Below are 143,342 nucleotides of genomic sequence, written 5' to 3' on the forward strand. Positions count from 1 at the left end.
TTCTTCCCGGCTTCTCCAAGTCCTGGAGTGGATGGATATTCCTTCTTCCTCTCTCGGCCTTCCGCCAGCCTCCTCTTCCTCGCGCAATCGGCTTTCCCGGAGCTTTGCAGCGAACTCAAGCGCGTGCACGGGAATCCAGTTTCCCCGGCAGCGATCCGCGTTCTTCTTGATTTCTATTTTTACTGAAATCAACCCTGTGGGTGATCTGTTTTGAGCGCTGTCCTGGTTTCTGAGCCGCTGGAAGTCGACGAGGGAGAAAGAGAGAAAGAGCGAGAGCGGACAACAAAAGAGAGCTCTCCTGGGCGCTCCCCGAGGGATTTTACGCTTGGCTGGTGGATCTCAATCGGTTTGCAGAGAGCCCTTCGGGGGGTGTGGGAGGGGGACACCTTGGTGGGTGAACTCTCTGCTTGCTTTGGGCGGGCTTCTTCCCGGCCCCAAAGTTTTAGATCCTGCAAAGAGGTAAAATTTTATATTTGGGGAGCTGTTTTTCTTTTTGTCTTATTTTTGTGGTGTGAACAACAACAACAAAAAAAAGGGTGGTTGGTGGAGAGACAGCAACAGATTCACGTGGACTTTGTTGTGTATGTGGACTGAGGTGTGACCTTCTCCATAGAGGAGTGATTTGTAGCTTTTCACATTTTTCCTCCACCCTTCGGGAGCCTGGTGGGTTTCCAATCCGATCCAACAGGGATTATTATTCAGCCTTGCAAAACATTTCTGGTTAACAACAAGAGAGACTTTTCTTCCTGGTTTTCCCCTTCCAGGGAGACTGGGGTTGAAAGCCTGAGAAATCCTGACTTGCCCTGCATTTCTCTTTATTTTATTTTTTTTAAAAAAAGACCCCACAGGTTTTCTTAACTGTGGACCAAACAGATTTAGAGCGCACAGATCAAACATCTTAGCTGCCTCTCTTCGGATCAAGATGCTTAATTCTGACCTATAATTTCAGGGTTTCAAAATAGAGCTGAGCTTTACGGATAACCCATGATGGGCTGCTTGATATGGATACAATCATGAGACTTTTCTGGACCTGGCCTGAGGTCTGCGACCCCGAAGAAGATGTTCTGTGCTTCACCCCCTTCTTAACCTCCCTCCGCCGATTGTGAAAAGCAACTGCCCTTCTTAAATCTCCTCCTATAAAAACACCACCAGATGGTTTTGTTCTTCGGACAAAGTCCTGTTCTTCTCTTCGCCTTCAGCCATTGCAGAGTCCCCTGCAGGCCTTGGTAGCTTCCCCGGGGAAAAGGCCCCCTTTTCAACAGCTCTCACGGGAGGGGGGAAGGGATTGGTGGCCGAGACCCGGCCGCCTCACCGGACACCCCCATGGCATTCCAAGCGCGAGCACTTTACGATTTCCAGAGTGAGAACAAGGAAGAAATCAGCATCCGTGAGAATGAAGAATTGGTGCTCTTCAGCGAGAAATCCCTGGATGGCTGGCTGCAAGGCACCAACTCCCGAGGGGAGACGGGCCTCTTTCCCGCCTCTTATGTGGAGATTCTTCGCTCCAGGTCCTCCCCGACTTACACCAACTGTTCCAACAGCCCCACCGGGTCTCCTGGGAATGGGTCCTCTTTCTACGTCCCCCCGTCCGCCCCCAGCATCTCCCACCAGGGCAGCTTTGAAGATGATGAGGACGACTGGGACGATTGGGACGATGATGGCATGGTGGTGGAGGAACCCCGGAGCGGGGCAGGGACCAACGGGCACCCCTCGCCAAGCCTCTCCTGCCCCAGGCCCTACGCTCACCCCAACAACACCGGCAGCCGGGCCAAGCCGTCCTTGGAGAGGCAGGACAGCATTGGCTCTTCCAAGAGAGGAAGCATGGTGAGTCGGAATCTCAACCGTTTCTCCAGCTTTGTTCGGTCTGGAGTGGAGGCCTTCATTTTGGGAGATGTCCCCATGATGGGCAAGATCTCAGAGGCCTACTACATCGACATGGGCTCCAAAGGTCCTCAGTGGAGGTCCAGCCCACACCCTTTCCTCTGCTCCGTGGAAGAGCCCACCAAACAGACCAAGTTCAAAGGCATCAAGAGCTACATCTCCTACCGCTTGATGCCCAGCAACGGCAATTCGCCGGTTTACCGGCGCTACAAACACTTTGACTGGCTGTACAACCGCCTCTTGCACAAGTTCACCGTCATCTCGGTGCCCCACCTGCCGGAGAAGCAAGCCACGGGGCGCTTTGGGGAGGACTTCATCGAGAAGCGCAAACGGAGGCTAATCTTGTGGATGGACCACATGACCAGCCACCCGGCGCTTTCCCAATACGAGGGCTTCCAACACTTCCTCACCTGCGGGGACAACAAGCAGTGGAAGATGGGGAAGCGTCGGGCGGAGAAGGATGAGATGGTGGGGGCTAGTTTCCTCCTGACCCTCCAGATCCCAACCGAGCACCAAGACCTGCAGGATGTGGAGGACCGAGTGGACACCTTCAAAGCCTTCAACAAGAAGATGGACGACAGCGTCCTGCAGTTGACCAGCGTGGCTTCTGAGCTGGCCAGGAAGCACGTTGGTGGCTTCCGTAAAGAGTTCCAAAAACTGGGCAACGCTTTCCAAGCCATCAGCCAAGCGTTCCAGATGGACCCACCTTACAGTTACGATGCCCTCAACAATGCCATCTCCCACACGGGCAAGACCTACGAGATGGTGGGGGAGATGTTTGCCGAGCAACCCAAGAACGACCTGTTCCTCATGTTGGATTCCCTCTCCTTGTATCAAGGACTGCTCTCCAACTTCCCAGATATCATTCATCTTCAGAAAGGTAGGTCCTCTACTTTGGCCCCAAAGGACCAAGATAACAAGGCAGCAGAACCTGTCTTGCGTGGGCCGCCTCTGGGGAGATGCGGGGAGGGGGGGGGAAGAGAGGTTGGATGTCTTCTTTCCTGGTTTGAAGACAGTCTGGAGCCACGATTGTCTGCTCGCCTTGCAGCCTCATAGCCTTTCATCCTAAGGTTTCGGCCCCAGGAGAAGGCAAGGAGCAAAGTGGCTGCAAATTGCAGCGGGCGGAGAGCCTGACTTTTGCGATTGCAAATGCACAGTGCTCAGGACTAGGACAGCAGCCCCTGGGGAATTCTGGGAGTTGAAGTCAGAATAACAAGAGTTGGAAGGGGCCTTGGAGGTCTTCTAGTCCAATCCCTGCTCAAGAAGGAGATTCGAGATCAGGGGTTCTCAACCTTGGCAACTTTAAGACTTGTGGACTTGAGGAATTCTGGGAATTGAAGTCCACAAGTCTTAAAGTTGCCAAGGTTGAGAACCCCTGTTCTAGATTATTTCAGACAAGTGGTTGTCTCTTCATGGAAACCTCCCGTGATGGAGAAAGAATAGGGGAGGGAGGAAAATAGAATAGCAGAATAACAAAATAACAGAGTTGGAAGGGATCTTGAAGGTCATCTAGTCCAACCCCCTATTCAGGCAGGAAACCCTATACCATTTCAGACAAATGACTGTCCAGTGCTGGAGCATTCAGAGCTTCTGGAGGCAGGTTGTTCCACTGGTTAATTGTTCTAACTGTCAGGAAGTTTCTCCTTAGTTCTAAGTTGCTTCTCTCCTTGGTGACCGTTGCTTCTTGTCCTGCCTTCAGGTGCTTTGGAGACAGTCCACACACCTGAACGTAGCCCAAGGTTGAGAAACACAGGCAGAGACATGCTGGACGAAGAGTTTAAATATACAGGTAATCCTCAACTTGCAATCATTCATTTAGTGACTGTTCAAAGTTACAACGGCACTGGAAAAAAAGGGACTCAAGACCGGTTCTCACATTTAACGATCGTCACGGTGTCTCCACCGTCACGCACTGTGATTCACTGCAGTGATTCACTTAACAACTCCGGCCAAAAAAAAAAAGTGTGTAAAATCCGGCACAACTCATTTAACAGCCATTTTATTCTGGTCCCAATTATGATCACAAGCCGAGGAATACTTGTAATGTATTTTGGAAATCTTGAGGTTCAGGAAGTCTGGGAATTGATCGAAACATGAAACTCAGGAGCTATGTGAATAATTCGCCTTGATTTATTTTGCTTGACCCAGTCCTCTCTGCCCCCACTCATCCATTCCCCAATAAATTTAGTAGTCTGCTGAGTTTATAGGGATAATTTTGCAGTGCCTGCATGGATTGTTCACCAGAGATTATGAAAATATCAAGGCAAAATGTACGGAGGACTTTTGCTTTAGGAAGATGGTGGTTTACAGAGTCCAGAGGTTCAACAATGATTTGAAACATTTATTTTGCTTAACACAACCCCCTCCCCACAAATAAACTCAGCTTGACTGCTGGGTTTATCTAATTCCTGGTTTAGTGGGAGGCCAACTTCCTCAATCCAGCAACGATTAAGAAAAGAGCAGACAGAGATAAGGCGGCCTGTTTACACAGCCAGGACTAGACCAGGGGTCCCCAACCCCTGGTCTGTGGACCAGTACGGGGCCGTAGCATGCCAGCAACCAGGCCGCAAAACAAGCAAAGCCCCATCCACGGGATGCAGGCAGCACACAAAACCACACATTCTCCGGTTCACGGAAAAACCTCTGGACTAGACAATTTAAAGAATTCCACCCTTAAAACATCTCTAGGAAAAAAAATGCTGGCTTTTTCTGGTTAGGGAAGGAGGGATTGCCCAAGCAGGAAAAGGAGAGGCTGATTTCTCAAACCAGTTGCCCAGGATCACACCACTTCCCTGCACACCTCCCAGGTGTGCTCCACCTGTTTCCCTTTTAACTGTGAAGAGGAAGTGGGCCTCCTGCAAAGGTAAACGGATCCGGGTAAACCAGGAGAGAGGACGTGGGGGGGGGGGCTCTGAAGGATGCGATGGCATGCAGCCATCTTGTCTTTGAAGAATGGTGGCATCGTTAGTCTTGCCTCACCTGCCAGCAGGGTGCAAAAGGTTTGCAGGCATTCCGAGGGCTGAGACTGCAATTGGTGTGTTCGTGCGCGTCTGCGTGTGAGGAAGAGATGCGACTGGGTCCCACAGGAGGAGGAGCAGTGGAAAGAGATTGCAGGTGTTCAGGAAGCTGCTACGGTGGAAGACAAGTAGGGACACGTAGGGGCAAGCAGTGAGTAGCTGAATAGGAGGAGAGAGGAGGAGAGGCAGCCCTGATTTCAGCACCACAGCTGAGATCAGAATTTATTTTGCTAAGCAAAGCGGTTGATATGCGAATCACGCCTGACTTTTACGATCCGTTTTGCCACGGTTGTTAAGTGAATCACTTCAGTTGTTATGTGAGTCACATGGCTGTTAAGCGAATCTAGTATCCCCCATTCACTTTGCTTGTTGGAAGCTGCTGGCAAGTCACAAATAGTGATTACATGAAGATAGGTAGCTGGAGAGATTAGACAGACAGACAGATATAGATATAGATTAGATAGATTAGATAGATAGATAGATAGATAGATAGATAGATAGATAGATAGATGATAGAAAGATAGATAGATAGAGTTGGAGAGATGGATGGAGATAGATAGATAAAGAGAGAGATGGATAGATAGTTGGATATATGGATAGAGATAGATAGATAGAGAGACAGTTGGATATATGGATGGGTGGAGGAAGGTAGATAGAGATAGAGAGATTAGATAGCGATATAGATGTGTGTGTGTATGTATGTGTGTGTGTATGTATGTATATATATATATACACGTATATATATATACGTCGCCAAGACACTTCCAATTTTACGTGTAAAATTGGAAGTGTCTTGGCGACGTTTCGACGAAGTCCCATTCGTCATCTTCAGGCTGGTGTTTTCAGCTTCATGCTTCGAGGAGCAATATATATATATATATATATATATATATATATATATATATATTCAAATTTCTTTTTCTGACAAAGAAATATATAGATTAGATATAAGACCAAAAACTCGACTCTTGGGTACGTTCATGATAAAATCCAAAAAGAAGTCGATCACCAAGAGAAATAATAAAAGAGTTTAATAACCAAGCTTTCGTTGGGAGTCATCCAACATCGTCAGGGTTCTAAAAGGTAGGCGCTGTGGGATGTGGTTTTATAAGATATTAGTAGCCTGCATCCGGCTTCTAGAATGTGTCAACGGGCCCAGCTGATTGTGCTGTAGTGCCTTAGATGTTTCGCATACATCATCGTGTCCCTGACCAAAAATGGGTGGGTTTAACGATGAGGGGAATGGAGAACCTCCCCCCTCGGCTCGTGCACAGGGGAGCGAGGGAGGAGGGAGACAATCAGCATGTGAAGTGAAGAGGATTCCTCTCAGCTCCAGGGCTAATGGGAAAAATACTTACGGTCGGACGAAGAAAATGGGACACGATGACGTATTTCTGATGAAATCATCTCGGGCTCCCTGCAGAGAGTGCACAAGAGGAGCTGAGCGTCCCCAGACACCCCTGAGCTCTCCCCACAGGGATATCCGCACTGACAGGGGTGTGTTTGTGTGTGTGTGACTTTTCTAAGCACCCACAGGGGGGCAGTGCCCCAAGCCCGCCAGCCTGAAGGCCAGGAGGAGCTTCAGGATGGCAATGCAGAAGCAGCTGGCATGTCCTCTTTTGGAGAGAAAAAAAGATTTTTGAGGCCGGGCACCTGCGTCGATGGGTTTCAAGGTTAGCATCCTCCATGGACGTTTAGCAGATTGAAAGCCTTCTGGGCAGGAAGTGGGAGAACAGGATGAACCGGCTGAAGGCAAACACTGACTTTAGCCGGAGGTTAGAGGAACAAGCTTCCGAGATTAAGCTGTCGCTAAAGATAGAGCCGTGCTCTTAATATATCTTGGAACCAGCTAGGACAGTGTTTCTCAACCTTGACAATTTTAAGGCATGTGGACTTCAACTCCCAGAATTCCACAGCCAGCATTGCTGGCTGTGGAATTCTGGGAGTTGAAGTCCACATGCCTTAAAATTGTCAAGGTTGAGAAACACTGAGCTAGGAGAACTCTGATCGGCTTTGTTTGGGTGACTTCAGGGATGTCCCCCTTCTTAAGTTCGCGCTTGGACCCTGGAGGGAAGCGGCAGGACGATACCCTGGCTGCAAAAACCTTGCAGGTTGCAGGGATGAAGTGAATTCCTTTCCAGTGGAAAAATCCTGGATCGTTGGAGAGCCACAGTGAGCAATCCTTGCCAGACTTTTACAAATGGTTTTCTCCAGGATAAAGAAGGCCTTGGAACAGCCCTTCAAGGAATGTACACATCGGCACCTGCTTGGGAGTATTCTGAATAATTGGCCAATTGTGGATTGGGGAGAGGATCTTACACATACTAAGACAGGCCTTTGCAAGCAGGCCGTGCTATATAATCAGAATTGCAGTCCTCGGTTTAGTGACCGAAGTTACAGCAGCCCGGGAAAAAAATGACTTATGACTGGTCCTCACACCTATGACCGTTGCAGCATCCCTGTGGCCACATCAAAATGACCACCGGCAGGTGTTTACGACGGTTGCAGCATCTCTAAGTCAGGTGATCGCCATTTCCCTGCTGACTTCCGACAAGCAAAGTCAATGGGAGAGGCCGATTCACTTAATGACTGCATGATTCACTTAATGACTGCGGTGATTTGCTTAACAACCATGATTAAAAAGTCATAAAATTGAGTGCGGCTCCCTGCCTTGCTTAGCAGTGGAAATTCTGATCCCGATTGTGCTTATAAATCGAGGATTCCTTGTCTGGGAGGCCAGCGTTGTTCAACCTTGGCAACTTGAAAAACTCGGTGGACTTCAACTCCCAGAATTCCCCAGCCAGCATGGCCCCCTGGTTAGGAGGTCCCTTAAATAGGATTCCATTAAATTGAGGTTTCAATATCTGTGTATTGATAACCCAGGTTGTACGAGAAACAAGATCTGTAATCTCCCCATCCCAGCCTAATCTCTTCAGGACTTCTCTGGAGTTAAAAAAAAAAAGGGTTGGAAGACTCCCCCCCCCTCCCCTTTGCATAGGACTGTGATAAACCTGAATTATATTTCCATTCCATTATATATTCCAACGATAGAAATAATTCAGTTTGGCTTCCGTATCTAGGCGTCCGTCCTAGTTATGCAGATCAGCGTGTAATTCAGTTGGAAATGCCTCTCCCATTTTTCGACAAGGTGCAAAACAACTCACTTCCTCTCCTCTTGTGCTCATTAGAAACTTGGGGATGGGTTTGGGATTTATACAACTTACCACCTCCACTGAGGCCAACATTTCTGTGGCTAAGTGAGACAGATGTTAAGTGAACTCTGTCCCATTTTACAACCTTTCCTGCAGCAATTGCTAAGCGAATCACTGCAGATGTGCAGTTCAGAATACGGTTGTTAAGTGGCTTTCCCCATTGACTTGGCTGGTTAGATTAGAAGGTCACAAAAGGGAGCAAATCGCAATTGTCATAAATGTGAGTCAGTTGCCAAGTGTCTGAATGTTGATCACGTGATCCTGGAGATGCTGCAACGGTCGTTAAGGGTGAAAAACGGCCCTAAATTACTTTATTTCAGTTCCATTGTAACTTTGGTCACTAAACAAAACTGTTGTAAGTTGAGGACTTACCTATAGCTTTGTAGATGGTTTTTGCAATACACATCTCTGGGTGCATCGTTTAAGTTGGAAGGCAGCCAACTGCGTGAGCTTCCCTTTAGCCATGTGGCCAAGGGAAGCTCACGCAGCCAGGTGTAATATTTAAAAGGCTGCCCAGTTCAAAACACACAAAGGGCCACTGAGCAGAGTTGCAGGCTTTTCTGTGCCAGGGCGCACAAGTGTCTTATCTCACTGGCTCAAGTCCCGGATATCAGCAGAAAACTAAGATGAACAAAGGCGCCCTTCATGTGTACCGTCCACGTCACAATTCTTTAATAGCATCCACACATCACTGATGCTGCAGTCTTTTATGGCTGTGTTCTGCTAGAGGTGTGTGGGGTGTGGACTTCAACTCCCAGAATTCCTTAGCCGGCATGAATGAATTTTTTGCTCCCAATTGTGGTCGTATAGACTGGCTTAAAAACAGCAACTGTGAGAGGGACCTTGGAGTCCTAGTGGACGATCACTTGACTATGAGCCAGCCGTGTGCAGCAGCAGCCAAAAAAGCCGATACAATCCTGGGTTGTACAAACAGAGGCATAGAATCAAGATCATGCGAGGTATTAGTACCGCTTTATAAAACCCTAGTGAGGCCACACCTGGAATACTGCAGCCAGTTTTGGTCACCCTATCACAAAAAAGATGTTGAGAGTTTGGAAAAAAATTCAGAGAAGAGCAACTAAGATGATCAGGGCACTGGAGAAAAAAACCGTATGAACAATGGCTGCAGGACTTGGGTCTGGCTAGTCTAAAGAAAAGAAGAAATAGGGGAGACATGATAGCAGTTTTCCAGTGTTTGAGGGGCTGCCACCAAGAAGAGGGAGTCAAGCTATTCTCCAAAGCACCTGAAGGCAGGACAAGAAACAATGGTTGGAAACTGATCAAAGAGAGAAGCAACCTGGAATTAAGGAGAAACTTCCTAACAGTGAGGACAATTAAACAGTGGAACAGAAGTTGCCTCCATAAATCATGGGTGCTCCATCCCTGGAGGTTTTTAAGAAGAGGCTAGACAGTCACTTGTCTGAGATGGTATAGGTTCTTCTGCTTGAGCAGGGGGCTGGACTAGAAGACCTCCAAGGTCCCTTCCAACTCTATTCTATTCTTCTACTGGCCTTTGGTGGTGGTGCATCTTGCAAATTTCTGAAGCAAAGATGCCAGTTCAGTTTCAGCCTGAAATCTCTCAAAACTGAATGAAGGAGGTTAGAAAAGATTTCAAGTAGTCCTTGACTTAACAGCCACAATTGAACCCACATTTCCGTGGCTAAGCGAAACACTTGTTAAGCAGGTTTTGCCCCATGTGAGGACCTTTCTTGCCACAGTTGTGGGGTGAATCACTGCGGTTGTGAAGTTAGGAATACGGTCGTTAAGTGAAACTGCCTTCCCCCATTGACTTTTTTGGCAAAAGATTGCAGAAGGGGATCACTTGATCCAGGACCCTGGAACTGTCATAAATGTGAGTCAGTTGCCAAGTGTCCAAATTTTGTACACATACATGACCTCAGGTCATAAGTGTGAAAAACGGTCATAAGTCTCTTTTTTTAGTACGTTGTAACTTCCGTCACTCAACAATGTTGTGAGACTAGGACTATCTATGTTTTAATGCCATCTGCAAGGGAAAAAAAAACAGAAAAATTATTGTAAGTGTAGCAAATGCCCCCTGAGACTTAAATTTTATGAACAACATCAGAATTATTTGAAGTTTGGACAGGTGTGAGGGAATCTGCTACCTGTCTCTTTGGCAACACATTCCATAAGGGGATCTGGGACAAGGTTGTTTGGCTGGTGTGGTTTATCTCCCTGGTGATTCACACACAATGCCACAGCCACACCTGCCGATTCAAGGTGAGGTTGGCCCTGTCTAATGTGTTCCTTTCTCCAAAAAGTCTGATTCATTGGGGAGGGCAAATGTTTGCAGGCCCTGAGGCAGTCAGCTCCACGTTCTTTCTGTGCAAAAGGAGAGGTAGCAACTCCTGAATTGTGAGAACGTCAGCAAGACGAGGGCTGCAGATCAGGAGAAGCCACCGTTGAGAGACCCAACTGTGGTTGGCTATGTCACCCAAGATGTAACAGCACGTTCTACAGGACACCATGGATGGATTCACCCAGGGATTCAACATGGATGGGTTCACCCAGGGTTGACTGACCACAGATGGTCGGCTTTTATGGAAAATAAGACAATCATGGTTATCCCGAAGGTGCTTTTCCAAAAGGCAACTGGACTTTCTTGGATTTTTTTCCTCTTTGAAAATGTTTTGCTTCTGATCCAAGAAGCTTCTTCAGTTCTCAGAAATCTCTTGGATGAGAAGCAAAATGTTTTCAAGGTAAAAAAAAAAACCAAGAAAGTCCAGTTGCCTTTTGGAAAAGCACCTTTGGGACAACTGTGACCTGGATGGTGGAGAATCTCTTTAGACAATCATGATTGCATTGTAGGCAGTGATGGAGAAATGGGGGAGCAGGACAACTTGGCCACCTCCCCAAATTCCTCGGCATAATAGAATAAAAGTAGGTGGACGATGGTGGTGGTGGTGATGATGAATTATAAACAGATACTCTTCCAGCTCCTGAATAAAACTCTTCTCCAGAGACCACATATAAGACATTTCATAACACATTTTCCATCAAGCAAATTTGTGAGTTACAATTCATTTCATCACCAACAACTCACTCCAGGCCTCTGAAGTGAGCTCACGAAATCCAAAGCCTTTGAATCAAATAGGCAATTCAGAAGAGGTGCTACTGGATCTCTCTTGATCTGTTGGCCATCATAGACTTTCCTGATGTTAGAACAATCAACCAGTGGGACAACTTGCCTCCAGAAGTTGTGGCTGCTCCATCACTGGAGGTTTTTAAGAGGAGTTTGGACTATTATTAGTCCAAAATGATATAGGGTCTCCTGCATGAGCAGGGGGTTGGACTAGAAGACCTCCAAGGTCCTTCCCAATTCTGTTATCCTGTTATTCTGACTAACACGGTTCTCTTCATTCTTGAATATTCTTTCCTCTCGCTTGCCCAACTCAACGTTGGTCAACTTTATCTCCAGAGGGCTTAATAACATTGGTGAGCTGTCCTTTTGCTTCCCTCCCAAAGGTGCGTTTGCCAAAGTGAAGGAGAGCCAACGGATGAGCGACGAAGGGAAAATGGACCAGGAGGAGGCAGATGGGATCCGGAAGCGTTGCCGAGTGGTTGGCTTTGCCCTCCAGGCAGAGATGAATTACTTCCACGAGAGACGCATCTTGGACTTCAAGAAAATGATGCAGTCCTACATCAGGGAGCAGATTGTCTTTTACCAGAGAGTCAGCCAGAAGCTGGAAGAGACCCTGAGGAGATATGACAACCTCTAGGAAGCCTGCCAGATGTCGGAGCTCACGATGGTCCTCAATGCTACCGTGCCCCCAGCTGGGATGAGCAGCAGCGACCGTGTTTTCTTCTCTGCCTCTGGAAGAGGGAAGTCTTCTCCTCCTGGTGGATCATGGGAGGTTCTCCCAGTTGACTTGTGCTCTCCATCATCGTCATGATGCTGAACTTAGAGCATCGAGAGGGAAGCTCGTAGCCCTGTCCTGACCAAAGCTTGGGATGAGTGCTTCCAGCCCATCCTGATCCAATCGCAAGGACCCAGGCAAGAAATTGTTGCACAAAAGATATTTTGACGAGTGGAATTCTTTTCCTCGAGAAAAGTCAAGCTTCTGGCTCTCCTAGCCTTGTTGTTTACAGAGGAAGTAAAAGAATTTGCTTTCCAAAGGAAATGTAGCTTTCGCTCCAGCCAGCTTCCTTTTTTTCTCTCTCAGGCTTGACTTTCTGGAAAAAAAAACTACTCTTATTTATCCAGATCCTTTCCAACACCAGCCCTTCCTTTTCCTCCTCCAGAAAAGGAACAAAATCAGGTTGAACCCAGTCAAGGGTTGTTGTTGTTTTTTTTCCTGTAGCTACGATGATTGTGCAAAGCAAGAGAACAGAAAGCAAAAACTGAGGTGAAGTGGAAGGAATGAATAGGTTGGCACACCAAAAATGATTCTTTTGAGGAAGTCGCACAAACAACACAAATCTCACTTCTGAGGTCTATTACAGGTAGTCCTCGGCTTACGACTACAATGGAGCCCAGAAATTCCGTTGCTAAGTGAGACAGTTGTTAAAGTGAGCTTTTCTCCCCGTGTGACGATCTTTCTGGCCACAGTTGTTGAATTATTTAGTCACACGGTTGTTAAGTGGATCTGCCTTCCCCCAACCTGTCAGAAGGTTGCAAAAGGGGATGATCACGTGATCCCCAGGACACTGCGACCGTCATAAATGTGGGTCAGTTGCAAAGCGTCCGAATTTTGATCCCATCCCCTGGGACACTGCAACTGTCACATATACACGCCGGTTGCCAAGCGTCTGAATTTTGATCACGTGACCAGAAGGGTGCTGCAACGGTCAAAAGTGTGAGAAATGGTCCTCCGTGACTTTTTTCAGTGTCCTTGTAACTCCGAACGGTCACTTAACAAACCGTTATAAGTTGAGGACTGCTTGCATATAGACATACAGGTAACAGGCAGGCATTTTTACAGCCACTCACCTCTGCACTACACCCGCATAAATCCAGAGTTCCTTTTTTTTTCCTCTTTGAAATCAAAACATTTTGATCTGTTCCTGCAAGACAGGTGTTCAGATGTCCAAGCTGGTTGATGCCTGTTTTTATTTTTAATTTTTAAAAAAGGTTTTTGTTGAGGGCAAAGGGGACTCAGACGGGGATGTCTTACGTGGCCTTAATCCAGAAATGGTTGTTTTTGGCTCCGTGTTGTTTCCCCTCTGACCTGCTATCTTCTTTCCTTCTCTTCGTCTCCAAAGAATTGTTGAAATGTTTGTCGAATAAAATCTGGGGTCTGCGAGATTTATTTATTTATTTATTTCTGAGACTTATATACCGCTTTAAGTGCAAGCACTCTCTAAGCGGTGTACACCAGTAAGCAATGTATATATATATTTACATTGCCCCCAACAATCTGGGTCCTCATTTTACCTACCCCGGAAGGATGGAAGGCTGAGTCAACTTGAGCCGGTGAGATTTGAACCGCTGACCTGCTGAACACAGTCAGCTAAAGTGGCCTGCAGTACTGCACTCTAACTGCTGCGCCACCTCGGCTCTTATCTTATCTTACTTGTCTCCTATCTGCAATACTGTCCTTTCGGCAGATCCAAGGTGGTTCCACACAGAGTATACACTCTGATGCAAGTGACTCTGAGGACACAGATAAACCCCCATGTGGCCTCAAGGACTCTTGAAGAGTTAACAACCAGATGACTGCAAAGAATATAAATCCTTCCGATCCCCACCAGTCCTCTGAGGGATTCCCGGCAGTCTTCAGGGACCACAAGGGAGCCCAGAATTTATGTGGCTAAGGGAGGCCTTCGTTAAGTGAGCTTTGCCCCGGGCTACGACTTTCCTTGCCACATGTTTTTAAGTGAATCGCGGTTGTTTAAGTTGGTAACCCGGTTGTTAAGTGAATCCCGTTTCCCCCCTTGACTTGAAGGTCGCAAATGGGGATTACGTGACCCCCCCCTTCCAGGACACTGCGACCGTCATAAATATGAGTCAGCTGCCAAGTGCCTGAATGCAAATCCCGTGAGCATAGGGAAGCTGCGATGCTCGTAAATGTGAAAAACGGTCACGGTTTTCAGTGCCATCATAACTCCAAGCGGTCACTAAGCGAACTGTTGTACGTTGAGGATCGCTTTTACCTGTGTTCCTTGCAGTGGCAGAGAATTCTAGGGAAGGAACTGGAGACCGACAGCTCTGGAGAGGGCTTCCTTCCCGGGGGTGGAGGTCGGGGGCAGGAGAACCTGCAGACGTTGATCAATTGGTGGATGCGCCAGGCTTTGTTTCCAGGGGGGAAATGCCGCAGATAAATCAAAGTGCGGAAAGGAAGCCGGCCAACCCAAATGTCACCCAGAGCAAGAAGGAAATAATTAGTCTTGTCGGGAAGCACACAAAACACACCGTGACCCCAGGACGAGCAACAGATCTGCTGATTGTTTTGTCAGCAGCCTGTTTTATAAACTGGCACCTCCGTGGCAGACGGAGGCCGTAACTTGGAAAACAGAAGGAGCCCCAAACAAGCAAGGGAGCCATTGAATTCCTGCCCGGATTGTGTGTGTGTGTGTGTGTGTGTGTGTTTAATTTTATTTTGCATTGAATCCTTGGATTTGTGCAAATTGAGAGACAGCCTGTGGTGGCTTCGGGAATCTGGTTTCAACTGTTGCATGAAGAGGGTCTCTGAATTGTGCTATCCCATCCCTGGTACTTTGTGGGACTAACTTTCAGGCTGTCACAATCTTGTTTCAAGTGAGCAACAGGCCTAAAATCAGATTCCCTTCCTCTTCCTCTTTTCTCTCTCTCTCTCTCTCTTCCCTTCCTTCTTCCCTTCCTATAACATTTCAATTAAAACTTTTAAAAAAAGTGCAAGAAAGGAAGAAGGAAAAGTTGATGAAAACTGAAAAAAAAAAAAAGGATGCCAAGGAGAAGACATGCTTTGGTCTGGCGACGTTCCCTGCAGCCACCACCATAGCTGTGAGTCCAGAGCCACTTTTGGAAAAGCCACACAGGAGAAGAAATTGCAGGAGGATCCACACAATTAACAGCTGCACTGTTGTTTACTCCCCTTCAGTTTAAAAATAAGAATGTCCCAGACCCGGATCTTGAAAAAGTGTTACTCATCATTAACCTCATTATTCTCTTCCTTTTTCTCTTTTTATTTATGATATTTCTCTAAAGTGGGTGGAAAGCAGCTTTGGGAAAAAGGTTGAAAACGTCTTTCCCCATTGCTTGGACTCAAGGCTGTTGTCTGCCTGCCTGTATCCGCTCTTCCCTCTTCGTATGGTTTTTGCAGACTTTTTAAAGAGCCAGGATCCACCTACCTCAAGTTTCTTGAAGTCAGCAGACGTTTGGTTTTTTTTGGTTCTCCTATCTGAGCTTCCAAACTCACACCTGTGCTTTGGGGAGTGGATGGCAAAGAGAGGGGGGGGAGGGAAAGAGGGAGTGGGAAAGAGACAGAGATAAATAGAGAGGGAAAGAGGGATAGAGATAAATAGATGGGGAAAGAGAAGGAAAGACAGAAAGAGAGAGAGAGAGAATGAATTCCCCCCCCATCTCCAAATCTCAAATATTTTCTCCTGTCTGCTCTAGTAAACCCAAATCCAGTGCCATGGCAGCATTCACCTTCGCTGGCCACATCCTAGTGCAGTGGTTCTCAACCTTTGTAATGCCGCGACCCCCAACCGGTCGTAAGTTGAGGACTACTCAACCGGTCGTAAGTCGAGGACTACTCAACTGGTGCAGCACCGTTTGCAGAATGGGACTTTTGGCGGGCTCAGCAGGGCAGAGACAGCCTGGACAATTCCTATTGGCTTCTGAAAGCCAATAGAATTAGACTCTATTCAAGAGAGTCTATTCTGTTGGCTTTCCAAAGCCAATAGAATAAAAGGGAGTAGCACAGCTAAGGAAAAGGGGGGAAAAAATGGCGGACTGCGTTGTTTGGCGACCCCCGTGAAATGGTCCTTTGACCCCAAATGGGGTCCCAACCCACAGGTGGAGAACCACTGGCCTAGTGATTTTGTCAGTCTCCTTTTCGAAACAGCATTTGCAAAATTAGCTTGTGGGAAACCACAATGAAAAGTTGCACTCCGTTCTTTTTTGGTGGTTTTGCAAAACGATGGCCGGATTTTGTCTGTTTTTTATTTATTATTATTAAAGCTATTTTTCTACTGAAGGGTAGTAAGAGCAGCCGGTAGAGAGGACGTCTGTATTCACAGGACAGGCAAGACAAAAAACGATGGAACTAAAAAACTCTATTGGCCTGGTACATGTACTCTCTCTCTCTTTCCCCCTCTCCCCTCCCTCTCCCTCTCTCCAGAAGAAAAAGTTGCAGGATTTTTTTTAAAAAAGTGCTTTGTATACAAGGGGAAAAGGAGGATCCCTGCTGAAAAAGGCAAAAAAAAAATGAAGGAATCCAGAAGTCGAGGTGGGGAGATTCCAGGCAGCTGCATTAGATTTTCCTGAGGCTCAAGGGGAGAAGAAATGGATGGATGGATGGATGGATGTGCCAAACCTGGATTGATGAGGAATCCTTGACAGTCCAATACCCGGGACTGCTTGGTGGTCCTTGGTGCTCTGTGAGCTTGGTGGTTGTAGACTTTTCATGACCCAACTAGGTAACCTCATCAGTGCTAGAAGAGAATAGGATTTACAGAGGGGAGGAGGAGGAGGAGGACTAAAGTCCTTGGAGCTCTCTGAGTTGGTTGTTTCCTTGCAGACCTTTTATTATCCAACTAGGTAACATCATCAGTGCTAGGAGAGAGTGGAGTTTGCAGAGGGGAGGAGAGGAGAGGAGAGGAGAGGAGGAGAAGAAGAAGTAGGGAAAGAGGAGGAGGAGGACTAAAGTCCTTGGAGCTCTCTGAGTTGGTTGTTTCCTTGCAGACCTTTCATTATCCAACTAGGTAACATCATCAGTGCTAGAACAGAGTGGAGTTTGCAAAGGGGAGGAGAGGAGAGGAGAGGAGGAGAAGAATAAGTAGGGAAAGAGGAGGAGGAAGAGGAGGACTGGAGTCCTTGGAGCTTTCTGAGCTTGGTTGTTTCCTTGCAGACCTTTCATTACCCAACTAGGTAACATCACCAGGGCTACACGTAGCTGCTTTTCTGCTACCTGTATTTGAGAAACTCCCAGCGACTCTGTGCAAAGATCACAGCAAAAGCTCCAGTGAACCGGGGAATTTTGCCCCAATGTGAGACGAGTTGAAGAAAGGTTGTCATCACTCATCAGAGGCCCTTGTTTCTTGTCAACCCACAACCCCCCTTCAAATCCACCCCCCCCCCAAGAGTCTCCTTGCTCAGGATTTTAGACCTTGTTGTTCTGCCTAAGAATTCCTTGGCAAGCACTTTTGCAGAAGTTCAGTGAACTTTGGACCGGAAGAAGCAAGATTCCTGGCTCTGCTTATCGAAAACATGTCACTTGTACCCTCTCAAGAAGACTTTGTAAGTCTGGTGGGGCTTCAGGACAGGACTTTGGCTCCACACACCGAAAAGGAAGTAACAACAATTCAGACTCTTGAGATCTAACTCTACATTATCACTAGAGTTTCATGCAGGATTCCTCGGTCTTGACACCTTGAAGCTGGGTGGATTTCTGCTCCCAGAATTCTCCAGCCAGCAGTTCCCTGAATTGGAAGCCCATCCATCTTCCCAGTTGCAGGTTCAATCCCAGTCGTAATTCAAGGACTAGGCTTTGAGTCAACGTTCCTCAACTCTGGCAGCACGAAGATAGGAGGACTTCAACTCCCAGAGTTCTCCAGCCAGCAATTCTAGGAATTGGAAGTCCACCCAGCTTCGGTCTTGTCAGTTTTGAGAAACATGGCTTAGTGTGTTCTGCCGAGTCAATCCCTGCTTGGCTGAGTTGATGGCTCCAAGTTGAAAACTTGGGAAATGGGTTGAGCCGGTTGTGCAAACTTTAACGAGAGGCGAATAGGCTGCAGACGTTTGCACCAGCCTGGGCACCGTTTGTTGTGCGATTAGCAGGGCAACAAAAGAATCTGCACCCTGCATGCCACAAAGAGGGTGAGCTCAGAGGCAAGGTATGCGGGCCAGCGGGAAGCCGGCCACAGGCCAGCACATGCCTCCTCGTGGGCTTTGCCTCTGTCAAAGACGTTCTCTGCAGAAAACTCAAACAAACAACGTCTTTCTTTGCAGGCGGCTGGAGGCTGCCGAGGGAGGCTGTTCGGCATGTCCCCTGGGTTTTAAGAGGCAGCTGTCAAACAGGGGTGAGGGTTCAATCTTCAGAAGAGGAGGAGGAGAACGGTCTGGGGCAAGCAGGGCTGCGGGCTCCAGGCACTCAGTCAGAATTTGGCCTTTGATTGACAGAATGTGGGCAGCAGTAGAACGGTAGCCGGCTGGAGATATGAAAAATAGTTGGTTATTGGATACATTACGATGGTCTAAAATACACAGGTACAACAATTTGCTTAGTGGCCGTTCGAAGGCACAACAACACTGAAAAAAGGGACTTGTGACCAAATAGGTGAACCACTGGTTCTCTGCGTGGATGCTGCTTCCGGAAGTCCATTCTGGGCCTGGGCAACAAAAAATTAGCTATTGGTTCTGCCGAAGTGGTGCGAACTGGCTGAATCCCACCACTGCTTATGACCGTTTTTCACACTTAACGATCGTTGCAGCATCCCCCACGGTCATGTGATTTCCATTCGGATGCTTGGCAGTTGACTCACACTTATGACAATTGCGATGCCCCAGGGTCATGTGATCTGTTTTTGTGACTTTCTGACAAGCAAAGTCAAAGGGGAGGTCAGATTCATTTAATCATCCTATTACCAGTTTAACAGCTGCAGTGATTCATTTAACTGCGACAAGAAAGGTCATAAAAATGGGACAAAACTCACTTAACAACTGTCTGGCTTAGCAACATAAATTCTGAGCTCAGTTGTGGTTGTTAATTGAGGACTACCTGTATCAAAGTGGATCAATAACTCTGGGTTCTCCTTCATCAGTCTTTCAAGGAAATGTTTCACCGTTCCTTGCCAGGTGAGCTGAGAGTCAACAGGAGCTGAAATCCCCAAAAACTATTAACAGTGTTTCTCAAACTTGACAACTTGCAGATTTGCCCAGAATCCCCCAGCCAGCTTGCTTTAAGATTGGTGGATTTCAACTCCCAACATGCTGGCTGAGGAATTCTGGGAGTTGAAATCCACCCATCTTATAGTTGGCGAGATTGTTTGGTTGGTCAGCTCCAATTGCTATTAACCAAGTTGTAGTTTGACGGTGTGGCTTTCATTTTCTAAATTTGGGCCACTGCCCAGCTGCCAAGAGAGCCTGCCATGAACCAGATGATATGCAGTGAGATGGTCTATACTTGGGAAAAGCCCATCTACCCAAGTAGGGTCAACAAATGAGTAGCAAAATGAAACAAAACTAACTAGCTAAATAACTGTTGACCTTTGAGGCAGAGCACCAAAGAGGAGATGTGGCACCAAATGAACTCTGACCTCCAACAGGGCTGGATGATACAGTAGGAAGTTCAGGAAACAGAGGCTAGAGTCTTCTTCCAACATTTTTGCTGTTTATCCCATCTCTATAGCAACCAACTGTGTCATAAGAACTCAATGTGGTTTAGCGAAAGCAAAATCTCCCAATTTTGTCATGCCTTTGGGATAGTCAGGGCAGGATGCTCTGCAGGTACCCTAATTCACCTCTAGGTTTTGGTCTCCTGCTGACACACCAGTGTAGGTAGCTTCACCACAGCTTCCCTTACTATTCTTTGTCTGCATCCATGTTTCTCAACCTTGGCAACTTTGAACTATGTGGAGGTCAACTATATGGACCTCAACCTGTAGTCCATCCAGCTTAAAGCTGCTAAGATTGAGAAACCCTGGTCTACATGAAGAGAGTCCACACTTTGAGGCACCTCAAGCTACAAGACCTTGGATTTCAAGGACAACAATGAAAAAAGGCTCTGCCAAGCCCGAAAAAGGCAACGGAAACTCAAGCATGCAGATTCTCTTCAATTTCTGTATATCAACTGACACCATACCCATAAGGTATTTACTGTGTGTGTGAGAGAGAGAGAATGAGAGAAATTCATGTTGAGTTTATTAATTATTCTCTCAGCGGCTGTCTCCGGCAAGATGTCTGGAGGGGAAGTTGAAGCCAAGAGGAAATTCCCCAAGGAGAACAGAAGTGGGCCTGGACTATCAGGCAGATGGTCAGGCTGCAGGTCTGGTTCTCCAAATGGAATCCATGCCGGAAACCATCAACAGGAGTTGCAGCTGGTGTTTAAGATGCCCCCGAGGGACTTTAATGGATACCAGGTGTGAGGAGCATTTTAGCTTAATTGCCAGAGGAGATGATGGTTTCTTTCAATCCTCTGATGTTTTCTGAAGCGAGACCCTTGAAGAGAAGAGAAATGATCTTGAGATGGGGCCATTTCCAGGATTTCAAAGAAGAGAAGACGCCAACGGATTATTGCGTTTATTATTGTGTTGCATTTTTCATGTTGATGAAAATCCTGAAGATTTCTAGACAGGTTCCACTTGCACCGTTCTCTCAGGTAGCCACAGATCTTGAGAGTAAATGGAACAAGGAGTGTTCAACGCCCTCTACAGCAGCCGGTGGCCAACTTCACAAGAGGCTCTCTAGTGTAAAAATGGTCTTAAGTTCCTAACATCCACTGTCTGCCTTTCTTCTGAATCATATCTAGCTGCTCTTCACCAGAAACGTTTTTCTTCCCCTTCCATTCTTCTAACGTCCACGTTGTCATGCCAGGCTGTAACGGAAAAACATTGAGCTAATTAAATGCAGGAAGGCCATTTTTAAAAGGAACACTTCAGTGGTTTCCAATGCTATTTTCAATCCAGTCTCTTTTTTTTCGCCTGTGGTTTGGTAAAAGCAAAATAACGCTGGGAGCCACAGAATGGTCCAGTGTGTTTCTGGTTTTCCTTGAATCAAGGCAGATGAGTCTCCGCTCTCTTTTTTAGGCTTGTGGACTAAAACTGCAGATGAGTTCCCCATGTGTTTTGAAGTCCTCTTGTGTCTCTGAATGGACCCTTCCATGTTCAAATACCTCATTAATGGGGATGAATCAATGTCTTCTGGCTTGCAAAATTCAGAACCTGAACATTTTGTGGTGCTCTCTGTTTTTGGAAAAATAGAAAACCACCCTGTTTTCCCTAATGGGCTTTGCTTCTGATAAATCATCCTCCCTTTGTTTACCTTTAAGAGGACTGGTGAATATTGAGACAGCAATTGGACTGGAGTTATTACTGAGCCTTACCCAATAAGTGCTTGTATAAATTAGCCAATACATGCAATGTTAAACTAAAATAACAGAAAGGAAGGGGGGAAACTAATCCAAAAATCCAGATAATATCCATTTGGTCAATATGGGATTAAATCCATCCTTAAAGTTGTCAGTAAATCTAGAAACCCAGTCTTCTCGTTTTTAAAAGACAATGTCTTCTCCAAAACTAGTAACAGATCCCTATCTTCATCAGTTCCTTAATACCAAAAAATAAAATTAAAATTATTTTTGCAATTTGTGTCAGAAATCGTGGGCACTCCATCACTGGAGGTTTTTAAGAAGAGACTGGACAGTCACTTGTCTGAGACAGTATAGGTTCTCCTACTTGAGCCGGGGGCTGGACTAGAAGACCTCCAAGGTCCCTTCCAGCTCTATTCTATTCTATTCTATTCTATTCTATTCTATTCTATTCTATTCTATTCTATTCTATTCTATTCTATTCTTCCTCTTCTTATTCCATTCCTCCTCCTCCTCCTCCTCTTTTTCTTCTTCTTCTTCTTCTTCTTCTTCTTCTTCTTCTTCTTCTTCTTCTTCTTCTTCTTCTTCTTCTTCTTCTTCTTCTTCTTCCTTCTTCTTCTTCTTCTTCTTCTTCCTTCTTCTTCTTCTTCTTCTTCTTCTTCTTCTTCTTCTTCTTCTTCTTCTTCTTCTTCTTCTTCTTCTTCTTCTTCTTCTTCTTCTTCTTCTTCCATTAATATCTGTTCTGCAGATTCAGACTGGTTCAGTATGCAATAAAGAAAAGTCCATTGTTTTCAGTATCACTTCAGGATGTGTACAAAAACAGGGCATTTTGCGCTGATGGGGCTCTCAAAATGCCCCAACTTCTCTTGAAATGTAATCTCAGTTATTCCCCTTTGTGCGAAAGGAGGCTTAAGGCTGTTTTGGGGAAGATACACAAGAAGATTCCGATTCTCAAAGCAACCTGGAATCTGAAAACGAGGCCACGCCAGGAACCGCAAGTGGAAAATGCATAATCACTAAAACACTTGCTGACATGTCTTTTCATTTTCTTTTCCTGGGTAATGCCTGCCAGGTTTCAAAATGAGTCCAGAATTTGCTAGTTTGGCTCCAGACCTCAACGCTGCTCTGGCCGAGTCTCCAAAGCTGCAAGGCAAATTTTTATTATAAGAGGCACATAAACAGATGGGGCCATTTTTCAGTCCAGAAGAACCATGGGGCTTGAAAGTAACCAAGAGAAAGAAGGAAATAATACCTTGTTGGAAACATTTATAGGTTCGCAGCTTAGATACTTTCAGACACACACACCAAACACACACGCATGCTTTGTGATAGGCCTTCCAAAGGATTGTGATTAATTTTCAAATTTGATTCTGGATTCCTCTTTGCTAGGACCACTAGAGGTAGGAGATCAGATAGGAATTATCACTAACACGAATTATTTTGAAGTGTCTGTATATATTTATGGGTACCTCGTGGTCATCCAGATGTTCATAACCCAACTCCCTTATTGCAACCTGGCCCAGAACAAGACATGTTTTATTCTCACTGATCACAATCAATAGCCACATCTTAGCTTGTCAATCAAGCATTCTAGTATTAGGAACAAATATACTGTAGTATTTTCTGATTGTCCAAATTTTGCCTCGAAAGGGTGCAGGAATACAAAACAAATCTTAAGAGACCATCATTTCCCCTGTCTTCAAAAATAGCTAAGGAATCATGGAACAGTGCTGAAAACTGACTGATGCAAGGAAGGAAAACTGGGGATGGAGACAGAAAAAGAATCAAAAGGTTGGAAGAGTTTTAATGGAGGAAAAGTCCCATGATAACAGATGGAATCTGGCTTTTGCATGGATTAAAATAACAGAATAACAAGAGTTGGAAGGGACCTTGGAGGTCTTCTAGTCCAACCCTTTGGTTGGGAAAAAAAATGGCCTAGTTTTTCCTGCTCAACCTATGTGTGATCAGACTGGGACATGGAAATGAGCAGAAAGTCTAATGTAAGAGCAATTAGAAGCCATTTGGCCCCATCAGTTTCAAAAGCTATCCATCTGTCCATCAAAATACCACAGGAAAGTGACATGGAAGTGAGAAATGGAGAATGGAAGAGTTGAGAGAGAACAAAACACTACAAAACTCTAGATTGCTAAGCTTATTTTTCACATCTAATAATACTAAAACAGGCGGGAGTATCTTATTCCTCCAGATCGGTAACTCACATTCTTCACTAATGATAGGGTTGACCAATTTTGATTTGAAAATTGGACAAAGGTTGAACACGGTCTGATGTTTCTGGTTCTTGGGTAGAAGTCAACAAATGTGTGAGGGTGTGAGTGTGGGCATGTTTGTATTCAGTTTGAAAAGTGACTCAACACCCTCCTGACAGTTGGATCTTCTACAGATTGACACCATCTCATGGAGATATCACTCTATTACTTCAATTTTCCAGGGGTAGAAGTTTAGGGAAGGAAGCCATTCGCCATCATGCTTGTCCATTTCTCCTGAGGTGACCAAAGCAGTAACTCTTTCCTCCCCCAGCTTTTATAAATCCCCCTCAGCAATTTGGACTCCAGCATAGAGTGCCATACAAACAAAATATCTGTTATTTTTTTTCTTCTTCTCTGGAATCTGAGGAATGTGACTTCACTCCCTCCCAGCTGAATTTCTACAAAAATAAAATCCACATGCTGAACAGTGGAAATGAAGAGGAAGCCAGACAGAAAAACAAGAAACCCAGAAACCCTGAACTTTTCTTTTTTATAAAAAAAACCTGGATTTATAGACCTATGCAGCTTGTCTTTTCTTTCTCCAGTCTCCCATTTCATCTTCAATATATTTTTTTTTACTCAAGTTCCATTTCATATAACAGTCAAAAACATATTTTTAACAACTACTTGTCTAAACAGAGTCATTTGTCTCCTGGAAGCAAAAATCCCTTTTTTTTTTTTTGTCCATAGTAGAAAACTCAACTATGGCCTCACTTAGTTCTTTAACTTTCAGACAATAGATGGAAACTCTTAAATTCACACCAAAAGACACAACTACAAGACAGGAGTTGTGCTTTATAGTTTCCCCCTAGCTCTACTAGGTGCCTTCCTATGATGTTGAACTTTAAAACCTATTATCCTCCAGACCTGTTGGTTGGGGACTATGGGGGCTCCATGGGAATCAAGCATTACTGGAGGGCACCAGCTTGGAGAAGAAGCAGTTGCTCTAGCTAAGAGGTGCAAAATAGTAACAGATGTGGCTTCAATTTTCTTTGCAAATTCGTATATCTATGTGAGCAACGACATGCACATGTTCTGGAGAATCTCAACTAGGTTGTTGTAAGAGTGCGTATGTGTTTTGCATGCTGTAAAGTTAATAATTGACCAAGGCTTTGCATGTTGAACAATCAATGACAGTTGAAATCTTCTTGAAAGTTCTCCACCAAAACTTTGGGGCAAAAGATTAACAGCTTCACAAATTTCAGTTACAACTGAAAGCATTTCCAGGGTCTCCAGTTACCCAGTTGAGCTATTGCTTATCTTTATAGAGCTGATAGTTGCTCAAGATTACTCTCTGACCATTGCTAGTGGTGCATCCTTTGAATTCCAAAGTCCAAAAGTGATACATCTAAGATTAATGGGATGGCAGATAAGTAACTAAACTTAGCCCAGGCTTATGATATCATCAGTTTGCAAAACTAGGAAGTTTTGCCTCCCTGGCTAGACCAGGGCTTTTCAACCTTTTCACCCCTTGTACCACTTTTAGGGTATGGCAACATCCGAGTACCACCAGTCGCCTAGCAAGGTGTCAAAAACTTGATGACAAAAAAAAAAGGAAAAAAGTGATAAAGTATAGGTAGTCCTCGACTTACAACAGTTCGCTTAGTAACTGTTCGAAGTTACAATGGCACTGAAAAAAGTGTCCCACAAGCCACAGCCGAGCAAGACACCTGCCCGCCCGGCGGCACTCTTCCTCCTGTCCGAGGTTTCCATTGTTGTGAGCATTTCTGTTGAGGATTGGCAGCGGGGGTGGGGTGGGGGTGTTTGGTTTTTATTCCCCCCGTCTGCTGGGTGGTTGCAGCAGGTTTTGGTCACTTCACATGACCCTGGGACACTGTGACCGTCATAAATATGAATCAGTTGCCAAGCATCTGAATGTAAATCACAGGACCCTGGAGATGCTGCAACATTCCAGCTGATCGGCGCTTCTTCTGGGCTCAGCAGAAGCGCCAGGATCAGCGCCAGGCTCCAGCTGGAGCCTGGCGCTGATCTTGGCGCTTCTGCTGAGCCCTCCAGCTCCAGCCATCTCTCGCTCAGGCTTGTGCGGTGCTGCCACCGGTTCAGCTCATTCCCCTCCCCTGCTACCACTTTTCTAGGAAGTTTGTGTACTACCTGCCAGGTGCCAATGTACCACAAGTGGTACCCGTACCACTGGCTGAAAAGCCTTGGGTTAGACCTTCAAAATGTTAGACTGAATGGTAAAAGTAGGCAGTGGCTTGTTTCATTCTTGAGAATGGTCTACCCCTGAAAACTTGATACAGCCTCCTGCCCTAAGCCAAGGGTAGTATTTCTCCACCAGAAGACTAATGAGAGAACCAAATTCCCAGTTATTTAAGACGCTGTTCCTACTCAAGTTTACCTAACCCCCATTGTAGAACACAAAAGCCACCAGCTGATGCTTTTGATTCTTCCTGCTTCTTCTCCTACCTGTCATTGTGTGGGGAGGAGGTGAGCTTTGTAAGGACAAAGAGGGCGTTACTCTTCTGGGGATAGCTGTTCCAGTAAGTCCTCCTTTGCACTTTGCAAGGCTTCATCTCTTCTGAACGTCTTGCCAAAACCAGGGCTGCACAAACACCGCAAGGCCACACAGCCTTGTGCCAAATTGTAAATTGTTCAATGCAACCAATAGCGGAAATGATTAATTACCTCGAAAGTCATTGTATCTGCAGCTGTGTTTCATTAACTCATTTCCAGCATCAATTAGGATTTGATTTCCTGGCTGTCTCCTCCAAATCTTTGTGTGGTTCTCAACCAGTCTTTGGACCGTGCCTTTATAGTCTCTTTGTCAAACCCTCAAGGTATCTCTCACCCCGCGGCAAGGTTGTGTGGCTTTCAGACTCTTAGATGGGAGATAGGATCTCGTGCCAGCAGACTTGATGGGTTAAGGACCTCCTCATTCATTAGGTAGCTCCAGAATTTCCAAGCTATAAAGAAATTCCAGCCGGACCTTGGGAAATGTATGAGAGACACGTAAAGAAGGGAAGGAAGGAACCGGATAATAAGAAGGGACTTGGAAAAGATATTACATCTTCTAGAGAGAGAAGAAAAGGTGAGAAAGAAACTGACAATAACCCCCCTTGATTTTGCTTGGTATAAGACAAGAACTAACCAAGGAGAGAAGCAACCTAGAACTAAGGAGAAATTTCCTGACAGTGAGAACAATCAATCGGTGGAACAACCTGCCTCCAGAAGTTGTGAATGCTCCAACACTGGAAGTTTTTAAGAAGAGACTGGACAGCCATTTGTCTGAAATGGTATAGGGTTTCCTGCCTGAGCAGGGGTTGGATTAGAAGACCTCCAAGGTCCCTTCCAAATCTGATGATATTCTATGTTCTAAGGCGAGATGGAGAGAAACATGGACAGGATTTCAAGAATCTGTTAATAAAGACCATTCTTGGACTCCCTGCAATCTGCTTTTGGGGCTGATTATCTCAAAGGATTGACAAAAGGAAGGACTGTGTAATTTCTGAGACAACCAGAGATCACCAGGGGTTGTCCACTCTCCAATGAGCACCATTTTATAACCTTTGCTTAACAGAAGTGGTCTTTTTCGGACAACTTGCTTCCCTAGGGCTGTGGTTCTCAACCTCAGCCACTTAAAGGTATCTGGACTTCAGCTCCCAGAATCCCCCAATCAGCCATGGACTTCAGTTCCCAGAATCCAAAGTCAACCATTCGCTTCCTGCAAATGGATGTGTAGTTTAAGTAGGCTTGCCCAAAACCAAGGATTTAGGACCGTATTGATTTTGCAGTCGCTGCATCTGTAAAATGGGCTCAGTCTTGGGTCTCCCCCCCCCCTCCGCTGTAAAGGCAGCTCGTGGTGGAAAATGATGAAAAACTTTGTTGCTGCGGCCGTTTCGCAATTTGTATGCTTGGCACTGAATTCTAAAACCAAAAGATTTTGAAACTATTGATAATCTGGCTGGGTTTGCCTGTCTCCTTTCGTTACATGTATTTACATTCCCTTTATCCCAGTCACAGAAGAGAGTTTGAATTTAATTTGAAGCAGAGTTCACCAGAGTACATTCTGAGCTGGAATAGCAAACATTATTTTCATATTTATCTTAAATAGCCCAAACAGAAGACAACACTTGGGGGGAATAGGACACAGCAACTGTCTATTCAAAATTGTTAGGTATAAGGTATCCTGGACTTACAACTGTTCATTTAGTGACTGTTCAAAGTTACTTATGACCTCTGTTTACACTTACACCCATTGCAGCATCCCCAGGATCACGTGATTACAAAATTCAGCCCCTTGGCAACTGACTCGTGTTTATGACGGTTGCAGCATCCTGGGGTCATGTGATCCTGTTTTGCGACCTTTTGACAAGCAGCGTCCTGGGGAAGCCAGATCCACTTAATGACCGTTTTCCTAACTAAATAATTGCAGCAATCCAGTTAACAACGGTAGTGATTCACCTGTGGCAAGGAAGGTCATAAAATGGGAGAGAAGTCACTTAACAAATCTCTCACTTAGCAACAAATTTTGGGCTTGTAAGTCAAGGACTGCTTGTCCCTGCGTTCATGAATTAACCTCTTCTGAAACTCCATGTCCACTGTAGCTTTTTTTGCAAAAATTAGGCTGGTAGTCCTTGATTTAGGATCTGTCCTCGCACTTACGACCGCTGCAGCATCCCCGTGATTCTGCGATCAAGCCTCAAGCGCTTGGCGCCTGGCATGGGTCTGGTGATGGCCATTTGGCACCTTCCCAGCCGGCTTCTGACCGGAAAAATCAATGTGGGAAGTCAGATTCGCTTAATGACCCTGGGATTTGCTCAATGACCGTGATGAGTAAAGGTCGTAAAATTGGATGGGACTCACTTAACAACCTCAGTCTGGAGGTAGCATGTGGAAAAATAATTTTTTTTTTTTTGCTCTCCTGGGGAATTTCGACACTTGCCTGTAAAAACTGGATGATTTGCACGTGTGGTTGAAGCTGGCCTCACACAGCCCAGATCTTGGCTCACAACTGCATCAGGAATGTGGTTTGGCTGTAAAAAAATCTCATAAAAGGGCAGGGAAGGGGCTGGACTGCAGCAATTTGTGGGTGGCTGTGGCCATTTGACACTTAACTTAGGTGAGATTGTGACATCATTTACCTGGTTATTTTACTCTCCATCTTTCTGTGTGGAGCAAGGTGGAAAAAACAGGATTTCTACATATCAGAAGAAAACCAAACAGAAAAAGAAAAAAAATCATTCTTCCTGGAACTTGTTCCAGAAAATTTGAGATGAAAAACAGGATGTTCTATATCCGGTGAAAGTTCATTAGGAAATGAATTTCTCCCATTTCTGCTTGGGCCACATGAAAAACCAAGCATGAAATTCTTTTTCCCCCCCAGTCTTCTCCAGATGGGTGGCTTGTCAAATGCATCAAGGTCCAGCTTCCGTAATGGTGGTTAGTGTAGCCCAGCCATGTCGGCAGGGGGATTTGAAAAATACCACCTAGGACCAAGATGATAAATCATTTGCTATTCTACCGGTGGTAGATGAAATTATATAGCCATACATTCTGTCTCTGGCCTGTATTTCAGACTTGCTGCTAGCCCAGGAGAAGTCAACTTTGATGCCAAGATGATGGCATGTGTTGATCTAGGATTATTTGCAGTGATCCAGGGTATTTCCTGGAGTTATCCAGGAGTTACTCAAAGACAATATTAACTTAATAAACCAGCCTGTATATTCCCCTTGTCAGATAGAAATAAGTTAGAATCAGTGTTTCTCAACCTTGAAGCTGGATGAACTTCAACTCCCAGAATTCCCCTGGCTGGGGAATTGTGGGAACTGAAGTCCACCCAGCTTCAAGCTGCCAAGGTTGAGAAACACTGGGGTGGAAATAAATATTGTGGCTTCAAAGCTGTATCCATGAGTTCAAAGACAGATTCCAGATGTTTCCAGCTGTAAAATCTGAAGGTCAGACAGATAGCTTTGCTCAGCTTTAAAAGGCGTCTTCTCCCCCCTCCCCAAGAATTTTCCACATACCCACAATTTTTAAAAATAACCGGCTTTATTTTGATGTCCTTTACAAAGTTGGCCAAATTGCTCAATTAGCATGAAGCAACATGGGAACATGGAGATGTTTTTCCAAATGTTTGGGCATCTCTTTAAATCGACCCATGGAAATCTGTGCTTCTCATTAACTTTTTAGGGGTGTGTGTGTGTGTGTGTGTGCACCTTGGGGGTCTCTTTGTGCTCCTGAAATATCACTAGCATTCCTTAAAGATTTATGGAAGACCAAAGCAGAGGATGTCATGTTCTGGAGGATTTCTTGGGAGTGGAGAAAAGGATGAAGGGATTGGTCTCAAGAAGGATGCTTACTGCTGAAAAGTGAACCACAGAGACAACATCCAGTGGCTCCACCTTAATTACAGCATGATCCAAACACTCACCAATCCAGCCTGCTCCTTCATACAGATGTCAGCTATAACTTGTGGGCAAAGATCATCCAGATGTTGCTTAAGTCTCTACAGTCAAAGAAAGCCTACCTTCTCAAGGTGGAGTAGTCCACTGTAGGAGAATATTTATCCTTCAGATGTATCTCATCACTACCTTTCTTTGCACACATTGCCCAATTAAGGAAGATAACCCATGTTCTGGATTGACACAAGGCTGAGTACCCATCACCTGGTTGGGTTTGCTTGAAATACTCAACCACCCCAAATCATACAGTCACGCTTACAACAAAACAAACGTATCATATTTGCAACCATATGTTCTTCCACAGTCCGTGTCAGCTATGTTGTGTGGATGCAGCCTCTGCTTCTCTGATTTTTTTTTCACCCACTGAGACTTCAACTGCTATGGGACATCCCTTCAGGTGTTTGTAGATGACTTTCATGGATGCTGGCTTCCCTGCTTGGTTTTTTGCATGCAAAATGTACTCTTTTTTTTTTGTTTACTCAAGACTATTTAAAACAGAGAACCTCTCCCAAGCAGGGTATTGTAATCTCCTGCTCCTGTTCAGAGACGTGTCTGAAAGTTGCTCAGGAAAGATCAGAAGAAGAAAAAAATCTGGATTTCTTTCCTTCTTTTTAGGCTTGGGGGAAGTCATAACAGAGCTGTGAATTGCCATAGAATAACCAATTTATAAATAAACACAGATATAATATTTGCAAAATTATGAAATTGCATTTAATATGCATCCCCTTCAAAATAAGGGCTGAGCATTTAGTTATCCCACAGCTGTTGATTCACGGAAAAGCAGAAGTAAACTTGTTGTATAGGTAGATGGGAGTTTTTTTCCTTCCTTCCTTCCTTCCTTCCTTCCTTCCTTCCTTCCTTCCTTCCTTCCTTCCTTCCTTCCTTCCTCCCTCCCTCCCTCCCTCCCTCCCTCCCTCCCTCCCTCCCTTTGTTTTTTTTTTCTTATTTGGGGATTATTTCTAATTCCAGATTTCAACCATGGCTTTTCCTTAGATTTTCTAGATCTGTGGAATAATCTATTTCTCCCTCTGAAACCAGAGTTAGAATCTCTTTAGGCTTCATACTGGAAGAAACAACATTTGCACTTCTAACTAACTTCTACAAACAACTTTTCAAAAACTTTCCATGTGGGGAATTCCTGTCAGGAGTTGGAGCAAGTGATTCAGAATGACACAAATGTAATCTAGAACTGTGCCATGTTTGGCTTGTTGGAACAAGACACTCCAGCGCGCTTATTCTCTTGTGAGATCAACTGACATTTAATCACCTAAATACCAAAAAAAAAAAAAAAAGTTTCTCAAAGAGAAAGAAAAAAAAAATCCTGACAGTCTTTTGAGAACTTTTAAACTGTCTGCATGTTTTAACTCTTGTTTTAGAAATCGCCCTGTTTTGTTAGTTGCTAAGATTCAGGATGATGAATCTGTGCATAAAGAAGCCTGAAAATTCTGCATAAAACCCATTTTCACTTCCGTGATCTTCCAAAAGCTGGAATTTTGCTGTACTTGTTCCCTTTTCTATTTTGCCTCTTTTACTTTGCAATCGTTCCACTTTCCCATACATTTATGATGGCCTTTGCTAGTCAACAAATCTTGCCACAAACCTCTTCCACCAGCTTCTGGATATCACAACTGGTTTCCTTTTGGATTCTCTTCTGCAGACCCCCGAGGACTCTGTTGTGTCCATAAAGACATAAAAATAGATCTTTAAAAAAGCTTTAGTTCTAAAGAGTTTCAGTAGTTTATGATACCCTCCGAAGCAAGGATGGGCAACTATGACTCCTTTACAACCTGTGGACTTCAACTCCCAGAATTCCTGAGCCAGCCATGGCTGGCTAAGGGATCCTCAGAGTTGAAGTTCACAGGTCATAAAGGGACCATAATTGCCCACCCCATTCCAAAGGCATCATTCCCAATGAATAAATATCTTGGAAGGCACCAAAGCTTCCTACTCTTAAAAGATTTTGGTCTCTTCTACATAACTGCAGATGGAAGAGAAAGGATGGCAGGAAAGGAAACTTCAAAAAATGGTGGCACTCTGCAAAGAGACTGATGGCCTGTTTAGTCTTTGATTCCAGTACTTAAACCCAATATTGGCTGTTTTTCAAAGCTGGGTTAGATGTCCTACAGTACTGGAGCAATTCTGGATCCTGTTGTCTTCCCGGCCCGGATCCTTTTGAGTTGGATCCTGGTTCTTTGGCCTCCAAGGCATTGATGGTGGTCAGAGGTATGCTTTGACTAGGATCAGTCTTACGGAAGGTTTCTTGGTCCACCACCGTTCCATTCTTGTATTTGGGGGGTGTCCCCTGGACATTGTGCTTGCCAGTCTTGTTCCGTTTGTGGAGATAGAAAAGTAGAGGTAGGATCAATGCCAAGAGCAGAAGAATGAGACAAACGGGGAGGATGATGCTGAACATATTGGCTTCAATGAAACCCAGCAGAGAGCTCTTTTCTGTCTCAGATGTTGCTCCTTGGCCTGACCTAGTTGTTGGGAGGACCTGGGACTTGTTGGAATGAGAGTGAGGCATTTTGGATTCATAAGGCATGGTTGTAAAAGTTTGGAAGGGTGAAGTTATGCTCTGTGGGGTTGAGCTATGGCTGCTTTCCTGGGGACCCGGCATATTGATCAAGGTAGCCCTATAAGGGGTTGAGGAGTTGAAGATCTCAGTGGTATACACCATCCAGCCCAAGGCAGGGGGAACACCTTTCGCAACCAATTCAAATTGAAAGCGGTCCTCTTGGTGATTTGACCCTGAATCTTCTGTCTCCCATATTTCTAACCCAACTAGCCCTTTCTCAAGGTCATCTTGGGTGAAAGCATTGATGGAGACAGGCCGATCCTTGTTGTCCCTGGAGACTTTCACCAAATTGCTCCCTTGAGGTGCTTGGAGAATTCTGAACTCAGGGAGGCTGTTTGTCCTGTTGGCCAGATCGTGTGCATCAAGGATATTGGTATTGAGCTGGATAGTGGTTCCTCTTGGCCAAAGGATCTCCTGCTGGGTTTTGACCAAGGCTTTGACTGTTACATTCACAACCCCTGAGATATTGATTGCTCCTGATGTGGCAAGGAATTGAAATTCATCTTTGGAAGAGACCAAATGTGTGAAAGTAAAGATCACTTCCCCATTGTCCACCTGTCGTTGTGAAAAACTTCTCACGGGCTTTCGATTGACTTCCACCTGCCCATACTCTGGGTCTCTGATGAGCTCATAGAAGGTATTTTGCCCTCCTTGATCCAAAGAGCCTAGAAGATGTTTGTGAGACAGTGAAGCCATGTTCAGGTCTTGGGGTATTTCCAAGATGGTCTGATTGGTTGCCCATATGGTTGCTGGAAGAACTATGATTTTCAGAAAAGTGGAAATGGGTTTGTGGAGTCCATCTGACACAACAAGCTCCAGAATTCCAGTAGAACTTGTTCTATTGGCAATAAACATCAGGTACCCTGCATTGATATCTGCTTGTGTGAATTCGTTTATAGGTACCGACATATTATGGGCCTTAGCTACCGATCCGGCTGAAGATCCAGAACTAATGTTGTATTGGATTTCTTCAGGGAAATTGTCTGGATCTATGACATTCAAATGTTCTTGGGAGATCACTGTGGAGGAACCTTGGAGAACTTGTAGGACTTTTGTTTGGCTGACTAGTTTTGGTGGAATCTCATTACTGTCTCTCACTGTGATATTGAACACCTCAGAAATAATGATTTCATCTCCGTTTTGTGGGGGCTGAATAGATTTCACCATGTTGTGCCGGAGCCAAGCATCAAATCTGAAATAATCATCCAGGAATCCAGGACCATTGTGGAAATATTCCAGTCCACCTGCAGCAAGGTCAGATTGCAAAAAATAGGGGTGTCTCTTATTAACTGGACCATCTGGAAGAGAAAGGGTCCCATACATGGGCAATTTGGTCACCAGAAAGACCACGTCATAGGAGGCTCTCATTGGTTCTACTTCTTTGGTTAGAAGGTTGGACGCATCCAGTAATGAGACGTTGATGGCTGCACTTTGAGCTTCTGGGACAGTGAGGCCTGAAAGAGAGAAGAAAAGGAGAAACAAGGGGTGGTCATCTTCCTGAAACATGCCATTGGTTCAAAACAAGGAGGCAATGTAGAAGCTGCTGTGGAAGAAAGAGAGTGTCAAAGAGAGAACGGACAAGGGAAGGAGAAGTGGGAAAAGTGAAGAGAAGGAAGAAAGGTAGATTAAATACAGTTCAAGAAAATAGCCTCAGAAAGTGCCAGAGATCCACCTGAGCTGTACTTAATCCGCCTTTCTTCATACCTTTCTTCATTGCCTTCGATTTATGACTGGCCCTTAGCAACTTTCTGAAGTTTTGATGGATTTCTCTTGGGGTACATCATGGCCCAGTTCCAAAGTTTCAATGGCTGGCCCCTCCTGAGGTCATGTGAGTGGGCAGGTTCATTATGGCCATAAGTTGAGGACTTCTATAACCCCCCTTTTTTTCAGATAACAACAGAACGTTTCTTTTCCTTTCTCCAGTGCTTCTGTTCCTGCCACCTGCTCTCATTTCTCAGAAGAAGTGCTGCTAGAAATGGATCGATCTCTTTCTTTCTGGGCCAGGCCTGTTTCACAACCTCCTCTTCTCAGTGTCTACATTTTTAAAGGCATGAATATTTGCACATAAGCCTTGAACTTCTTTCTCCTCTCCTCCACTGCTGATGATTAATACACACGTTATCCTAAACTCTGAATTTTGTATGCATGCCTTCCCCATTTCATTTTTGTACCCACCCAGAAGTTGAGATCTCTGTTACCAAAAACAAAGAAAAAAATTGAGAATTACACAATTGGTTGGGTAACTGTGTTCTGATTCATGGCTCAGCCCAATCATAGCAGAATAACTCCGCTCCCTTAAAAACCTTCCAGGCTCCTAGCAGCCACTGATCTGCTTTCTGAGCATGTCTCCACGTCTCTGCTTCCTACCTTTATTTCTCCACAGCTGAGAGGAGCCCTGAGGACAGCTGGCCTCGAATGATATCACCACACCAAGGACAAATAGGTCTGTGGTCACCGATGGAGAAGAAATTTGGAAGTGGAAATTATCTTCATGGATCCAGAAAGGTTCTGGTGGCATCTCATGGTGGTATGCAATGATTCCAGCATCTACCTGTTTGCCGAAGACAAGAAGCACAAAAGATTCATTAAAGTGAAAAGAATCAAGAACATTAGTTTGGTTGGAACCTCTTATTCTCTGGACCTTTGGGTTCTAGGTAGGTCTACTTGTATCCATGCAAAAGGAGACTTCCCCAGTTGGATTTCTCTAGATATGATGGACATCAACTCCTACAAACCAAGTCAGCATAAAAGGGTTTTTTTCCGGCTGGGGGCTGGTGACAGATGAAGTTCACAAGAACATTTTGTTGGAGAAAGTTGATATGTAGGCTGCCTCATCACTCCAACCAAATTCTCCTCTTTTTGTCCTTCTATTTCCCCCATAGAAGTGTTGGTGGTATTCCATAACCACTAGTTATGCTCTTTCATGTCCCCCCCTGATGTTGCTTTTCCAAGTGGGGAGAGATCAGATCCTTATTATGAGGTTTGTCCTCCACAACTTAATTTTGGTGCACTCAGGTTATAGTAAACTGACTTTACCCCCCTGAAAAAGTGAATGAATTTTGTGATCCTTTTCTTCTCCCATTTTTTTGCTCCTTGTTCCAAAAATTTTTTCAGGAAGAATATTGTAGACCCTGTTTCCATGTGATTAAAAGGAAACAGCTTCATACTACATCTGGTCATCACTCAAACCAGGAAGAAATGAAAATGATTTATCCCAACCCAAAAGATTACCACTTTTAGACCTTCCTCTAGAGTTGATAATCAAGGCACATAATTAAGATTGGTGGCCTACATCACACAAAAAAGTCCCAAACATTTTAACCTCAGCTTGGGTGAAATTTCTCAGCTCTTCCCCGTTGTTCTTCTGGCTATTCAACAGCTTGCCAAACTGTGGAGGTTGTTGTATGATGTAAAATAAAGACTTTTCGGCTTCTTGATTGGTCACTGCTTTCAGGTTCTGACTTCTGACCAGCTGAGAAGATCCTTGAAAGGTAAAAGATAGGGAGAGCCATCCCTTAGGATACCACACAATGAAAAGGTTGCTCATCTATGAAAGAATTGGAAATGGTTTCTCCTGGTTCTAAATGCTGGATGTATTCCGTATACACATCATGCTCACCTCACAGCGCTTACATGCATTGACAACACATGAATGCACAAGTAACTTTAATGCAAAGGAGAGGAAATGTAGTTTAACGGTAGAGCTGGGGACACAATGGAGGGGACATCAGGAGACAGAGGTTCCAGGAAGGGTTTCATAGCAAAGCTGATGACATCGCCAGTCATAACTTAGACTAGCCTAGCCTTTCACAAAGAATAACGTTGTTTCTGAAACTGAGGACATCAGTCGATATCTTACCTGGGCACACCATCAGATCTTGCTTATTTTTCAGACTGATGATAAGTTTCTTTTGGGCTTTCACAGCAAAAAAGTGTCCCGGAGACATGTTCTCACCATCAGATAGATCAAAGGAAAACCCTCCCTCCAGAGGTCCTAGAGACGACAACCAAAAAGAAGCTTAGAACACAAGGACACGTGGTGTGGTCATTCATACCCTAACTTCTTGACCTCTTCTACTTTTGGATATTGGACACTGCAGGTGGGGCCTGTAGAAAAACGTTGGTGTGCAGTTTTACTTCTTGGTAGGACTAATTCTGCTTATGCTTTTCTTTTCTTTTTCTTTTTTTTCCAATTTTTATTATTTTATTTTCATTACAATCCTAAGAAAAAAAATTCAGATACGTAAAAAGTTAAAATACAACACAAATTCCGACATTGCTCACCCATTTCCCCCCAGACCGCATCCCCTTCTCATCTCTTCACTTCCCCCTTCCTTCTACCTCCTCCTCTCCTCTCCTCCCTCTCTCCTCCATCTTTCTACTTACTTATCCCTCTCCTCTTCTTCTCAATCGGATGCAGTCTGAGGGAAAATGCCTGAGCAATCCTCTATCACCAAAATCTGAACTATTGAACATACTACCCATACTCTCCCCTCCCCCCTCCCCCCCACTTCCCAAAGCTCAATACAGGGTTACAAAAAAAAGAAAAAGAAAAAAAAGAAAAGAAAGAAAACTAAACATAGTCAACTTAAATTTACTACTTATACAGTAACCGGAGTCCTAATAACCCTTAACTCTCTGCAAACTTGAATTCATAATTTAATAAAAATCCATTATTCATAAAATAAATGAAACTTTGTTGTTCCATACTTCTTCTGAATATATTCTATCCATCTTCTCCATACAGAAACATATTGCTTATGCTTTTCTGATGGGATACTCCAATGCCCTGCTTACTTTTCTTTTTCATTTGATGTTCACCAACCACTTTTTCATGGGTACCTGTTTTGCCTGGTGATCTCTAAAACTTTCTGCTCTTTAATCTGCACTTTTATTGTGGATTTCTAATTGATTGTGCTGCCTGCAAAAGTTAGGATTTCATGTCTTGTCTTGACCACATAGAAAGTGGCACTCCCTGCTTGAATTTTCGGTGGAAGTAAGCATAATGCATGTTTTGGATTGCAAGCTTCCCTTGGACATAGTTTTCACTCCCGAGGTGGCCTTGGGCTGGTCTGCAAATTAAGAATTTAAAAGTCAGTATGTCTCAGCAGGTGGAAAGAGCTGGCTAATCTTGTGTAGGCTTGGAAACTAAGCAGGATTGACCTTGGGTAAAACTGAAATGGGAAATTAAACATAGACTCGATTGGAAATTTGAAGACCAACCCAGGAGAAGGCAAAGAGAATCCAACAATATCCTGGTTGTTCTTTGAGATTACTAGGAACTGAACTGCATTCAGGCGTGATTTAGTGTTATAGGGACTCTGCTTTTAGATATCTCCCATAGGGAATTGAGAAATATTTCTTTCATCTCATATCTTGGTCTGGAGAAAGGTCTCAAAACCAATCTTGGCATATTTGGGGAAGACTGGGGGGGACTCATATCTGAAACTCCGAAGAACTGACAAAGCTGAGCTAGTTAATTCAACCATCTGACTGGGCAGAAGTTAGAGTTCTTTACTTTGTCGTCTCTGCTCCCAAACCTCCCGCTATCTTCCATTCTACCACAGACCTTCGTGGATGAATTGAACAAGATGGCTGTTTATCTGGGCCTGGGTGAACCGCTGGATTGGGCTGTCAGGTGATGATTTCAACACCACCTTCCCGTTGACTGGGGTCCTGATGGAATAGATGACTTCTTCTAGAGGGGTGTCTTCATCTTTACTCTGGAGAATTTCTGGGGTAATCTCGGCAGTGCCCCCTTCTTCAACCTGGCAGGAAAGATGCGAAAACACTGGAGTCAATCACCAACCCAGCTTTGGATCTGAATATGATATGGATGAGGTTAAGAAATGCTTCAGTTGAGGAGAACTCAGAAACATCCACCTCTGACCCTGAAAACTCATTTCGCATTTGTTTGTTTCAATTTGTTTTGGTCGCGGGCGTTAAGCAAGAACCGCAGTTTTGGAATAAACCCTGAGTTGCTACAAGTCCTTGAAAGCAAAACAATTTTTTAAAAAAAGAATCACAGAAAAATTCTGGCCCCTGTGTGATCTTGTTGAGCATCTGTTCAACAGTGAGATCATACAGAATGAGGACATCGCCTTCGGTCACTTTGGATTTATTCTTTCTTAAATAACATCTTCCCCCACAATTTTGTTCTCCGCAACTTCCTGTCTCTCAAAATAAAACTAAACAACAACAACAACAACAAAAAACCCTCCATGTGGACTTTGTCCTCCTTCCTCTGGCATAGGGTCCAGCTCCCTCTTTTGCGCTGGCCCAATGGACATGTCCTTCAGGAGTTGGCCTTTGACACCACTTATACTGATCTGCTTGGAGAAGGAGAATAAGGAGCAGTTTCATCACTGGAAGCTTTCAAGAAAAGACTGGACTATTTTATATTGTAGGTATAGATATTCAAAGAAAGTAATGTTTAAATTTGTGTTTTGGAGGGAGTTTATACAGAATGATGGATAATAATATAAGTATGATACTAGACAATGTTTGGAGTATATTATAATGTGTTTAATGATTGCAATTATTATCTTTTAGAGAAGATAACCTATTTAATTTAATGTATTTAGATTTGTTTAGGATTTATATGTGTTTTAAGTTTTTCTTTTCTTTTTCTGAAAAATTTTAATTAAGCCTGTACTCAGCTCTGGGAAGGTTGGGGGAGGGTTTGGGAGGTTTGGGGAGGTGGGGGAGGGTATGGGAGGGTGGGGGGGGTTTGGGGAGGGGATTTGTTTTGTAAAATTTAAAAAACTTTCAATAAAAAAAAAAGAGAAGAGACTGGACTGTCATTTGCCAGAAATGGTGTAGGTCTCCAGCTTGGGTGGGGTGGTGGTGGACTAGATGACCTACAAGGTCCCTTCCAACTCTATTATTCTAATTCTAATTCCATCTTTCCTGCCAATGGCTCTCTGGAATTTTGCATCCCAGATTTGGTGTTTTTAAAATTCTTCAAGGGATTAATTTTGGAATCTGTTTAGAGCAGAACTGACTGAAGGGACTTGGCAGTCATGAATACCTAGGGACTCTGCTGGCCAGCCTTTGCCTGCAATCATTATTCCTCATTTGGATCAACACAAAGCTCTTTGCTAAGTCATCACAACACTAGACACTCCGTTCTTTATTAACCCCAGAAGGAAGGATGAGATCTAGAGAGTTAAAACTGGAAGGGAAAAATTCCTGATGGTAGGATTGGACTGGCTGCAACACAAAATGGTGAATTCTCCTTCATGAGAGACCGTGGATGGTCCTCTGTCAGCCATACTGTCTAGAGCAGGTATTCCAGCTTTTAAGGGTGGGACCTCCTAATAAATAATAATTCCCAGAACCTCCGATCAAGAAGCAAAGCTCTAGTGATTGAAAACTGCCTCCCTTTGAGTGAATGTTTTTGTTTTTCCTCTTTTATATTAAAAAAAAAAACCCCACATATCTTGGCCATAACTTCTCTTGCAAGTTGGAAATTGTTGCATGGATTTCTACTGCCATCTTGCGACCAACATCTTACACTGCCAGGCAAAAGCTGGCAAAAGGAATGAGATGGTATTTGGGCACCTTTTTCCAGAGGATGTTGATTCACTTAACAACCGCTTTGGTTAATGAGGGATATTCTGGTCCTAACTGTGGTTGAGCATTAAGGACTACCTGTAGAGAGGACCTTGCTAAACTGAAAAATGTTCAGTCTTGGTAAAATGATATCCATTGGGTCATAAAAAGCTGGAGGCAACTGAACAACTGAAAATAATCCACAATAAATATATATTTTAGGCTACTTCCACTGGTTAGGCCAAGAGTTGTAGGTGTCTCCATGACCATCTGAAGCTTCTACTTAATAGCTATAATTAGAATAATATTTTTTGGGACAACGCATTTGAATAACCTTAAAATTCCATCCACCACTCTTGAAGTAAATACCTGCAGTTGTGTATTGACCATTAGCACCGGTGCCTCATCGTTGACTGGAGAGATGCTAATGGAGATGGTCTTGGGTTGGCTCTGTTGATTAACTTCAGAAACATTGGCAATGACTGTGAATCTGTCAGTCAAGGACTCACTTCCATCGTGTATGTACTTGATGAGCTGATTCTCCACCTAAATGCAAGGAGGACGTTATGACAAGATTCCTGGCTCAAATTCTACCCCTCTCACATTTATTTCAAACAAATGATAGGGAAATTAAATCTCAAAGAAACTGGCTCTCCATCAAATCTGAAACTTGGGTCCACCAAGATGTTTGTGCAAGCCAATAGATATCAGAATCCAATTATATTTCATCTCTAGTTATCGACTATGGAAAACCCCATTTCTGTCCTCTCTGGATTCTGTCATACGATGAAGGGGAAGGGGGGTGAGCAAAGGGATTTATGGCCCTCACTTCCTTCATTACAACTTCAAAAGGGACTGAATGTGGATACCACCAAAAGGACTAACCATAACAATGGGGCCATCAGCTTTCATCTACTCCCCTCTGAAGTCTCCCTTCCAGCAGTGAGGAAAAAGGGAGTGAAAATGTAATGCCTGGGATTGTCACTGGAAGGATGGTGTGTGTGTGTGTGTGGGGGGGGGTTGCTGGGAGCCCCTTAAAACCTTGAACCATAGGGCTTGGCCCCCAAGTCCTGTCTAGAACACCTGCAACCATTTTCTCTTAATAAAGATGCCTGTTGGAAGAAATATTCCAAGAGTTCTGTCTTAAGATGCAAAGTGGGGTGGGTCCTTACACCAATATTCCTTGATGTCTAACTGTCACAGAGTACACAGATGCAGAAGGATCATTCAATGCCATGGAGGGTTGGGGAATCTAGAAACCCAGAGATGTGGCTTATTAGATGGACAATAATGGGTGTGCGCTGTTTGAACCAATGGACAAATGTTTAATTTGGTAGTTCTGTTTGCATAACCTGCTTAGCAGATCATGTTGAATCATGAGAAAAACGCGATCAGTTGACCCAGCCAATTAATCCTAAAGAGATTAGACATGATCCCAAATAGTCTAGGGAGAGGATGCCACAAAGAGGGCCAGCAGAAAGCAACTTTTTATATACCAAGTCTGCATCCAGCAAAGGTGCGTGTCCATATTCCACATAACGGATGAATATCACCTATGCATTTCACATTTTCTCTACAGGCGTCCACATGATTGGACAAAAAAATGACAGCTGTGTTTTAAATTAAAAGAGAAATGCCCCTTTATTTTCCTGGTGGAGGTAGTTTCCTTTTGCACACAATTATAGAATTGCAGATCTGCAGATTGAAGAACAGAGTAGTCCTTGATTTATGACTGTAATGGAGCCTGCCCATTATAGACGTAAGTTGCAAAGACCTAAAGAATTAGGTTTCATCCATTCAACATGAGCTTCTCAAATGTGATAGTAAATCCTGCACTATTTCTAAGCCAGCAGAAGTGTTTCAAAAGGCCTGGAATGAATGAATGAATGAAGGAAGGAAGGAAGGAAGGAAGGAAGGAAGGAAGGAAGGAAGGAAGGAAGGAAGGGATAAATTTATTTATTTCAAATAAAAAAACTTGAAGAGATTATGTTGCTTCCTACCTCATCCCAGGAGAAAACATTTAAGCTGCCTTCTTCAGGTCTTTCCATATTCTGGAAAGTGCCATGTTCTGGTATCTCAACAACCACAAATTCTACATCGAAAGATGAGGAGTAAGTGGTGGGAATATTCAGGATATCCATGGAAAGCACCTGGCTGCGTCCTTCAATCACTGTGAAATTGTGAACCTCCAAAGGGACTGAAATGGGAAGAATCTCCAGGTCCACCACTACCCCTTTCAGAGCATCTACTCCATCAGCAGTAACATCAACCATGAACTGATCACTCTGAATCTCAGGGCTGGAATGGAGAAAGAGGACTTTGCCTTCATTTACATCTTCCTGGGTGAAGGTCTGGATGGGATCCAGGCTTGGAGGTTCATCTGAAGCATGGTTTTCAGACAAAGCCACCAGAAATCCTGAGTTGGGAGAGTTGATGATTGTGTAGATGATATTTTGGGGTTCAATTTCATCATGCTCAACCTGCAAATTGGATGAAGAAGGAAAAATTTAACATTTCTTTGTTTCGCACTGATCACATCTGATGGTTCTTCTTGACAATAAGGGTGATTCATGAACAGAACCAATTGCTCTCATGGTAAGCTTAATAGTAAACATCTGAATCTCTTAATGTAATAAACTCTGATGAGCTTAGGTAGCCTACAAGAACTTCCAACACTTCTACAACTACACATATTACAAGATTGCTATCTAAATTTCCTTAAACAGTAAGTCTTAAAGACCCCTTAAATTCACAGAATATTCCTAGTCCTCTTGCTTTTTATTTTAAGGACTATTTTTTAGTCTCCAAGGTGCTTTTCAAAAAGCAACTGGACTACGTTTTTTTCCTTGAGGAAGAAAACATTTCGCTTCTCATCCGAGAAACTTCATCAGTTCTGAGTGTATGGTGAGGAGGATGGAAGGATGGAATCAGAACTGATGAAGCTTCTCGGATTAGAAGCAAAACATCTTCTTCCTCAAGGAAAAAACATAGTCCAGTTGCCTTTTGGAAAAGCACCTTTGAGACAAGTAGGACTTGGATGACTGAATCTCCATATAGAGTTTTTTTTAGTCTTGAAGGAAGGAAAAGTAAATATGGAAACCCAAAAAATTAGGGCAAGTATAGCTTACCAGCAAGTAATCATTTTTAATTGCCATTGCTTCTCCTTGGAGGATGTGTATCTTCTCGTTGTGAACAAGATTTAGTGGGTCAGGATGGGAATCTGTTAATATGGTAACTTTCAGTGTCTCCTCCACAGACACCTGGTTTGCTTCAACAGAAAAATGAACAGTATCTTGAGACTCTCTGCTCCCATTATGATGATAAATAATATCTCCTGCCAGGAGATCCCTTTTTGTAAAAGATGTTATTTCTTGGCCATCTCGTAGCAACATTCCCCACAAGGGTGGGGCCAAGATACGGAAGAGGATGTCTTGGTCATTCCTGATGTCCATGTTGGTTTCCACCCTGAGGACAGAGGAGTCAATGGGCTCTTGGTTACCTTGGTGAATAACCAAGCCAGTATGGTTGATCTTGAGGTAAGGGTCCGAAGCTTGCACTTCCAGAAGTGTTGTGATCTGGTGTAGACCGTCAGAAACCTGGAACTGAATCCAGCCCCGGTCAGCTCCTGAGTGGACAAAAAGGATTTTTTTCTTCCTCAAGTCATCTTGAGTGAAGCGATACAGTTGGCTACTTCTATCATCTGCAGCAATGATGCTACCAAAAAGAATATCTTTTCTTACCAACACCAACTGTGCGTCTGAGAAGCCCGAATCTTCATCGATAAAGGTGATGTCTTCTGTGGTCATCAGGCGCTGACCTTTACGAACCACATTGAAGACCTTGTTGACCACCTGAACTGGGGTGTGGTCATTGACAGGCTGAATGGAGACCCTGAAGACACCTCTCACCTCCTCAGCCTCCGAGTCAAAGCTTCCTTCCACCTGCTTGATGGCTACAAAGGGGATGTCATCTTCTAGAGTCTCAGAATCATCATGCTGGTAGACAAGGCGACCTTGCAGGATGTCTTCATTGGTGAATGTTGCTATTATCTCCTCCCTGGTTGACCCAGGCTCAGAGGTTCTCCAGAGAAGCTTCCCATGGGTGGGGCCATCGATCACCTCATATATGTAGTTCATGCTGTTGGCACTCTTGACAAACAAGTAATCCTTGGTAATGATGGCCTGTCCTCCTTCTAAAATGGACAAAAGGACATTAGTCAAGACAGGGGTATCTGGATCTCCCCCTATCTCTATTTTGTAAGTATATACAGGGGAATAGTAGGGTTTAGCCATGACCCGGAACTGGAATACGTCTTCTGTTTCCTTGGAGTCTCTAACAGTTGCAACGTAACTCAGTAGTCCTCTCTGCAAATCTTCCTGGGTAAAACTCAAGCCCTCAGCCAACCGGGTGTCCTGAAGTTCAAGATTTCCCTTTTTTGGCGACTGAAGGATCACATAGTGGAAAGTCACTTGGTTAGAACCTGCCTCTTCCAAAACTGCCTCCAGTTCAGCAGATGTGATGTTTTTCTCTTTCTCGTTTTTTATCTGGATGGGGATCATGGTTTTCATCCTGATGGCAGCCCTTTTGACTCTGATGGGGAAGCTGTTGTTGTTCAGGATCTTCTGGCCCACCTGAACGGTGAACTGCAGCTTCTCAATCGTGTCTTCTACTCGATGTTTGTCATCTGTGCTGGCGTAGCGGACGCGTCCTTGATCAATATCCTGCTGGTAAAAAGATTCTGTCTTCTTCCACTCTCCACTCAGCCCTCCTTGCTTCTGGATCTCACCATACTGGAGAGAGGAGGTCAAGTGATACAACACAGACACTTTTTGCTGGACTGCATTAAGATCCACAGAAAGGTTGGCTTTGGTTATTGAAACGTTGTCTCCTTGTAGGACAAAGAGTCCTGTGTTGTTGTGGAGTTGGATATCTGGCTCCACTGCTTCTATCCTCAAGGTCGCCACCGGGCTCATCACCATGCCATCGTTCACTTGGATGGTAAGGGTGGATACAGGCCCATCTTGATGGACATAGACCACATGGCCTGCTTCCAGGTCTCTACAGGAAAACTCTTCAATTGGGACTCCAGGATGGAAGTCGTACTCCAGATATCCTTCTTCCATTCTCATCCCACCAAGCACTTGGAATCGCACGCTGTCACAGGGGGTGTCGTCATCATGGGCTTGAAAGATGGTTGGGTGGAGATGTTTGCGTGTGTGTTCCAGGATGACCATGTGATCTCCATGTGGAAAAACCACTTCGGGAGCATCATTGACTGGGTTGATCTTAATGGGGAGCAAATATATCTGGCCTTGCCATAAACACTCCGGAATATCTCCTCTGGCAGTTACAGTGACCTCCAAGAGCAGCTGATCCATGGGACTCTCAGAACCATCATGAACATACTTGACTTTCCGATTCACAATGTCCAAGAGAGTGAACTTGCCTCTGCTCCTTACTTTGGAGAGGTTTAATTCCAGCTGCCCGTGTCTTGGATCTGTAGTGACACTGAAGAGCACTTGAGATTGCCTGATGTTTGCACGGTTGAGGTCAATTGTTGGCTGAGTGTGCCACCACTCCAAAAAAGCTGTGCCCCCTTCAGCAACTACCAGGGGACTGACGTGCAATAGTTTGGTGAAATTAGTAAAGACTGGTGGCAAGCTAGGATCTGGGCGACAGGGCTCCATAACAGGGCCCTGCCAACTGTCTAGAGGAGAGCTTGTGGTGGCCTCATCCTGTTCATAAACATTGTCATAATCTGAGTACTGCTCTGATTTTCCACAGCCAGCATTTATGTCCTTAGTGACAAGAGCATCTTGTAGGCTCAGCCTTTCCTCATTAATCCTCAAGTCCTCTATACAACCCACAAAGGAGTTATTGAAGAAGCTGTTTGCAGGTATAAAGCCCAGTCCACGGTCTTTCATTCTGCTGGCAGCCTTCTCATTCAGACCACCAAGAAAAAGAGGTCCTTGAAGATCAAAGTAGCTATGGATCCCCTTGCTAGAGGTCTGTGAGACATAGTAGTCAACCAGGATCTCAAATTTTCGATTGTCCATGTAGACCTTGACGTAGTGATCCTGTTCGTTGCTGAGGTAGATATTGTTGTGAAGCAGCACCAGGCCATTCCCCTTCTCCACCACACCTCTTAAGTGTCCATCAAAGATTTCAAGGTAGAAGAAATCCTTTTCCACCCCCGATTGGTAAAGCAAAGGGGCCTGTTTGACACTTGTGGTGATCACAAACTCTATGGTTCCTCCATTCCTTGCATCCCATCCAGGAAATGTGATATAAGAGTTTGATCCTAAGAAGCCCAAAGGAACCTCAGGACCAGCAGAGAATTCTTCACTGCATCCCTCACGGGCGCCATGGGATGCTTTGATGCCAGTGTTGGTTGCCAGTGCAGAGAGGACATCATGATCATTAAATGTCAGAGTCTGGAGACAGCCCCGGAATGACAAACTCACTCCAGTGAGATACGGCAGTTCCAGGTTTCCTGTACCTGCCACGTAGAGCCCATAATCAATGTCCAATTCTTGAAGAGGCTCTGGAATTTCTGTGGAGATATTAAAGAGACCATCCACAATCAATATCATCTTGTCATCTGTCACCAGAAGATCAACATCATGAGTCACAAGATTGTTGAATTGCAGTTCTGCTGGGGACCTGACAGACAGTTCTCCGGAGCCCAGGTCCATTCTGGCCTGCACAAAGAGAAGACAAAAGACATCATAAACACATCGGACAGTCAGACTCCATCTTCTGAAGCGTGAGGAGAATTTTGCCTTTGCTAACTGCCTTGATGGAGGCAAGATGATTTCACTTTTGCAGAATGGTACAACCAAGAAGGAATAGTCTTGGTTCAAACTCCTTTCTGCATTAAATGTATACCATTTCTTTCCAAACAAACAAACAAAAACATTGTCCTCCTTCTGACATTCAAAATTTAGACATTTTCCTCTCCCCTGATGGAAGTAAAGCTCTGTTCTTCCTCCAGCTTAATCCCATAATTGCAACCCTGTTCGCAAGGGCTTCTATGCCTTCCTTCCCCTTCCTTTTTAGCTGTAAGCAATGGGGATAGCAGGAGATTGGATCTAGGCATATTGTCTCCTGCCTTGAGCAGGGTTTGGACCAGAAGACCTTCAAGAACCCTCCCAACTCTATTATTCTAGGTTCTAGGTTCTAAATATTCTTTTTACCCCTTTTCCTCAGCCACGGAAGTATTTTGCTGACCTGTAGGACACCCGCACGAAGCTCTAGAAGAAGGTAGTCCTTTTGTCCAGCAGCCAAGAAGAGGAGGGCATTATGATAGCTGGTGAGGAACTGCACGTGAAGATGGATGGTGCTGTAGGTGTGGATCAAGGGGATCTCCACATAGTCATCTCCAAAAAAAGACACTGAAAAAGAAGCAGCATTGAGGGAGATGTTCATCACCCCTGACAATTTCTTGCAAAAACACAGATGGATTGGACAATTAATTTTTTGGGGGTAGATTCAGTGAGGCATTTGGGAACGTTTCCTGCAAATGCTACTGTCAGAACTGATTTTGCAAAGTGGTTGGCTGGGGGAAAATCAAGAAAACCTTCAAGGAGTAAACATTGTAGTACCAATTACAGACATCAGATGGGGCGATAACTCCATATCATCTACCAGTTTCTTGAACACCAAGTCTAAGTTAGCTGTTGATGGAACCTATTTATTAGTTGATTGGATTTACAGTTTACAAAACCCAGTTCTTGTTTAATTTGTGACGGAGCTCAATTTTCAAGACCTGAAAAGAAGGAATAGATGCAATACAACCCAAGGAAGACACTACAGGTTGAGTAACACTAACCAGAGAATCATCACACACCATGCAGGAGTGGAGAATGTCTTTTTTCTAGGACCATATTGCTTGGATTAAAAATAGTCTAGAAGACCAAAAAAATCTATCAAATGAGAGAGTTGCATGCTCCAAAAATGGGGGGCTTTCTTCAGAAGAATCTGTCATGTCAAGAATGAATCTTGAAAGCTTTGTTATCATCAGCAACAGTTTGCGGGAGACATGGGTCTGTCTGTTCTTCTAGCAGGATGACCAATCGCAGAACCCCAAAGTTGGAAAAAAATCTTGGAGTTCTATTAGTCCAAGTCCTGACCAGATCAGGAACCCCCAGATTGTCCCAGGCCAGTGCTACTCAACCTTGGCAACTTTAAAATGTGTAGACTTCAGATCCCAGAATTCAGTCAGCTTGCTGGGAGTTGAAGTCCACACATCTTAAAGTTGCTAAGGTTGAGAAACATTGTCCCAGACAATGGACTATCCAACCTTTGCTTGAAAACATCAAGTGATGGAACCTCCAGCATGGCAGAAGGCAGATGTTGCCATCCACACCACCCAGAGAAAAGGTCTTTTAGCTCCCTCCCCAATTAACTACTTCATGTCCACTAATGCCCAGCTACTTTCTCTGAAGAAGAGAACAGCTTTATGTTTCCTCTCTCTACAAGATAACCAACAGATCTGGGGAACAGATTCTCAGGGAGAAGGGATGAACTGCAAATACAGCAATTCATTTCAAGAGTGGGTGTGCTAACAGTACAGCTTCTTGGTCAGATTCCAGGCAGAAGGAGGACAAATGACCAATTTTCTCAAAAACCCTCTTCTTTCTATTTAAGGATCACAGAAGAAATTAATTCTATTTTCATCTGATGCTGCAGATTTACTCAAACATGCATTCTAGTGTCAATATTGTGACATGCGACGCAATTAGCTTTTGTAAGCTGCACTTTTCTCAATTGCATACTCTAATTGCCCAATTTTAAAGAATGTGCAGATTTTGCATGACTGGGGAATTCTGGGAGTTGAAGTCTATTTATCTTAAAGCTGCCAAGATTGAGGAAAGACTGACCTAAATTCTATCCATCTTTGGCTTGTTTAAACAATTCAGAGCTTGTTTGCAAGATATGCACTTGGCAAACAAACTTTCTCCCTCTCCCTCTCCCTCTCCTTCTCTTTTTCCTTCTTCTTCTCCTTCTCCACCCTCCTCCTCCTTCCCTTCCCTTTCCCCTTTTCCTTCTTCCTTCTTTCCCTTCCCCCCTCCTCCTCCCAACTGATCAGGGTGTCCTCAGAATTCCGTGCAACTCTCTCTGCTCCTTTTGCCTTTTGCCATCTTTTAATCTAGAAAGCAAGGAGACGCTAAGATCTGGACCAGTGGTTCTCAACCTGTGGATTGGGACCCCATTTGGGGTCGAACGACCATTTCACGGGGGTCGCCAAACGCAGTCCGCCATTTTTTTCCCCCTTTTCCTTAGCTGTGCTACTCCCTTTTATTCTATTGGCTTTTGAAAGCCAATAGAATAGACTCTCTTGAATAGAGTCTAATTCTATTGGCTTTCAAAAGCCAATAGGAATTGTCCAGGCTCTCTCTGCCCTGCTGAGCCCACCAAAAGTCCCATTCTGCAAATGGTGCTTCACCAGTTGAGTAGTCCTCGACTTACGACTGGTTGAGTAGTCCTTGACTTACGACCGGTTGGGGGTCGCGGCATTAAAAAGGTTGAGAACCACTGATCTAGTGGAACCTTGTCCTCATATTCCAATCCTCTAAGGACTGCAGTGTCACCAGGCCATGGGACTTCTTGCATGGCCTGAAGATTGACACTTGGGCTCAGCGTCTGGAGCCTCAAACACACCCATCCCTTTGCAAAACGGAGGGATTAGCTTCCCTTTTTGATCTGCAGAGGACACTGAAGGTCAACCTTTAGTTATAAACCTTCTGCTTCCCTTTGGTGAAAAGGCAGCTGCTGCCCCTGTTAGACTCAAAAGAAATTACATCTCCCAGACAAGTGGAGCCCGCCTAAAAGAAGGAGCACACTGCTTTTTCTTAGCATTACATCTTTTTTTCTAAAGAATTAGAGCACTGCGTTTTCAAAATTCAGCAAGACCAAGCCTATCAGTTTGGCTTAAACTGGAAAAGAAGTGTCTTCCAGCACCTTAACAGGAAAATTGTACTTCGTGTTACATATTGGTTTTCTATGTTTAATAATTTCCAGAATTACTGATTTCTGAAAACAATTCTATTGGCCCTCCTGTAATTATTTCTGCGAGTATTTTGACATTTCAGTCTCGTTCCAGGTTTTAATTAAGGCATATCTTCATTTCTGAGAATTGCAGCTTTCATTTTATGAAAAATAGAATACCACATTTATCGTTCGCCTGTCCTCTTTACAATCTCAGGAACAAGTAGAATTTGAGAAGAACATTACATTTAAAAAGCCATTTTTTAAAATGTATAAGAGAGAGTAAAAGCAAATGATTTCTCCTTTAATAAATGCTCATTGTCTACATTCCCCACTCTGGTATAAAGCTGACAAGCTCATTTATTGATTTCCAGCATGTATTAGAGGAAGCACTACAAATGGTATGAAATGGATGCAGGAAAATTTGAAACCATTATATCTATTTGTACTGACTTCATATCAGATCGAATGCAAGCTGCATATATGAAACTCCCAATAAAAATTATACCTCACTAGAAACCCAGCCAAGGGCTGTCATTTACAGTTCATGTTTTTTTCCCCAAGTGGGCTGACAAGCCAAGATCCATTCTTCCTGTTCATCTTCATAGCCACAATTGCCCTAATAGTAATCAGCCCAACCATGACAATAGGTCAGACTGAGATGGTGCCTTGCCAGAATGTCTCCCTGGCCTTTTTCATATCAACTCTTTTCAAACATTGCTTAACAAGTGTCTATGGAGATTCACATTCATGCAGCTGCTTTTTCAAAGGGCAACTGGACTGTCTTGCTTTTTAATTGAAGGCATTGAAGATGTTTTTGCTTCAGAAGCTTCTTGGATGAGAAGCAAAACATCTTCAAGCAAAAATAAAGGAAGTCCAGTTGCCTTTTGAAAAAGCAAAACCTTTGGGACATTGCTTGACAACTGGAAGCAAAACATGGAGTAGGGCATGTTCTAGTGGGTTCTTCCTTCTGTGTTCTTCCTGCATGGGTTTCTATCAACATTTAACTAGATGAAGGGAATTAACACATTTGTACCACACATGGAATCAACCAGCCAAACCAGTTGGTTTACATGACATGCTAAATTACACTCTGTCTCCTTCCCCCATCGATTACCCAAGATTAAAGTTGGCTAATCGTAAAGGAAACCAACCCTGACGGTCCTTTGCAAGGACAGATATTGAAGCTAAAGCTCAAATACTTTGGCCACCAAATGAGAAGACAGGACTCCTTGGAGAAGACTCCTGATGTTGGGAAAGATGGAAAGCAAAAGCAGAAGGAGATGGCAGAGGAGGAGATGGTTAGATAGGGCCATCAACACAATGAACGTGAATCTGGGCAAACTCTGAGAGACAGTGGAGGACAGGGGGACCTGGCATGCTGTGGTCCATGGGGTCATAAAGAGTTGGACATGACTGAGCAACTGAACAATAACAACAAAGCTAACTAAGGTTGGCATGTCTTGTTAGGTCTTTCGTGACCTGATCAATTGTCTGGTTCAAATTCGGCCTTTGAGATGAGCTGTTCTGTGTCTCATTTACTCAGTTAGAACTAAAATTGTTTGCACTTATCATCAGCAATCTTCCAGATTTCCAGAAAATTGTCCAGCCTTGGAGATACTAGAGTTTGGATCTTAGACCATTTTTTCCTGAAGATGCGACTTAACAATGATTGCAGGGAGAGAGAACTCGTGTTTTTTAGGGGCTGTTCTGTGGCTCTTTCCCCCCTCCTCCAAATTGCTAGCTCCCCAGGCTGCCACTAGTTCTTATTCCCAGCTTCAAACCTCGGTTAGATCTTTCTGCTTCATCAGAGCATATGATGAGTATTGGCAGGGCAACCAGACAGAAGAAACCATGCAATGTTTTCCAAACTCCCAATTTGCACAAACAATAGTGACAGTGCTATGGCTTTCCCCCCTCAGTCCTTCTTCTGTAATGGTGTTCCTCAACCTTGGCAATTGAGGTTGGGTGGACTTCAATTCCCAGAATTCCACCAGAATTCAATTCTTCTGTACGTCACATTTGGATGGAAAGCCAAATATGAATTTCGAGGCATATTTTGTTGTAGCTTGCCCTCCAAATACACAAAAGTCAGGTTGTCATTTCTCTAAAGAAGAATTCAAGGCAGGACTATCCCTGCTCTCTGGCCCCCAGGCCATCTCATTTTAAAAATAGTTTAGACTAGTGGTGGCGAACCTATGGAACACGTGCCAGAGGTGGCACTCGGAGCCCTCTCTGTGGGCACGCGTGCCGTCACCCCATTCCTGCCTCCCCTCACGCCCCCTCCTCACCAGCAGCCCCCCAGAGGAGAATCACCCCTGGGCATGGCCCATGCAGAGCAGTGCAGCCAAGGACATGGCAGCTGGGCAGCAGGGACAAGACTCCGCCCTTGTGCCCCGTTGCGTGCAAATCATGCTGTGGGGTGTGGGCAGAGGGCATGGCCACCATGATGCTGCAGGGCTGCTTGGGTGATCTGCGGAGGGCCATAGAGGCAGTGGGTGGCCCTACAGGCGGGCGGGGCAGGGACGGAGCGGGGGGTGGGTGGGGGCAGAGCGGGGAGGTTGGAGCAGGGGTGAGGCAGTTTTGGGGCCCTCGGTCTCTAAAAGGTTTGCCATCACTGGTTTAGACATTCCATTTCTCTTGTTCCAAAAACTCATTTTCTAAGGCATCTCTTGAGTTGCAAATGGTAAACAACAACGCCCCCATAGATAGATATTGTCCATGACCTTTAAACTTCAGCCCTTCCTTGCTTTTCAAAACTTCACTCTGTTGTATTTGAAGAACAAAGATTTGCATCTCAAATCCCAAGAAAGCTGGAAAGGTGGATGAAGAGAAGGAATCTTGCAAAAGATTCTTGTATATTTGATTGCCATTGTGTGTTGTTTTGTCTCCAAACAATGAACAGTCACTGCCAGCATGAACTTCATTTGTACTGTTAGAAGTAGCTCATCCCAAAAAGAGAGAGAAAGCAAAGAGAAACTCCTGAGTCTAGGAACAAAGAAATTAATTCCTTTGAAATGGTTTTTAAGCTACATCGCTAAAATCAATGGCTCCCTCCCACAGCAAATGCAGATCAGGATAGCAAAGAGGAAGGAGAGAGAGAGAGAGAGAGAGAGAGAGAGAGAGAGAGAGAGAGAGAGAGAGAGAGAGAGAGAGAGAGAGAGAGAGAGAGAGACTTGAAAAGCAACAGGGAGGATACGTTTGCTTACTTTTATGCTATTAAATGTGAATTAATTCGATTAATGAATTATGCATTCATTGCCTAATGGTCCATGGTAGATCTAGTCATTTCCTATCCTAAATCTTAGTCATCATTTCCTGCAGCACAAGGTCAGTAAGATGGTATTATCCAACTGCTTTGGACTAAAGTTCCAAATTTAGTTTTTTTTAAAAAAAATATTAAATTTTAAAAAAGGGACATCTTGCCACTGTTTCCAAAACAAACCTAGCCCCCCTTAAGAGTGACTGCATAAATATTATTTCTGCTATCCTGACAGATACATAAACGGACAGAAGACGATGCCATAAGAGAAGTTAAGGCAGCCGTCTGGGCCGTGCTGCTATTTGGTAGTGAAGCAACCGGAGCCGAGATACGGAATCCAGTCGGGATCTTTGAATCGCTTGAAGAGTTGGGGGAATTTTGCAGGGCCTCTCAAATGGAGTTAAATCTTCAACTCAGTTTGACGGTTGGAAGCTTGATGGGTTGGTCCATCGTTGGGAGAAGAGCTTTTCTGCAGAAAGGCAGTGTGTTTTAACAGGGCGGATCTAGTCGATAGTAAGATAATGAGGTTTTTCAGGAAGAGACCAGCAGGAGCTTGTTGTGTTTGTGTGTGAGAGAAAACAAAAATGGCAGGTGTGCCAGAGGAAATCGGTAGTGTGTGCAAGATTTTATTAAAAGAATTCTTTAATTATCTATCAGCACACGCGGAGTAGTTCTCACCCTGAAAGGGACCATCTGTTCTCATCCGTTCCTGGCTGCAGCCGCAGCGTTTTCTTAAGGCAGAAAAACACACGGGGGAATGGACCGCCTTGCTGTGCCGAACAGCCGGGGCCTTGTCTGCTCGTGTTTGTGGAACGTGTTGGGAGCTAAGCCACCACACGAGATCCTGAGGCTGAAGGCAAAACTGAAAGCTGCTTTCAAAGAAAATGACCTTCCACTATGGCTAATGAGAAAGACAGCTTCTCTTCTCTTCTCTTCTCTTCTCTTCTCTTCTCTTCTCTTCTCTTCTCTTCTCTTCTCTTCTCTTCTCTTCTCTTCTCTTCCCTTCCCTTCCCTTCCCTTCCCTTCCCTTCCCTTCCCTTCCCCTTCCTTCCTTCTTTCCTTCCTTCCTTCCTTCCTTCCTTCCTTCCTTCCTTCCTTCCTTCCTTCCTTCCTTCCTTCCCTCCTTCTCCCTTCCCTTCCCTTCCCCTCCCCTCCCTTCCCTTCCCTTCCCCTCCCTCCCTCCCTTCCTTCTTTCCTTCCTTCCCCTCTCTCAATTCATAGAATGAAAAAGCAAGCAAGTTGTGCTCATTCCCAGGAACCTCCAAGGGCCCAAGAGTCCCACATTCTTGAGTCAGGCCATCCCTGCAGCTTCTTTGTCCTCAAATCCCAAACCACCAAACTGGAATCCAGACTGGGTGCCCCCCAGGTCCTTCTGTGTGGGGAAGGGCTGTTCTTCAAGAAGATCCATCTAAGCAGGCTTCTAGCTCCCCTTGCCAGTTGCACTCGGAAAAAAAGAATGTCATCAAGAATAGAACCTATTTCAGAGCAGGTGACTTAAGGTTTCTTCCAATTTTTTTCTTCTTTTTACTTTGGGGAACAAAGAATGCCTCCATTGTATGCAGACAAAGGACTATCCTGAAATTGTGGCTCTCAGTGTTTTATTTAAGGAAAGCCAAGTGGGAATTCTCAAAGGGAAACTGGATGGAGAAAAGGAGAGGAATAACCGCATTCCTGACCACATCTGGCGTGACTGAGTCCATTATTTCTGTGACTTGTATGCTTATTTGCACAATTCTTACAGGACGAGAAAAGTTAAAGCAGGAGGAACAGAATTATGTTGGAAGAAACCCAGCAAATCATTCTTGGTTTTCATAGGTCCTATGAAATGGGGGTGGGGGCTTTGCATTTCCAGGGAAGAGGGGTGATTAAGGATCTGACACCCCAAACAGCCTTGTTTTGCGACTGTCCTTTTAAGAGGAAGCTAGTTGTTCCATTCCCTCCCACACGCCCTATTCCATGCACAAGTGGAAGCAGAGGTTGGAGACCTCGATCGAAGGAAGACTTAGACTGTAGAAAAAACTTCTTGTACTCCAAGCCAGTTGTGCATGGGGCCAAATTCTTCTGAAAGGCAGAGGCCCAGATGGATGGAAGAGGGCCTGATCCTTCCCCTTTTTGTTTTGCAGTGGTGGGGCGTGATGCAGGAGAGCAGAGAAGGAGAAGAAGTAGGTTAATGCAGACAAATTCTCTTGCATTTTTCTCTCCACCCCATCCATCAGATGAATTTCAGACTTTCAGAGGAAAAGAAAGGGGTCAGCCGTTGAGCAAGAAGATTGGCAAAAATGGTCACTTAACTTTTTCCCCAAGGATCTGCAGCCTTCTTGGTTCCTGACCCTTCCAGTCTAAGGAAGACCACCTTAAAGAATCTCTTCCCAGGATCTTATTCATGAGTAATATTGCTAGGGATGATCACCCATCAGTGATGGTTGAAGGATTTCTTCTGGATCTGAAGACCTTCAGAGATTCATCTACGTGATTGTTTTGCCCACAAATCTGGGTGGAGAATTCTGAAAGACCATTTGTGGGCAAGCTGGAATCTAGAGACCAGAAAGGGTGGTGGTACCCACCTTTAGTGAAGACAGAAGAGTGTCTGAGACCCTCATCTAAATTACATTTTTCCAGATCTCCAGTTCTGCTTCAGTACAAACACATCTTCTTTAGAGGAATGCATTTCCCTCCCACTTTATACACATGGAAAAAGACTCAATTATATATAAACCCACCAGGGACCACTCTGAGGCTCCCACAGCTGCAACATTTAAAAAGGGGGCTTTTCATTCCCTGATTTTAGCTTCCATTTACTCTGCTGCAGAAAAGTAGAAACTTAAGAAAGGAGAAGCTTGTTTAAAATGTGTAATATTAAGGGGTTTTAACTGGCAACACCCAACTAGTATAAACAGCCTTTACTGGACCTGTCTTGCAGAGTGCAAGTTAACCATGAATATTTGCAGGCTTCAACAGAATTTGTCAAACTCTGGATCAAAAATCACCATCCACTAGGCCTGTCCTACCTTTTTCTTCATTTTGCAAAGATGTATGGATAGTGATAGAGGTGAGATAGATAGATAGATAGATAGATAGATAGATAGATAGATAGATACATGATAGAATTATAGAAATAGAGAGATAGAGATGGATAGAGAAATAGAATAGTTATACAGATATAGATAGATAGATAGATAGATAGATAGATAGATAGATAGATAGATAAAAGAATAGATGACAGATATGAGAGATATTTAGATTTAGATATAGCTATAATGTAGATGGATAGAGATAGATAGACAGATTTAGATATAGGTAGGTAGATAGCTAGATAGATCAATTGATCAATAGATATAGATATAGATGATACAGATATGGATATATAGACATATAGATTGGGATGCAACTATAGAGAGATAGAGATAGACTCTACACTATACATTACACCCACACCCACATAGTATGTCAGAATCCAATTATATTTCATCTTTAATTATCAAATATAGAAACTCCCAATTCTGCCTTCTCTGGATTCTGCCATAAGAGGGAGAGAAGGGGGAGAACAAAGGGGCTTTATGGCCCTCACTTCCTTCAGTATACTTCAAGGACCTGAATGCTGAATGTGTGTTTATTGTAACCTCAAAGCGTTAGCACCAAAGAACCTTACCATAACAAAGAAGGGTATTTGCCTTTCATGTAGTTATCTGAAGTCTCCATCCAGACGGAAGAAAGAAAAAAGGGGGTGGAATTGTGATACCTGAAACTATCACTGGAAGGGGGGTTGATTGGGTGGGACTACTGGGGAACCCCTTAAAACCTTGAATGGGAGGGCTTGGACCCCAAGTCCTGTCTAGCACACCTGCAACCACTTCTTCTTAATAAAGGATTCCTGTTGGAAGAATTATTCCAAGAGTTCTGTCTTCTTAAGATCTTGCCAGGTAACACAGCTGGCATTCAGAATCATGAAGAACTTTACTGAAGAAGGGTGGGAAGCCCACAGCAGGCCCTGCAGGAAATCATTGGATGGGGTCCTGCCCCACCAAAAGGTTGGTAAATCTTTGGCAACCAACCCTTCTCCCTGCGCAGTTGGCTCTCCCGATCTGCTCTGAGAAAAAGCCACTCCAGCAGCAGGAAGGGTCTAGCCAGACTGCCCGCCTGCCTTTTCTTTGCTTCTGTTGCGCAGGATGAACCATTTCCTTCTTTTGCCCAGTCTGTAAATAAGTCAGTTGCAATAATAATTATAACAACATCCACTCCATGCCTGCTTCTGACTAACAATACCAGGGTTATTCCCCCCTTGCTCAGAGCAAAAATTTTGATTTGGTAGCTTGGATGAGAGAGACAAAGACCCCCATTATGGAGAAAAAGACCTCAAGAGGCTTGATTGGAGAAGTCAAGACCTCCCAAGACGGGTGGGGCTTTGAAGCTGAGCTTGTGCTGAATGCGTTGCAAAAAGACTTTGTGGCAGCAGACCAGCTAATCCTGTGTGAATGTCCCTTTCTTGTAATAGGTGCTTGTTTTGGGGAAGCCAGAAGAATTGGACGATGGGATCAGAGGTCCCAAATGGAACTTGAATGATTGCAAAAATAGAATGGGAAGTTTGGGGGAAAGGAAAGTTAAGGAGGTTCATGAGCTTCTCCTCAATAATTTGCTTAGTGATGGTGAACGTTGAACCATGCTTTAAAGCAGGGGTCCCCAACCTGCCCCGTCTGTGGATTGGCACCAGACCGTGGCATGCCAGAAATTGGGCTGCACAAACAAGCGAAGTCCCATCCATGGAATCCAGGCAGCATGCAAAACCAGCCCCCCCCCCACTCCAGTCCACGGAACCAGTCCCTGGTGCCCAAAAGGTTGGGGGCCGCTGCTTTAAAGAGATGAGAAGGAGGAGGAATCAATTGTGTATTTGTAAAGATGTCTTTCAGCAATCCCACAACTTCAAGATGGGTGGAGTTTAACTCCCAGAATTCCCTAGCCAGCATACTTTAAGGTGGGTGGATCTCCTTTCGCAGAATGCTCCAGCCAGCATGCATGCAAGGCCATGATTTTTTACATGAAGATGCTGACACCTCCAATGGATGCCGTTGAAAAGACTGGTGAGATTGCCCTAAAAAGGTCTACAGCCTGCCTTGATTTCCCACATGGTGATTAAATCCTGAGGAAGAGCTCAAAAGGGAGCCTTTTGGGGGGAAATGGAACAATGTGGCTGAGAGAAGAAGACATTTGCATCTGCCGTTGTCCCAAACAAAACCAGCTCCAAAACCTTGTCCAGAGAAATATGGGGGAAAAAAACCCCTCCGCAACAAGTTTGGGACTACGACTGACAAGCTCTCTTTCAGCAACAGAAGAAGACATGCGCAATTGAAAGGCAGACCATGGCTTGGCCCGATGCCCGTTGAGAGCAGACCGCATTCGAGCCAGGAACGGATCTTTAGCGCGCTCTCGAGTGGAACAAATGAGGGTAAGTTACGTTCCTTCAATGTCCTGCCTTGGAAACCTCTCCCCAAACAGTTGGAAACGAAGTCTGAGGCTGCACAAGGATAGAGAAGTCAAGCCAGAGAAGGGAGAAGACGGCGTTTTTCTTAGTCTAAATGAAGCCTTTGTAGTATGATTCAGCTGCGCTCATGGGGTAAGCCCTGCCAGAGCGAATTTGGCTTGGAAAGCTCATCATAGCCCCACAGGATGTGGTTTGCAACTTCACCCACTGCTTTCTCTCCCTCTCTCTCTCTCTCTCTCTCTCTCTCTCTCTCTCTCTCTCTCTCTCTCTCTCTCTCTCTCTCTCCCCCCGCTCTCCTTCTTTCTATTTTACAGCGTGGACATCCGGACTCCACCCTGACTCCCAGATTTCTCTATCCTGCAGGGAAGCTTCTGCAAAAAAAGCATGTCCAACCTGGATAGGAGTCCTGGTTGAGAAAAAGCAGAGGAGGAATTGTGAAGGTCTACAGCCTCTCTGACCTAAACCAATTTGGAGAGGCACCAACCAAAGTTGGTGGGCTTTCATTTGATGAATTGGTCTTCCCCCTTTCATGGAATGGTGGGGAAAAGAATTATTCTGTCATGTACAGACAACTAGACCAAGACTAGTTCTAACTGGCTACTTTATTGTTCTCTGCCTATAATACAGGAATCTTCCCAGACTGGCAACTTTCACCGGGGAAAGACTAGATAAGGCTCAAAGGCATTCAGGGGGGTCAGACCTTGCCCTGTTGTGTTTATGTAAGGAGTCCAAACTAATTCCTCACTTGATCCCTCCTCCTGCCTGGGATGACTGCTCTCCAACAGATTTAATGGCACCAGATTCAATTGGGAAGAAAGCAATCAATAGAGAAATTCAGCCATCAAAAAGAGGCTGATGTACTTGTGACTTTTGTCTATTCTTATAATATTCAGTCAATGAACATTAATACTCCAGGTACAACCACTGGTATTTAATTTCTGGAGAGGTAGCTATATTATCTTTCCTTACAATGAATAGCCAAGACTCGCTGTATCTGAAAAGGTGACAAATCTTATTATACTCGACTCTCAAGGAAAGTGGCTAATTAGTAGAAGAGAGAGAGGCTGGATGAGTAAATGAGAGCTTAAAAATTAGATTGCTTTCGTGCTGCCTGGTTTGTCCAAATGTTGGCCAGAACGTTGAATCAAATTTTAGTTGCACTTTAGAACAAGTAATTGTCCACCCAGGAATGGGATTTTCACGTGTCAATGAAACACACCTGGTAGGGATCTCTTAAGTGTGGGTACCTAAATGTCAAAATGGCGACATGATGGTGCCATCAAAGATATGGGTCACAGCTACAATGTGTGAAAAAGAGGTGGGCTAGGATTGCATGCCTTCTTGGCTTTTTTTGACTCCCTCCCCTCCCTCCCCCTGCATTGAGGAAGCAGAAACTTAACGTAGATTCTAGAAAGGGAGCAGTTTGGCCAAGAGGTTCTTTGCTCATCTCTTCCTTCATACAAAATGTAGTGATATGTGGGCATGACTTTAAGAAACAAAGGGCAGAGAATAATCTGATAAAAGGCTGGGGAGCCCACAGTTGAATAACAGGAAGTGAAAAAAAAAAACGTAGAAAGGATCTGTAAAAGAAAATGATGGGAGATCTACATTTTCAGATTTGCAAGATTCTGTCAATGTAGCCAGACAATAAAGTAAGATTAGCTCATCATGTCATCTACTTGAGAGGTTGACCCAAGTCAAGTGGTAGCTTGGAAACAGCATGTTGTTAACGTGCATGAATATAGAGAAACAGGAACAGCTTTCCCCCCGCTCCCTGCAAGATGTTGACCCCAAACTGTCATCTCAGCAATGTAGATTTGGGCCACGGAAAGCCACAGAAAAAAGAAGTACGAAGGTGAAAAGTCTCTTCTGGGAATGTGAAGCTTCCTGTTCTGGAGGAATGATACTAAAAAAGGGAGCCAGAAGAGCTCCAGAGGCATCAGCTTTGAAGAATGCTTTTCTGGGGCTGACTCATACATTGTTTCCCCCCAAGGGAAAAGTCTACAAGAATATGTACAGTTGAACTGCTGTCCAGAAAAAAAGGGGAATCCTGTAAATATTAGGAAAAAGAAAAGGAACAAAGCATCTAAGTCTCTGGGCATGCTATAGAGATGATGTTGTAACTCATGAATGAAGGCAAATACAATCTGGGTCGGTCACTGGGACCAGAGGTTTAGTCTTCTGGGCTTTTGGATTCATGGTGGAGCCCATCCAACCTCTGGAAGTTCACTGGGGCAAAGCTCTGATCCTGTAGGTCTTCTACAGCCATTTGGACCTCAGGAATTCACCACCTTTGCTGAGGCCAGAGCTGCATTGCTCACAAATCCAGAGGACAGATTGTGTAGGCTGAAAAATCAATTGTTTGCAGATCCCATTGATGAAGTTCTCCTAGGAATCCGCTCCCTCTCTCTTCATCCATCAACTTGCTTTTTGAACCTCCCCCTGGAAGTTTCCTGGGGGATCTCTTGGCCTTGGGACAACTGTGGGAAGCCCAGAAGGGCTCTGATGGAGGACCAGCAAACTCCATTTGGCATGAAAGGGGGAAAAAAAAAGGAAAATAAAGAAAGGAAAAGGATGACTCACAGCTATTAATAGTGAAACATTGGCAGGTGTGGAAAACCAACTTATTATTAAGTCTCTACTGTGCAATCCAGAACTTAGCTGGTCTCCCCGTTGTAAAGTTTGCACTTGAGGTCTGTCCAGCATCCTTATTTCTTCCTTCCCATGTCACCCCTTCTTATTTCTGGTGGAATTCCTTATCCTTCAATGTCATCTGGAAAGACATTTGTATCATACTCGAAGCTGGTCTCTGGTGGGTGTGTTGTGCTGTTGGGCCAGGGGCTCTTCATGGCCCCCTACCCAATTTTGGCAGGTATCTTTGCAAGCTACAGGAGGCTACGAGGTGGGCAGGGCAGCAAATGGTCAATTGTGGAGTAAATTTTGAAGGGATGAAGTACAACCCCTTCCTGCTATAATTTCAAAACGTGCCTTAAAATAATATTTAATTACATTTCCTTGCATCAAAAAATCATAGAATCACAGGGCTGCAAGGGACTCTGGAAGTCTTCTAGTCCAGAGGTCCCCAACCTTTTGGGCACCAGGGACCGGTTTATTTATTTATTTTATTTATTTATGAGACTTATATACGGCTTTAAGTGCAAGCACTCTCTAAGCGGTGTACACCAGTAAGCAATATATATATATATTTACATTGCCCCCCAAAATCTGGGTCCTCATTTGACCTACCCCGGAAGGATGGAAGGCTGAGTCCACCTTGAGCCGGTGAGATTTAAACCGCTGACCTGCTGAACACAATCAGCTAAAGTGGCCTGCAGTACTGCACTCCAACTGCTGCGCCACCTCGGCTCCGGTTCCGTGGAGAGAGGTTTTTCTGTGGACCGGAGAGTGTGTGGTTTTTTGTGCTGCCTGTATCTCACAGATGGGGCTTTGCTTGTTTGTGCGGACCGGTTGCTGGCATGCCGCGGCCCAGTACTGGTCCATGGCCCGAGGTTTTGGGACCCCTGTTCTAGTCCATATCCTATATGTAGAGGTCCTTATACCATTCTGGACAAATTGTTGTCCAATCTCTTCTTGAAAACCTCCAACAATGGAGAAGCCACAAGTCCAGGAAACAAGTTGTTCCATGGATTAATTGTTCTCACTGTTCCTCCTTAGTTCCAGGTTGACTCTCTCCTTGATCAGTTTTCATTCGTTGCTTCTTGTCCTGCCTTCAGGTGCTTTAGAAGAAGGAGGCTGAGCCTCTTCTCTGTGACAGCCACTCAAATATCGGAAGACTGCTATCAAATAACCCCTACTCGTTCGTTTCATTATAGATATTCCCAGTTCCTTTAGCTGTTCATTCATTTACCTTATGTCTGGTCTGTTGATGCCTATAGTTGTATCCCATGTCAGACTGTGATTTTTGGCATTGATGTAACATAATCTGTGAACCCAACAATTCTGCCCTGTAAGCGATCATTTATGACTTAGGATATTGTACTATGCCAACTCAGCCACAATAGGGTTGTTCAATAAGCCAAGATTAAGCCACGTCTTAGTATAATATAGGAACCCAGGACGTTTATGTATTAGGACTACTGAGAACTTTTCTGAGCCAAAGTTTCAGCCCCCTGTTTGTAATGTTCAACAATTCCCATCTTGGCTGGCTCTCTTCGGAATTGCCCAGGATAGAACTTCTGTGGGCAAAGCTGGCGTCCACCCTTACCACGGAGTCATTATGGTCTACCCCTAAAAATAATGTAGGACTGCAGTCCTTAACGTTCTGAACACAGAGCTGCTTTAAATTAGGAACACAGGAAGCTGTTTTGGTCCCCTCAAGCTGACTCAGTCGATGGTTGCCAGATCTATTTGAAGATGCCGGGGACGGAGCCTAACAATGGCCCTATTTGGAGATGTCTAGAACATAAGGAGAGACCAGCAGGATTAGGCCAAGGGCCATGTTAGTCTAGCATTTTGTTTCTCAGCAGCAGACTTTTTTGGGGGGGGGCTCACAAACGGAAGTTGGAGATGTTCCTCTCTTGTCATTGTTGCATCCATTGCTTTGGATTTGTAGGTCTGTCCTCTTTAGCTTGAGGAGACAAATAGCTCTGATTCCCCATACCTCTATTAATTTATCCAATCTCATGTTAATGCAATCTGAGTTAGTGAGACCACCACATCTTATGGCAAAGAATTCCACAGATGCTTCTCCTTCTCCTTCTCCTTCTCCTTCTCCTTCTCCTTCTCCTTCTCCTTCTCCTCCTCTCTGCAAACCCCACATCCCTTCTAGCAGTGATGATGTTAGCTAATTAGGTCATGAAACATCTGCAAGAAAACCACCCAGCTCAGAGAGCCCCAAGGACCCCACAGTCCTCCTCCACCTCTTGCAAACCCCCTTTTTTTCCCTGTGATAAAAAATGCTCATTTTCTTTAAAATAATGGCTCTACTTAGAAGAAAATGCATTTAGACCATCCAAACTATCTTCGGAAGAGAGGCTGACAGAGGTTGACAGAGGTTTTATTTTTCTTCCACCCCACCTGAGAGCTTCTTTCCTCCTGTGGTTTTGTACAGGAGAGGCACTTGCCAAGTTTTCAGACCCAAATATATAATCCAGTTTTCTTTTCCTTTTGAGAACAGGGTAGGGAAGGCGTGAATGATGGCTCTCCTCAACCCCAACCCCAAGATAGTTTTAGAGGCGGTGAAGGTTGTGGAAACAAAGGCAGAAACAGAGCCTTGTCTTCTCCGTTCTGCCAGCCCACCTTCCTCTCTCGGCCAACACGGTCTTCTTCTCAACCAGCCCCCGCCTCAGTTCTCAGAGGAAATGACACCAGCATCCTTGAAATTCTGTGGGACAGGATGCATGAAAAAAGACCACCAGCATCCTTGTTTTTAGAAAAGCAAGCAGAGAAGAGAATGGACATGTTCCTTGGGGAGCTTCCTTGCTCCCAAAGGCAGAGAGGGAAAGACGGTCTCATTCCTAGGTTTAGTCTGTTGGCAGGGAAAGATCTGTTTTTAATTAATACACTCCATTTCTTGGCAACCGGCTTCCTTTTGCTGATGTAGAACACATCATCTTCAATCTGTCCCCGAAGGCCTCCCCAGATTCTGCATTTGTTGTGCAGGGCCAAATAATAATTTAAAAGAAATGAGGCATCGGGGGGGGGCTCTTATTTAGGGGAGTGGGTGGCTGGATAAGGAAATCCTGAACAGAGTTGATATTGTGTAGTTAATTCTCATAAATTTGCTCAGCTAGAATTGAGAATGCATTGTCTTGCTGGATTTTGTCTATGGAGATTCTCTGTTCATCCAGGTCCTGGTTGTCCCAAAGCTGCTTTTTCAAAAGGCAACTGGACTTTCTTGGTTTTCCTTGAAGACATTTTGCTACTGAAGAACTGAAGAAGCTTCTTGGATGAGAAGCGAAAGTCTTCAAGGAAAACCGAGGAGGTCCAGTTGCCTTTTGAAAAAGCAGCTTTGGGGCATGGATTTTGGTTACAAGAAGCTGCAAATCTCATATGTCGCTTGCCATCTTCCTGTGCTCACTTAGTTCAAGACCTAATTGGGGTCTCTTTGAGGATCTTTTTTGAACTTGGAATTAAAAATGAGAAGGCAATGGGCATACTTTATTGGATCCTTTGCTGATGCAACAAAATGGAAAGGGTTCTCATGCTCGGTCCATCGTAACAAGATCTTGTAAGTTTTGAAGAACCATTTCACTGGCTTCAAAAATGTCCTGATGATGTTCTCTAACCTGGTCATGAGATGTCTGCAGAAAGGCAACCATGCTCAGAGAAGATCTTTCCCCCCCAAAAAAATCAACAAAAGGCTTCCACTGCATGGTGTCCCAATTGTAGGACTTTTTTGAATTGCTGACCTCCTTCCCTATGCCCCTTTTGTTTCCGATTGCAAGGGAACAGATTTAAATATCAATTGTGGAATGATGTGTGTATTCTTGTTCCCCACTGAGATGTTAGATCATGTTGTGGTTGACCAAGAATGAGAATGGACTCTTTGTGCTTTGTGGTTAGTTCTTTTGAAGCGTTCTTCCACATAATGTTCTGGATTGCACCACAAATGAAACTCAATTCAAATACAATATGAGATAACACAAACAGTAATAGCATAACAGAACTGGGAGGGACCTTGATCTTCTGGTCCAACCCCCTGCTCATTTATCACATATCCTTCTGGAAAATGGCTCTCCTGTCTCTTCTTAAAAACCACCAATGATGGAGCATTCACAACTTCTGGAGGCTAGCTGTACCATTGATTAATTGTTTTAACTGTCAGGAAATTTCTCTTTAGTTCTAGATTGCTTCTCTCCTTGGTAAGTTTTCATCCTTGCTTCTTGTCCTGCCCTCAGGTGCTTTGACCCCCTCATCTCTATGACAGCCCCTCAAATATTGGGAAACTGCTATCGTGTCACCCCTAGTCTTCCTCTTCGTTAGACTAGACCATGTTTCTCAATCTTGACAATTTTAAGGCATGTGGACTTCAACTCCCAGAATTCCACAGCCAGCAATGCTGGCTGTGGAATTCTGGGAGTTGAAGTCCACATGCCTTAAAATTGTCAAGGTTGAGAAACATTGGACTAGACATTCCCAGCTCCTGCAACCATTCATCATATATGTTAACCTCCAGTCCCTAATAATCTTAGTTGCTCTTCTCTGCAACATTCTTTCTTTCAAGGATTTATCCCTCTGTACAATCCGGGCAAATGCATTTCTGAAAAGCTGACTCATCAGTCGTTTCTTGGGTATCCTCACTGCCCCCCCTTTAAAGCATCTCCCTATTCTTTGTGCCCACATGCCCAGCCCCACCCCGCCCCACCCTTTCCCTTTCCTCAATCTAGTTGCAGCTTTCCTTGACTGCAGCCACTCCGAGAGAATAAAATTCTCTCTCTCTTTTCTGGGCTGTTGTTTCTCAGTTTTTGCCAATCCTGCCCAGCAGCCAATGGTACTGTAATATCTCGGGGGTGGTTTCCAGCCGTACTGCACAAGCTGTCCTGAAAAATTATATATATTACAACGAGTGGATCATGCCTTAGAAGGGAGGAGGAGTGGAAAATATGTATTCATCAGCTGAAAATAAATATTCACCCTTTCCCTTAGTCGGAAAGGAATTGGGGGAAAAAGAAAGGAGAGAGGAGACTCTGATTCATTTGAAGACACGGTTGTTAGGACTGGGAAAATCTCCAGGGTGCCCTAAAACTAAAAACAAAAAAACAAAAACACTATAGATCTCCCCTGGCTTCTGTTTCCTAGTTGTTCTTGCAGCCTCTGATTGCAAGGAATACAAAACACCCCACTCCTATGCCTGTTTACCACTCCCACCCCCCAAATCTCCTCTCCAAGGCTGCATCAATCAAATTGCAACCTTTGGTGCCAAACCAGCATGTGATTTATTGGGATTTGATGTTGGTGAGGTTCACCCATCATGTTGAGATATATTGGTTTATCTGTCTCTGCGGAATAAACCACAACGGGCTGGCTTGCATGACTGGGGTGGTGGTGGTGGTGGTGGTGTGTCTTCAGGGTATAGTTTTAAAAAAAAAAAGCCAAGATGACAGCTGAAGTGGTGGGATTGAAGGGAAAAATCTGGGTTGCCTAGAAAAATCTGATGGAGTCCACTTACCACGTTGAGGCCACCATTTTGACTCCTTTTTGGACCATATCTTGTGGACATCCCTGTGGGTGACACATTAATAGTCGCAAATCCTAGTTTGTAAACTGGATTCACACAATGGCCTAAACCCAAACAGATGGAACTGGGAAGCTGTCTTTGTGGTGTCGTGCATCATTTCATGTAAGGGTGACCTTCCTTATCACTTTTGTATTGCAAATTCAAGAGTCTGCTCTAAAAAACCCCCACAATGAACTCAAGATAAATCCAAACCCTGGGAAAACGTACAGTAGCAGTCTGGGCATATTAAAACTGCCAGACACACATTTTCCACATTAAAAAAAATTCCCCTTGAGTTGGATGGCATTTCTTGAGAATAAAAGGCTTGAAGATCTGAGTTTTCGGAGGACTGAAGACAGAAGGAGGAGAGGTTAATGTCTCTATTGAGAGATTTTTTTTTCTTGTTAAACTTTCCCTTCTCTCTGTTTAACATTGCAGGTATGTTATACTGATAATCAAAACAGTTTTAAGGGCTATGCCAGTTAAGAGTCATCATTGTAATCTAGAACTCACTGGGCATACTTCTGCTTAAACCGGGGTTGAGGCAATACAGTTTGTATCCGTTTGTATCCAACTGGACTAAATAGGAATATGTACATATTCAAATACAGGAGAAATACTCATCCATAAATCACGATTACGTCCATGAAGTTCTATTAAAAAGGGATTAATAGAAATTAAAACCTTCAGTCTGTGCTTGGGTCCCAGTATTTTCAATACATTTAGAGTTAAGTCCACGTTTCCCCCTATTTTGCTTGGACAAACTATCTATCTGCAAAATGTTGGACATGGATCTATCAAGGATCTAACTTTGCTTGGGCTTGCAAGAGTCCAGTCCCATTCAAACATACTTCAGGCTTTGGTGAGTTTTTGACTTAGGAAAAATGTGTGTGGCAATTTAGCAACTAGGCCAGTGGTGGCGAACCTATGGCACGGGTGCCAGAGAAAGCACTCAGAGCCCTCTCTGTGGGCACACGCGCAGTTGCCCCAGTCCTCGGCCTTCAGCTGGGTTTTATAAAACCTTTTCACTTTAGGCCTCCACCGCCGCGTGCAAAAAAAAAAAAAAAAGGTTCAATCAGTCAATTTCAACTTTTCACAGGGGAAAAAAAGATTTCGCAAAGTTGGAATTGATTGATTGAACTTTTTAGTCCCACCCAGTCTGCCATTACCACTGCAGTCACGCCCACCCAATGGGCCACACCCACCCGGCACTCGACGATGCATAAGTGGGTTTTGGGTTGCAGTTTGGGCACTCGGTCTCTAAAAGGTTCACCATCACTGAACTAGGCTTTGTAACTTGGATCAAATCAGCTAGGTAACATCTTTGGTCTAGAGTCTCTTGAAAACTCTTGGTTACATTCTATTTTTTTTTTTTGTTCTATACATGATAATTTTGTCAAACCTTTGATGAATATATAAATCAAAACAGATCATTTTTAAGGGTCTGAATCCCTATATTGCACCAAGCTATTAATTGCTCAACCATGGATGTTGAATAAAGCACAGCTGGTTAAGCTCACAGTTATAACCATAGTTATAACCATAGTTATAACTCAAATAGCCAGCTTTATACTGTAAGCTAAACCAGAAACGGGGAAACCATATAATGGTTTATTGCAGTGTGTGCCTGTTCAGCCAATTTATAGCAAAAACTGAGCTATATAACTTCTAACAATATTGCCAGGACTTGAGAATAATTGGCTTTAAGCTTGTTTGTAATTCTCCTATGGAGGTGCAGGTCTGATTTAGTTCTACACAATTAGATTTGCCATTAAAAGTGAATCAAATTCTTGGCTGATCCATGTGCCTTTGTAGACTTTGAGTAATAGTAGCGAAATTATGGCTTTTTAGATTTTTTTCCCCATATTTCCAACTCTATTGTAGGGGAAGTAGAAAGCTGAGAGGGGTGAAGCCTGTAGAAAGGCATGGCTGGATGCAGATAGATAGATAGATAGATAGATAGATAGATAGATAGATAGATAGATAGAGAAAGATAGAAAGATAGAGATAGAAAGATAGAGATAGAAAGATATAGAAAGATAGAAAGATATAGAAAGATAGACAGATAGATAGACACACATAGAGATGGATGGATGAGTAGGTAGATAGGTAGACAGACAGAGAGATGGATGGGTGGGTGGATAGGTAGGTAGATAGGTAGACAGGTAGAGAGAGAGAGAGAGATAGCTAGAAAGATAGCTAGCTAAAGATAGATAGATAGATAGATAGATAGATAGATAGATAGATAGATAGATAGATAGATAGATAGATAGATATCCTAACAGGACCCTTCCCCACCTACAAATCGGGGTAATACTGCAATACCTTTACATTTAAAAACTATAAATAAGATTTTCTTGGACCAACAGCAGCTACAAAGCTGGGCTATGAACACAACTGAACTATTTCTAAACTGTGCCCAACTTTGGAGATGTTAGAGCTCAGCTCGTAACTCACTCTGAATTTCACATTGTGTATTCTTTAGTTCTTTGCCTCCCTCCCTCTTTCTACAGTTTATGTGTTACTCAGCTGCCTTCCAGGAAGGAGAGAACTTTTGCAGGCAAGATCTCAGAGAACCTGAAGCATCCTGCAACAAAATGAACAATTTTGCCATTGCTCTTTGGTTCCAGTGAGAGGGGAAAGAGGGGGGAAAGAAAGAAAATAAACTTTGTACTCATTTTCTGGCCCCTCGGAAGAGTAAAATTCATCCAGCTTTGGGGAAAAGGACGGAGGCTCCTGCAGAATCTACATCATCCTTCCTTATCTGCTGATGAAACCGCATTTCCTGCTGACTTTTAGTCAGACTACAAAAATAAAACAGATTCCAACCCCTGGATTAAACCCATTTTAAACTTGGTGGGGAACATGGCCTTGTGAATTTACATTGGGTTGCTAAAAATGAGAGTGAGATCAACAAATCATTCTTAGATTCCCATGATATTGGAGGTTCTTTCCTCATCTGTCTCAAATCTTTTTTATCCCCTGGTTCCCATCAGCTGGAAGTTCCTTTTCTCATCTGTTTTAGGACAGCAGACTTAAAATAAGCCAGGCGGTGAAGAGTGGGGGCAGATGGGATGGGGAGAGAATGAGTAAATTACTGAGATAGTTCCAAGTAGCACAGAAAATTCAGATGCCCTGCCAAGGGTATTGCAAGGGGCTGTCCTGACTTTTGAGGTCAAGAGGCCTGTAGAAACTTACAAGCAAGTTTGCAAAGTTCTCTCTAGAAATGTCCATTTGCTAAATGATCAAAATCCCAAAGCCTTCACCATCAATGATCAACAATGTCCTTGAGATCAGCTGGACATGTTTAAGCAATGAAAAATATAAAAATGATGTAGAGGCTCTAGAAAGAGTGCAGAGAAGAGCAACAAAGATGATCAGGCAATGAACGGTGTATGCCTAGTCTAATGAAGAGAAAGATTAGAAGAAACATGATAGCATCTTCCAGTGCTTGAAGAGCTGCCATAGGGAAGAGGGGGTCAATTTCTTTTCCGAAGCACTTGAGGGCAAAACATGAAGCAATGGGTGGAATCACCAGAGGGAGATTCAACCTGGAAATAAGAAGACATTTCCTGACTTGTGAGAACGATTAATCAGTGGAACAGCTTGCCTACTGGAGTTGTGAATGCTCCATCACTGGTTGTTTTCAAGAAAAGTTTAGACAATCACTTGTCCAAGATGGTGTAAGGTCTCCTGCACTGGGCAAGGCTTTGGACTAGAAGACCTCCATCAGAAAAAAATATATATAATTTGGCTAATTTCTCAGACAAATCCTGGTCAAAGTTTTAGCCTGTTATGGAGCTCATTCCCTGGGCTGGTCTACCTGGTGGGACTGACAAGTGGATAGTGAATTAGTAGCATGAAGAGGAATTAATCTGGTAAATTCAGATTGACAAGTGACAGCAAGGATAAATCAGTTCCTGGATATATCTTGGATCCTTTGGGTGAGCAACTAATTGGTCCAAGAACCAAGGAAAATATCAGGAGAATCCAGATATTGTCCTACAAAGTGTGTCTAAAGTCATAGGTTCCAGCAGGAAATCTAAACTAATGTCAAGAAATGGCAAACAGCATCAAAGAAAAATAATTACATTTTACCGTTCCTTTCAGCTTTAGCCGCACCCTAAAATTCAATTCCATGTGCTAATAGTGTGTAACGTCAAGTTCTGAGAAGAATGTTTTCTTTGAGGTAGCTGGAAGCTGTCCCTTTCTCCTTCTCAAAAGCCAGGAGGAATATTGACTCAACATCCCTGGTATTTTGCTGGACCCAAGTCTGGTGATCCAGCTTTTTTGGGGGGGGGAAATCATGCTCTTGTATGAAACTTCACAGCCAAAGCTACAAAGGCCAATGAAATAATCAAGGGTTATGTCTGGTTCAAGTTGATTTGGGTGCAAAAACTGGGAAAAGAGAAGATCTTAGCTAGTGGAGAGAGAGATAAAAACAGTTTGATGGATGAAGGAGACGAGAATTTGGGTGACATGATCAAGGGTGAGGTGATTGCAGCCAAAAAGAAGGGGGGGGGAAATGAGAAACTGCACATCTTTAGTATAAGATTAGAACTGAATCAGTGATGGGTTGTATCAATGCAAAGGTTTGTCAGCAGATGGTATAAGAAATATGGTGTCAGAACAGATGTGCAAGACTGTGGAATTAATGAATAGCACAATTGGTCAAAGAATTGTACAGAAATGCACACATTAGAGAGTAATGTAAAATATTCCATAATGCTATTTGGCTGGTTAATCGGAGGTACTATAATTAATTGTATTTATCATGATACAGTTATTACCTCAAAAACGTTTCTCACATTAATGATCTACTGATTTTCCAATAATAAATACATAAACAGTTCTTTTGTTCTTCTGATGATCTCTCCATGATAATGAATCTATTAATTCCACATTAGCTTTCAAGAGAAAATAAATTACCGTTAATCAGGCTCATTAAACTGATGAGCAAACAAGCTATTTGAATCCATGTATATGTAATTTAATTCTATTCTTTTAAATGCCAGAAAATACCAAATCCAATAGCTCAATCAATTAAGCAATTAGCCAGTGACAAAACCTTTCAAAGTGTTAGATATACACATATCTAAGCACAATATTTATGATCCCCTCTGTTTCTCCAAAAACTGCAACCAAGATTAGCTTATCTATCAATCCCAATATATCTCTGCAGTACCTGACTAAATATTGATTATGAATTCATAAGGCAGCCATTCTTGATAGTCAACAAATCAATTTTCCTAGGGCACAAAAAAAAAAAAAAACACCCCAAACCCAACTACTTCTGCTGTCTCTGGGCAATTTTTTCCACCTCTCAGCTACAAAGAGCAGTTCAACATGCGGCACTAAACCGAAATAACATCTCACCATCATCATTTTTTTTTAAAAAAAATCAAATCAGTGTGTTTTACAGAAAGCATGATCAATGGTTGATGCCAGAACAAGCGTGAACAATAATGGAAAAAATTAGTCATGACAGGTACTGACAAAAGAAGCTCAATAATTTCCAAAGTAGGGGTGAGATGTTGGAAAAAAATAATCTGGCTTTCAGCAAATGCAAGGCTGTTTGAAGAGTTCTCCATCTTGCAGACCTGATCATCCTTTAGAGATGGAGAAGAGCAAATAAAGGATCAAAGTGGGAGATACGAATTAAGGAGAATTCTAACCTAGAATTGAAGAGAAATTTCTTATCATTTAGTGGAGTGGAGTGGAGTGGAGTGGAATGGAATGGAATGGAATGGAATAGAATAGAATAGAATAGAATAGAATAGAATAGAATAGAATAGAATAGAATAGAATAGAAGTATGGAATGGGATGGGATGGGATGGGATGGGATGGGATGGGATAGACTAGACTAGACTAGACTAGAATAGAAAAATATGGAGTGGAGTGGAATGGAATGGAATAGAATAGAATAGAATAGAATAGAACAGAATAGAAGAGAATAGAAAATAGAAGAGAATAGAAAATAATAGAATAGAATAGAATAGAATAGAATAAAAAATAGAAGAGAAGAGAAAATAATAGAATAGAATAGAATAGAATAGAATAGAATAGAATAGAATGGAATAGAATAGAATAGAATAGAAAATATGGAGTGGAGTGGAATGGAATGAATGGAACGGAACAGAACAGAACAGAACAGAACAGAATAGAATAGAATAGAATAGAATAGAATAGAATAAATATTGGAATAGAATAGAATAGAATAGAATAGAATAGAATAGAATAGAATAGAATAGAACAGAATAAAATTCTTTATTGGCCAAGTGTAGTTGGACACACAAGGAATTTGTCTCTGGTGCAGAAGCTCTCAGTATACATACAAGTAATAGTGATAAATCATCTGTGATTAATGATCACTGATAATGATCAGTGATTAATGATCAGTGATAAATGATCAATCCATCAGTGGAACAGCTTGCCTCCAGAAGCTATGGGTGCTCCATCACTGGAAGGTTTTTAAGAAGAAATTGGACAACATTTGTCTGAAATGGTCTAGGCCAGCTTTCCTGCTCGAGGAGTGAGCTGGACTTGAAGACCTCCCTCCAAGGTCCCTTCCAATTCTGCTATTCTGTGTTCTACTGCAACAAAATATTCAAGCAAGAGCCAGCGGGAAGGGGAGGGACATCTAGGATGGTCAGAAGAATCCAGCCTTACATTGGATCCAAATGGATAAGGCCCTCTCCTTAATGATTTAGGGGGCTGTTCTAGCAAGGATAAGGATGAAATAGAAAAGACAGTACAGCCAATGAGGGAGAACTGCCAAAAATGTATAGGGCCAAGTTATAGAAACTACCCAGTGGATAAAATGTGGTCAACACCCTCTGGAAATGGGTTGGCATTCTGCATGCTTGTTTGTCCTGCAGAATGAATGCAACTATTCATTCTGCAGGATCGGTTCCCCACCTAGATGGCACCACCTGACTTCACCTTCCCAAAAAACAGCAGAGATTCAAAAGAGATGGATTCATTGGCAGGGTTTTCTCTGTTCCTAGGATGTGGGATGGGCACTCCCTGATTGCTGCAGTCAAAGTGGCACCACTCCACAAACAGAGGAATATTTCAGTAGGCTCCAGGGAGGCCAAAGTCTGCAGACATACACAAGATATTTATGGAAAAATGGGGAAAGGAACCTTCCCCTGATGCGTTTGACTTCAACCTTTCTCATTCTAAACCATCACGATCTTTGCTGGCCTCCAGCTTTAAGTGTCATGAAATCTCCCTGATACCATCCATGGTGGGATCATGCATATTAGGCACAAAATAAACCCATGGAGGAATTATTTCAAAGTTATGCCAAGGGGCAAAGAACTTAAGGGCTTCTAGATATTACACTATTATGATTTCCGTGTAGTCAGTAGAGGGTCGGTGATGAGAAAGGCTGGAGATTGGGGATCAGGAAAATGTGGACATTTTCAGGTTGACTCTCACTAGCAGACATCTGATACAAAAGTTATTTTAAGTAAATAGTTAAATTGTGACTTGTGGCTTCTGTAATTAAGCCAAATCCCCCTCTCAGTCTTGGACCCTAAAGAGTGACCTTTAGTGGTTCACCTTTGACCAACATCCATGACATTTGTTTCGTTCTTCATTCATTCACTCATTCATTCAATCAGCCCTTCCTAATTTTAAGATCCATGAGATTTTTTTCTCTCTGATCAAGACTTCTTTATTCAAATGTCTGAAGATTTTCCTAAAAGCATCTTTCCTCTTGTTTCTAGTTGGTTGATACTAGTACACGATACTAGTTGGTTAATGCCAAAAGAAGACTTTGAGGTGCTATAAACCTCAAAGACTTTGCTTGTCATTAATCAACTAGTATCATGTAAACAAGCGTTTCTTCATTCTGGCCAGCTTGATGATTTTCCTTTCCTACACGAGATTCAACTCAAAGCTGATTTGTTTTCTAGGCAACTAAACAGCAAAGGCTATCAGAAACTTCCCTCTCATGAGCAAATAAAGGATGCATGTACGGTATGCCATTTTTTTGGAACCTAGACCAACCCAACAAAATAAAAATAGATGCATTTATTTCTCCTAGCATATTCCAGTTGGAAAGATAAATAAAATACGGGCAAAATACTTCTGCTATATAAGGGCAAGAAGCACATGGCGTTGTAAATGGGCAGCAATGATAAAACAGTGCTTCATGAGGTCTGCAGTTAACATACTGCTTCCTTTTAACTTCACAGCCTTTATCGGGTCTGTAACATTTTCAGTTTCCTCTTGATAATAATGAACTCTAGGGTCATGCCTCTTTTCAAGGAACTGCTGACTAGCTCATGGTGGAGAAGCAGTTTCTCTGCATGATAGAACAGTCAGCAGTTCAGATTTTTTTTTTTTTAGAGACCTAGGATTCCTTGTATCTCAAGAAACATTATTCATCACCCAATTTTTAGCTAGATTCAGGCAACTAGGCAGATGGTATGTTCCGATTCAGCATTTGGCCCTCCACATCTCCATGGCTCTTCCCTCTAAGAAATGATGTCCTCGAAGCAATCTCAGCAGGGGAAAAGAGGCTGAGAACCTTGTTATGCCCTCTGTAAGAAGATCTGAAAAAGATACTGATGGTATCTCAAATCCCATAACTTGGTAGGTAGAACACTGACCTTCAGACTACGCTCATTTCTTATCTCCCATAACAAGGTAAAGAGAAGCCAACTCCTCTCACCTTTCCACCAACAAGATTCATTTCATAGCCTAGCATTCACCCAACCTGTCATTGGGGTAAACTGGGACCTTGAGACCATCTGGGTCCACATCTCACACAGTTGAGATGTCCACCTCAGATTGGTGCTCTTTTCACCCTCGGTTCCAGTTCATCTCTGATTTGATCTATTCAACGGAGCCTGCCTTTAAGAAGATTGCTCCTTCTGCTACTTGAAAATTGGAATTTAAGTACAGTCCAGAAGACACTTTTTCTAAAGATCACCAAACACCAGGCTTGAGAATTCCAAAAGTTCTAACTGGAAAGATAGAAAACCAAAAACCGGTACGTCTCTTCAAATTTCTGGCCCACTCCTTGCCCCCATCCCTTTCTTTGCGAAGCTGTCAGACTAGTGTCAGCCTCTCTGTGTCCCTTTGGGATGCAGACCTTCTACCCTCCAATGTATTGACTTGGCTCGAAATGTGAATTTTGGTCATTCTTGTCTTTGGCTACAGCTCCATCATCATTGCTTTTTGTCCCCTGGAAAGCAAGAACTGAAATCCGGAAGAACAAGAGATGAGGAAAGGAGGAAAGATGACTTACCTCCTGACTCTGGATTAGCGCAGATAGGAAGAAGATGTAGCAGAAGTTGGAATATTGGCCAGAAAGCCCAATTCCCCCAAGGAAGTCTAGATGCCATGGTGTTGCCTACAAGTGTGTGGCCCGTGGCTTCAGATCATTCCTCTCACTCAGAGAAGGATCAAGTGGGTGAGTCAGGCGTTAGAAACAGAGGCTGTCTGTTTTCAATTGAGTTTTCAGCTACTACTATATTTAATAAACTTGCTGCTGGGACAGGGAGGGACAATCTGAATTTCCTCAGCAGTCGCAAGCAGGCTGGGCTAGAGCAGCACCTCTCATATTACAGATGAGTTCCCCTCTTAAAGGGAACGTCAATTCCTCCCCATTTCTCTCCTCAAAGGCACAGAACACTCTCTTTCTCTTTTCTTCCTCTCCCCAAATCATTTGGGCCTCCAAAGGAGTGGTTGAGCTCGTTCCAGCTTTCACAGTGACAAGAAGATGCTTCACGATGCAGGGAAGAAGAGTTGAACTTAAAACCTGAAGGCCAACTTGTAATCCAGTTCTGGTGAATTTGCACTCGAAAAATCATGGACCAGTTGTGTGTTTGTCCAGTTTCTCTTTCACTTCTTTGGGAGTGTGGGTCATTTCTTCAGCCTGAGGAAAGCAGTTTGGTAGATATTTTCCCTTTACCCATTGGTAAGCACTCCGGTCTCTTCTCGAAAACCTCTAGCAATGGACTACCCATCACATAAATGGCAATTTTCATTTCCAAGGGCTATTTGTAACACGGATATCCATCAGATCTTTCTGAACAGACTTGGGCATTTTAGAGCCCCTGGGCCATATCCAGCCCATTGGCTGTCCCTGTTTGGCCCACCTGAGGTCAACTGGAAATTAGAAATCAAATCTAAATAAATGCACACCATACAACTGCATTGCTTTTATTTTGAGGGCAACTGCTATATTTCTTTTTCAATTTATATCTGTGTGTGTTTTGTGTGTACGCGCGCGCACACCTTCACAGCCCTATTAATTTGGCCCTTCCAGTTTTGCATGTGGCCCCTTAGGAAATTGCCCACCTTGAGGGTCTGCAAACCACTTCAAAGATGATGCTTCTGGTTTCATGCTTTGGAGCAGACATGTCAAACACAAGGCCCAGGGGCCAGATGTGGCCCGCGACGTGGTTTCATGTGGCCCGCAAAGCCATCCTGGAAACAAATGGCCCCCCCTGTCTTGGCTCCAGCCCAGACCAGCCAGGAGCCAATGTACAATTTTGTGGTGGCCATCTATGCTGAAACACATTCAGTCTTAGCTCCACAAGACCATCTGGAAACAGCGAGGAACCAGCCCCTGTCGCATCGGCCCCGTCCCCTGGGTGCAGGCTGGGGAGGTGTCACCCTTTGTGAGGAATGAAGAAATGCACCATTGCCTAGAAGTGGCCAGCAAATGGCCCTCGCCTACTTCACATATCCGGCTTGATGGGCTCCAGGGGAGGGGTTTCGGCAGGTTCTTCCGGTGGACCATGCCTTGGCGCTTGCTCTGGTCCCACCCTCTTCTGCCAGAGATCCTCAGATCTGTCCCACTCCTGCCCAGAGCCCCACAGGCACCCTTGACGTGAACAATGTAGAGCTGGCCACACCCACCCAGTAGGTCACACCCACTTCATCCATACCCACCCAGTAGGCTGCACCCACCCTGGCCACACACCCCCGCCCCCCCGCCCAAGGACAACCGCAATGCTGATGCGGCCCTCAATGAAATTGAGTGACACCCCTGCTCTGGAGTGAAGTTTCTGGGTGGGTCTGCATTGTACAACATCTGCTTCTGTAGCTGGCTTTCTTTCAATCTTTCTGCTAAAGCCCCCATTTTCACAAGTATTGCTTCTTTCACAAATACCCAAAATTCATATTAAGCAACCAGGGTCTTTGATCCAGCCTGGGGACTTGCTTGCAGATTTGCTCTCTCCTAGTTGAAAGCCTGACCTTTTTTTTAAAAAAAAATCAACAACTGTGGTAGCTCCTGTTTGGACAAGAACTATGAAATGGAATTAATGGGTTGTTTATTCTTGTTTCCAAGATCATTAATAAAGATCTTACGTAAATGTAGTGCTTGCTTGGCTCTGTGAAGACTTTTATGAGCCTCTCCCTCTGGGTTTTAGTCAATTCATTGTTTAATTGAATTAAGATTCTGGAATATCTTCTTTGCCAAGCTTGAGTGATTTCGACTGATTGGATTCGACAACAGATTCCTTTCTATTCCTCTGTCATAGCTCTGCAAGGTCGGACAGGTGCTTCCATCCTTTCCCCTACTTTTCATTATTGTGAAGAAGGTGACAAATATTCAAACAAATACGATACATCCCAGATCTTTTCAGTATCCCTCTCTGTGTACATTAAACTGCCCATCCACCAATTGGGACCGCTAAGATGTTTCTCCTATCTTGATGGCTTTAATGGAGGCACAAAGCTGATTATCTAACTTGTGCAGGACAGGAGAAGAAGGCTGACTGCATGAAGACATATGACTCTGTCAGGATTGTGCAGCTGGTGTCCAAATGAAGTCATAGACGCTGACATGAACTTGTAGTTTTACATAAATAATTATGTTTAGAGTATACAAGTTAGTCAGGCAATCTGGAGCATCATGAGGTAAATCCACACAGGAACATCATTCTGAGGTAAATCACAGAGCACACAGGAGAAAAAAGGCGGGAAACAAGGAAAACCCAGGTAAACAAGAGCCGTGGTGACAGAGGCAATACGTGAATATGGATATTATGATTTGTCCAACATTATGTGAAGTGGTCCAAACAATTGATTTGCATACTGTCACACTACAGTTGCTTGGCTTTGGCTTGCCGTGTTGAATGAACCCAGCCAGTTTTAAGTCATGGTTTATGGCTTCGCATTGTGTTTCAACTCAGTAACTCGGACTTATTCAACAAACTATTTTGAAATGAACTATGGCCAACTGAAAATGGAACCAATGAACCAGCAACCACAGTTGAACCAAGTCAATAAGGTTTATTAATGGACCATCTCTTCTCCTACACAACTATTTCATGCTCTAGACCCACAAGTTCTCTTTTCACCCAACTGACAACCGCCTGGTCAAACATTTCCTTCATGCAAGGCCTATTGCTCTGCCCACTCTGCGAGTCCTATTTATAGGCTGGCGACTGGCAACACACCACAACAATGCAACATATAGATCATTGCTCCGGCTAACTCCTGTTTACATCATTCCTTTCCCTTCCCTTTCCCGGGACTGTTGATGCCTATAGATAGCAGCACTTCCAAGAGGCTGGGTATAAAATCCCCAGCACTGTACAAAGCTGAGATTTCCAAGCCTTATTTATTGGTGTTACTGATTGCAATCCTGCCATGGGCAGAAGGAAAGCAGGCACAACTCACAATGCCTATTGGAGCATCTTCCCAGGGTTCAGCTGGGAGTGAGACTTGGTTGAGAAACCTTTGCCCAGTTCAGCATCAGGAGTTAAGATTCAACAAAGTCTGTTGGGATGATTTTTTCCACTTTGGCTGGGTGGCTGCTTCCTCTAACATGGTTGGAGGGAAGGAGGAAGGAAGGAAAGGAAAGGAAAGAAGGAGGGAGGAAGGAAGGGAGGAAGGGAGGGAGGAAAGGGAGGAAGGAGGAAGGGAGGAAGGGCAAGGAACAAGGGAGGGAGAAAGGGAGAGAGAGAGAGGAAGGAAGGAAGGAAGGAAGCAGGGAAAGAAAGGGAGGGAGGAAGGGAGGAAAGGAAGGAGGGAGGAAGCGAGGAAGGGAGGAAGGGCAAGGAACAAGGGAGGGAGAAAGGGAGAGAGAGAGGAAGGAAGGAAGGAAGGAAGGAAGGAAGGAAGGAAGGAAAGGCAGGGAAAGAAAGGGAGGAAGGGAGGAAGGGAGGAAAGGAAGGAGGGAGGAAGCGAGGAAGGGAGGAAGGGCAAGGAACAAGGGAGGGAGAAATGGAGAGAGAGAGAAAGGAAGAAAAGGCAGGGAAAGAGAAAGGGAGGGAGGAATGGAGGAAGGAAGGAAAGAAGGATACAAATAGCAAAAAGTACTCCATCTTCAAAATCATCTTCTTGATTCTGTTCTGCTACAACCTGATTCTAACAACTATTTACTATAGATCTGACCTGTTTCCACCCACCTTGTAAGGAGACCATAATGAGTTGCAACCAATAATCTTCTAGATCTCATTTCAGTGAAGGGCAGTTCATCAACTCTGCCAACTCCCTCTATCATGTCATCACAATCACACCCTGTGAGTGCCATTTCCATTTGAGGACTTCCTTAATCCTCCTATCAGATGATCGCCGAACACTTGACTGTGTTTGTGTCATACACAACAAGAGTCTCTTTGTAAAAGCCAAGGGCAAAAGCTCTCAAAAGCCTCTGGGGGAACATGTGGAACCAGTTGTCATTTTCATCACAACAACAGCAAGACAGAAGCCAAAATAGGAGTATGGAAAAAACAAAGGGTGTGGTACACTGAGTTTGGAGGGCTTTGACTGGGTAGTCAGGGCAGCCCATTTGACTTTTTTCAATACTCCTCCTAAAGACACTCCTTAATGCAAGGGTATCCTCCCAAAATGGCTCCTCCTCCTCCTGCTCCTGCTCCCCTCCTTCTCCTGCTCCTGCTCCTCCTCCTCCTCTCTGTAAGCTGCACTCTCTTATCACTGATGATGTTACCTAGCTGGGTCATGAAACGTCTGCAAGAAAACCACCAACCTCAGAGAGCACTAAGGACTACACAGACCATCATCTCCCCCCCCCAACTCTTCCTCCTCCTCCTCTTCCTTCTCTCTGCAAACCCCATTCCCTTCTAGCACTGATGATGTTACCTAGTTGGGTCATGAAATGTCTGTAAGAAAAAAACCAAGCTCAGAGAGCACTAAAGACCTCACAGTCCTCCTCCTCCTCCTCCTCCTCCTCCTCCTCCTCCTCCTCCTCCTCCTCCTCCTCCTCCTCCTCCATACAAACCCCTCTAGCACTGATGATGTTATCTAGTTGGGTCATGAAATGTCTGCAAGAAAACCACCAAGCTCAGAGGGCACCAAGGCCCCCAACCTACACATATCCTCTTCTATTCATATTAATAAAATAAATAGCTATGCCTGCTTATGGTATTCTGGGAATACTTAGGCCATCATGGGCCTCCTGTGTGAAGCAGCCCTCTTTCCAGGTGGTTTCTACCCGTGAGTTGCCTTTTCACCCCCATTTGCCCCCTAATTCTGATTCCTGTCAAAGAAAACATTGGGATGGGCCAGCGTCAACTTGTGATGAGATGGGCGGCAAACAAATGTAATAAATAAATAAATTATATAGGGCTCTTCACTCCATAGCAATGTCCCTTTCCCTCCCCCTGGTTCCTTCAACATCAGAAAGGTCTAGGGGAGCTGCAGCCGTCTCTAAAAAAATTCCAGCCAAAACTGCTCTCAGTAGAAACGTTTTGTTTCTCTGTAGCTGTTGGCTTGTCTTCCATTCCAGCTCAACATCTGGATCCATGTGTGGGGGAAAGAATCAACTGCAAAGGATCTGGGCCACTTGACTTCCTGTGTGGCGGACAGCTATGCCTTTAATATCAGTGAGTGTCTTCCATCCAAGGATGAGATGTTGGCCACCTGCCTACAAGCCAAACATCCCTATTATGGTTGCAACAGACTCTAGTTCTTTGGCGTTCTTCCTTTGAGAAGTTCAGAGATGCTGTTATCTTTCTCAAGGAACATGGCTGAGGAGGGAAGAACCTTTGTCACCAACTGCTCTCGGCTCCTTCGGCCACTGATTGGCCCTGCCAAGTTCTTCTTCTCTCCCAAACCCTGTAGTCCACTCAGGATCATTCGCGTGTCCCCCTCCTCACCCTGACACCCAAAGCAGACGCTGGTGTGTGAGTCATTCCACTTTTTCTGCACTTCTGAGCAGACTAGCAAACCATGCTTTTAGTCAATGGGGTGTACGCTTCAAAAAATTATTATTTTGACAGATTTTGATTCTATTTCTCTTCAGGAATTGGGGGCAACCGATATTCCCCACAAGTAGGCCGACTCAGAAAAAAATGAGCAGATTCTGGAAGACTGTGGGCTCCCACAGCCCAATACTAACCCTCCGTTCCATCCATTTTCTTTTATTCAAATACCCACCACAGTAGGTAAGGTTGGATCTTTGAATCTTGCTTCAAGAGACGAACATAAGAGGCACTTTGTTAAAGCTGCCCCATGGATTTGCACCCCAAACTTAGAACATAGAATCATTGGGCTGGAAGGGACCTCAGACCTCCTGCTAATAGTAGGAGCCTCATACCATCCGCAACCTCTTCTTGGAAGCCTTAATGATGGAGCACCCACAACTCCAGGAGACAAGCTATTCAATGACTGATTGTTTTCACTGTCAGGAAATTTACCCTTAGTTCTAGTTTGAATCTCTCTTTAACAAGCTTCCATTGAATGCTTTTTATCCTGCCTCCCGACTCTTTATCATCCATTAAATTATTTTTTATATTTGTGGCCCATTAAACATTGTCCATGCAAACCCACCCCTTTTTCTTGTGTGGCTCAAAACAGCATCCTGGCCAGGATGATGTCCGATCATCACGGAGGAATCAATGAATTTGTTTTGGCCCTGAACGCTCTCAAACCTGATGAGTAAATTTGCAAAGGAGCAGGATGCCAACAATTCCACCCCAATCCATCCAGGGAGCTATGGGGTGGTGTTTCTGAATCCTGAACACACAGGCTCCTGCCTAAAAAAATTCCTACCGAATTGCGATGGGTCTCATGGTTGTTATTTTTGGATGGCGCATCGCCCACCCAAGTGGTTAAAAAAAGAGGGAGAATCGTGATCACTTCTACAAATCTCTCCCTGAGACAGGGATAAGGGTGAATTTCCTACCTACCACAGCTATCAACCTTTTCTAGGCAGTTTACGATAAAGCCATAAAACCAAGGTGAAAACCATGAATATGAAAAATGAATTGAAGCCATCCATGGTTAAAACAAACTCTGCCCAGAATGTCCCATTTTAAGAGCCTTTTGAAGAGCCAATAAGCAAATTATAACTCACCCCTGGCATCCCACAATGCAGCACTGAACACCTGCCATTTAAAAACGTTCCCAGAGGGTCATCTGCAGCATCCAAGTTAGTCCAACAGCAGCTAAGTGGAGGTGAGAATGAGAGTGAGATGGGCAGTACCAACATTTGATGAACAAACAAGTAAATAATTTCATTGCTCTCCCCATTTTTCTGGAATGGCTTCTTCTAACTTTAATCTCTCTCTCTCTCTCTCTCTCTCTCTCTCTCTCTCTCTCTCTCTCTCTCTCTCTCTCTCTCTCTCTCTCTCTCTCTGTCTTGCCCTCTTTCTCCCCTTTCTCTGTTTTTGTCTGTCTATTTATCTCTCTCCCTCTCATTCCCCCCCTCTGTCTATCTCTGTCTCCGTCTCTGTCTCTGTCTCTGCCTCTCTCTCTCTCTCTCTCTCTCTCTCTCTCAATTTATTTGCCCCTCCTGTTTTCACAGTAAGACAGAGCAAAGCTGCAGTGGATATTTATACCATGGTGAGCCATTGCTGTTGGAAATGTTCTCAAGGTGCGCAGTTTTCTGGTTACTATCTCTTCAAGCAAAAACTGTCCGCCACAACGGGACTTCAAAGTCCTTCTTGGGTTTCCATTTGATGTTTGCTCCCATGAATGTCCATTTCTTGCTTTGGTGGGACGTATGATAGGAGTCTTCAGTCAAGATACCCGATAGTCACATATCTCATGGCAAGGATTGGTTCCTTGTGATGGCCGCCATCGGCCGTAAGCAATCTTAAGCATCACGAATGGAGGCAAATATATGGGTCCCAGTCTTGTGGAAAAATAAAGCCTTAAAAAATATAAGGACTTTTACGAAATTCCATGGGTGAAAGAGAGATCTTTATTTTTGCGCAAAAAGGTTCAGAAGTGATTTAACAATCAGCAAATTTCTGAACAAAGGGGGAGGGTCTAAACTAAAGCTTTATAGGTTTCTTTCTCTCAGGAACAAAGGAAGCATAGATGGAATCTTACATTGTATATGGAATCTACTTTTGTGTAACATTCAGATAGTTTCTCACACGTTTAGGTCCATTTCTCATGGGAATACAATGAAGGCAGTTTTTACTTTTATACAATGTTTCTAAATATGCATTAGGTCATTCACGTACTGTTAATACAGCTTTTGGCTAACATAGCTTTCTTTCAGAGATTATGCAGACACATGATTTTTGCTTTTAGTGATTTTTCATTATTATTATTATTTTACTTTATTCTTCTTTATTCTATGTTATTCTATTTCTTTCCCACTTTACCAGGATAGTGTTACAGAATCCAATCTGGATCCAATATGAGAGAAGTTCCCTAAGGATGGACTGAAAGCTCGGAAGACTAAATCTCTAGTCCCGGTGACTGACCTGGATTGGATCCTGCAATCTCAAGCTTTCTTTGTGTGGCTTAGGCTTGCTTTTCTTGACCTCTGGCTGTTCCTCTTGGAATATTGTAGAAATCAAACTCAACACCACTTCTCTCATTGCAATAAAGGAAACTCTAAGCCATACCACCCAACATCTGGACCAACAACTAGAGCACTTCAAGAAGAAGACTGAAAAGAGAGAAACCTTTTTTTTTTTTTTGGAAGGAGGAAGAAAAATAACTGGGGCTATTTAAGGACCAGGATCAACTCTGCAAAACTCCTGTTCATTGCAAGGAAGAGGCCCAGCCATGAGCTCCCGATGCAGGCCAGTTTCGGCCGTATTCTGCCAGAATCATAGCAAAATGAGAATAACAAGTTAGCCTTCCAGCCTGCATCATTTTTGCCTTAGCAACCAGGTAGCCAATGGGGAGAGGAGGAACTGTTGATGTTCCACAAGGTAGCTGGTAGGCGTGCAGATCCAGGGGAAGGGGCTGGAAAGATGCTTCAGAACTGATTTCTTTCCAATCGACCACCCGCTTCATCTCCCGGCTAGGCCGAAAAGCTGCCGCAGCAGAGTACCCCAAGGAGGCAAAGAGCGGTTATTCTAATTGGTTGTCATAAGAACAACCCCAGCTTCATTCTCCATTAATGACAAGAACCATCTAGCTTCTTCCATAGCCTCAAGGTCCGTTGGGTTTCCCAGGGATCTCCCTGCCCAGCCTTGGCCAGTTCCAGCTGGTTGAATTTTCGGAGATCTGTCAAGGTTGGGTAGGTCAAGATGGCTGGGAAGGGGTTCTTTCCTCATTCAGAGTGCCAGGATAAAAAGAAATGTCCACTTCTTGTCTTTGACACTGTCCCTCCCTCCCTCTCCCCCTCCCTCTCCCTCTCCCCCTCCCTCTCCCTCTCTCTCTTTATTTTTCCTTCCTTCCTTCCTTCCTCCCTCTCTCCCTTCCATCCTCCCTCCCTCCCTCCCTCTCTCTCTCCCTCTCCCTCTTTATTTTTCCTTCCTTCTTTCCTTCCTCCCTCTCTCCCTTCCATCCTCCCTCCCTCCCTCCCTCCCTCCCTCCCTCTCACTCTCCCTCCCTCCCTCCCTCCCTCCCCCCTCCCTTCCTGAAGAGAAAGAGAACCAGGAGATTGATTTTTTTTTTTAAAAAAAAAAAATGCTTGCGTCCATCTGTTTGGGGATCTGTCAGCTCATGGGATGACAACAATTTCCATTGCTGAATTCTGAGCGGATGCTTGTGATCCCGAGGCAGCAGGATGTTTGATGTTCCCAACTGAGAAACATCCCTCAGGATTCCTGTCAGAGCTGTCTCTCACATGGCCATGATTGCTGCTTTCATCTAGTCACATTTTTGCTTTGCCTTGATCCCCGTCTTTTTCTTCCTTTGTCTCTTTCGGGTTGTTGTTATCCGGGCTTTACCTTCTGTTAATGGCCTTTTTTGAGAGGACGTGGTGGGTTTGTCTTAAGCTGCTAGGAGCAGGGACAGCTGCAGGATGGGCAAAAAAGTCACGAGCGTCCATGAAATGAATGGTATATATATGTATTGTATATATATATCACATAACTCAGCAAGTACTTCCAGTATAAATTGGTTGGAGAATGAAAAAGGGAGAAGTCAAATACCTACTTTTCCAAGCTCCCCTCCCTCCCTCCCTCCCTCCCTCCCTCCCTCCCTCCCTCCCTCCCTCCTCCCCTCCCCTCTCTTTCTTCTGCCTCTCTCTCATCTCCTTCAACCTTATGTTTATTCACATTTTTGAAATTATATTCAACACCCATGTAAATCTTTTTCTTCTTACCTTATCTACATTTATTGCCCATTTATCTGAACTGATCTTTAATGTATCTGAACTATCCTAGTCTAAACAGTTACTACTTGATTCCAGGGTGCCCAGCTCATGTCTGTAGCTTATACTGAAAGATTTGCATCTTGTACCAAACTAAATCAATTACTTGGAGAGGGGGTGGAGTCAAGGGGGGGTTATGGAAGCCCGACCCTGTTGTGTTGGGTGAGGATTTGATCATAGAGCATTCTGGGTGGCATCTTGCCTTTGTTGATCCCTTCTACCTGACTCCAGCTTATGGGGCTCCAGATCTGCATGTACTCATGTCATTTCAATTTCATTTTATGCACAGGGAACTTAGTGGTGCATTACTCACAACCTCCCTCCTCACAGAGCGTAGCGTCGTTATTCCAATGGCAACATCTGCATTGAAAAAAACCAATCAGAAAGTTACCTACTTCATCAAGCCTGGTTCCTCTCCAAATCCAGCTACAGCGCCAGTTGGACCGAAAAAGTATGGCTTAATCAGTGCCAAATATAAAGGTGAGTTGGGTGCCATGGGAAAAGAAAAGCTGCTGAAATAGAAGAGTGTTCCTAATGATCAGGAAAGGATCATGGAGACTTGATATCTCCACAAATAGAGAATTGTCAGCCTGCAGACATTGGATCCAATATCTAGCCATTGCTTTATTTGTGCATGACCTCATCTGCCCAGCTCAGAATTATGGGATGAGACCACTAACAAACTAAGTACAGGAAAAGGAAAGGAGACATCATGTTTAATTTTTGGAAAGCATACCATACTATAGACTGGGAAAAACAGTGCATCATAGGGCAACATTTTTTTAATCAAGGTACCTCAAATGGGAAGCCACAATCTGGGACCCATGACTCCTGAGGGAATGAAATTTGGGGAAGTTGTGGCTGCTTCAGTGCTACTGGCTGCTGTTGCACTGCTGCTGTGATCTTTGTTTTCAACATTCTGTGACAGTTTCCCAGCCAGTCACGCAATCCCTCATTTCCTTCCCCATCTAGCGGCAGCCACTTATCTGCCTGCTAAGAAGGGAAGGGAAGGGAAGATTTCCAATGTTCCCTGCCAGATTCTCACAAGGAAACTCAATGGGGAAGCCAGCAGGAAGTTGGAAGTCACTCCTGCTCCCACTGGATTTTTGCTCATCTTTGGTCATTCTGTTTATTTGTTTAGATAAGGAAATATCTCTGAAATGATCACCCAACAGGGCACAGTTTTTCTAGTAGTGTTGCCAAAATTGAGCTTGCAGGAAAAGTGAGATGTTCCCTAGAGAACCTGGATGACCAAATAATTGATGCTCCCTAAAAAGAATGACCAGATCAAATCCTTTTGCTTTCTGCCAAGACTTTGAGTGTGACTACACTTGTCCTGTTGTGTTTCTAGGAAAGTGTTCTCTGATTCTCTGGTTGTGAGTTCCATGATCAGCTGATGGTTTTGATCCCATTTTAGGTCCAGGACCTGGGAAGTATAACCGACGACCTTGTACTGGTATTAAGAATCACGACTTCACTAAGTATACTGAGCCAGCTTTTACCATGCGTGTGAAGTCCAGCCCAAAAAGTAAGCAGGGAAAAGGATTCTGGAGCCTAAAGAAACTCACAAAGGATTCTTATTGATTCATGCTAATCATGAATGCATGAGTCCTAATCACCACACCAAGCAAAGTTTTCCTGTATTGTGCAATTTGTATTCCTGAGATGTACTATGTTTTCAGGCCCAAAATGAACAGAACTCGGGAGATCTGTGACCAAAACGCCTTTGTTCTTTTTTTAAAAGTCTCCATTTGAATGGGAGTAATGGCCCAGGACATAACCTACATTCTGTTATTCTCACCTTCATAGCAAAAATCAAAATAGAACTTTGGGGGTTTAAAAGACCCAGTCCAGAAGCAAACATACAGTGTCAAACCTTTGTATCATATGTATTTCAAACAGAATCTTCAACTAGCCCCGAATGAAATCAGATATGTGATGCAATTCACCACTCTAAGTGGCTCTTTTCAACGCTTTAGAGAAAATGAGGTCTTAAGGACATGGTGGAGGACTCAGTTGGGGCTTCTTCCGAAGACATTCTCAATGTAATGAGGTTATGACTGAAGTGGCCTTTATTCATAACCAAATCTTGTATGCCTGAAATCCCAGAGAAAGGCCTCTGAATTTATCTCAGTTAAGGGTCTCCAAACTTGGCAAATTAAGACTTGTGGACTTCAACTCCCAGAATCCCTCAGTTAGGGAAGTGGAAGTTGAAGTCCACAAGTCTTAAAGTTGCCAGGTTTGGAGACCCCTGATCTAAGTGAAGGATGATCAACCTGTGGCCCCTCTACCTGTTGAACTTTAGTTCTCACCAACAGTTCCTAGCTTGGCTAATGCTAAGGGTTGACAGGAGCTGCAGTTCACAAACAATTGGAAGACTGATCAGAATAATCAGGTATATATGGATGAGAGCAGTCCATATTTATTTAAACAGGATGTTCAGTTGGACTCAGCAACTGAGTAAGAAACTAAGATGGTATAATATTGAAGCCATGTGTTCCATATCTTTTGATGATTAGCAACGGCTATTTCCCCAAAGTTGTTCCAAAAATAAAGTCCTACTGAGAGTTTATTATAGCAGACTTTCTCAAGGGCTGGGAAAATGCTCCATCCTCCTTGCTAGAAGTTGATAAAAAGGTTGGATGGCCACCTGCTGGGAATTGAGTGGACTGAGTGGTTTCCTTTCTTGAGCAGATGACTCATAAAGAGCCGTTTGATTCATTCATTTCCCGAATCTGCAATTTTAGGATGGTAGCCCAAATAGAAGTTAATTGCCTCCTGAAAGACTGTGACCAGATTATTTGGAAAGTGGCCCTTCTTGTTTCCTCAAGCATTTTGGTAGCTAGATAAATGGATGGTCATTAGAACCGCATGAAGTAATCCAGAAAGCCAGGTTTGGCCTCATAAGACCATTCTTCTTTCCTTTGCAAGCAATCATGGTGCTGGAGAGCCCTGGACCTTGTTACTATGTGGATCCTAGCGTTTCCCGCTTAGGGATATGGAGGCCGGTATCATTCTTCATGCAACAGCGAGGAAAGAGCACAAGTAAGTTGCAAGTTGTAGATGCTTCCGTTGGTGGATGGGGTGAAGCTATGGGGAGAGAAAAAAAATCCTGAGAATGAAACAAACCTTTTCCCAGTCAATGTCAAAAGTGGCCACTCTTCGAAGTCACGAACGGGACAAAAAGATACTTAACTTCTTGCTATGCTGTGAAAAAGCTTGGGAACGCCAAGTTCAACCTTAATCAAAATGGAGAATCCCCACATTCACTTCCTTTGGCCTCGTTACTAGTTCCAACAACAGACCGAAGTGTTTTACAGGAACTAGGACCGTTCTTTTAAATGGGATTGGAGGATTTCAGAATAACAGAGTCGGAGGTCTTCTAATCCAACACCCTGCTCAAGCAGGAGACCCTCATTTCAGAGCTTGTGCAGGGGGTTGGGAGACCTCCAAGGTCCCTTCCAATTCCGTTATTCCCTTAGAGTCATTGCTAATAATAATAATAATAATAATAATATTCTCCGGCTTTCTAGCTATAGTGACAACTCCCGCTCCGAATGAGTATCATGTGGAGAAGTTGCACCCCATTGATGAACCGAATGCTCCAGTGTATACCATAGGTGCTCGAACGCCCTATTGGCTGAATAACCCAACTCCAGCTCCCAACAAATATGCGCTGCCTGGGACCCTGGGCACCAAGGTGCCCAATAAAAGGGCAGCTCCCTGCCTGTCGATCACTTCCATTGCTCCCGGACGAGATTATGTGGTGAGGAAAGGGCCTGGCCCAGCCGCCTACACTATTCCAGAGCCAGATGTTTACTTGCGACATCAGCCTTCCTATACAATGTCTCAAAGGTTCATTCCTTCCAGCAAGGAGCATACGCCAGGCCCACTGGACTATAGCGCAGAACAGGTCACCCTCCACAAGCCCAGAGCCCCATGCTTCAGTCTGGGTGTTCGCCACTCCGAATATGCCCATGGCACGCCTACGGTTTATCTCATCCAAGAATGAGCGTGGGCCACAATTGGAAGACAAGAAGATCTTCAGCAAGGTTCAGATGCCAAAGGTCTCATACCGGGAGAGCTTCATCTACTAGGTTAAAGCCAGCTGGTGGGCAGGGTAAGGTGAGAGAGAGTGTGTTAAGAAGTTGTGGGTGATGGTTCAGTTGGAACTCCAGGTCATTTTTCAGTCTATGGAAGCAAAGTTCTCCTTTGCAAAATCCTAGCCAAGTCCTTCCTGTCTTCTTTCTCATACTTCTGGAATCTAATGATAATATTTTTCAAGAAAGTGACTTTATCTATTGTTTACCCTTCCCTGTGGATTTATGGTTGGAAAAGGTTTCTCAAGAGAAGGGAGACAAATTGTCCTTTTTCTGGGATTATTTAAAGTGCAATAAAATAATTTGTAGATAATTAGTCCATAGCACACCTTCTTTGATGCAGAAATTCTTCTGGGCCTTGGGTTCTGCTGTCCATTTCAGGGAAGGAATTTGATTATTTCATCTAGAGATTGGATTGAATTATTTCTAAATACATGAAAATCAGTTGAGAATAACAATAATAACTTGGGGCTATCCGTATGCCCAAAAGTTGAACTACCAGAAGATGCTGGACTACATTTCCCAGCATCCCACATCATTGGCCAAGTTGCCTTGGCCTCCTGGAAATTGTAGTTCAGCAAGCACACTCAACACCAAGGAATATATACAATATGAAGTTTACTGTTAGGATTACAGATCTTCTCCAGAAGATGGCACCCTCGCCTTATGATTTTGGACTATATCTGGATGGCTTCCACTAAATCTCTACCTTTTGTAGGTGATAGCAACCCAACATGACAAGAAAACAAGGAGAAAGCAGAGCCTCCAGAAATAAACCGGCCCCCAAGATAAAGGGATGGGCCAGTGTTTATTCTGTGACTGCTCAGAAATGAAGATCCTGAAAGAAAGGATAGCACAACACACAGTATCCTAAGCCAACCTTATTCTTTAGTTATTTATGTTCCATCTGATGTCAACCCTTGGTTCATCAACTCCTCCACGGGTGGAATTCATGTTGACCTTATTTGGGTGGGAACTAAGCTATCATGATTTAAGATAAGATAAGATAACCTTTATTGTCATTTTTATACTGTGGGCACAATGGCACACATCAAAAATGAGATTTAGTTGCCCGCCCTCAAAGTGAAACGCATACATGACACACACCTAAACATACTATGAACAACATATGTATAGACCCACATCCCTACATATACGTATATTAAATACTGTCCATCTTGAATATATAACGGAAGGAGGAAGCTTGAGAGTTCACAAGGTTGATGCTGTATGGAATGAAACTCTGGCTGAATCTGGATGTTCTGCTACGGATACCACGGAGCCCCCTCCTCCCAGTAGGTAACAAGGAAAACAGGTCGTGAAGAGGATGTGTAGTGTCCCAGATAATCTTACGGACCCTGCTCAAGCAACGCTTCTGTGCTATGTCCTGGATGGGAGGGAGGGAACTGTCAATGATCTTTTCTGCGGTCCTCACCACTCTCTGCACAGCTTTTTGGAATTGGGGTGGGTGGACTCACCAGTCCTCTCCCGAATCTTTTCTGAAATGCTCACCTGGTTCTGGCCCTTTTTAGGTGCCTCTGTTGGTATGACAATAATACCAATCATAGAGAGTAGACTTTGTATGTTTCCATTACTGAAATTTCTCATTGTCCTACACTTAGAGAAGAGGAAGAAGGTCGCCCCTGGACCTTCCAACTTGTTTTTCCTTCTGTTTCCTTCATATAAATCAACATGGCTCGTCTGGAAGACTTTCTCTGAAGATATTTTTCTTCTGCCTTGAACTCTCCAACCGTTAGGTTACTTCTCCAAGCTTCCAGCTGCTTTCCTTCTCATACCCAAGACTCTAGAAATACAAAGTCTCTACTCCATAAAGCATATTTTCAAGCCTGGGTTTTTTCACTCAGGCTTGAAAATGTGCTTTATGGAGTAGAGACTTTGTATTTGCCGTGCTTTGCCGTGCGACGCCTCAAGCTCGTACGTTCATGAGAATGCTTGGAATATTCAAATCCTGCGCACATTAGGAAAGGTGCAACAGCCAGTTTGCAAGTACAAAAGACGCATTTAAGTGTGCCAGATAAAGTGTTACACTTAGGAAATAAACTCCGTAAATGTGTGTGCCTTTGGTGAACTTTGCTGGGTTCTTATTTACCACCATGGGTCTTGATTGACGAGAAACTGAACATCACAAATTGGGATTAGTTGCATACTATATGTACACACGCATACTCATATTTCTGTCTCCCTGTCTATCACCTATTTATTGATCTTAAATGATCTTATGGCCCAGAGAAAAATGAACAGAGAGCTGTGCATTATCAGATGGTGGAAAAGATGAATATAATTATGACCATGATGGTGAGGAAGGAGGAGGAGGAGGAGGAGGAGAAGAAGAAGAAGAAGAAGAAGAAGAAGAAGAAGAAGAAGAAGAAAAGAAGAAGTAGAAGAAGAAGAAGAAGAAGAAGAAGAAGAAGAAGAAAAGAAGAAGTAGAAGAAGAAGAAGAAGAAAAGAAGAAGTAGAAGTAGAAGAAGAAGAAGAAGAAGAAGAAGAAGAAGAAGAAGAAGAAAAGAAGAAGTAGAAGTAGAAGTAGAAGAAGAAGAAGAAGAAGAAGAAGAAGAAGAAGAAGAAAAGAAGAAGTAGAAGTAGAAGTAGAAGAAGAAGAAGAAGAAGAAGAAGAAGAAGAAGAAGAAAAGAAGAAGTAGAAGTAGAAGAAGAAGAAGAAGAAGAAGAAGAAGAAGAAGAAAAGAAGAAGTAGAAGTAGAAGTAGAAGAAGAAGAAGAAGAAGAAGAAGAAGAAGAAGAAGAAGAAGAAGAAGAAGAAGAAGAAGAAGAAGAAGAAGATCATGAAGGATCAATGGATTGCACACCCTTACTCTGTATAATAGAAGGCCAGATCCTGAAGTTGAAACTCAAGTCCTTTGGCCACCTAATGAGAAGGAAGGACTCACTGGAGAAGAGCCTGATGCTGGGAAAGATGGAGGGCAAGAGAAGAAGGGGACGACAGAGAATGAGATGGCTGGATGGAGTCACTGAAGCAGTAGGCATGAGCTGAAATGGACTCCAGAAGATGGTAGAGGACAGGAAGACCTGGAGGAACGTTGTCCATGGGGTCGCGATGGGTCGGACATGACTTCGCAATTAACAACACTCTGTATAATACTGTAGTGAACTTTGTGCAAAAACCACTTTGGGGAAAAAAATGGTTGAATTTGTTCCTAAATGAAGTAATACTATAATTACAAGAGAAACCCTCCGCTAAATATACAGACCAGATGTTGTTGGATTCTGTTCCCTTTGCAAGTTTATGCTCAATAGTTACGCAACTGCATGAGGATGTCAGCCATGTTCCAAAGCTGCAAATTGTTAGAGGGTCCATAATTTTCCTTGGATGTGGATCTGGTGGCTTTTGACCATCCAATAAAGGAGGATGAAGAACAAGAAGAAGGAAGGGGAAATGAGGAGTTTTGGGAAGTTGGTTGGAGTTAATTGGTCAAAATACAATGTGCCAAATCTCCACTCTTAACATGTTGATGTTGCTTCCTTCTAGTTCAATGGTTAATGTTGACCTTGAGTTCTCTCTGGCCATTTTCTCACTAGTAACTGGCATGATGCAAGAACAGAGCTGGAAGGGAACCTGGATGATTGTTCTCACTCTTAGGAAATTTCTCCTTATTATTTCTTCTTTATTAGTTTCCATCCCTTGCTTCTTGTCCAGCCCTCAGGTGCTTTGGAGAATGGGTTGACCCCCCTCTTCTTTGTGGTTGAACTAGAAGACACTCTCTAGGGTGTGAATGGGGATCTTGCCTTAAGTTCACTTCCTTAGGCATCACAACTTCCCCAAAGTCAGTGTTACAACTGCTGGATTGACATTAGACCACTTCTGGATAGGATTTTGGACTTATGCACCCTATATTATCATGCATTCTCATGCACTGGTTTTTTCCTGCCATCCATGGAGTCAAGGAGAATCTCTTTCCTAAATCAGCTTCTCTAGAATTCCATCTGCTCTGCTATTTTTTTTATAGATAAAACCAAGGATTTGCTGTAAAGCCCTGGGTTTTAAGGAGGGCTGTGCAAGTATGGTATTTGGAGATTTGATTTGATTCAAAGGTGATTTTTGGACTGCATCGCTGTTCTGCTCTGATTCTCCAAATCAGAAAGTCAGCTTAAAGCACCGGATTGAATTGGATTGAGCCGAGTGATGTGCACATGTCTGCCCTTGGACCGAAACAGCTTTTTTGGGGGGGAGGAAAGGGGGGAATCAATTCAGAATCCAAATGAAATCAACTTGATGATTTAATTTGAATGCCTAAGATGAACAGTCAATCAAATTGGATCATTTTGCTGAATCAAATCAATGATTTGAGCCGTGATTGGTTTGATTAACACTGCAGAATTTCATAATGCACACTATTGTAAAGCAGGGCCATTAAAGGGCTGGCTGCAGGAACTGCTGGAGTCTTAGAGATAGCATAATAAGAAAAAGCTGGGGAAGAAAGAGAAGAAGCACCAGCTGTTGCTCCTACTGACCAGAAACTGTCTCAGGCTGAATCTCCCAATTGCAGTTGCCCGAGGAGACCCCAGGAGGAGAAGCAGGAAGATGGTGGCAGCCATCATGGAAGCCACCACGACAGCAATGGGGGCAGGCTGGTGCCCTGGCTGTACCCGTTCCTGCCCCTTATCCTAAAGGTTCTTTTTCAGGAGGCAACTGGACTTTCTTTGTTTTTCTTTGAAGAGGTTTCGCTTCTCATCCAAGAAAATTCTTCAGCTCTGAGTGGATGATGGGGAATGGAAAGATCTAGTCAGAGCTGAAGAAGCTTCTTGGATGAGAAGCGAAACATCTTCAGAGAAAAACAAGAAAGGCCAGTTGCCTCCTGAAAAGGCACCTTTGGGACAACCAGGACCTGGATGATGGAGAATCTTCGCAGACATCCTGCCCCTTACTCCAGGTCAGGATGGTGATCATCAGAAGTCTCTGAGCAGTTTAGTATTGGCTATGCAGTCTAGTTGAGCTGCTCCATCTGTAGCCAGATAGAAATCTTAGAAAGAATGTGACACCCTAGATTGAACTAGCTAGGTATGACCTCATCTCCTTGGCTGTCCCTCTTCCGGATCTGAAAGACAACGTGAGAACTCCCTAAGGCAGTGGTGGTGAACCTATGGCACGCATGCCAGAGGTGGCACTCAGAGCGCTCTCTGTGGGCACGCGTGCCATTGCCCCAGCCCCACCTCCCACTGCAGCCCCCTCCTCACCAGCAGCCCTCCCAAAGAGTCACCTCTGGATGCGGCCCATGCGGAGCAGCGCAGCCAAGGACACGGCAGCTGGGCAGTGGGGACAAGACTCTGCCCTTACGCCCTGTTGCACGCAGTTGATGCTGCAGGGCATGAGCGGAGGGCGTGGCCACCATGGCGCTGCTGGACTGCCATGGCAATTTGCGGCAGGCCATGGAGGCAGTGAGTGGCCGGGTGGGGGGTGGGACGGGGCAGAGGCAGGGGCAGGGCGGTTTGGGGGCACTCCGTCTCTAACAGGTTCGCCATCACTGCCCTAAGGGGAATTCTCCTGGGCTTCAACTGAAGCAGGAGAAGCCAAGGAAGTTGCAGAGTTCTAGAGAGAGGAATGCTTATTGCAAATGTTGCCTTTGAAGAACATCGCCTCTTCTCCTGAGAAGGAACTTGAGGATGGTCTTGCAAAACCAAGCAAACAAGATCTCATTAATCAGGTTTAACGCCAGGGGAAAAAAAAAGAGTTAGATTGCAGAATCCTAGAAATTAGGTGAAATATATATTCCAGCTCTCATTAATTAGTGATACTTTAAGGCAGAGGGATGGCGAGCTGTTTGATCTCACTTCACATGGACTTCCTAATGGATGGACTGAGGACTCACTGGCGGTAAGGCTGAAAAGTCTTTTTCTTCCTCCTCTGCCTTGGTTTGAAACCTCCCTTTTCTCTCCGAGGCTCCCAAAATTTCTTCAGCATTGCAGAATTTTTTGTCTCCTTGAGTGGGTGTGGGGGGAGAGACATCAAAAGCCATTTCTGCTCCCTCAAAGTGAATGGGAATAGGGTAAAAATAATGCAGTGAGAATGATTTGGAGCGACAGTTGATTTAGTCGCAATTAGAAGGCCTCTGGTTGTGGTGTTGGAACTTTGGTGCTTATTATGACATACTTGTTGTCAGCTTTTGCTTAATTGCCAACATCGTCTGATACCAAACAGGCTTGTACAAACTGGGCCTTAATATCTACACATCTGGATCTGCGGGAAAGCTGTCCCTGCCAAAGCTGTAGAAACCAGGAGGGAAAAGGATAGAAATATGGTTAAATTATCAGCAGTTAAAACCTAGACTTTAGAAATGAATCACAGTGATAAATAGGGTTATCATTTGGGGACGGAAAAGTGGTTGCTACTCCTGGACTGCCCAGAATTTGATTTTTGTCTCATGGAGACTTTTTTTTAATTGAAAAGTTTTATAAAAATTACAGTATACACCCCAAAACCCACCCACCCTAAACCCCCGCCTCTCCTTCCCCCACTTCCCAGAGCTGAGTACAGGGTTACAAATATAATAATCAAACTCTAACTAACATTAACCAACTATATAAATAACCAAGTCCATAATGCGCTTTAAGAGACTTTTTTTTTTAAATCCAGAGGATGTGGCTACCAAGTCTGGTATCTTCTGCAAATGATCCTCCCTTGGGCTAGGACTATTCCTGTGAAAGAGCACCACACTGGCCACCAAGTATGGTTGGTGTGATTCTAGTCTGTGTTAAACCAGGTTTCCCACAATGTGTAGTCCAATATACCTGGATGCCAGGATTGGACAGCTGCGTTCAATGAATGCATCTGTGTTGGGTTAGTTGATTAGTTGTTCGTCCAGCAGGATTCCTCTAATGCAGTGTTTCTCAACTTTAAGATGGATGGACTTCAACTCCCAGAAATCTCAATCCCTTCCCCTTCCCCTTCCTTCCTTCCTTCCTTCCTTCCTTCCTTCCTTCCTTCCTTCCTTCCTTCCTTCCTTCCTTCCTTCCTTCCTTCCCACCTCTCCTTCCTTCCTCCCTGTCTTCTTCCTTCCTCCTTCTCTGTCTCCTTCCTTCCTTCCCACCTCTCTCCTTCCTTCCTTCCTCCCTGTCTTCTTCCTTCCTCCTTCTCTGTCTCCTTCCTTCCTTCCTTCCTTCCTTCCTTCCTTCCTTCCTTCCTTCCTTCCTTCCTTCCTTCCCACCTCTCTCCTTCCTTCCTCCCTGTCTTCTTCCTTCCTCCTTCTCTGTCTCCTTCCTCCCTTCCTCCCTGTCTTCTTCCTTCCTCCTTCTCTGTCTCCTTCCTTCCTTCCTTCCTTCCTTCCTTCCTTCCTTCCTTCCTTCCTTCCTTCCTCCTCCTTCCTCCTCCTCCTCCTCCTCCTCCTCCTCCTCCTCCTCCTCCTCCTCCTCCTCCTCCTCCTCCTCCTCCTCTGCCCTCTTCCCTTCCCAACCTTCATTCATCACACACCGCCCCTTGGCAACTGTGAAGCTGAAAACCTTGTAAAAACCCTGAAATCCTCCTCATTTTTCAAAGCTCTTTAACTATTTTAGGCACCAGCCAAGCCAAGCCAAAACAGTGGATAACACTACCAGCTAGAATTCATCATCTGAAATATGACTCTTTATCTGCATCTTTCAGCACAGAGGACTCACCAATTATCTGGTGGCTGGGCATGTATGTGTGTATGTGACTGCGTGCATGTGATTGTGTGCACGTGGAAGACAGAAGGAGAAGCGGAAATATCTCCTAGTAGATATTCAAATTACCATCTCAGTTTCCACCTTCTTCAGTGGCACATCTTTAAACAACTCCTGAGTTTTAATTGAAAGTAGAAAATTAAGATTTGTGAAAATCTCAAAAAACATCCCCTCATCCCTCCCCATCTTTCTCTCCCCCCCCCCCCCGCCCAATTCTCCACATCATTGTTTTCTTCTCAGTCTTGTTCAAGCTTCATTGGAGAGTTTTCCCTCTTCTTAGAGGGAACCATCTGTCTTCCAACAGATTAGAAAGTTGTCACTCTCTTGACAGAGCCATTCATCATGGCGCTGGGGGAAATTAGTTGGACTTGCGAGAGGTCCAGCCTTGGAGGGTGGGTGATGGGATCCAGGCCTCATCTGAATCGTTTCTTGGGAAAGGTTGCAGAAAGCCAGCATACAGTCTGCATGCTCAGTTTCTCTGCTGGACCAATTTGAGGGTTTGTGGTTAGAAAGTTCACCCCATTTTACTTCAACTCTGCTTTGAGGAGAAACTTGGCTCAGGGGTGACTAAGATGTTAGGAAAATCCACTTGACTGATGCATCATATTTCTAGTTATTTCTTTTTAATGGGCACCAATGGAAATATTCTCAATTTAAAAGTTGCTGAGACTCTAGAAAGAGTGCAGAGAAGAGCATGATTAGGGGACTGGAAGCTAAAATATATGAGGAACGGTTGCTGGAATTGGCTATATCTAGTTTAATGAAAAGAAGGAATAGGGAAAACATGATAGTAGTCTTCTGATATTTGAGGGGCTGCCACAAAGAAGAGGGGGGTCAAGTTATTCTCCAAAGCACCAGAAGGCAGGACAAGAAGCAACAGATGGAAGCTAATCAAAGAGAGCTAAATAAATTCCTTAAGTCACATATTTTGCTATGGAGCTTCCTCTAATGTATTGGCTGCAACTGACTTGATAATTCATCTGTTACTTTAATCTGAGTTTGTCTCGCTGCTTCTAGTGTGTGTGTGTTTTCCTCTGCCAACTTCTCTTATATACATCTTAATTAAATTCAACTTGACCCATAAAAGTGTTTTTGAAAACAACTGTCAAAGAAATGATGGTTTCCTTTTCTCCTCATCCTTCTCTCTCTCTCTCTCTCTCCTTCCCTCACGGTTGTGTATTTTTACAGTATTTTAGTCTCATTGTATATATCTTTTGTCACCCAGTGTTACCTGTGGGAGGATGAGGGGCCAATACATTTAATAAATAAATAAATAAATTTTCTAAAGAAGAAGCTCCCTGAGAAGAAATACTGGTTGAAACTGAAAAACAGTTCATTTAGTGACCGTTCAAACTTACAACTGCCCTAAGAAAAATGTGACAGAAGACCGTTTTTCAAACTTATGACTGTTGTACCATCCCCAGGGTCACAGGGTCAAAATTCGGACACTCGGCAACTGACTCATATTTATGAGGGTTACAGTGTCCCGGGGTCACGTGATCCCCTTTTGTGACCTTCTGATAAGCAAAGTCAATGGGGAATTCACCTTGCTCACAAGCAGAGGCAATGGGGAAGCCAGATATGAAAATGGTATCATGATTCTGACAGACAGAGAAGAATGAATCAGATCTCCGAGGCTTGGAAATTCCTCAAAGAACCGTTATAGCAGTGGTTCTCAACCTGTGGGTCGGGACCCCATTTGGGGTCGAACGAGCATTTCACGGGGGTCGCCAAACAATGTAGTCTGCCATTTTCCCCCCTTTTCCTTAGCTGTGCTACTCCCTTTTATTCTATTGGCTTTTGAAAGCCAATAGAATAGACTCTCTTGAATAGAGTCTAATTCTATTGGCTTTCAAAAGCCAATAGGAATTGTCCAGGCTGTCTCTGCCCTGCTGAGCCCACCAAAAGTCCCATTCTGCAAACGGTGCTGCAAGTTGTCTGCAGCGAAGGCGAGCTGTCTGGAAGTTTCCACCCCTCCCTGCTGAGCAACTACTAAAAATGTAAGTAAAAGAGGGCCAGGGGTGGGAGGTGGGAGGCCAGTGGGTGCAGGGAGGGTAGCTGGCGTGTGTGGGGCCCGGCAGGTGCCTTACCTCCCTTGGGCTGGGCAGCTGATGGCCCAGCTGGTGGTCACCCTGCTCCGTCTCTGCCGCTTGCCAGCTACGCCTTGGGCGGTGCAGGGGGCGGCACCACACATGCGCGGCGCTCCCGGGCAGGGAAAGTCCTCGACGTATGACCGGTTGGGTAGTCCTCCACTTACGACCGGTTGTGGGTCGCAGCATTAAAAAGGCTGAGAACCAGTGCGTTATAGAATACCGGCACAATCAAAAGTGAAACTAAGTCTGAATTTCCCACTAAAAATTACCCAGTTACAAAGTATAATATCTGACCCACAAAACTATACCATCAACTACATCCCCCAATATATTCATTTGGCAGGCTTTTTTATACGATGCCCAGTCCCTGATCGCGGGAGCAGTAGATGACCTTGGTTCCCACAGGACAGAAGATTATTTTGATTAGCGAAGCACCTGGGCAAGCCCCCTCCCTCCATTCTGTGTGGCAACCTAGAATGAGGAGAAAGATGGCTGCAGCCAGGTTCATTGTAGAGTTGACAAATGGACTGGTTCTTTTGGACCTAGTGGTGTCCTTTCTCTTCCTCTTCTTCCATGAAAACAAAGCCCTATGGATGCCAGACCCCCTTAGATGGGAAGACTGGCAACATATAGGATGGAAGTGGTCCAGCAAACAGCAGGACTCGGACTGCCCTTGCTGTGCCACCGATAATAAGTACAATATTAAAAGTGTCACTCAGGCTGGCAGCTTCTTCACCCCAGAGACCTTCCAAAGTCATGCTTGTCCTCTCCTCCCCAGAAGAGGCTGCACCATCTCAGCTCTGCTGGATTCCGCAGAGTCTTTGGGGAGACCCGTCAGCTGGCAGTAGGTGGAAATAAAGCTATTTCCAGAGTGCAGTGACAACCAAGAAAATCTTGTTGCCAGAACTTTTTATCTTGGCTGTGTCATTGTCATTAGTCTGCTGCCCACTGGGGAGGAAGCCACCAGGGTCTACTCCAGGCAGGAACAGGGAGAACAACACCTCTTCTCACCACACAAGTTCTCTTGGACTCTGGAAGGTCGTCTCTTGGGATATGGAAGGCTTGTTTGGCCCCAGCATTTCTGTACTGTTTTGTTTCCCATGATGCTTTAGAGCTTTTGCATGATTGGGGCAAGAGTGGAAGGTCTGACCCAGCAACTAGAATTTCTCTGAAGGTAGGAGGAGAACCACCATTCAGAGTGAAAGTAGGAGAAAAACCACCATTCAGAGTGAAAGTAGGAGGAGAACCACCATACAAAGTGAAAGTAGGAGGAGAACCACCATCCAGAGTGTAAGTAGGAGGAGAAACCATCATGCAAAGTGAACCAGCATCAATGAAGCTATCTACGGAGGCCCAGAGCTGAGGCCACTTAGATTCAAATGAGTTGAAAGGGCACCTGAAAATATGGGAAAACATTAAGCCAACCCAATGTGGCTTTAGATATTTCTTTGCTGACATCTGACTACCATCAACTCCCTCAACATCTGAAGGGAAGAAGATTGTGTCTAGAAACATTGGCTGAAGGTGATGCTTGAGGAGCATGAAGGCTACATGGAGTAAGATGGCTTTCCTTGTGATGGAAAGCTTATCACTTGCACACCGTTGCCAGAAATAGAAAAAATGCATTAACCTAAAAAAGAAGTGACAGTCTTGGCATAAAACTGGCCTATATTAATTTAAACCTTTCACACGAACTTAGAAGTCTTGACAATATATGTTCCCTTCTTGGATTTTCTTGGGACTTTAGAAAATTCACACTATCTGACGGCCATATTCTTGCTTCCTGTTCAATTGCCCTGCTAAATACTAATTCTGAGGACTCTTTTCTGTCGCTGTGTTTTCCTCGAGATTGTTCTGAATGTGTAATGGAGAAACAAAGGATCCTGTAATCATGCTAATAATAATAATAATTAGCAATTAGGAACAGGAATCAAGGAACGGCTTCTGATCAGCTTTTTCATGACAACGGACGTCCAGATGCAAGGATGCTTTCTAAAGAAACTTAATTATGGGTTCGTCTGCCTCTTGCTTGTCTTTTGCAAGAAGGCAACAACAAAAGATTGTGGATTCCAAGAGTCTGGAAGGGGCTGGCACAGAATTACTGCTGATGCTTGCTAGAGCCAGTCAGCCACTCTGGTGTTTTTAAAACCCAACTGCATCTTCTCTCTGGTGAAAGGAGCTGCAGCCTTTTGACTGAAAAGGAGAACTTGCGGGAGTTAATTGGTTACAACGCTCCTTGGAAGGAGCTAGGACTCCAGGGTGAAGAATCATTGATGCTCTCTGAGCTTGGTTGTTTACTTGCAGAACATTTCATTACCCAAACTAGGTAACACCAGTGCTAGAAAGGAATGGGATTTACAGAGGAGGAGGAGAAGGAGGAGGAGGAGGAGGAGGAGGAGGAGGAGGAGGAGGAGGAGGAGGAGGAGGAGACCTGTGGAGTCTTTGGAGTTTTGTTGAACTTGGTTGTTTTCCTGCAGACATTTCATTACCCAAACTAGGTAACAGCATCATCTTACCTATGTAGCTTGGGTAATCAAATGTCTGCAAGAAAACAACCAAGCTCAGAGAGCACCAAGGACCCCTAAAAGTAGAGGAAAGAAGCAACCTGGGATTAAAGAGAAACTTCCTAACAGTGAGGACAATTAACCAGTGGAACAGCTTGTCATCAGAAGTTTTGGGTGCTCCAACACTGGAAGTTTTTAAGATGAGACTGGACAGCCACTTCTCCTGCTTCTCCTGGACTACAAGACTTCCAAGGTCATTCTCCGTTCCATTCCATTCCATTCCATTCCATTCTATTCTATTCTATTCTATTCTATTCTATTCTATTCCCATTCCATATTCTATTCTATTCTATTCTATTCTATTCTATTCTATTCTATTCTATTCTATTCTATTCTATTCTATTCTATTCTATTCTATTCTATTCTATTCTATTCTATTCTATTCTATTCCCATTCCATATTCTATTCCCATTCCATATTCTATTCTATTCTATTCTATTCTATTCTATTCTATTCTATTCTATTCTATTCTATTCTATTCTATTCTATTCTATTCTATTCTATTCTATTCTTCCATCCTGAGATACAAACATTTTTTTTTTACTGGAATTCAAAAGAGTCTGCAAGGGAAGCCGAACTTGTCACCGTGATGTTGTGGTTGAGGTCCTGTCCTTTTTAATGCAATGGATGTCTTGGCTTCAACGGCATTGTCGTGGTCGCCATCCACTGACTATTTTTGACAGCCCTCCTTGGCATGCCCTGCAATAGAATTCCTTTTTTAGCATTTTTAGTTGCACTTTTTGATAAGGCAAAGTACAAATAGAAACGAGGGGGAAGTTAAAGAGAGAAGAAGAAAAAAATAGTGAATCCCAGGAAAAAGTGACAGCTTCAGACTTTTCCATTTCTAAATGCTTTGAACTATTTCTATAGCAACAAAGTCATTCGAATCACCCATACCCCAAATTAAAGTTTCATTGGTTTCGGTTTCAAGGACAAAATCCAGGCGTGGTTTCCAAAACGGAAGCCAAACTAGACTAATTCTTCTCTTTCATTCGAAAGGTCAGTTTTGTCGGCTCCACCATCCCTCCATCACTTTCACCATCCCTTCTTCCATTGTGGGAATGAATGTTCCCCCCTCCCCATATCTTTGGATGTCCTGCAATAGAATGCAAAGCAGACAGGAGAGAAAGCATGAAGCTCAGGCTGAAAATGGCAATTTCAGGGTGCTGGCATATTTATTCATGAGGCCGTCTCCGCTCAAGAGCAACACGGCTGAAATGTTCTCCGTGGCCCCCTGCTCTGACATCTGTAGATGATTAGAATCGTGTCTTCAGAAGTTGACCTGCTTCTGGGTTTTGTGCCGGTGGCAATTTTTTTTCAAGTGGCCAGCTTCATTTGGACTTTCAGAATTGCACTTAGGTCACTGCAAATCTTTCAGGGTTTGTACTTCTGCCAATCCTGGCTAAAAATAAAAGCATCAAAAAGGCATCCAATTTGAAGAATTTGAATTCGAGGATGCGATGCATATAAAAGTGGACGTTTTAATGATGGGGCTAGACTGTCAGGTTTGCAAGAGGGAGTTTTAATGAAAAAAAATGGCAAACCAAATAAAAAAGGGCTAGAGATGAGCAAAACGTGTCCTGGATTGGAAGCAAAATGATCTAGCCATTCCTACTGAGGTTTATTTAGTCTCATCAGCAGGAGTGAACTAAATGCAATAATCATAACAATTGTTGCTAAGAAAGACCTCCCCAAAAAGTCTGGATAATGGATGTGGCAGTATTGGAGACAGGAGAAGAGAAGAGAAAGAACTGGGGGGGAGGGAATGCAAAATATGAAGATCTGCAAATGAAACAAATATACAAATAAAATAAATGTGGAACGACTGTGACAAAAGAAAGAAAGGAAAAAACAATATCAATAGTAACAGGGGCCTGGATACAATTTCAAAACATCTGGAGCACCATTCAAACACCATCGGCATTGACAAAATCCCATCAGTCAATTGCAAAAGGCAGCTTGACTCGGAACAGCTGACATCCTAGGACGAGACCTTTAAATAACAACCTCTGCCTATCCCAGGTGCTGGGAAGGATTCAATAGATGGACCAAAAATGCCAAATGCAGTCTAAACATCTGGCTGGTTGTGTGATCAACCATAAGAATAATTAATAAAACCCTTTCTCCCATCTAACAAGATACATTTTCATGGAATTCCCAAATTCAGAACAAGGATCGTTTTGGGCACACGTTTTGAATTCCGATTCAAAATTCAGAATTCAGAGAAGTGAGGAACCCAGGAGGAAATCCTGCCTCTTATTTTTGCTGCAACTTGAGGTCTCCCCAACCTGTGTTTTTGCAGTCACCTTGAGGACCAGAAACTTAATTTCTCCCACCGTGCCCAGGGACGATTCTCAGAGCAATCCATTCTAACTGCCTCTTGGTTTTTCCATTTTTGCTTGTGTTTACTGGGCTGGAGCACAAATTTGCAAGCGTCTTGCGCCAACAAACACACCTGATGGCCCTCAGCGCTCTACCTTTGCAGCAAAGCACCTCCGACTGGGAACGAGAGTCGGACCGATTCGTCCTGATGGAATAAAAGCAGAAACAGCCTGATTGAAGACATGAAAAGTGAGCTCGCTAAGGCAGGACAAACAAATATCACTTAAATGATTTTTTTGAGGCACTTGACAGTGGGAAGCGAGGTGGCAAGTGTTTGTAAGAGCTGTCAGATGCCCATCCTTTCACCTCGAGAGCTTGTTGAAGCATGCCAAGGTGATGCTTTGGCCATTGACGTCCCCTTCCGCTGTTGACAGACAGAACTCTTTTGCAGCCCTCCTTCCAAAAGCTGATGGAAGATGCTGACTTAAAAAGGGATGCTAAGAGCGGATTTCTTCTGTCATTGCATCAATCCAGAATCAGGGGAACGGGTGAGCTACTTTATTCCTGATGTCTACTCTGGACAAAAAACACTTATGAATGAAAGCAAATATTTATGGCCCAGGTTAATGTTGCAGGATCCAATCTGAGTCGGTCACCGGGACCAAAACTTTATTCTTCTAAGCTGGAGCCCATCTTCAGGGAACTTCGGTCTCTCCAGAATATCTGAATATCTCCAGAATATATTCTGGAAAGAGAGAGGGAAAGTAGCTGAGGATGGGCTCCAGCATGAACCCAAAAGCTTGGAAGAATAAACCGTTTGTCCCAGTGGCGGACTCAGATGGGATCTGGCAAAAACCAGGAGGATGTAATTTTTGCAACGCCCAAAGGGAAGTCCTTAGCCTATGAAGGCCAGATAATCCCAGGACTGTAGCCAGCCTTGAAATTCTGCAACAAACAAAGTAGAGAGGGGTATTTGGGGGTGGGCTCTTAAAGACAATGTATTGCTCTCCTGCCACAAAAGCCTAAAATGGGGCAAAAGAAAAAAATGGTCAGGAATTTCCTTTCTTGGTCTGCCTTCGATTTGCCTTCGGAAAAAAAGGGGCAATATTGAAAGTGCTGTATAAACAGCGGCAGTGGGTATTTTTTTTTATAAGAGATTACATTGGGGCAATATGCATTCATTAAGGGAAGCTTACACTTTGCAAAATAATTTGCAATGTGATTTGCATTTGCAAGGCACCAAACTTCCTAATAGTGAAAACAATTAACCGGTGGAATGGCTTGCCACCAGAAGTGGTGGGGGCTCCATCACTGGAGGTTTTCAAGACGAGATTGGACAACCGCTTGCCTGGAATGGTTATAGGGTCTCCTGCTTGAGCAGGGGGTTGGATTAGAAGACCTTCAAGGTCCCTTCCAGCTCTATTCTATTGTAAACAGAAGAAAATTACCCACAAATTCGCTTTTGTGGGTATCACATGTGTACATCCGCTACAGTTTTCAGACTCAAAAGTTAAGACATCTCCTAAAGTTTATTTTAAAAACTAGAGAAAATAAACTGATGCTGCAGGGATCCTGCTTGGGGGTTTCTAGAGCAGGAACATTACATTCTTTGAAAGATTTATTGCTGATTTTTTGTCGGTGTCTACGCCCCCCCCCCCAAAGTCCCATAATAACATACAACTAAAAAGGAATGTGTGACCTTTCAGACAAAGTACAAAGAAATAAAATGTCAGTGCATTGTAAAGATGGATCCCACAGAGATGCTACAATAGCTGCAGAGAGAGGCGATGGATGGGACACTTCAGGAATGAAAAGTCTCTCCTGAGCTACAGTGAAAAGGAAGAAAGAAGGGGTGTCTCTCCATCTGCCTATAATTCTGCCTTCAGTGGCAAAATGCCTTCTTTTTCTAACAAAAACCTAACCAAGTACGTCCACAACAAAATGTGACCTGTGTAAAAAATAGGTACAGGTTCCATCTCACCATGATGGCTGCCATCTCCACTGTTTGGACCACCCTGTATGGCTGTATCTCCCAACCTTGAGCATTTCCAGCTAGGTGGACTTCCAATCCCAGAATTCCACCACCCCTGCGGTCCTCGGTGAGTTGAAGTCCCTCCACCTGAAAATTGCCAAGGATGAGAAATCTTGTCCTATGGATACCCCTGGTCTCATAATTCCAGTGACCATGTGGCCTCACACCTTGTTCTTTTTATTTGTGGAAAGTGTGAATAGTGACCTGGAAATGAAGAATCTCTACCTTGATTACAAATCAGGAAAACCGAATTCACATAATCCTCGGTAGAGTATTTGAGTGACGGAAGCTTACCTGGTTAAGTCTTTCCAAGATCAACGGGATTGATTGATTCTCTTGGAAGCACATGGTTTCCAAACACCTCCCGCTCATACGCAGGAAGCCTCCAGAGATTCAGAGAAACTGTTAAAGCCACATAGGGCAGCGTTTCCCAGCTGGTAAATATAAGCAGCACTTCATTTTACTGATTTGTTTTGCACAGCCCGAAAAGTCTTATGAGAACTTTGCTGAAACAGACCAATGATTCAGCTGATCAGTACCAGCTTCCCATTGATGGAATTGCCTTCTTATCTAGCTAATGTTTGCCTTTTGCTTTCAGCCTCCTTTCCCTCCCGTCTCATTTTTTTGGGGCGGGGGGGGGCTCCTCTACAGCTGCTGTATCCTTTGCCATAGCCTTCTCCAACTTCTATTAAGTTACTTTGAAGTCCTGACTTTAAAAAAAAAAAAGCCTTTGGGGACCAGATGGATGGTTGAGATGGAGATGGAACAAAAATAGTTAAATATATATTTTCTGGTCTTTTTTTTTAAAACTGTACTATTTTTAGTTCTGTCGCTTTATACAGGACTGTAAGTTGCTTAGAATCTTTCAAAGGGAGCCATGTAAAAACTTGAGCAAAATCAACATTAACAATGAAATAAAATAAAAATCTGGAGCTGTGTTGGCTTGAAATCACATGAGATCACCTGAAGTGTTAATACCATTTTATAAAACCTTAGAAAGACCATACTTAGAATATTGCATCCATTTTAGATTGCTGCGATATAAAAAAGATATAAAGATTCTAGAAAGAGTGCAGAAAAGATGATTAGGGAACTGGAGGCTAAAACCTATAAAGAATGGTTGCTGGAATTGGGTTTGTCTAGACTAGTGAAAAGTAGGACTAGGGTGGACATGACAGCAGTATTCAAATATTTGCGGGGCTGCCAAGAAGAAGAGGGGGTCAACCTATTTTCCAAAGCACCAGAAGGCAAGACAAGAAACAATGGATGGCAACTAACCAAGGAGAGAAGAAACCTAGAATTAAGGAGAAATTTCCTAACAGTGAGAATAATCAACCAGTGAAATGGCTTGCCTTTAGAAGTTATGGGTGCTCCATCACTGGAGGTTTTCAAGAAGAGATTGGACAACCATTTACCCAGAAAGGCAAAGGAACTCCTGCTTAAGCAGAGGGTTGGACTAGAAGACCTCCAAGGTCCCTTCCAACTCTGATATTCTGTTCTGTTCTGTTCTGTTCTGTCCTGAAATTCTGGAATTCCAGCAGACATTCCTCTTGAATTGGAAGGCCATATATCTGAAGAACAACCTGGATAGCAGCTTCTGATTTCTGTTGTAAGGTCGCTGATTTATTATTCTAATTTTTGGTTTTGATTTTCGAGATACCTTTAATTGTGCCCAGCTTTGGAATTACTTTATAGGAAAAGCAGAGGAACACATTTATCAGCTAACAAGTAAACAGTTCTTATTAGAAGCCTCTAGTCAAGTTGACTTGACTAGTCAACTGCTCTTTGTGAATGCTGTGGCTAGACAGGAAGACTCATCTTTTTTTGGAATTTGTAGTTTGCAGACTTCCACAAGCAATACTTTCTCCTTTCTCCAGGAAAAACATAATGCATGCTTAAGAATTATTATTTTGTGGCAAACTGCAGTCATTCATAAATGGGACCTCGTATGCTTCAAAAAAAAATATCTCTGCTGTCTTCATTCTTTCTCTCTCGTGCTCCCAAAATTTGGCCAAACACAGCCTATTTTATTCCCCTCTCCTCCCACGCAATCGTTTGTTTGCTAGCAGCTATTAAACTTCTCACCTACCATGTCTATTTCGTGATTGCGTGGCTAGATGGTAGAATTATAGCTCTCTTTTGCTTTGATTGCGCAATGCCCCGAGAATTGGTTTTTAAGGGGGCAAAAACAGAGAAATGAAATGATAAATAGAAATCCAGCAAAAGGAAAGGGAAGGGGAACAAAATGATTATTCTCTTTGGAAGACCTCGGGAGGTAATTGAGTGAAAATATAGGGATAAGGGAGCAGTAGAAAGGAAATATGAGAAGGCTAGAACGGTAAACGGCCTGTCAAGGATTCGAAAACTGCCTAGTTAATCCTTCCACTGGGCTCTGTTTTCAATGGTCCTGAAGTACCCACAGAACTGCCGGATCAATAGGAGAAAACTCACAGATGATTCCGATTGGGGACAATAGTCGCAATTCTCTCGGCGTTAGTTATATTGTCGTATATGTTCCTCAGTAATAGCCCTCTTCTCCGTTTGATCGACTGCGGAGTGGCGCTAATTGAATTAAACTCCAATAGCAAGTATTTACCAGGTGTGTAATAAACCGTCTCTCCGAGCGACTCTTTTAACAGGGTCAACGGAGCAAGCGGGTGCGCTAAAGGCCCTTCGCAATTGTTGGCAGCGCTTCTAGTAAATGCTCGGCAGCAGCAGTGGGATTCAAATAGGTGAACAACCAGTTCCCTGTGTGGATGCCACTTCCGGAAGTCCATTCTGGGCCTGGGCAACAAAAAATTAGCTACCGGTTCTGCCGAAGTGGTGCAAACCGGCTGAATCCCACCACTGCTGTCGGGAATTATGCAGCTTAGTCCTCGTCTTACGACAGCAATGGAACCCAATTTCTGTGGCTAAGTGAAACATCTGCTAAGTGAGTATGGCTTTGCTTGTCTGAAGGTCGTAAAAGGGGATCACACGATCCCCAGGGACACTGCAAAGGTCATAAATATGAATCAGTTGCCAAGTTCCCCCCCCCCCAAGGGGGAAAAACACTGAGGCTCACATTTGCAATTTGAGTGCTGTAGGCTCTTTTCAACTGTCAGCCTGTCTGTGATTTCACAAGCTGTCAAGCAGTCACGCCACAGCCCAGAAATAATCGGAGACGGCCAATTACGTGCTGTCAGATCTAAAATATTTGAGAAGAAGAATGGTAAGGCATCCCATGCTGAGACCAGAGACTCAGAAAGATTGAAGCACTGGGAGAATACCTGGACAATCTGTTTCTGACACTCAAGATTGGAGAAGGAACTTCCGTTTGTCTGATTCTTCTCTCCTTCGGTCTCAGGAGAGCAATTGATGGTTAAGTGTGATGGGGCAACGTTGCTAAACGGATTAAGGCTCAACTCACTCTTGAATGACGTCTGATCCCTTGGAATTTAAAAAGTCAGTAAAATGCTTCTTTTTGCAAGACCCTTGTGAAGCTGGAAACAGCCTCCTCGGTGATTTGATATTGGTTAATATAAGTGTAATAACTGCCTAGTACTTAAAGATGCTTCTTGGTTATGCTTGTCTTAACAGCTGCCACCATTGCAGATTAACAATGGTCCCAACTGAACTAATTTAAACTCTAATTAAGAGGGGGAGGAGAGGGAGGAGGGAAGAGGGAGGAGGGAGGAGGTGGTGAAGGTGGAGGAGAAGAAGAAAGAAGGAGGAAGGAAGAAGAAGAAGAAGAAGAAGAAGAAGAAGAAGAAGAAGAAGAAGAAGAAGAAGAAGAAGAAGAAGAAGAAGAAGAAGAAGAAGAAGAAGAAAGAAATAATAATAATGGAGACAGCAGAATAGAAGAGAAAAAACTGGAGAAGATAACAAAATACAAAGACCTACAAATAGAAATAGAAAGACTGTGGCAAAAGCAAGCAAGGGTAGTACCAATAGTATAGGCTCCTTGGGTGCAGTCCCAAAACAACTGGAGCACCACTTGAACACCATTGGCATTGACAAATTCGCTATTAGTCAATTGCAAAAGGCGGCCTTACTAGGAACTGCTTCCATCCTGCGACGATACCTGTAATACCAGCAAACATCCACATCTGCCTATCCCAGGTCCTGGGTAAGGACTCGATAGATAGACAAAATGCCAAATCCAGTCTGAACATCTGGCTGACTGTGCGATGATCCATAATAATAATAATAATAATTTTTATGAGCCTCATAATCCAGAGGCCTGATGTTTGTTTCCTAGTGATGCTTCTGCAACCAGGATATTTATTTGGTGAGATTTATGCCGTGGGTGAGCAATATTTCTAGCTTCTGATTAATTCATTTGGAAAGGTGGAAGGAACCAGGAAATAGTCTGAAGACTAGCCCAAGGCCCTGTGACTGGCTGCCAAAACAAATGTTGGTAATTAGGAGTGATCCTCTCAACATTTTATGTGCGAGTGAATTTCATTTTAATCAAGCAGATAGTATTAGATATCTAAACACAGGGTGGATACAATTCCCTCTCTGAATTCTGGCCCTTCCTTCATTGATCTTCCAGAAGCTAGGAATGAATTTGGACTTTTAAAAGCCATTCGTGTATATATATATATATATATATATATATATATATATGGTTTTAAGTCCCATTCGTCAAAACATTTTAATAACAGAATAATCAGAGAAGCCATCGAGATAGAAAAACGCCCACACAGCATGAACAAGCGAGATGATACCTCCCGCCTACCAGCCATTTGGAAACCCGCCCTTATTGACAAACGACTCCCTAACACAAAAAATGATACCAGACCCACACTCACAAAAACCACACATGATGTCACCACCACACATCCACGCAAAAAACAAACCCAAAGCCACACCGATGACGAGGCACGACCACAAACCAGAAGCCAGACCACAGCTGCATCATTAGCCACTTTAAAACCCTCCAATCCATACATGAAGCAAACTGACACCCTCCATGAAGAGGAGGCACGACCACGAACGCGAAGCCAAAAAATAGCAAGGCAGCCCAAAATCTTAAACCCCTCTGCAACTCAGACTAACCTGAGCACAACCAAACAGAACACTCCCCCGGCCAATCAGAGCACAGCCAAACCCCTAACCATTCAGAACACACCTCCACCTAATCAGAACAGAGCCAAGCTCCCACCCAATCAGTTCATACCCCCACTGGCAGTTAAAAGGAATAAACAGCTAAGACCACACATTGCTGCTCAAAGCACGAAGCTGAAAGCACCAGCCTGAAGATGACGAATGGGACTTCGTCGAAACGGTGAAAATGAAAGCCCGTATAGTTATATTAATGATACAATCATACAATGGTAAAGTTTGAAGAGGCTACAAGGTTCACCCAGTCCAGTTCTCAGCAATGTGCAGGAACCACCACAAAAGAGATGGCTCTCCAGCCTCTTCTTAAAAGCCTTCATCCATAGACGGTTTCACCATTCAACAGATAGTTTAATGACATTTGAGTAACTGCAAATTATATCTGCTATTTCTGACTAGAGTTTCTGGATCTTGGAAAATAATTCTTGGCCACCTTCATTGCAGATTGCCTTTATGTTCTTGAGTACAGCCATGGAGTATTGCATCCAGTTTTGGTCGCCACGATATAAAAAAGATCTAGAAAGAATGCAGCGAAGAGCAACCAAGATGATTAAAGGATTGGCGGCTAAAATGTATGAAGAACAGTTGCAGGAATTGGGTATGTCTAATTTAATGAAGACCTGGAGGAACGTTGTCCATGGGGTCGTGATGGGTTGGACATGACTTCGCAATTAACAACAACAATTTAATGAAAAGGATTGAGGGGGACATGATAGCAGTGTTCCAATATTTGAGGGGGTGCCACAAAAAAGAGGGGTCAACCTATTTTCCAAAGCACCTGAAGGCAGAACAAGAAGCAACGAAAATTTAAATTTCTTTAAAAACGCAGCACCCAAATGAAACAAATGTTTGACTGCTCCAAGGGGGAGACTTTCGTCCAATGCATGGAGAAGTATCTGTTTTGGAAGTGATGATAACAAGAAGGCCAACGATGTGTTAAGTTCCCTCCAGCCTCCTGAAATGTAGGATGCTGCAGGATCATAATTCAGGAATTGAATTGAGTTCAGATCTTCAAATGGACCAGCCGACCCCACGCGTATGACCTGAAACTTACATTTCCTCATTTCCTTCTTAAAACAAACTTATCTGTCCACTGGGGTTGACCTTCGCTGGCTGATGGAAAGCCTTTTCCTCTCTGAAAACAGTCCGAATGCAACTCTTTCCGGCCACCGAGTGTGCGATTTAGTAGGTCATTGATCAAACCTAAATGAGGAAAGCCACACTTGTGCCATGTTAAAGTTGGATTCTTGCCCGTTTGCAGGTAATGCGCTGGGTTTACACAGCTGCCTTCCCACAGTGATCGATGGGCAAGGGTGATCTTCTCACCTGTTTAAATCTTAAAAGAGCAACCATCCAACTGCTTATCCCAGCAGGAGTTTAACAAGGAAGGCAGCCTCTGGAGAGAGATATAGTTCAGGGAGGCAGGTGACAAGCCATAAAGAGGTTGATTGGTTAAGACCAGCACTTTATATTGAACCTGGAAGCTAACAGGCAATCAATGTAGGGCCCACGAGACAGGTGTCACAGCCTGGAATTCTGGGTGTTGAAGTCCACACATATTTAAACTCCCAGGATTGAGAGTCCATGATCTAACACAGTGGTTCTCAACCTTTCTAATGCCGTGACCCCATAATACAGTTCCCCATGTTGTGGTGACCCCCAAACACTTATACATCACCGGGTGCCAGGGGCATGGCCAAAGAAAAGGGGGAAAATATGGCGGACAGCCTTGTTTGGCGACCCCCGTGAAATGGTCATTCGACCCCAAATGGGGTCCCAACCCACAGGTTGAGAACCACTGATCTAACATGTATACTTTATGTAGGAATGTGAGAAGAATAGAAGAATAGAGTAGAGCTGGAAGGGATCTTGGAGGTCTTTTATTCCAGCCTCCCTACTCAAGCAGGAATGTGTCTATTATCCATCCATGTATCCATCTGTGCATCCATCCATCCATCTTAAAGATTTTGCAATCATTAACAAATCCATACTGGTAAAAATGTCCAGGAGAGCTTTATCTATCATGGCCCATCATTTATTCTCTGCATCCCTTATTTTTCCACTACCTAAAAAGCTACTGATGCAAATTGAACTCTGCATGATTTTCTTTTGTGGGGACAGGTGGATGTTAAAAGATGATAGTGCGGAGATGGTAGATATTAGAGCGGTGTGCAGAACTTCAAAGGAGAACTTTTGTTTGAAGGCATCTGCAAAGCATCGCTTCTACACTTTTTTACAAGGGAATATTCCATTCCTTCTAAACATGAACCAAAGTGGTTGAGTTGCTTTGCTTTCTGTTGCTTATCCAGCATTCCCAGGAGCTGAAGATGTTTTTCTGTATGCACCATGTGTGAAAGAAAATTGCTTCCATCTCTCTTAGGCAGCTAGCTGAAGTGCCAGAAAAGACGTCTGTGCAAAAGCAGACAGACAAATGCAAGCTGGCATTTCTGATAGCGTAAAAAGTCAAATGTTAGGCCTGGTCCTTGCTAAGTTGTCCTGTGTAGTGGTATGTGAGAAAGACTTGGAGGATGGCTCAAAGAAATGCTGCCTAGGGAACAGTCAGATAAGAGAAGGCATAGCCCACAGCTGCATAATGGACAGAGAAAGACACTCAGAAAGGAATCTCCCTAACTTAATCAGGCTGTAAAAGAGACGGCGGGAGATTTGTTCTTTCAGACTTGCAAGATCCTGTTAGTGTAACCAAACAATAAAGCAGCATTAGTTCATCTGGCTGTGTTTCCTATCTGGTCTACCTGGGAAGGCTGACATCAATTTTTGCAAGTCTCTTACTCCCTTCCAAGACGGGAATTTTGGAAATGACCTCCAGTCCTCAAGGAATTCCATTATCCACTAAGTATCTGGCAGCAGTGCTGTTGAAACAACCAGCAGCAAGTGGATGCATAGATGACCACTTGACAGAATGCCATGATGCAATTAACACAAGAGCTGGACAGAATTTGCACAACTCAGCCAGTGTTCTCATGTTCCCATAGGAGCTTGCTGGAGAAGCTAGGTAGGGCTCCTTCTCATTCTCCATCCATGTTGCAGCTGAGGGCTGTGCCTTCTCTTATCTGATTGTTTCTTAAGCAGCATCTCTTCACATCTCATGGTCTTCCTCACATATCATTACATCCCCATGGGATAGGAGAATTCCCCTTCTGAAAAGGAAGGAGTACGTTAGGATCGAGGGCAGGGAACACCCTTACAGATGTGCAGCATCCAGAAAATGAGCCAAGCAAAGGTGGAACTGGTAAAGATGATTTTAGGAACCCAAGACTCCTGAAAGTGCCAGGTGGAAGTATGAAACTTAATAGCATAAAGCAGCGGTTCTCAACCTGTGGGTCGCAACCCCTTTGGGGGTTGAACAACCCTTTCACAGGGGTCGCCTAAGACCATCAGAAAACACATATTTCCGATGGTCTTAGGAACCGAGACACCGCTCCTCTATCTCCTTGTCCTCCTCTTCCTCCTCCCCTTCTTCCTTCTGCTGCCCCCCAGGTAGCTCGGGCGGGCGCCGGGACAAGAGGGGTGCCTGGGGGGAGCAGCTGGGCTGGTGGAGGGGCTGGCAGGGGCCGTGCGGCACCAGCCCCCACCGCGGCTCCATTGGATGGGCGGAGGGCGAGGGCAGACAGCACGGAGTCCCGGCTGAGGTGGCTGCTTCCTCGCTCTCCTCCTCTCCTTCTTCCTCCTGCTGCCCCCCAGGTGGCTCGGACAGGCACTGTCCCCACCGCAGCTCCATCAGATGGGCGGAGGGCGATGCCGGGCAGCGTGAAGCCCCGGCGGGGGCAGCGGCTGGGCCGGGGGCGGCGGGGAGCCCTGACGATGCAGCTGTGCCGCCGCCGCCACTGGAGCTGCTGCCTCCCGTCCTGCTCCCCCTCCCCACCCATTTGGCTGAGGACGCGGCAGAGGCCGGGTTGGGGGCAGCGGGGACCCCCAATGATGCTGCCGTAAGAGAGAGAGAGAAAGAGAGAGAGGAAAGAGAGAGAAACAGAGGAAAAGAGAGAGGAAAGAGAGAAAGAGAAAGAGAGAGAGGAAAGAGAGAGAAACATAGGAAAAGAGAGAGGAAAGAGAGAAAGAGAAAGAGAGAGAGGAAAGAGAGAGAAACAGAGGAAAAGAGAGAGGAAAGAGAGAAAGAGAAAGAGAGAGAGGAAAGAGAGAGAAACAGAGGAAAAGAGAGAGGAAAAAGAGAAAGAGAAAGAGAGAGGAAAGAGAGAGAAAGAGGGAGGAAACAGAGAAAGAGAGAGAGATTGAGAGAGGAAAGAGAGAGAAACAGAGGAAAAGAGAGAGGAAAGAGAGAAAGAGAAAGAGGGAGGAAACAGAGAAAGAGAGAGAGAAATTGAGAGAGGAAAGAGAGAGAAACAGAGGAAAAGAGAGAGGAAAGAGAGAAAGAGAAAGAGAGAGGAAAGAGAGAGAAAGAGGGAGGAAACAGAGAAAGAGAGAGAGAAATTGAGAGAGGAAAGAGAGAGAAACAGAGGAAAAGAGAGAGGAAAGAGAGAAAGAGAAAGAGGAAGGAAACAGAGAAAGAGAGAGAGAAAGAGAGAGAGGAAAGAGAAAGAGAAAGAGGGAGGAAACAGAGAAAGAGAGAGAAAGAGAGGAAAGAGAAAGAGAAAGAGGAAAGAGAGAAAGAGAAGAAAGAGAGAAAGAGGAAAGAGAAAGAGAGAGAGAGAGAGAGAAACAGAGAGGAAAGAGAAACAGAGGATAAGAGAGAGGAAAGAGAGAGAACTAAGCTCTGCCGGCGCTGTTGCCCTCTTGGCTCTCTCTTTCTCTCTCTCTCTCTCTCCCTCTCCCTCTCCCCGCCTGGGCGCTTCTACAACCAGGCTGGGCAGAGCCGGCAGAGCGGCCTTCCTGCCCCCCTCCCCAGCCAGCTGGACGGGGGGGGGGTTGGGGGGTCACCACAACATGAGGAACTGTATTAAAGGGTTGGCATTAGGAAGGTTGAGAAGCACTGGAAGGATCTTTCTGCAACCTCATAATTACAAGGAACTGCTATGCCCACAAGCAAGCTGCTTCTCCATTCAGTATGAAAACATGACTATCGGGGCTCTTTGCAATGACAAACAATTTAATGGGTTGGCACTTATTGATCTTCTGTTACCTTCCCATGTTCCTGGTCCCTGAATCCTCTCTTTTTGGATTTATTTTGCTCCTGTTTCTTTGGATGGTTTCTGGACAATTTTTTTTTGCCTGACTTGTGAGAGTTATCAGTAAATAGAATCGCGTAATTTACTTGATTCCAAAAACAAGGGACTGACTTGACTCTCCACATTGCTTGCCCCTTTTAAGGGCTTATGGCAGTTCAGAGTCTTTTTGTGAATACTTGGAAATATCGGCCTCTCCCTGATTTAGCTGGAGTAACCGTCTAAATGCAGGAGTCAGAGACTGGGAAGCCCTTGATTTGAAAGGAGTAATAGATAATCAAATGCAAATCCTTCCCTGGATCTAAAGACTCAAAGCGATACTCTGAAAGAGCAAGATGAACTGCCTTTCTTAATGAAATCATTTTCTGGGGTCACATGAGGCGTCAAAGCAGAATGAAAAGGGCTAGTTTTGCCATTTGCCAATTCTTTAAAGGTTTAAAGGTCTAAAAAGGTAAGTGCTCAGGCCTTCCTTCCTTCCTTCCTTCCTTCCTCCCTCCCTCCCTCCCTCCCTCCCTCCCTCCCTCCCTTCCTTCCTTCCTTCCTTCTTTCTTTTCTTTCCTTCTCTCCTTCCGTCTCACTTTCTCCCCCCTCCCTCCCCTTCCTTCTCTCTTTCCTTCCTAAGTCAGCCCTATTTATTCTCTTCCTTCTTAGAAAAAGGGGACAAGCTTCTTTCTTTCTTTCTTTCTTTCTTTCTTTCTTTCTTTCTTTCTTTCTTTCTTTCTTTCTTTCTTTCTTTTTCTTTCTTTCTTTCTTTCTTTCTTTCTTTCTTTCTTTCTTTCTTTCTTTCTTTTCTTTTCTTTCCTTTCTTTTTTTCCATGCACTTATTTCAGGTTTATGGTGCAAAATGTTTGAAACTACTGGTTCATTAAGAAAGTTGTAATAATAATAATATTAAAACAAGTCATTCTAAATGTCAAATTGGACAGTCTTGCAGGAAAATTGAGGATCCCTTAAAGAAAGCAAAAAGGTTTTAACAGTTGAAGGAGATGCCTTTTCTACAATAAAGAAAGTCAGTGCAACTTAGCAGGATGCAAGGAGAAATTAAGAGCACTAAATGGCCAGTTTTGTCTTATAGCACAGCAGAAGTATTTAATTGGCTGAACACACACTGTGATTTTTGGTTTCAGTGCAAATGAATCTCTTTTGGCCAGTCTTCCATTCTTCATAATTTATCACAGATATTTGGTTGATTTCCACCTGCTGTTCACCCCCACAAATGAGTAACAGAATAACAGAGTTGGAAGGGACCTTGGAGGTCATGTAGTCCAACCCCCTGCTCAGGCAGGAAACTCTATACCATTTCGGACAAATGGCTGTCCAGCCTCTTCTTAAAAACTTCCAGTGTTGGAGCATTTACTGCTTCTGGAGGCAGGTTGTTCCACTGATTAATTGTTCTCACTGTCAGGAAATTTCTCCTTGGCTGAGAAGCAAAACATCTTCAAAGAGAAACAAGAAAGTCCAGTTGCCTCGTGAAAAAGCACCGTTAGGATAACCATGACCTGGATGACGGAGAATCTCCACAGACAAGCACAGTTCAATCAACACAGCACCCCCGTGGTCACGTGATCAAAATTATTTATTTAATTATGAGGATTGCAGGATCCCAGGGTGACATATTCAACCTTTGCAATTTTCCCAACCAGCTTTGGACCAGCAAACTGTCACGATTTGCTTAACAACTGTGGCCCAAAAGGTCATAAAATCGGACCCAACTCACTTAACAGCCCCCTTGCTTAGCAAATTCTGGTTTTGATTGTGGTCGTAAGTTGAAGGATGACCTGTATTGACTGCCTCCTGGTTTTATATATTTGCTTGTTGGCTTCATTCTTCAGCGCTGTAGCTTGCCTGATATTTATATGCAGCATCAGATTCCAGAGAGTAATAAGAGATAGCTCTTTTGAAAATCAATAAGTAATTTTGCTCCTGGGTGCTAGGGAAGGCTAGGAATGGGCTGGACACGACACATCGTAGTTAACAACTAACCAAATGGATACACGCACACACAGACACACACAGACACACGCACACACAACCATCCCAGAGGGAAGTCAAACCTTCTAAAGACCCAGCATAGCCCAGCATTTATCCAGGTGTTAAGTCAATAATTTGTAAGCACAAATAGGTAGCCCTTTAGCTACTCCAGCTTGTTAAAGATGGGTTTATCATGTCATGAGAATGAGGCAATGAGGTTTCTAGATGGCTAGGTGGGGTGTAGGGACTCTCCTAAGGATCAGTTATTCAAGGAATGATGGTTAATCAAAGATGGCATTGCCATTTGGAAGGATTTGGCCACATCTAGCCCTTTGGGTGTCCCTGTCTAGTCCTTGGGGATAGCTTTTATTTGAAGGCTACTGCTATGTTTTGTTTTGCTTTTTTCAATTTAGATTTGTGTATGTGTGCATGGTTATGCAAATAATAATAATAATAATAATAATAATAATAATAATAATAATAATAATAATAATAGACAAATTCGCTATTAGTCAATTGCAAAAGGCGGCCTTATTAGGAACTGCTTCCATCCTGCGACGATATCTGTAATACCATCAAACATCCACATCTGCCTATTCCAGGTCCTGGGTAAGGACTCGATAGGTAGACAAAATGCCAAATCCAGTCTGAACATCTGGATGACTGTGCGATGATCATAATAATAATAATAATAATAATAATAATAATAATAATAATAATAATAATAATAATTGGTAGTACCAATAGTGATAGGCTCCTTGGGTGCAATCCCAAAACAACTGGAGCACCACTTGAAACACCATTGGCATTGACAAATTCGCTATTAGTCAATTGCAAAAGGCGGCCTTACTAGGGACTGCTTCCATCCTGCGACTGATATCTGTAATACCATCAAACATCCACATCTGCCTATCCCAGGTCCTGGGTAAGGACTCGATAGGTAGACAAAATGCCAAATCCAGTCTGAACATCTGGCTGACTGTGCGATGATCGATAATAATAATAATAATAATAATAATAATAATAATAATAATAATAATAATAATAATAATAGTTGGAAGGGACCTTGGAGGTCATCTAGTCCAACCCCCTGCTCAGGCAGGAAACCCTATACCATTTCAGACAAACCCTATACCAATTCAGATCTTCACAGCCCTCTGATTCCATTCTCCACAACAGTTCCAGTTTCTTATTTGGTTGCTTGGGAAAATGAATGGCCCACCCCCGTCTAATGAAACCCGAGCAGCCACGAGCTGAGATAACCAGACACATTTTTAATAAGCAAATTGGTCGAGCTGGTAAAGCACAGAAATCTTTGCCTGTGGATTGGAACGGCTTCATTAGCTCACGTGTCAAAGGAGCTTCTCTGCTTCCCAACTTGCTAGCCTAACAGCTTCATCCCGTGGAAAGTGTATTTTGATAGTCATTTATAAGGTGATCTTGTTGCAGTTTGTATCTGGAATATTAAAGCAGGGAACAGGTGTCATGATTGGAAATGAACCCGCCTATAAATCTGCAGATGCAGGCAAGAGAAGGAGAGAGGCAGACAAATTTAATTATTGCTGATAGTTTCTTATGGAGGTGAAGAGGAACAGAAAGGAAGGGAGAATCTCTGTAGCCTACTAGCTGCCTTTATGAATCCTGGAGGCCATCAGAGAAGGAAGGATGGGTGACACACGGGGAATACCAAGTAGATCAACTGTATTCAGCTCAGGATCCCATTCGGTCCTCCTTCCCTGCCATGCCATGGGTTCAGATTTCCCTTTCATATTACAAATGGCTAGAAAAACGGAGTAGAGAGTAGGAATGGAAGATGTATTATTATTATTAAGTTAAATATGTGGACCCAGACAAGACATTGTTTACTAAGCACTAAAGATTTGTAATGATAAAAACTTAATAAAATATCTTTAAAGAAATTATCACGGTAGGGTTTGCAAGTTATCAAAGATTAGCTCCTTGACAAGAGGATTGAAGGTGAGTTCCACAAAACTCTGAAAGGTGCCTTTTCCAGACAACAACTGGACTTTTTTGTTTTGTTTTTTTTTCTTTGAAAACATTAAAAAGAGATTGGACAACCGTTTGTCTGAAACGATAGAGGGTTTCCTGCCTCAGCAGGGGGTTGGATTGGATGACCTCTGAGGTCCTTTCCAATTCTGCTCTTCTGTTAAGAAGCTTCTTGGATGAAAAGAGCTCTTATCAATCAAAACAGAGTTGGAAGTCACCTAGAAAGTCTTAAGCAGGAGATCCTATACCAGTCATGGCGAACCTTTTAGAGACCGAGTGCCCAAACTGCAACCCAAAACCCACTTCTTTATCCCTGGGTGCCAGGTGGGTATGGCCCATTGGGTGGGCGTGGCTGTGGTGGTCATGGCAGACTGGGTGGGTGTGGCCAAGGTGGGCGTGGTCTCCTTGATGTTGCTCATGGGGAGGGACGCCTGTGGGGGCTGGGCAGGGTTGGGGGAGATCCAGGGGGTCTCTGGCAGGTGGGACAGTGGGCAGGAGACTCGTCCTGCAGGGTGAGGCAAGGCAAGGCAGGGCGGGGGTGCCATTGTCACAGGGCAAGGCGAGGTAGGGGCCGGGGCAGCTGCTGCCTGACACCATCGGCCCCTGCACACAGAGGCCAGCAGGCGCATGGGGACCGACAAGTGTCTGTCAGCAGCCACAGCCTGCTGGCCCCTTGACCGGCACACTCTAGGGCTCTGCAGCCCACTGCCAGCAGTTCAGAGAACGCACCTATGAGTTGGATGGATAGCTGACAGCTGTGGAGGTGATGCAGTGGGCCGTGCCTGGGAAAAGAAGAGCATGCAAGGCCAGGAGGGATGGGACGGAGGGGAGAGAAACCAGTCATTCTGGGATGCATCCAGCCATGTGGGACCTTGGCGAGTTAGTGGGTGGCTGATTGAAGAGGAACGGTTGCCATCTCCGAGGCATGGCACACATGCCCATAGAGAGGGCACTGAGTGCTGCCTCTGGCACGCGTGCCATAGGTTCTCCACCACTGCCCTATACCATTTCAGACAAGTGGCTGTCCAGTCTCTTCTTAAAAGCCTCCAGTGTTGGAGCACCCATAATTTCTGGTAGCAAGCTGTTCCGTTGGTTAATTGCCCTCATTGTCAGGAAGTTTCCCCTTGATTCCAGGTTGCTTCTCTCCTTGATTCGTTTCCATCTGTTTTTATCTTGTCTTGCCCTCTGGTGCTTTGACCTCCTCTTCTTTGGGGCAGCCCCTCAAACACATCATGTCACCCCCTAGTTCTTTTTTTCTCTAGACTAGGCATCCCCAGTACTTGTTTAGTGTAAGGTGCCAAAGATCTTGAAATTCTGTTAGAAATGATATATTTCCTTACAGACTTTGGAGAGAGATGATCAAGCTTCTTCTCTAACATTTATCTTGGTGTCTGTTCAGAGCGGTTTAAAATCACATTTAAAAAAGGAAGAAAATAAATCTCCTTCACTATTTAATCACTATGAACCCAGATCCTCAAGAGGAAGATTTCCACCAGAATAATGCTCCAGTGTAATTGTAGTATTGCTAACTTTTTTTTTTAACGCCGCTAAATATATCTTCAGCCCAAACTAATGTTATTTTCTGGATAGCTGCTGGGGATGCTTTAATGTCTTCTCTTTCACATTTATCTTTTTTAAAAAATGTTTATATTGTGGATGATATTCTGTATTTGATGACTATATTGTGTACCACTGAAAATCTTTTGATTGCGGTGGGTAGCAATCTAATTAATCGATCAACCGATCAATCAGCAAACTAGCAAGCTGGGTTTTTTTTAATTCCAGGAGAGTGACTTATTTGCAGTTTGCTTTGATGTCATGAAAGGGCAGCTACACTGAGTCTGTCTGTCTGTCTGTCTGTCTATCTATATCTATCTGTTTATCTATCTTCTTCATCTCTCTCTCTCTCTCTCTATCTTCATCTCTCTCTCTCTCTTTCTCTCTCTCTCTATCATATCTATCTATCTATCTATCTATCTATCTATCTATCTATCTATCTATCTATCTATCTATCTATCTATCTATCTATCTATCTATCTTCTTCATCTTTCTCCATATCTATCTATCTATCTATCTATCTATCTATCTATCTATCATTTATCTATCTATCTATTTATCATCTATCTCTATCTATCTATCTATCTACTTATTTATCTTCATCTCTCTCTCTCTATCTTCATCTCTCTCTATCTATCTATCTATCATCTATCTATATCTATCTATCTATCTATCTATCTATCTATCTATCTATCTATCTATCTTCTTCATCTCTCTCTCTCTCTCTATCCATCCATCGATCCATTGATCCATCGATCCATCCATCCATCCATCTATTTTATTTATGAAAGTCTTTACATGTTCACACTGGTATCTAAGCAGCAGAATCTATATATGTCTATATATGTCACACCACCCAGAGTTACCTCTTGGAGGGAGAAAGGCAGTTCAGAAATGTGGAAAATGAATAATAAATAAATAATACCAGAAAAATATAGATAGCCCTTGACTTACAACCGTCTGTTTAGTGACCGTTCATAGTTACAACAGCACTGAAAAAAGGGAGTTATGACCTTTTCCACACTGGATGAGCACTGTCGCATCCCCATAGTCGCGGGATCAGAATTCGGACGCTTGGCAACTGACTCATATTTATGACGGTCGTAGCATCCCGGGGTCACTTGATCCCCTTTTGTGACCTTCTGCCAAGCAAAGCCGATGGGGGAAATTGGATTCACTTAACAACCGTGTGGCTAAATTAACAACTGCAGCGATTTGCTTAGCAACGGTGGCAAGAAAAGTCGCAAAATGGGGCCAATCTCACGTAACCCATGTCTCGCTTAGCAGCAGAAATGTTGGGCTCCATTGTGGTCGTACGTCGAGGACCTCCTGTGGCAGCGGAGCAGAAGAGGCGGCGATGGAGCAGATCTGCTAGAGGTCTCTCCAAGGCGACACGTTTCTGAAATACCGAGCGCCCGTGTTTCTGACGCCGGCCGGCAGGAATTGGAGAACCATCTATAAGGTGGCCCAGAAGGTCGAACTCTGGAATGAAACCCTGAAGAATGAAGCCGGCACAACAAATTTAAAACTGGCTGAGCGGGAGACACTTCATCCATCCCCGATTGCTTTGGCCTGCTGGAGCTGGCAGACAGATCTTTTTCTCCTTGGAAGAGACACTTTCAAATGATGGCAATGCTGGATGGAGACGGGCTGGCTTCTAATGCGTTGCTCTTGACCTCAAGGCCAACAGGAAGTGAGCAGCCTCTGCAAATTGTAGAGTTTAAACCAGTGGGGAACAACAAATAGGGGAACAACCGGTTCTCTGTATGGATGCCGCTTCCGCAAGTCGATTCTGGGCCTGGGCAACAAAAAAATGAGCTACCGGTTCTGCCGAAGTGGTGAGAACCGGCTGAATCCCACCAATGGTTTAGACACCAGGAACATCTGGGGAGCTTTTTCCTGACATCTGGCAAGCAGCAGAGAACATGGGGAGGGAGCAGTTCGTGGTCTCTCTGGACTCGTCTACTGAGGCAGCGATAGGTAGAGATTTGCCTTGACATGCTCAGGTGAGGCTTCAGATACCCATCAATCAATCAGAATACAGCTGGAAGGGACCTTGGAGGTCTTCTAGTCCAACCCCTTGTTCAAGCAGGAGATTCTATACCTAGTCTAATGAAGAATCTCCTGTCCTGTGAAGAGTCGAGAGTCAACCTCAAGGTGTATTTGGGTGTTCATTTCCTGCTTGATGCCTGTAAACCAGTGTATTTTTTTTTTAAAAAATGGGCAACTTGAAGATGTGTGGACCTCAGCTCCCACAATTCCCTAGCCAGCCATAAGGAATTCAGGATGATTTTGGAGAATCTGCTTACCTCATCCTTTGTGTTCATGGGGTAGAATAACAGAGTTGGAAGGGACTTTGGAGGTCTTCTAGCCAACTTCCTCCTCAAGCAGGAAGCCCCCTACCATTTCAGACAAATGGCTGTCCAATCTCCTCTTTAAAACCTCCAGTGTTGGAGCATCCACAACTTCTGGAGGCAGGTCGTTCCACTGATTCATTGTTTAGGAAATTTCGGCTTAGTTCTAAATTGGTTCTCTGCTTGATTAGTGCAGAGATGTTCTGTTGACTGACTGGCCAAATTAGAGTTCTAACATAACGGGTGACATGTTTTAATATGATGGGGGCTATCTGTAGAATCTGCTCGAGTAGACCTTTGAACTGCTCTCTTAGTGCCATGCTCCAAAACAGACAATGGTTTAGATGGAAACTGAGGATCTAAAACAGTACCACATCGGGAGAGACTTCCTGAATAGATATGAGACAGTCACAGTATATCCACCATGTCTGCATTTGAGAAAAATGATATACAGAAGCAGCTTTTGCTAAGAGCACCTCTGGGATCGCTCACCTTCTCCTGAGGTGTGAATTTCATCCCATTAGGGATCCGTTCATTGGCCGTCCAAAAGAGAGAATGAATGTTGAACAAGATTGCTTAGCTATCGAATATTAATCTAGCAAGATTTTCAGGATCTTGGGTCTAGAGAAGAACCTCTTCAGAAGGAGACAGCTGGAACAGATGCTTAAGGCTCGTGTTGAAGAAAACACCAATCCTTCTTTCCTTACAGGATTTGCTTCTCCTTTTTCTCTCCTCTCTTCTCTCTTGCATTCCTAGTTCTTTTCCCTCTAGACTTGATTTCCTTAGTTATTGGCACTGGATTTATTTATATGCTGATATTAATCAGCTTTGTGGCTTGCATGGCACTTTTGGTGCGATGTATACAAAGGATGCCATCAGCACTCATTCTTTTTTTATGAATAAGAACCATTGATGCCAGGCGTGGGTGGTGGATGGGTGCCCAACTTTCTCTTTGAATGAAATACGTGCCTTACTTTGCCCCCAGCTACACTTCCTCAGTTCTGAATGGGGTGTGCATTTGTGCAAAAATCTTTCAACGATGGAAATAAGGTTTTTGAAGTAAAGTGAGACTCTTGGGAGCAAAACAGACAGAACTCAGCCGTTGGCAGGGTGGGGGAGAACACTGGTCTGTTTTTTTAAAAAATCTCATCTTCCATCCAAGAGTTTTATTCATTCATTTGGTTTAGCTTTCTGGTGCATCCCCTAGTATCAGCATGGAATGCATATCAGCGTAGAAAATATAATTCAAAATAGCTGCACCGGTTGAGAGGTGATAAAACAGAAAACGGTAGCACTGGCTGCCAATTGCAAATCTGATTTTTTTAAAAATTAAAAAAATATTTGAGCATAAAGTTTTAATACCTCAGGCATAGAGATGAAAGTAGAAGTCCCAGCAAAGGGAATCCTACAGAACTCTTTCACCATTGATTTCTTTGCATTCAAGCTAAACAGCTTCTCTATATTGAAAAGAGATGATGGTCTCTCTGTAAATTAAGAATGCTAACCAACACTGGGATCAAAGAATGGAAATTTTCACTTATTATTTTTTTTATTTTTAACCAACAAGACAAAACAAAACAAAGCAAAACATAACACACATATACACACAATATATACTCCTCCTTTTTTTTTTTACAGCAATTGCATAACGGTACTCTATTATTTACATTTCCCCCTTATTCTTCTTTAGAATATTTGTCCTTATAGCCCCATTATTTCTTCTTTACATTTTAATTTATAATTGGATGGGAATCTCAATATACCTTTGAGAAGATCTAGCCCTACTTTCTCATTATGTGTTTCTTTTCTTAGTACAGGGAATGTTAAGATCTATGTAAATTACTACCTTCCAAGCGACATGATGTCATTCAACCCAAAACTTCAACGAGAACTAAACCAGGGTTTCTCAACCTTGTGCACTTTAAGATGCGTGAACCTCAACTCCTGGAATTCTCCAGCCAGCTGAGGAATTCTGGGTTTGAAGTCTGCACACCTTAAAAGTTGAGGAACACCGGTCTAGATCAAGCCAATGTCCTCCAAAAATGTTCAGATCACAATTCCCACTTCTTTATTACACCAAGCAGCTCCAGAACAGTGATTCCCATACCTCTGGAGGGACCAAGATGGCAGATCATGGCAAGGCCAGTCTGCCCGTTACACAGGCAAATCATGAGGATGGCTTGATTGCTTGCCCACAGCCCAGGAAGAGTTGTACCAAGGGTGCCTGGTGCTCTGAAGCTGTGTCCGTAGGTAGTTTCCATAGCAATCTGGTCACAAGGTGAATTTGTTGCCTTCTGCAGCCTTCCTCAGAGGCCCACTCCGGGCTTCGTTGCATATAAAGTTATTTTTTGACCTAATTCTCCGTTAGTCCCCAAGCCTACTTTTCCGTGCGCTGCCTTCCCTGCTGTTGCCATAGAAACCCCTCCTCTGCCATCCTTGTCCGAACATCCCCAGGATCAGCATCGCCTGCCTTCCCTTAGAGAATGGCAGAAGGACACAATTTGGGCCTGGCATTTCATTCTTGTCTCGTTGCCTTTTAAAATGCTGAACAGAATATTATCCTAAGCAGAAGAAAGAGGGAGGCAGTGCATTAAATTAACCACGGAATAGTTCATCTCTTCCTCCACCTCTTTTTTGTACTCAGATCCTCACCTCCTTCCCAGGTGTGAATTTCATCCCATTAGGGACCAGCTCATTTGCAGTCCAATGGAGAGCAGGAATGCCGAACAAGATACCGCGAAATTAAAGCGTGCTCGGAGGGAGAGAAAGAAACAGCAGCAATTTCTTTTACAACAAATCTGATGCTCCTGTAATCCTTGGGGGTTTTGTCTCAGAAAATGGCGTGAAGTTATGATGAGTTGAGCCATGATTATTGCATAAGACACACTTGGATGGTTATGTCGAAGCCAAACAAACTCTTGCTATGGCTTAATGCATAGCTGTGTAAACTCAGCTTCTGTAAACTTTGGGCTTCTCCTAAATTAGGCAATATTTTCTTCTCATTTGGCTCAGTGTAACATCCACACCCTGGGAACACAGCCACAATTTGCATACAAAATGTGGTACTTCTTTCAGTTTACTCCAAAGACTTTCTTTTCAGAAATTTGAAACCAAGTCTTCCATCTCTTCTCAGTTACAATACACTGTCTGCAGACCAAAGTAAGCATCGTGTTTAAAGAAACACACTGGGTTATTTTTCTTAGCATACATTCAAATGTGCTTGCAGCAAGAGACTGCTAGACAAGATGGTTCAGCTAAAAATGGAGTGGAATGAAGAGGGGTGAATAGACCGGCTCCTCTCTGGACAAGTAGAGGACTTGAGATCACCCACAAGTATTCCAGACAGCTGCTTCTCATAAGGAAGCTTCAGGACAGTGGTCTCAGCTGGGTTTATTGCTGGGGAAGAGGAGGGGATAGCCATCTTGCCAAACCCAGGATTGGTGCCTTTAATGACACTAGATTGGCATACTTCCTTGTCAATCACTTAAAGAATTAGTTTATTAACTGCTTTTCAGCTATTAGGAATCCTGGATCAAGAGGTTTTACAGCACTGGATGACTTTCCTTCTAATCTTTGAAGGTCTCTGGTGCTCTCTGAGCTGGGTTATTTTCTTGCAGACATTTCACTTACCAAACTATGTTACATCATCGTCCGTGCTGGTAAAGAGTGAGATTTGCTATCATTTCATACTTCAGTGGCTTGCCCTGTCAGTGTTGGTGGGAGGAGTCTTGGTGGTGCTTAATTTGGGCTGTTTATTGTTAGCTTGTTTGACAATTCTTTGTTTGGGATATTGTTTACTTAAACAAGACCTCCAGGGCTCCTTCCAGCCCTAGGATTTTATGTTTCTACATCAGTGGTTCTCAACCTTTTTAATGCCGCGACCCCCAACCGGTCGTAAATCGAGGACTACTCAACTGGTTGTAAGTCGAGGACTACTCAACTGGTGCAGCACCATTTGCAGAATGGCGGGCTCAGCAGGGCAGAGACAGCCTGGACAATTCCTATTGGCTTTTGAAAGCCAATAGAATTAGACTCTGTTCAAGAGAGTCTATTCTATTGGCTTTCAAAAGCCAATAGAATGAAAGGGAGTAGCACAGCTAAGGAAAAGGGGAAAAAAATGGTGGACTGCGTTGTTTGGTGACCCCCATGAAATGGTTGTTCAACCCCAAATGGGGTCCCGACCCACAGGTTGAGAACCACTGTTCTACATCTTCAACACAAAAGATAAAGAACAATGGAGCATAGCAGCCTTGATGTCTTACTGTTAGCATCCAGAGACATCCATTTGGGCACTGAAGGGATTGAGATGCTGGAAAAATAATTTCAGCATAATTTAATGCAGAGGAGAATTTTCACTCCTAAACAGAATCAGAATTTTCTCCTGAGAAGAATACATTTTGAGGGCCACAATCATTATCTAGCTATTATGGTGGTGATGTTATCAGTCTTTAAAAAAAAGTTAGAAGCTCATCCAAGTATAAATATCAAAAGACCAGAGTGTGTTTTTCTATCCCTCCAACACAGGGCATTATAGATTTTGGAAACCTTTTGCTATCATCTCCTGTATTATGAATGGAATCTCTTTAATTGCATTGTTTTTTGACCCATCGCTAAGACTTAATACCAACAAACTTGCAATATGTACAACACCCAGAAGCAACAATGTTTTGTTTTGTTTTATGAGTTCAAGTTATTTATTAAGTCGTGCTCGGGTTAAAAGGAGACAATTCTTGGGAGTAAGCAACTTCTCCAAAGACTAAAATTCAGATTAATTATAGGCAAACATGCAAATCTTTTTTTTGCAGTTCCTGCCTATCAGTCAATTTCAGGGAATGGAATAATCAGGAAGAATATTATCTTCAAGTCAATGGGTTGTAAAGGGCTTCGATTAGTGATGGTGAGCCTATGACACACCTGGCAAAGGTGGCACACCGTGATGTTTTGGGCAACATGTCAATGTTCACCAACACCCAACAACTTTTCTCCAAAGCAGGCTCCATTCTTGTGTGATTTTCAGAGGCTGCAGAGGTTATTTGAGAATGGGGTCTGCTCTCATACAGTCTCCTGACCCTCCGAAAATGAGTTTGTTTTACTCATATGACATTTTAAATGTAATATGTAGCACTACTCATGATTGGTCTGTATTTTGTTTTTTAAAAATAATGAATATATCAAGAATTATTTGTCTTTTGTTCAAAGGGAGGGGGGTCAGTGACATGCCAGCAGAGTCAAGTTAGAGATTGTCTGAATTGTTGACTCCCTGAACCCAGAAGATTCACCCTTGCTGGTTTAGGTGATGGAGCATCCAAGCCATGTTTGTTGGCAAAGACAGATTGGGACCCTTGAAGCTGTTGGTTTTACTTCCTTATCTGAAAGTGACTTTTTGCCCAGAGAGGCAAACACTGGAATTTGAGTTTGGCAGGCAGTTTACAAGTCAATGCAGAGAGTACCTTTATAACAGGAATAAATGTTGTTGCCCACTGGCTGCTATTTATTGTTGTCTTCTTAAGAATTGTGAGTTGATTGCACCAGAGAAGTCTCTCTCTTCCCTAAAAGATTCCGATAAAGGCTTGGATTTAAAAATGCAATCTATGCCTGGTATAGAATGCACTTCCTTGTAAAGGATTGCACTAATCCATAAGACTTTATTTGGTTTAGCAAATTAAGTGAACCTAGGCTAGATCGTAGAAGCCATATGAGTGTGTTTTCTTAAAACTCCAACACACTTTGCAAACTCAGTGAATTGTTCAATAAAACAGGATAGCTTAGCTTGATAAGTAACCAGATATTTTTGGGTGGGTGGGTGGGGAGAGGATGGTGGTGTTATTACTATAATTGGAATTTCAAAACCATTGGAAATTATATTTCATGCTTCATTGATCAAACCTCAGTCCAAGTCTTATGTTCGGTTCTGAGCTTCCTACTTTAAAGATTCAGTGAAATTGAAATGCATTCTGAAGTTCAGAATCCTTAAATTATAATAGAACCTCAGTTCTATGGGAGAAGAGTGAAGGAGCTGGAGGGTGTTTAGCCTTGAGAAAACAGGACTGCTGTACATTTGTTCATGTGTGTGTCATTTTCCAAGTACCAGAACGCAGACCCAGTTTGGCTGTTAGGGGAGACTTCAGTTGGATAGTAGAACCAATGATGTAAAGATGTTCCTCACATGTCTTCAAGAACAAGCTGGGCACCATCTGTCACCGAGGCCTTAATATGGATTCTTGAACAGATGGGATTGGATTCAGTAGCTTTATTACCACCTTCTAGCGTTAGGATTAGAAGCCCCAATCTGGCACTGTTGATTAAGTAAGTAGGCTAAGATTCACCCGTGATGAAAAGTAATATCTCCTTCAAGTTGAAGTCAACCCCTGCTGCCTTCTTGAACACACTATTGCTATTTTCTTGGCAATCAGGAAGAAGTGAGGTGCTATTGTCTTCTGGCATAATGCTTACTAACTTCCCTGCCAGGCACAAAAACCCAAGAAAGACATGCAGAGTTATTTCTAAGCAGTTTCCTTTATTGTTCTTCACCTATAGGCAGAATCTTGCCAAATTAAGCAACTATTCACATCATTAAAGATATACTCTGAGAACTTCCAGGGAGGAGCCATCTTAACTCTTTCTCACAACCAAATTTCCTAAACTTCGCTGTCTCTTGGTCCTCTGGAATGTAGCCCCTCCCTCCCTCCCTTCTGGGAATCCAGACTACATTCCCCAGGATGAGAAGGAAGGAAGGAAGGAAGGAAGGAAGGAAGGAAGGAAGGAAGGAAGGAAGGAAGGAAGGAAGGAGGAAAGGAGGAAGATGGAAGGGCTGCAGGCCATCTTCCTTTTGGAAGCCGATAATGCTGGGCAATGTGGAGGAAGGAAGGAAGGAAGGAAGGAGGAAGATGGAAGGGCTGCAGGCCATCTTCCTTTTGGAAGCCGATAATCCTGGGCAATGTGGAGGAAGGAAGGAAGGAAGGAAGGAAGGAAGGAAGGAAGGAAGGAAGGAAGGAAGGAAGGAAGGAAAGGAAGGAAGGAGGGACAAGGGAGGGAGGGAGGAAGAAAGGAAGGAAGAAAGGAGGGAGGGAGGGAGGAAGAAAGAAGAAAAGGAAGGAGAAATGGTATGAAAGGAAGGAGGGAGGAGGAGGAGAGAGAAAGAGAAGTAACCTTTTTGCTATTAACAACAACTCAGGACAAGTTTGCAATCACGTCGTAGCTTTCTTGGCACTAACAATGCAAATGGAGAGATATAAATTTCATTAGCAGCAGCAGAAAATGGGCTGAGGTGTTCTGGGGACCATTCCACTTAATGGTCCGTGGGCCATCCCCTCCTTGCAAAGGCTTTAGTTGAGATTGCTCGTTTTACACTGTAAAGTTTATGGCTCTTTTTTATGTTTTCATTTGTATACTGTTTACAGGATTCTGAGGTTAGAAAACCCATCTCCTCGTTCCATTTGCTCCTTGACCAATGGTAACTGGCAAAGAAACAATAACAGGGTTGTAATTTAATATGTGATTTGGGGAGAAGGTGGGGCCAACATCAATCATGCTGCAGATAATCTAGAAAAGGAGACATCAGCCAAAGCAACCTGCTCTATACTGCATCTGTGTGCAGTGCTAATTCTATCCTAATGCCATCACGTTACGTGATAGTTGGACTTCCAGATGTCACTAAATTATAACTCCCAGCAGTCCAGTTGCCCACCCTTATTAAGGGATGCTGGGAATTGTGGCTTATCAACACCTGAAAGGTCACCCCAATAAGGTTGATTGGGTACTTAGAGAACGGCCACGCAGACACACCACACGGCGGCTTTCAATTCACTACTGTACAATTGACTTTTATCCTACCTGCCATCCTTTCTCACATGGGGCCATGTGGTAGAAGGCCTACAAAAAAGGTGAAAAGAGGAGGAAGAGGAGGAGGAGGAGGAGGAGGACTGTGGGATCCTTGATATGTTCTGAGCTTTGTTTCATTATCCAACTACATCATCAGTAATGATGATCATCACCATCAAAGTATCATCAAAGCTATACTGATGATGCCACCTAGTTGGGTCATGAAATGTCTGCAAGAGAACAACCAAGCGCAGAGAGCACAAAGGACCCCACAGTCATCCTCCTCCTTCTCCTCCTCCTCCTTCTCCTCTCCAAAACCCACACTCCTTACTAGCATTGATGATGCTACCTGGTTGGGTCATGAAATGTCTGCAAGAAAACCGTCAAGCGCAGAGAGCACCCAGGACCCCACAGGCAGATTCCAACTGAATATTAGAAAAGAATTCTTATAGTAAGAACTGATTGACCACAGACCTAATAACCAAGCAAGGTTGTGGGTTCAACTTCACTAGGGATGTTTGTATAGAAGCTGGACAGCCGCTTCCTCTTGGAGATCCTTTAATGTGAATCCCTGCCATGAACAAAAGGTTAGCTCTGATAGCTTAAATAGCCCCTTCGGGCTATCTCCCTCTATAATATCACCACTTCCTCTGATGTGCGCATCCTGAGTCTCTCTCTCTCTAAATTGCTTTGGGAACATCAACTTGTGGTGGGTGAAAACCTTCTCCATGCTGGTAATTACACAGATTTTATAGCTGAGTCAGACTCCAGGAGTAGCACCCTCAGTCGTATATTTAATTATCTCTTTGTCTTGCATGATTGTTCAGCCACCATCTGGGGGGGGGGGAGAAAAACCCGTAGCCTACTAGAGAGTGGAACTTTGCAATAAAAGAAAAGGCAAAATTAATTGACCTCCGTTAAAGGGTTGACCAGAGAGGTCAGGCCAATTTCTCAACTGCTTTGGAGAAGAGGCACTTGAGGTGTCAGTAGGTCTTCTCTGCTTCTTCTGGTAAAGAGGAGGTGCCCTTGGCTTCACCCTCAGCATTTGCGTGCGGCATAATTCCTAATATCTACCTAGGGTGAAAATTGCATTGTGGCACTAAGACTGAATGCTTACCACATACTAATTTTCCTAAGTGAGAAATTATAGTGGGTGGATTATAATGATCCCAAACGTGGTAGGAATAAGTCAAAGAGTCTCTCCTTAACAAAACACTTACCGAGTTCTTGCAGGGCACCTACAAAACAGGTCCATCTCCCTTGGAATACTTCTTCAGGTAAGGATGGACAAGCTTGGTTGGAGGAAAACCAAACTAGCTTATTGTCTATTATTGTCCCCAAACTGTGGCTAAAGTTTATGGAATTCCTTCTAAAACTGGGCTCACCTATGGTGTTAAGGCCATATTTTACTATGTCTTAAAGCAGAGTAAACTGTTCTAGGATTTTTTTTTTCTTACAATAGAATAATTGTAAATTAGGATTAGGGATAGGATTAGGGTTAGGCCTACCAACATCCCAATTCTCTTGAGCAAAGTCCTCTTCATCTAAACCAGTGGTTCTCAACCTTTTTAATGCCGCGACCCCCCAACCGGTCGTAAGTTGAGGACTACTCAACCGGTCGTAAGTCGAGGACTACTCAACTGGTGCAGCACCATTTGCAGAATGGGACTTTTGGCGGGCTCACCAGGGCAGAGACAGCCTGGGCAATTCCTATTGGCTTTTGAAAGCCAATAGAATTGGACTCTATTCAAGAGAGTCTATTCCATTGGCTTTCAAAAGCCAATAGAATAAAAGGGAGTAGCACAGCTAAGGAAAAGGGGAAAAAAATGGCGGACTGCGTTGTTTGGCGACCCCCGTGAAATGGTCATTCGACCCCAAATGGGGTCCCGACCCACAGGTTGAGAACCACTGATCTAAACTTTTTCTCATTCCAGTATTTTTCAAGGCCCGTATTGAAATCTACACAAAAAGACGCTTGGAAAAAAAATCTCACCAAGGTACAAAAAAGTGTGATGTTTCTTCTTTCCTTCTATAGACCCAATTTAAATCTCCAGTATCTGCTTCCGCCCAGCAGGGCTCAACGATTTCCTGGTCCCTGGTGTTCTATCAAAGAAGAAAATCTTTCATCTCTGATTAGGGGCCAAAAAAAAAAGTCCTTGATTCTCGAAAGAGAATCTTGTGAAGCTTTGAGTGATGGTCATCATGAGAGAAGATGTGTCTCAGATACTTCGTTTCTTATTTTTTGCTTTGTTGGAATGAAACGTATTAAATGGTCATTTTGTTCATTGGATGAGCTGACAGCAAACCAAACAAGATATCTTCTGTCTCCTTCCCCTCCTCCACTGCCACCTGTCAACCTTCATTTGAGACTCGGAAAATGCCGGCAGATAACTGATGCCTTCAGGAGCGGAATTATTTCAGAGCAATGGGTGTTGATTAAAAGCCTGGGTGAGGGAGTTGTGCTTTGCAGTCCCACCCCTCCCACCTCCTTCTCCTAGAAGGAATAAAATAAAACGAGGATTTATTCCCTATAAAATTGTTTGGTCATTGTTGGTAAGATGGATGAGCTGAGAAAAGAGAAGGTAAATGTTGTAGCAAAATGGGGATGGCAAGACACTTTGGATTGCTTTCTGTATATAGAAAACTGCTGGGCTTGCCTTAGTTTGAACCATTTTATTTACTCAAACCTTTTCTGTTCAGTACCTTAACAATGACATTCACATATGGCTAGAAAAGATGACTAAAACACATATAGAATTTAGGCCAGAACTGTTTGTGGTAGGAATATTAAGATCTAATTATGGGAAAGAGAACGAGTATTTAATATTACATATATTGACAGCTGCGAGAATAGCATTTGCCCAACACTGGAAAAATGAAGATATACCATCTGATGAGATTATAATTAGGAAAATTTTAGAATGTGCAGAAATGGATAGATTAATGTTAGAGATTAAAGAGAAAGAAGACTCAGTCGATTATAAAACATGGGAAAACTTTTATCAACGGTTAGCAAAATGAGAAAACGAAATTGAAATTTATTAAGATGATTGATTTTTTCTTTTGATTAATTAATATGTTTTATAATTTCTGTTATTTTTGTTGACTACAGTTACTGATTATTATATTAGCCCTCTTGAATACTTGTATCCGGACGATAGTTTGCTTGCTAAAGCGTGAAATGTTATTGGGGGCAACCCCATTGTTCCCACCCTAAATCCTTCCCTGAACCCTATCCCAAATCCCACTACCCATAATGATCCTTGTCCTCTCCTACCCTGAAAAAACTTAATAAAATATTATTAAAAAAAACCAATGACAACAATACCGGATTGCGGGCTTAGGTAGATTAAACCGTTTTTGCAGGTACAATTTTACATGCGCCTACTCGCTGCTGTCTTTCGGGAGCTGATTCCCTTGGGATGGTCCTCGAGGGCTTAAGATTTTAAAATTAAAACGTGAAATAAAGCAAGATTGTGGGTGGTCTCTCCAAATATAGTGCCTTGAGCCCCTTCCTCAATGTGGTTCTGCTTCGAATGTGCTGGAAGTGCCATTTCCAGAATTTCTGCCCGATGTCTTGGCTAGGAATGGAATCCAAAAGTTTTGCAGAATCTGTTGAGCCTAGGAAGGGTCATCAAATCCAACCTCAAAGCATCAGCAAGAAAAGACCCACGAAGATGGACTCCTTGACAGAATGCGACAACTCGCTACAGCCAACTGGGCACGGCCAGCTTGTCACGATCAACTCGTCACAGTCAATTCATCGTGGCCAACTCACCATTGCTACCCCTCCCCCACCCCCCGGAACATCTTGCCACAGCCAAGTCGCCATGGGACAATTCGACAATTCGGTTTAATTTTTCAAAATAATTTTAAAAAGTATTTCTATTTTTCTCATTCCCATTTCATTTTGTCCCTCCTTTGGCATCCTTTCTTTAATGAAGAAAGAAACTCCACTGTTTCTTTGCTATTAGTATAACTCCCGCAGCGAGTTGCCCCGTAGCTAGTTGGCTGCACCAAGCTGGCCGTGACGAGTTGTCGTAGACCCTTTCTTGAAGCTTGCTGAACTAGAGGAAATCGTCCAGCTTTCTCAGGTGTTGAGGTGGCCAACAGTCCCATTAGCACTTTAGATGAGATTCTGCAATTCTGTCTCACCATTTCTTTTTTTTCCAGGTTCTTTGCGAGTGCCCTCCCCCCTTCCCAGCTGAGTGAGATAACTCCTATTTGTAAAAAACGTTAAGGGATGTAGAGGGCTAATTGGGCTCTGTGAATTACTACGAGCTCTTGCTGATTGAAGCCGAGGCCGAACTAAACCTTTTGAAAGCTGTGGCAAACAGACACAGAGCCAGCCTGGTAGGGAGGGGATCTTTTTGATCCGCTGAGAGATTTAGATGAAAGCAAAGCTTGCTGAACCTTCTGGGGAAGCCGCCTTATCCGGATGGCTGTCCTGCAGAGGGGCATGAGCCAGGCTTTAGTTCAAAAGCTCAGCTCTTCCTTTCCTTCCACGCGCATTTTTATATAGGATTACAACCTATTCTTTTATATAGAATTCCCCAACCAGCCATGGCGGTTCCTGGCAGGAGAAATCTGGGAGTGGAAGTCCCCCCACCTTAAAATGGCCAAGGTGCAGAAACATTGCCTTAGACTGCCTTCTCTTTCATAACTCATTCTTTTGGGGAGACCACAGAATACGCCTTCTCAAATGGATTTGATTTTTTTCTATCATCCACAAGTGGGTGTTTCCTGCTCAGACATTAATCCAATGAAATCAACCCCCCCTCCCAAGATTAAAAAGGTAAGAGGTAGGAAAAAAAATAGTGATGGGGATGGAGGGAAGGACTCTTCTGGCAACTCACAAGCTGGACACAAGCTGGACAAAGGACACAGAATGTCTTCTTAGGAGACCAGAAAAGATGCTTAACTTTATGCATTGCCTCCCGCGGGTGAATTTTTTTTTTAAAAAAAAGCTCTGCTTCTTGTTTGTCTGTGACTTTCATTCTTTGAGGGAGGAGCGGCTGCATTTTTAAAAACTGTGGTTGAGCTCTTCTTTTCTCCATTATTTAGCCATTAATCTCTCACTTGTTTGGAAACACATCCATCATGTCTATATTTGGTTGTGTAACTTTCATTTATCTTGGTGGTGTTGACATCATTTTTCCCCTGAAGAGGAGAAAATTATATCAGACTAAAACCGCTAATAATTCTCGCTCTCCATTAGGGAAGCTACTTTCCTTCAGTGCAGTATGCTCTGGATGTATTGAACTACAGTGTCCAACATCCCCACCCAGCAGTCTCTCCCTGTCATTTTGCTAGCATTTTATGTACACATATGTACATACACACTGCAGCAGGGGCTGCACAGTGCTCGAAGCTAAGCAACGTCTATTTTCTTAGATTAGCAAGTGATATAAATCAGGACATTACATTAAACCAGTGTTTGTCAATCTTGGCTACTTGAAGATGGATGGACTTCAACTCCCAAGATTCCCCAGCTAGACATTAAGCATTAAGCCACTTATAGCTAATACTTGACAGGAGCATAATTGGGACCAGAATTTCTGGTCCTAAGTCATTGTGGTTGTTCAGATACCATGTTACCACTTTTTCAACCATTTTTGTGACAGTTGTTAAGCAAATCTCGTGGTCCTAAGTCTGAATCCATTCTCCCAAACGGGCATATTTTTTTTTACTTCTCAACAATTGCTGCTAAGTTGAGGATGACCTGCACTGTATTTTGAGTGAAGCTGTTATGGGAACACAACAGCCGTGTCTTTGTGAACACAGATTTAAGAAGACATATATGGTGTATTTCTGCAATGAAACAATGCATATTCCCTATGCAAGCACCTTAAAATAAGCATGGTTATTTTCAAATATTCCTCCACCGCAGAACACCATTCAGTTAAGAGCCAAAAATTAATTACCTGTCTGACTAGCTCCGGAGTCAGAATTCAGATCCGATATCTTTCCTTTCCCTACCTAAAATTTCAGCTCCAAGTCTGCCAATGAAGTAAAATAAGAATCTGCTACGTGAAACACTCTGGGAACCAATTCAAGCTGAACATCTCCTCTGTTGGATTGGACTAGCAGGTCAGTTTTCAAAATGCCCTGGCATGTGCTCTTCCTCACTTCTGATCTTCACGAGATGTTGGTTGGCATGTTCTTCTCTCCAGCGTTGAAACCAGCCTCAGACCTGCCAAATCCAGCTTTGGTGTGGAGTTCACATCCCGATGTCGTGTTTTCAAACCAAGGCACAAGGAAGGGTACATTTGAGACCCAGCTGCCTTCTTTGGAATTGTTTTAAAAACCTTGGTTTTTTTTTTTTTTTTTTACCCCCTTTTATAAATTAGTTGGAAATCTCACGTGAGTTTGGCCAGCTATGCTTGTCTCTCTGGAGAGATCTCCAGAGCGAAAGAAAGGCGGATTTTGGCAGATGCATTTAATAGATAGGGAGCAAGTGGATAAGCAGATGAGGCTGGGGAATTAACAGCCAAGCTTAGGGCGACTTAAGATTTACGGGAGCTGCCTAATTCTTTGTAGAAATCAAATTCTTCATAAGAAAATAAAAATAAGATAAAGGTGGACAATCTGAATAACCTGAGCCGAGGTGGCGCAGCAGTTAGGGTGCAGTACTGCAGGCCACTTTAGCTGACTGTGTTCAGCAGGTCAGCGGTTCAAATCTCACCGGCTCAAGGTTGACTCAGCCTTCCATCCTTCCGGGGTAGGTAAAATGAGGACCCAGATGGTTGGGGGCAATGTAAATATATATATATATACATTGCTTACTGGTGTACACCGCTTAGAGAGTGCTTGCACTTAAAACGGTATATAAGTCTCATAAATAAATAAATAAACCTACATGAACAGACTTGGTTTCTGTATTTTGTAGAATTGTGCAAATAATTTTGAGAAGCTGTTTTGGAAAGGCACCAGAATATTGGTCTGGATTCAGTGCAGTGGGTGCTGGAGAGCTTTTCTTCCTGCACTGGATTGGAGCCAACTAATTCAAGAGTCAATCAGAGATGAATGCTCCATCACTGGAGGTTTTCAAGAAGAGATTGAACAGCCATTTATCCAGAATGGTATATGTTGAGTCCTTCGCGAAATGGCAAGACACGAGAAGCAGTTGTAGTTCTCAGGAAACTTCTTTATTCATGTATTCAGCTTACAGTTGGAAGACGCCGACCTGGCCCAAAACTCCTGGCCTCTTATATAGGCCATCCCCGGGTAAATCTGCAACTTTTGGCGCGCCAGCACTTGTGCATGCGCACAAGTACTGGCGACAGCCTGTCTGGTCCCGGGCAGCCTGCACCTGCCGGAACCGTTTGCAATGCCCCGAGCCTGCTTGCACAGGCTCAGGACATAACAGTATAGATCTCCTGGCATGGACAGGGGCTGGACTAGAAGGCCTCAAAAGTCCCTTCCAACTCTATTAGTCCCTAATTCTGTAATTCCAAAGCACCTGGGGGCAGGACAAGAATCAATGGGTGGCAGATCATTAAAGAGAGAGCCAATTTAGAGCCAAGGAGAACGTTTCTGACAGTGAGAACAATTGATCAGTGAAACAGCTTGCCTCCAGAGGTTGTGGAGGTTTTCAATCACTGGAAGCTTTCAAGAATAGATTGGGCAGCCATTTGTCCAGGGTGGTGTAGGGTCTCCTGCTTGAGCAGAGGGTTGGACTAGAAGACCTCTAAGCTCCCTTCCAGCCCTATTCTTCTACATTCTATGAGTTTCTCCTTTTGTCGTCTAAACCCGCATATCCACTGGGATTTGTCTGTGGGAGATTCTCCATCATCCAGGACATGGACGGCCCAGAGGTGTTTTTCTAAAAAGGCAACTGGACTTTCTTGATTTTTTTCCCCCTTGAAAACGTTTCACTTCTCATCCAAGACGATTCCTCAGTTCTGAAGAAGTGAACGCATCCAAGAACTGAAGAAGCTTCTTGGAGGAGAAGCGAAATGTTTTCAAGGAAAACAAACAAACAAACAACCCCCCCGCCCCCGCAAGAAAGTCCAGTTGCCTTTTGGAAAAGCCCCTTTGGGAAGATCCATTGGGCCTGGGTAGGATCGGCTGCATACCTTACCATGCAAATGCTAAGCAAAGCGGAAGACCCTCTTAGGTTTGGGGCAGAGTCTGCCCAATCCAGATGCCAAAACTTCCCAGTCCACCACCCTGGTCTGTAGTCGAGACAGCCTCCAGATCAGGAAGCAACGAGAAGGGGCTTCCCCAAGGAGGTGAACTACTTGTTCAGGACTAGATTAATTTGCCTGGCCAACCTTGAATTTCATCAAAAGCAGGAGGGTTATTTTCCCCTCCCCCCGAGGGATTTTCGCTTCTTAGCCCGGATGAAAAGATCTAAGGGAACTATGAAGAAGCAAAAAAAATTATTTATGTGATGAAAGGGTCTCGTGGGAAGGGGGGGAGGCAGGGGGAAGATCTGCCACAGACCACTAACTTGCTACTCAATTTTCAGTTTGAGTGAAATGTCAAGGTGTGTTTTGAAGGTTTCTCTGCACAGCGGAGAGATTGCAAAAGCAGCCAAGAGTCTGGAGGGAGGACCAAACCAGATCTCACCCCTGCAGCAAGGAAAAAAAAAGGGGGGGGAGGGAGAGAAGAAAAACACATGAAAAATAAGTGGTTATATTAAGGGGCAGGGAGGGTTTTTTTTTATTATTATTCTGTCCAGAGTTTTTATTTTCTTTTGGGAATGTTTGAGATTGCAGCGATTTTCCTGGAGGAACAGAGACTGAAATACAAGCAGTCTTCAATTTATGACCACAAGCTGAGCCTGAATTTTTTGTCTCTAAGAGAGAGATTTGCTAAGTGAATTTTGCCCCATTTTACGACTTTTTCCTGCCACTGCTGTTAAGGGAATCACTGCCACTGTTAAGTTAGTAACAGTTGTTAAGTGACTCTGGCTTCCTGAGTAGGGGGTTGGACTAGAAGACCTCCAAGATCCCTTCCAACTGTATTATTATTATTGTTATTGTCATTGTCATTGTTATTATTGACTTTGCTTGCCAAAAGGGGATCACATGAACCCTGGGACACTGCGACCGTCATAAATACGAGACAGTGGCCAAGCGTCTGAATTTTGATCACGTGACTGCGGGGATGCTGGATTATGCCTGCTATCTATCACCTGCTGGCCATATGGTCAACTGGGAGGAATGTAAGTTTGAAACCCTCCACATCTGGAGAGCGCTGGGTGAGAACCCCTGCTTGGAACTTTACAGACCTGGGTGCCACTTAGGGCAGGAGTGGGCAACCGTGGCTCTTTTATGACTCGTGGACTTCAACTCCCAGAATCCCTGAGCCAGCATGGCTCAGCTTGGAAACCTCTCCCTTTCCCCTCAGCAGGGCTGGCTCAGGAATTCTGGGAGTTGAAGTCCACGAGCCATAAAAGTGCCAAGGTTCCCCACCCCTGCCCTATATCAGGGATCCTCAATCTTGGCAACTTTAAGACTCGTGGACTTCAACTCCCAGAATTCCTGAGCCAGCATGGCTCAGCTTGGAAACCTCTCCCTTTCCCCTCAGCAGGGCTGGCTCAGGAATTCTGGGAGTTGAAGTCCACCAGTCATAAAAGAGCCAAGGTCGCCTACCCCTGCCCTAGGGCAAGGTTGTCCCAAGGTCTCCCTCTGCACGTTTGCATGTGAGAAAAAGCAATTTCACACATGTGCAAGAGAGCAAAGACCAGCCATAACACAAAACTGGTGGAGCAATTTAAGGACCACTTATCAAGTCGTAAGCGTAGGGCTGAAATGGTCAAGAAAGCTTGACTATGATGGATGGGGTAGCAAAGACACCAGCTGCAAACGCCAGCTAGGGAGAAACTTTCTCCAGACATGCAAGGTTATGTGTTTCGTGTGCAAATAACACACACACACACACACAGAGAAAGGCTACCTTTACTTTTGTCAAGGTAGAAAAGAAATCCGCCCCTTTATATTCTTTTAATCAGGATATCCACATGTATTTATTTTTTGCACAAATGGGGAGAGGACCACATAAGACAAAGGATTTTATTAAAAGAAAGAAGCTTGGCACTAAGTTGAAACGAATTTACGGTGAGAGGAGAG

General features: G+C 43.8%; 4 protein-coding genes across 7 annotated transcripts in view; 2 read left to right on the forward strand and 2 right to left on the reverse strand.

Annotated features, from left to right (window-relative positions):
• Window positions 1–129, reverse strand: part of SNUPN (snurportin 1) — a 13,322-nt gene extending 13,193 nt beyond the window's left edge. The window contains exon 1 of the mRNA XM_039343848.1: window positions 1–129. The gene's annotated coding sequence lies outside the window, so the exon portion shown is untranslated.
• Window positions 130–1,284: 1,155 nt separating this feature from the next.
• SNX33 (sorting nexin 33) lies at window positions 1,285–12,500 on the forward strand. Its single transcript, XM_039343846.1, has 2 exons — window positions 1,285–2,761; window positions 11,597–12,500. The coding sequence occupies exons 1-2, from the start codon at window positions 1,324–1,326 to the stop codon at window positions 11,848–11,850; spliced, it is 1,692 nt and encodes a 563-aa protein (XP_039199780.1). The 5' UTR covers window positions 1,285–1,323; the 3' UTR covers window positions 11,851–12,500.
• An 18,418-nt stretch (window positions 12,501–30,918) lies between these two features.
• Window positions 30,919–84,154, reverse strand: CSPG4 (chondroitin sulfate proteoglycan 4). Of its 2 annotated transcripts, XM_039343851.1 has the most exons (11): window positions 83,802–84,154; window positions 83,318–83,408; window positions 47,349–47,512; window positions 43,247–46,819; window positions 42,119–42,598; window positions 40,488–40,664; window positions 38,134–38,332; window positions 36,424–36,558; window positions 35,887–36,047; window positions 34,932–35,115; window positions 30,919–34,018 (listed from the first exon to the last, which is right to left on the reverse strand). In XM_039343851.1, the coding sequence occupies exons 4-11, from the start codon at window positions 46,811–46,813 to the stop codon at window positions 32,067–32,069; spliced, it is 6,855 nt and encodes a 2,284-aa protein (XP_039199785.1). In that variant the 5' UTR covers window positions 46,814–46,819; window positions 47,349–47,512; window positions 83,318–83,408; window positions 83,802–84,154; the 3' UTR covers window positions 30,919–32,066. The 2 variants fall into 2 exon arrangements, with proteins under 2 accessions (XP_039199785.1, XP_039199784.1); XM_039343850.1 differs by lacking the exons at window positions 83,318–83,408; window positions 83,802–84,154 and adding an exon at window positions 76,289–76,473.
• A 372-nt stretch (window positions 84,155–84,526) lies between these two features.
• ODF3L1 (outer dense fiber of sperm tails 3 like 1) lies at window positions 84,527–90,911 on the forward strand. Of its 3 annotated transcripts, none has more exons than XM_039343819.1 (5): window positions 84,527–85,447; window positions 86,817–87,007; window positions 87,945–88,055; window positions 89,459–89,572; window positions 90,061–90,911. In XM_039343819.1, the coding sequence occupies exons 2-5, from the start codon at window positions 86,878–86,880 to the stop codon at window positions 90,537–90,539; spliced, it is 834 nt and encodes a 277-aa protein (XP_039199753.1). In that variant the 5' UTR covers window positions 84,527–85,447; window positions 86,817–86,877; the 3' UTR covers window positions 90,540–90,911. The 3 variants fall into 3 exon arrangements, with proteins under 3 accessions (XP_039199753.1, XP_039199754.1, XP_039199752.1); XM_039343820.1 differs by having other exon boundaries at window positions 84,527–85,095; XM_039343818.1 differs by lacking the exon at window positions 84,527–85,447 and having other exon boundaries at window positions 86,683–87,007.
• Window positions 90,912–143,342: the final 52,431 nt, after the last annotated feature.

The sequence above is a fragment of the Crotalus tigris genome, unplaced genomic scaffold, assembly GCF_016545835.1.
Source record: "Crotalus tigris isolate CLP2741 ecotype Arizona unplaced genomic scaffold, ASM1654583v1 scf7180000017877.288114, whole genome shotgun sequence".
Taxonomy (NCBI): Eukaryota; Metazoa; Chordata; class Lepidosauria; order Squamata; family Viperidae; genus Crotalus; species Crotalus tigris.

Excerpts from the sequence above, each read along its gene's own strand:
- CSPG4 (XM_039343850.1), bottom strand. The coding sequence starts at position 76,385 with ATGGCATCTAGACTTCCTTGGGGGAATTGGGCTTTCTGGCCAATATTC. Across the intron at positions 47,513-76,288 it reads CGCTAATCCAGAGTCAGGAG|TGTCTTTTTTTGGAGATGAC; the intron begins GTAAGTCATCTT and ends CTTCTTTTTCAG. Across the intron at positions 42,599-43,246 it reads TTAAAAATGATTACTTGCTG|GTTGAGCATGATGAAATTGA; the intron begins GTAAGCTATACT and ends TCCAATTTGCAG.
- ODF3L1 (XM_039343818.1), top strand. The coding sequence starts at position 86,788 with ATGTCATTTCAATTTCATTTTATGCACAGGGAACTTAGTGGTGCATTA. Across the intron at positions 87,008-87,944 it reads AATCAGTGCCAAATATAAAG|GTCCAGGACCTGGGAAGTAT; the intron begins GTGAGTTGGGTG and ends ATCCCATTTTAG. Across the intron at positions 88,056-89,458 it reads TGTGAAGTCCAGCCCAAAAA|CAATCATGGTGCTGGAGAGC; the intron begins GTAAGCAGGGAA and ends TTCCTTTGCAAG.
- SNX33 (XM_039343846.1), top strand. The coding sequence starts at position 1,324 with ATGGCATTCCAAGCGCGAGCACTTTACGATTTCCAGAGTGAGAACAAG. Across the intron at positions 2,762-11,596 it reads TATCATTCATCTTCAGAAAG|GTGCGTTTGCCAAAGTGAAG; the intron begins GTAGGTCCTCTA and ends TCCCTCCCAAAG.